At 35.1% G+C, this 144,179-nt stretch overlaps 2 protein-coding genes across 2 annotated transcripts; both read left to right on the top strand.

The window, feature by feature from the left end:
* Positions 1-50,646: 50,646 nt before the first annotated feature.
* On the top strand, positions 50,647-118,170 carry LOC127844326 (rho family-interacting cell polarization regulator 2-like). Its single transcript, XM_052374436.1, is given in 23 exon segments — positions 50,647-50,701; positions 69,598-69,669; positions 84,188-84,349; positions 84,704-84,902; positions 85,517-85,592; positions 86,069-86,092; positions 92,018-92,071; positions 94,513-94,720; positions 95,167-95,336; positions 96,421-96,566; positions 97,135-97,252; positions 98,004-98,534; positions 99,161-99,279; positions 99,703-99,768; positions 101,061-101,277; positions 102,233-102,362; positions 102,871-102,962; positions 102,964-103,030; positions 103,921-104,070; positions 104,408-104,557; positions 105,930-106,060; positions 106,946-107,039; positions 112,547-118,170. Coding segments are annotated over 23 exon segments (3,093 nt in total). The 5' UTR covers positions 50,647-50,661; the 3' UTR covers positions 112,624-118,170.
* Positions 118,171-122,859: 4,689 nt separating this feature from the next.
* Positions 122,860-124,768, top strand: LOC127844411 (zinc finger protein 2-like). Its single transcript, XM_052374621.1, has 3 exons — positions 122,860-122,923; positions 123,601-123,755; positions 124,525-124,768. Exons 1-3 carry the CDS (start codon positions 122,900-122,902, stop codon positions 124,766-124,768), a joined length of 423 nt encoding a protein of 140 aa, XP_052230581.1. The 5' UTR covers positions 122,860-122,899.
* Positions 124,769-144,179: the final 19,411 nt, after the last annotated feature.

Here is a 144,179-nt window from a genome sequence, read left to right as displayed (position 1 = left end):
CGCTATTGCATAATTTAACTAGCAATTCATTTTTCAAAATCAATTGCAAGTTTGAAATGAACACACGCCATTCAACTTTATAAAGTAGGTGTCATAGCGCACAGGTCGAGTTTTGTATGCACTTTTTATCATCCTTATTATTCATAGAAATAACTTAGACAAAATAAAAACAACATGCTTTTTGGATGTTCTGAAAGCATAGAAAGTATGATGAAAATGGTAATGAGAACTTAATATAAAGAAAATTTGCAGTCACCATCATATTAAAGGAATATTTTTTCTAATATCAAATAACTATCTCACCAAGAATATAAATTCATAATGAAAGTTCCGTGTACAAAACTTTTGATTTTGACACCATATACAAATTCAAAATATACAATAATCTTTGTATCTTGTATATGGAGGAATAAAAGTATATAAACATTGCTGTTTATGCTTTACTTGTTACCTGAGCAGTTCAAACGGTGTCAACAACGCTGACATAAACATAGGTATAGAGCACTAATGCGCTTTTAGGGGTAGCTGTTTTACTCAGTTTTCATCTTAGTGACTTTTACATAACGCCAACAGACACGCATGAATATTTTCAAATATTTAATAAGCTGATTCGAGATACATCCTCTGAATTTTTGCTACATCACTGTGTATGTGCTCAATTCAAAGGATGTAGCACTGTTCAGTGTAAGGAATTACGGACTACTCTCTGTATGCTCAAACGAAACAAATTGTGGCCCTGTTACAATTACGTGTTACAATCCACCTCACAGAATTTCACTTTCGCCTCCAAGATGAGAAAACAATCATTAGCGAAATAGTATAGTGTCACGATAAGAGAACATCGTTTAATTATCATACCATGTTTGCCGTACTTGGTCAGCACGTCTGGAAATCATTCCTTAATGTGTGGATAGGCTGCCATTATTAACAAGTTTGCTATTTTGAATTCAATTTTGTATCAAAACACATTGTTCTTAAATGTGGCATTTTCAATTCGCAATGAGATTTGTTATGACCCTCATCATGCGAAAATGGGTCTTATTCCATATGCGCCCATCATTTAAATAGCCCACTCAGCTATCTCTCCTTCTGGAAAGGAGAAACATAACATATTGAGTGATTTTATAGAGAACAGCATCGCCTATGGCCTGACTGCGCAAAAGCACATGTTGGGTTTAACAAACGCTTGCAGAAACGCATAAAACCCATTTTGGCATGACGGCTCTATTGACGTGTGATTTAAATGTGTCGAAAAAAAACTGCGTTTAAATCAAATATCAACATACAATATATTTCGATAGTGAAGAAAGATACTCATAACAAGGCATATGAGGACACATATGAAGTGCTCTCCCGTAGTATATTTTTTATCTACTCACACAAATGTGTGGTTTGACAATGCTAACACACATTTCATGCGGTGAATATGCAACTTACAAGTGAAAAACACAACACAATAGTTTAACTTTTGTTTAATTGTATTTATTTATTTAGAAAAGTAAATTGCAAACTTTATTTCAAAGTCAGCGTATACGCCGACTACATTTTTAAAAGATATTTATTGTTATAAATATATTTAATATAATATATTTAGTTGTTTTCAGTTTTAGCAATTATAAAGCATTTTCGAGGTTGCCTATAGTATGCCTGTAGTAATAGATGAACTCATATCCAATTGTCTATGTATTGAGAACTGTGAATATAAACAAGCTAAACCTTCTACTAACCTTCTACTATTGCGTTGCTAGCATCCGTAAATACAAAGATCGCCGTTATCTGTTGAGAACCAAAGAACGTTTTCCAGATATACCCGCTGTAGTAGCATGAACGAGGTTACGAAACAGCTCATTAGTATTATTATTATAAATTGTTTGTTATATTCGGGTTTAGCGATTATGAAACAATTTTTTGTTTTTGTTTATCGTATCGCTAAAGTTATTATTGAACGTATGTACAACGTTTTATAAATTGAGAATATAAATAAGCGTTAACTTTTTCCTGAATCTATTAATAGCCTCAATTTATGACCTGTACTACGTCATTGAGGTGTATGTGAGAGCGTAACCTATTGCGTTTTTATCGCCTGTGGACTTTCCTTTGTTTATCGACAGGCGCATCTATCAATAGCCTCATATTATGAATGGACTGAGCAAAAATACTACGTCATGAAGACGCTGCAGAAAGTGGACTATTTTATTCATTCATAAACAATCTCCTCCGCGACACGTACAATACGATCATTGTTTATTGATTCTTTTCTATAAAAGCACCGTTCGAAACTATTGTATTTAACACGATATTAATATCATGTTTTCATTTGTGAATGAATATAATTGGAGAACTCAAACCTCTTGCATAAATTATACAACTCTTTCTCGCGCGGATACGCGTAGTAAGCGGGTATTGGGCTCCTAGTAGCTAAGCTGTATTGACCTGAATTTTAGACTAACCACCTTAGACGGTCGCTAAGCGACCATCTAAAAACTAAACAAAACTGTTGTAAATAATGGGAAATAAACATTTTGCAATAATAAATGTCAAATACTTCTTTCATTCTGCCTAGATTGATATGTGGACAGTTTTTATAGGGTCACAAAATATATGACATTATAATTATAAACTTTTTTACTCAAACTACTGCTGGATCCTTCCAATTATAACATTTTGTTGATAAAAATCATCATTATTTTGGTCAATCATAGTGATTATAGTGATAATAATCATAAATAAATCCACACAACTCTTTCCATTAGTACACAAAGTTTCGTACCCTGATTTAATCCTAGTTTTCAAATAAGAGTAAACCACAATGTGGACTAAACTAAACTTGTGTTTATGTATTTTTTTTCACACTTCTGATTATGTGGATATTTTGATGCATGAACTTTAACTGTTGCTTATATGCAGGATTATAAATTTGAGTTGGAAAAGGTAAAAAATATGATGCTAAAATTAATGAATTTTTCTGTTAAAACAATGATGTAAAAAAACGTTGGAATTAATATTCTGAAGTTCAGCTAGAAATTTTCGAGATAAATGATTTGTGAAGATCATAAGGGATGACACTAAAATGAAACGTAATTTTGAATTGTTTAACAGCATTTTTTGACAGATTTTAGCCAAAATATTAAGATTTTTACATTCATAAATGTTTTTGTCAAGTATTTTTGCTGTGTTAATTTTGTAAAATGTCGGTGTCGAAATTGTGAAATGGCCTTCCAAGGCAATTCTCTAGAAAGGATACAAAGCCCCGCCTTATATTTCATCCAGTCTTGATGGTGTACTGTCATGGTAAGTCACTACTGTTCAAACAATAATTGAGTCTGGGTATATCACTTTCCTTAGGAATCTTAATAAAATTGAAGCATTTATTTGAAATGGCTTAACACCTTCATTCCATGGATGTGCCTGGACGCTGAATCCCAGCAACATGTACTGGTATAATGGAGTGGTCTTCATATATCATAATTATCTGGGTGATAGCCAATGAGAGGGGCCAATCTTGGGAGAGGCTTCTTTGGGTGAACATTATCTCCTATGCAAATAGCTGTTTTGAACTAATAAAGTAACAGTTATCTGACAAATATTTTGGCCAACTGTGATATCTCTGTTTTATCATAGTAGTATTCGATGTCAATGGTTAGGATCCAAGATCAGCTAGAAAAGCCATTGTTTCAGTATCAAAGGTTCCGGGTGAATTATGGACCAAGTATTTTTGTACTTTAAGCTTTTGTATGTCTACAAAAATAGACCAGCTATATTTATATAGTGAGTATCAAATATTAATTTTCTAAGTAAAACTAAATTTCCTATTTCTTAAAAAAAATCTTCAATGAACATTTTGATTTGGTGGAAATCCGTTGTTAATGTTGGTCATTTGAAGTACTGTTCCTGAAAATCTATATTAAATTTTTTTTTTTTGTGTAGAGATCAAGATCAAGACCTTGCAAATTGTTTTCTACAAAACATCACGTTTATGTCAATAATACAGCGCTTCCGTGAATGGACATCCGGGCGTAAATAACGCCCCAAAACGGCAGTCGTACACAAATGTTGGTCTGTTTTACAAACGGTGGAAGTTACTTGGACATCAGATAATCTGCATGTATACTGTTTTCTAATACATGGGACGTACAAATCACAACAGTTAATCTGGTCATTCACTCAATTAACTCTGTGCTTCACTGCCATTAAAGCAACATGGGGTAATAGATCATCCACTTAAAAGAGATATAAGAGTATTGAATAATAAAGTCACATTACAAAGCCATGTATTACCACACGGATGAAATTCTCAGGCAATTTGCCAGTCACCAAACTTCGCTGTTCAGCGTCCAATCGGAAACAACAATGTGTATAAGGGCAGGTTTAACTGGCGATCATTATGTTTTATTGACGTCAGCAAGCGTTTATCGCAGATTGATTTACAAGTTATCACAGTTGTAAAATTTACATAATATCCAATGGTAAATAAGCAGTTCATGAAAGACGGTGTCAGGCATCATCATCACACCTTTTAACTGTAGAAAACTACTGTAAACAATAATTGTTCCTTATGAGAAGTTAAATACAAATGGTGAGCAATTAATTACCAATGTTGAGTAAGTTATGAACAAAATACCCATTACAAATTATGACATCTAAAATTAAAAGCTTGGAAATTAGGACTTCCAACTTTTGAAAGCTAGTGGAAGCGCTGTTAATTATATGGAAATCCTAATTCCATCATAAAAGTCCCAAAATGACATACTGTCATTATTATGCCCCCCTTGGAAGAAGATGGGATATATTGTTTTGCTGGATGTTTGCAGGCGGTCTGTCTGTCTGTCAGTAGACCAGTTCATTTCCGATAAATAACTCGTCAACAAATTTACTTATTGGCTTGATACTTCACATGTGCATTTGCTTTGGACAGTATAATATGACCCCTAATAAAATTTGGGTCACTAGGTCAAAGGTCAACATCACTTTCACAATAAGTGTGAAAATCGTTTTCAATCAATAACTTGTCAACAAATGGACCGATGGGATTGATACTTCCTTTGTACATTGGAATTGGACAGTAGATGACCCCTATATAAATTGGGGTCACTAGGTCAAAGGTATTGGTTGCTATAAAAATAAGTGGGAAATTCTTCTCCGATCAATAACTTATCAACCAGTCGACCGATTGGCTTGATACTTCCCATGTGCATTGGCCTTGGACAGTAGATGACCCCTATTAAAATTGGGTTCCTAGGTCAAAATTAAAATTGGGTTCCTAGGTCATAGGTAAAGGTCACCATCACAATGAGTGTGAAAATCATAGCAGATCAATAACTCGTTTACAAATTGACTGATTGGCTTGATGTTTCACATGTGCATTTCGCTTTGACTGTAGATGACCCCTACTGGAATTGGGGTCACTGTTTCAAGGCTCTGTTTTGGGGACATATGTCTCAGACTAGGAAACTCTTGTTCAGTATTGATAAAAAGTATTTAAAGATTCTGTATTGTATCTCTATAAAAAAGAACTATTTAAAAATGATGAAAAAAACACTCAACAATTGAAATGTCTTATGAGTGTATATAGATACACAGTTGTTAAAGCCAATTACATGTTATAATGTATAATTGTTTAAAAAGTAACACATTCCAAAAATGGTTAATTACATGCCACATTTTACACCTGTGGTATGGTATATTTGCATCCAAATAGTGTCCTCCTAACAAATCAGTTTCAACAGGAGGTTAGGTTCAGATAACCTTTTATTAGCCAATCAAATCTATAGGATCCAAACACTTCAACCAGAGGTCAGGCTCAGGCTCAGATGACCTTTCATCAGCCAATCAAATAGGATCAATTCACTTTCTGCTGGACTTTGGGTTAAGATGACCTTTCATCAGCCAATTAAATAGGATCAGATCACTTTCCATCAGAGTTCAGGGTCAGATGGCCTTTCATCAGCCAATTCAATAGGATCAAACCACTGTCCACCATAGGTCAGGTTCAAATGAGTTCTCATTAGCCAATTGAAAACGATCAAATCAAAGTCCATCAGAGTTCAGGTTCAGTTGACTTCTCATTAGCCAATTAAATAAAATCAAATTACTTTTCACCAGAGGTAAGGTTCAGATGACCTTGCATCAGCCAATTAAATAAGATCAAATCACTGTCCATCAGAGGTCAGGTTCAGATGAGCTCTTATCAGCCAATTAAATAAGATCAAATCACTGTCCATCAGAGGTCAGGTTCAGATGACCTCTCATCAGCCAATTAAATAAGATCAAATCACTGTCCATCAGAGGTCAGGTTCAGATGAGCTCTTATCAGCCAATTCAATAAGATCAAATCACTGTCCATCAGAGGTCAGGTTCAGATAACCTCTTATCAGCCAATTAAATAAGATCAAATCACTGTCCATCAGAGGTCAGGTTCAGATGAGCTCTCATCAGCCAATCAAATAAGATCAAATCACTGTCCATCAGAGGTCAGGTTCAGATGACCTCTCATCAGCCAATCAAATATGATCAAATCACTGTCTAGTAGAGGTCAGGTTCAGATGACCTCTGATTTGAAAATTAACTAGGATCCAACCACTGTCCATCAGAGCTCAGGTGTATATGGCCTCTCAGTAACCAATAAAATGAGATAAAATCATTTTACCCTGCAGGTCAGGCTCATATGTACTATCAGTAGCCAGTCTATTACACAAGGGCCCAATAACCTCTTGTATTTATGAAAAAATGTTTTCTTTGTGATTGAATGACATTGCTAAACTTATTTGATTGTTATTAGTGTACTATAAGTTATATATTTACAGGTATATTTTTTATAACATCAATATATCATGTGTTACTTGCTGTATTGAAAGACAGTGAAGTTTTTATACCCCCATAACCATTGGTAATGGGGACTATATAGGAGTCACTTTGTCGGCCGGTCGGTCTGTCGGTCTGTCCCAAAATTTCATCCGATCTTCTCCAAACTTGGTCACAAGTTGTATCTTGATGATGTATAGGTCAAGTTTGGGTAAAAAACTAGGTCACGGGGTCACTTAGTGTGTTTTCAACCGAAAGTTTGTCCGGACCATAACTTTGTCATTTATAGTTAGATTTTAAAATAATTTGGTACATTTGTTCACCATCATGGGACGGTGTGTCGCTTGAAAAAAGTACGTCAATATCTCCAAGGTCAATGTCACACTTGGAGTTCAAGGGTCAAATGCTTGTCCGGGCCATAACTTTATCACTTATTGTGAGATAAAATCATTTGGCAAATTTGTTCACCATCATGAGACGGTGTGTTGCATGAAAGAATTATGTGAATATCTCTAAGGTCAAGGTCACACTTTGAGTTCAAAGATTAAAAATGGCCATAGATGAGCTTGTCTGGGCAATAACTATGTCGTTCATTGTGAGATTTAAAAATCATTTAGCACATTTGTTCACCATCATTGGACGGTGTATTGCGCGAAAGAAATACGTCAATATCTCCAAGATGAAGGTCACACTTTGAGTTCAAAGGTCAAAAATGGCCATAAATGAGCTTGTCTGGGCCATAACAATGTTGTTCATTGTGAGATTTTAAAATCATTTGGCACATTTGTTCACCATTATTGGACGGTATGTCGCACCAAAGAATTACGTCGATATCTGCAATGTCAAGGTCACACTGTGAGTTCAAAGGTAAAATATGGCCGTAAATGATCTTGTCTGGGCCATATATATGTCATTTATTGTGAGGTTTTAAAAATACCTGGTACATTAATTTTGTTCTCAATCATTGGGCGATGTGTCATGCGAAAGAATTATGTCGATAACTCCAAGGTCTAGGTCACACTTGGAGTTCAAAAGTAAAAAAATGGCCATAAATTTGGACGGCATGTCATGCGAAAGAATTCAAGAGTTCAAAGGTCGAAATGGCCATAAATGATAATGGCATTATAATTCTTAAAAATCGCCATAAATTTGATTCTCTTGTTTTGTGAACACAGCATGCAAAATAGTCTGTGTCAATGTGGCATGTGGGGGTATACGTCACGTCTGTGACAAAGCTCTAGTTATTAATAGGCGTTTTTTATAATTAATAAATTTTGTTTCATTGAATTCCTTCAAGGCTTATTATAATTTTTCATTTTTCACTAAAAACCAACTGTTGTTTACTTTTTTGTTTGTCTTCTTTCTTAATTCTCATGTTTAATAAAATGATGCTCATAGTTATATCACAAATACATTTTTGGTCAATAATGACCAACAAACCAAGGTGACTGCATCTTGCAAAGTTTGCATTTCAGATAATGACAATCCAAATCTTGACCAATTTCTTGTAGTCATATCATTATTTGTGGGAAAATTCTTCTTGCAGCAGGTACATATTGGTACAACAAAGCGTGTTTAAGGATCCGATCGGTACACATTGGTACAACAAAGCACATGTATAAGGACAGCAGGTACACATTGGTACAACAAAGCACATGTTTAAGGATCCGATCGGTACACATTGGTACAACAAAGCACATGTTTAAGGATCCGATCGGTACACATTGGTACAACAAAGCACATGTTTAAGGATCCGATCGGTACACATTGGTACAACAAAGCACATGTTTAAGGATCCGATCGGTACACATTGGTACAACAAAGCACATGTTTAAGGATCCGATCGTTATTTAAAGGCCATTATTAGAGTAAAAAAAAGAGATAAAACTATGTTTTATGTTTATTCTTTTACCTAACAATCTTTAAAATTGAACCCACAGGGGGGAGATTATATTATTTCACAGGACGTGTATGTCTGTCTGGCCATGTTTGGGTAAGACTTCATACCTGCTTAGAACATTTGCTCTTTGGGTCTCAGGTGAGCGCCTTGGAGCCTGTGGACATCTTGTTCTTGAAGAGTGAAGAGTACCTTATTCTTGGCAGGCCTGTATTTAAATCATTGCTGACATCTTGGAGAGATTCCTGTTACAGGTATTGTTGTATCTACACAATGAGAGACTTGAATCACTTCAAAGAAATTTTGTCTGTGAGTGCAAGGCTGTTTGTTTTCTTCAATGAACAGTCTTTTTTTGTTTCATTGCTTAGATAGACATAATTATGCAAAGGTTAATTGTTGGCATAACAAAGATTGGGTTATCAGAATAGTGGTACTCCATTGATTGTTTTTACCTGTGTCTATGATAACATGATGCTGTTTAGCTTGTTTGACTATGACTGATTTGCAGCTGCCTGTAAACAGATAATTATTTTCATAATTTGTGCATGAGTTAGAGAATACATTTATAGGAAGTTTGCACTGATTTGTTATTGCTGTTAGTGCTACATTCTACTTCTTAGATACTATTTGGATATCAACACTGATACTTATATTTAATTGCATAAAAAAACACTCAATATATGAAAAAAGCTTTCAAGAATATATCAAGAAAAAGGTTGTTCAATGTTTAGCTGTGACTTTTAATTTCCCTTATGGATACAAAATGGTGTATGAATATTAAAAATTATATTATAAAATGCACTTAAATTTATGGCTTGTTACAAAATGATATTTGTGAACACAACATATCTAAAAATTTGTTCTCACTTTTTTTTAGCTCAGGTGAGCTTTTGTGACCGGTCTTTGTCCGTCGTATGTCTGTCCGTCCATTAACATTTGCTCGTAAACATTCTAGAGGCCACATTTCTTGTCCCATCTTCATGAAACTTGGTCAGAAGCTTTGTCCCAATGAAATCTCGGCAGAGTTCGAAACTGGGTTGTGCCGGGTCAAAAACTAGGTCACTAGGTCAAAAAAAAGAAAAACCTTGTAAACACTGTAGAAGTCGCATTTCATGCCCAATCGTCATGTAACTTTGTCAAAATGTTTGTCTTAAAGATATCTTGGTTGAGTTCAAAAGTGGTTCCGATCGGTTGAAAAACATGGCCGCCAGTGGGCGGGGCAGTTTTCTTTATTTGGCTTTAGAGAAATCTTGTAAACACTCTAGAAGTCACAATTTTTGCCCAATCTTTATGAAAGTTGGTCAAAACATTGGTTCAATTGATGTCTCAGACGAGTTCGAAAATGGTCGAGATGGGTGAAAAAACATGGCCACCAGTGGGCAGGGCATTTTTCTCTATATGTATAAAGTGAAAACATGTGAACACAGTAGAAGTCACATTTTTGGCCCAATTTTCATGAAATTTGCTCAGAACATTTGTTTCCTTGATATAAGAGTTGAGTTGAAAAATGGTTCCGGTCAGTTGAATAACTTGGCTGCTGGGAGGGGGGCAGTATTCTCATTATGCCCCCCCCCCCCCCCTTTCGAAGAAGAGGGGGTATATTGTTTTGCTCATGTTGGTCCGTCCGTCCACCAGATGGTTTCCGGATGATCACTCAAGAGCGCTTATGCCAATGATCATGAAACTTCATAGGTACATTGACCATGACTCGAAGATGACCCCTATTGATTTTCAGGTCACTAGGTCAAAGGTCAAGGTCACGGTGATCTGAAATAGTAAATTGTTTCTGGATGATAACTCAAGAACGCTTATGCCTAGGATCATGAAACTTCATAGGTACAATGATCATGACTCGCAGATGACCCCTATTGATTTTCAGGTCACTAGGTCAAAGGTCAAGGTCACAGTGACCTGAAATAGTAAAATGGTTTCTGGATGATAACTCAAGAACGCTTATGCCTAGGTTCATGAAACTTCATAGGTATATTGATCATGACTCTCAGATGACCCCTATTGATAATCAGGTCACTAGGTCAAAGGTCAAGGTCACAGTGCCAAAAAACGTATTTACACAATGGCTGTCAAGGTCACAGTGACTCAACTTAGAAAAATGGTTTCCGGATGATAACTCAAGAATGCTTTTGCCTAGGATCATGAAACTTCATAGGTACATATATCATGACTCGCAGATGAAATAATGATGAAACTTGACCAGGATGTTTGTCTGGACAATATCTAGGTCAAGCTTGACATTTGGTAAAGATTGAATGAACCGACTCCTCTCAGGTGAGCGAACTAGGGCCATCTTGACCCTCTTGTTTCATGAACTCCCCAAAGATAAATAGCTAATTTTTCTGGTATGATTCCACCAAATTATTTGTTCAATTATAAGTTTGCCTTAGCTACGCTAGGAACCGTAACCCGTGACTGCCTGTGTGGATAACTCCAGTAAAATTTAGCAGACAACAGAATGCTAAAAGCGTCTACTCTAACCACGGCATCTGCCTGTTCTCACTGGTACAATACATAGTGTGTATTTAACAGCTTGTAAGACAACGTTGGCCAGTCTAGTGTTTATCATTGAAATCTGTACATATTGGCTGCTTTCAGGAAAAACGGGGCTTAATGCATGTCAAATAAGATTAGCCTGTGCACACTGATTAGCTGTATCAATTATTTGAAAAAAACAACACATCTCAACCTGTGTTTTAAGACACACTCTTTATAGATTTGAATGGGTTGTGGTCATTTCAAACTTGCGATATAAAAAGCTATAACATAATTTTGAAAACTGAGTTGCGTCTAAGATTATACAACAGCGAACAAATTCAGTGCCTTCAGCGCTTTGATTTAAAATATCACCAGTACTGTAACGCAGTCTATAAAAGGGAAGTAATGTTACATAAATTTAAGAAGCTTTATTCACAGTTGTCTTCCTTCATAGTAAAATACTGAACAATGTTGATCCAAGATGTAATAATTAACAAACAGTCATTACAAAACAACACATTGACAGTGGTCTTATTCTACAGCATCCTGCTCGGTATTGATTAAAACATTACAATTTGTGTAAAAAAGTTAATAATATGTTATGTTTCTTTTTACCTGTTTGTAGTTATATTCTTTGCCCTTTTTTCTCAATTTTTTGGAGAGAAAATAAATATATAAAAGAGAATTCAGTCATAATGAATACAATGCCATGAAATGAACTAGTAATTTTGATTTGTGTGTGTCATAATTATCATGTGCCGCCATAGGCGGAGGGATATTGTTTTGGCGTTGTCCGTCCTTCCGTCTTTCCGTCCGTCTGGAGCCATATCTTGGAAGTGCTTTGGCGAATTTCATTGAAACTTGGTATGAGTATATATTTGGATAAGAGGATGATGCACGCCAAATGGCATTGTACACCATCTGTTAATAACAAAGTTATGGCTCTTTGTATCTTGAAAAAATGCTTTTGTGTGTGTCCAGAGCCATTTCTTGGAAGTGCGTAAGGGGATTTCATTGAAACTTGGAATGAGTGTCCAGAAGCATATTGGCGGGGGATATCAATTCAACAAATTTGCTTGTTTTTAGCTCTACTGGCCGAAGGCGTGAAGAGCTAATGTCATGGCATGGTTTCCATCGTGCGTGCGTTAGACTTTTTCTTGTTTACACGATTAAGTCCACAGTTTTCATCCGATTCTTTTCAAACTTGTTCAGTGTCTTTATATTAATGAGGACTCGAACCCTGTTGAAAATGGGTTACATCAAAGTAAAAAGTCCAGAATTATCTCCCCTTGATTTTGAGAAAATTGTGAAATAAGGCTTGTTTACGCAATTAAGTTCACAGTTTTTATCCAATTATTTCCCAACTTGCACAGTGTCTTTATCTGAATGATGAGTCAAATCCTATTGAAAATGAGCAATATCGGAGTTATAAGTCCAGAATTATCTCCCCTTAAATTTGAGAAAAAAATGAAATTCAGTTTTTTTATGTGATAAAGTCCATACTTTTCATCCAATTCTTGGCAAACTTGCACAATGTCTTTGTATCAATGAGGACTCAAACCCTTTTGTAAAAAGAGCAATATCTAAGCAATAAGTCCAGAATTACTTCCCTTTGAATATGAGAAAATTTTGAAATCCCGCTTGTTTACGCAATTAATTCCACAGTTTTCCTCCAATTATTTCCAAATTTGCACAGTATCTTTATATCAATGAGGACTTGAACCCTATTGAATATGAGCAGTATCGGAGAAATAAGTACACATTAATCTCCCCTTGAATTTGAGAAAATTCTCCTTGTTTGCGCAATTAAGTACACAGTTTCCATCTTCTCGCATACAACCGCATACAACTCTGTTTTCTCATTGGCACACGCATACAACCGCACTGAACCCTGTTTTCTCATAGGCACACGCATACAACCGCATAGAACCCTGTTTTCTCATAGGCACACGCATACAACCGCATAGAACCCTGTTTTCTCAGAGCGAGATTCATTTGAATGAGTTCAGATACCATGTCAAAAGGTTTTGAATGATTTGCAAACACCAACTTGTTATATAAACCAAGGGCATTTCCATTAAATGCTAAGACAAATGTATTTTTCAATGTAAGTGTTTTTCAGTAAAATGGTTTCATACAGCCAAGACAGCTTTCATACAGCTAAGATAAATAATGTACAAAAAAGATTAATTTGTGCTTTCAAAGCTGTTGGAGATTTTTAATCACATTTATCCACATGCTGCTTCCAATATATACCTTTAAGAAGTTTACATTTTGAATTTACCTTACAAGTACAAAACAATTTCTCATATTGGATTTATCATTATTTTCTTTAGATTTTAGCTGAAATTTGTTTAACCTTGATTATTTATTAGGTGCAAAACATTTACAGGTTAGTTTAATATCTTTTTGCATTCATTATTTTGCACCCTAAAACCTTGACTTGTGTGTAGATGAATAATAACAAAAAGTATTGAAAAACAAGCACTAAAGCTTTTTTTAAATTGTGATACATGCCAAATGATCAGTTCAATTGCAATTGCGCAAGCTTATATAAATGTCAGAAATGACGAGAACTTGAGGGTTTTTTCACATTAATTCATTTGTATATAATAAAAATTATATTCTATGAATTTTCTAGTTAAATTTTACCTCAAGTACTTATCCTTCTTTGCACAAAGTAAACTTTAATTGTTAAACCATTTGTGAAATTACAAAAAAACAATTGGCACATTGTGAAGCAGTATTAAATTGTATGAAAGAAGGCTATTTTACAGTGGAGACAAAATTGTACTGGCAAATAAAATTGATGCTGATCATAAGCCAAATATGGATTTTCAGCCTTACATGAGTAAACTTCGGTGGCAGTTTAGAACATTTTTAACAAAAATTGTACTTGTTATGTGGTCCATATTGCGCTCAGGAAACCATGGGTTACCCTTCTTTATGTTATTTTTTTAAGGAGCACTGGGGAATGCAGTAACAGTATATTATACTTCATAAAATATATTAAAACCAAAGGATCTCAGGCTGTAGACTATAATGGATATTTAAATGAATTTCGTCATATTACTGTGGAGAGAAAGATGGGAATTTTACCAAAACACTTACAGGGGTATTTCACTACGACCTCATTCCCCACGATTTGTCCGGATTTCCAATATTTTGATGTCAGGGACATTCATAGCTCAATCGGTGAAGGTCCTATAACTCATTCTTAGCTATTCGTGGGCCGGTTGTAAGTGATTTCTGCAACTCGTGTTCTCCTGAAAAATCGTCGACACATTTAAAATGTGTTTAAAATTTGTCCAGGACCTCCAAGAATAAATTTAATCGCAGTTGATTCGTAATAGCGTCGTAGTGCTTTCTTGGGCGTCGTAATGGAATCTTACGTAATTCATGATTCAATCGGGAAATCAGTGATCACGTGATCTGTCTACGAATCAGCTACGACTATGTCAAGACTCTCACGAGTTCAACTCGAGTGAGTTGCAAGCCCGCTAAGATTCTCGCGATTTCGTTAAGAAACAGTTACGATTTTCGGAGAATGGGTGTGGTACATAAACAGAGCTTCTCATTTTTTTCAGTCATTCAGTTGTTAGGGCTTTGTATGAATAACAGGTAATTTGTTCATAATCAAAAATGGCAAGAAAAGGCAAGGGCAGGGGGAAGATAAATGAGAATACAATCGAAGAAGAAAGCACAGAAATACTACAGCTGCTCTCCCTCCAACTTCAATTTTTGATTTGGCACCAAAAAGAGAAGCGGAGGCCTTCTTACACATGCACGTGTACACAGAAGAATGTAGGTCACATTGTAAAGAATGATCAATATCAATACATATTGGCGCCGAATTCATGGGTGCGTTCGGTGAGGTCCTAGCTTAGTCGTGACCGATCTGCATCGTTCGTAGTACAGTCGCAGTAGATTCTTACACATCGTAGTGAAGTCGGGACCCTATTCGCAAGACTTAAACCGAATCCCACAATTTGTTGTAACTCAATCATACTAGTATCTTAACTGAATTGAAGACTGTCACGAGTCATCCCGATTCAATAAATGTGGTAAGCGAATTGTGGGCTTGTTTTCATAGTGGAATAGGGCCATTACATGGAATACTACCATAACAGTTGGTTTGAAATTCTACTTTTAGAACAAATCCATGGGCACTTTCATAAAGTAATATTTTAAAACTTGTAAAATCTGATGGAAAATAAAACTATATTGTGCATTATTTAAAAAAAATACTTATAAACTATTGAACTTATAATGCTCATGTTTATACAATTATATTTCCATTGCTTACAACATTGAATCTCTATTTCAAGTAAAAGATTCCATTTACAGATAATATTTTGCCATAGCTCACAGATAATATTTTTTTTGCCATAGCTCGCAGATAATATTTTGCCATAGCTCACAGATAATATTTTGCCATAGCTCACAGATATATTTGATAGTTTTAGTCATGATATTGCCATGAAAAAAAGACAGATTATGATCATATTGGATTATCTGCGAGCTATGCCAAAATATTAAATATGAAAGTGTCCCATGTCAGGACATTCACACTGTATTTCCAATAGCCAATTAATGTATATGCCATGCAGTCAATTTACATTAACCCTCCTCCTATACAAAGAATTATATTAAATAACAATGAATTAAGAAATTCAAGCAGATTAGTGTTATCCTCGTAATACTTAATAAGAATTTCCAAAATGTGTGTTATTTTGATGAAATAGTAAGACATAATGATATTGTTATAAATACATGTTTGTGTATAATGTTATGTATGTTTTAAATAGTTTTAACCCTTTCCCACTCAGAGGCTAAATGAAAATGGCACAATGTGCAAACAGCATAAAACCAGAACACAGCCTGCGAGGAACTCGCAGTCTGTTCAGGTTGTAATTTGCTGCTCATCAGTATCTAAGGGTTGGAAATGAAGCCTTTAAAACGTCAAACTAGTTAAAAAGGTTTTTAATAACATTTGTTACTTTCTAAGGGACAACTGAAACACCTCAATAAAGGTATCTAAGTGGAAAAGGGTTAGAATAAAAGCCTGAACATTGATCACCATGATCTGTAAAGTTTTTAAATGGTATGCCATGGTTAAGCATGGTTATTAGTGACTTCACATGTGCAATGAAAAGTCTGGCTATTCTCATTTCTACAATGGTAAACCATGTTCATGTTTATTCATGATATTTGATGGTTGACCATGATCAAACACGAAGGTCCATCAAAATCACTGAAATACCATGGTAAACATGTTGACATAGTGCCTGGGTATTCAGTTTTGATTGAAGTTGATATACATGTATATGTTGCTTATTCGAAAGAAGCTGCAATAAAAAACAAATTCATATAACAAGATTGAGCTTTTGATGTTTTCATGGATTGTGACTCATAATATTAAAATGTTATTATTTGGTGTGGTATCTGAATAGATTGCAGATGATATGAATGAGTTACAAACGCTACAAGAATGTTTTAAAGCAACAGTTCTTTTATCATTGTTAAAGTCTTTATAACGCTAGTATTTCGTAAAATAAAGTTAACACCTAAACAATCAGTGTTCCTTATAGCAATAGCCACAATTTCAACGCTAGATGTGGTATGATTACATTGATTTTTGTAGATACAAAATGCTCGTTTTTATTTTTTTATTTGTGACCGCAATAAATTCCATGTTAATTTCCTGTGAATATATCTATTGATATGACACACGAACACTAAAATGGTACCATGTTAAAACCATAATAAAAACAAGCATTTTGTATCCACAAACATCTGTTTTACCAGACCACATGTGGCATTGAAATTTCGACAATGGCCATAAGGAACAATGATTTTTAATTGTTTAGCTTTAGTTTACGAAATCTTGTACGAAATGTTTGTTGATTTTGAGTAGTAATGTTACTTTAAATGAAAGAACAAAATCAACATTAATCTAATACTCAAAGTATAATGAAATCATATGTGTCTTGTTCTGAGAAAACTGGTCATAATGCATGTGCGTAAAGTGTCGTCCCAGATTAGCCTGTGCAGTCCGCACAGGCTAATCAGGGACTACACTTTCCGCTTGAACTAGATTTTCGATAAAAAGGGACTACCTTTAAACGGAAAATACCATTTATGCGGAAAGTGTCGTCCCTGATTAGCATGTGCGGACTGCACAAGCTAATCTGGTACGACACTTTACGCACATGCATTATGACCAGCTTTCACAGAACAAGACACATATGAGTCTTGCTCTGCAAAAACTTGGTTTAATGCATGTGCCGTAAATGTTATAGGCACAGGCTAATCAGAGACGACATTCTTAGCCTAGAATGGACTTTCGTTTAGAAGAGACTTCCTTTAAATCAGAAACTCCATAAAATCAGAATGAATATTATTTGATTAATATTTTAGGATTTTGTACTGTGTTCTTGCTCATTATTATATATATATATATATATAGTCAGTTAAGTACTCTAACTGTTTCATACAATAAGTTGTTTTTTTAAACTCTTGAACTTTCTCAAAGTTTGTTGGATATTAAACAAATGTTGAATGAATGCACTTGAATTAATGCACTTTGTTCATCTTTATCATTTTACTCTGATTTAAACCCAAATTTGATTAATCACCATGATGTAATAAAACAGAAAAAAAGAGAAGAAACACATGATGCAAACAATATCATGTTGCCATTTCAAGTCATTTAGGCTTTGCAGCTTTAAATATATGCATTACCAATCTAACTGAAGCTGGTTGTACACAATGTGCTTTTAAGTGTTGTTCTTGATTTGAATTCTCTATTTTGATGACTTGTTAATAAACAAACATTTACGGCCTACTGAGTGTACAAGAGACTATTGTGATAGGAGATTACATAAGAATGTTATTGCCTTGACCTATTTATATACATATTTTATGCAATTGCATTTAAAAAATAATAGATTTGTGGTATTTTTTTAAGCATTCAAATCAAGTTCTGACTATGAAGTAAGAAGATGCTCAAGTCTACGTTTTAGTTTATATGAAGGATTTATTGATGGACAAAAGTTATAAAAGTCAGCAAAGTAGATCAAGAATATAATTTGTACAACCATAATTTGAAAGGAATCTGTTGTAAAGTTTTATGGTTATGTACAAAATCCATTAACAGTGCTATAAAAGGGTTACTAGTATCATTCTGAGCTTCAGATAAAAAGTGTGGAAGATAAATAATCTATTTTGTTGTCAATTTACTATGAACAATTTAAAATCTAAAATGTTCTTGAAAGCTGTAATGGAACATTGTTAAATCTGTGGAATTATTAGACTACAAAGCGTAAGCCTCAGTTATATATGACCAATGTGTGACCTTATACACCAGAATTGGACACTATCTTCTGAAATGTAATAAATAATATAAATATTTAACTCTTATGCATTCTGTTTAATGGAGCCATTAGTTGTGTCATTTAACATTAATCTCCATTAAGTTTGAAGCAGAAATGGTGCTCCGTAAACTAGAAATGGTGCTCAGTTAACTGAAAGAAATAACATTGGACTGCATTAAATGTGGGATTTTTTTATAATTTGATATATATGTATTCTAATATGTATATGTTTTTTAGCTTAAAGTTCCTTTATTAAGAACACAAAACGTGTAATTTTTAAATATTTGATGGTGTCATTATAAAATATACTACATTAAAGATGAATCGTAAACAGAAATTGCTGAAAGGGGTTAAACGATCTGTCACCTTTAACGATGGCCAAAAACCCTCACTGCTACTAGTACGGAAAGGTAAGCAAACAATTCACCTTTTTTTTTAAAGAATTTAAAATATAAAAGGCTGATTCTCATCAATACCTCTATGTTTGACAATTATGTCATCATTTATGAATTTCATAATTTACAAAAATACAAATAGCAAAAATACTGTGTTTGATAAAAAATATTAAATAACTAGAAATGGCGCGGCAGAGGCCGACGCGTATCCCCACGCCGCATGTTTGACCCAGGGGCGCCCAAGGATTGGCAATGGGGCCATGCATATATGAGATTGACCGTATTGTCATAAGAGAAGTTCAGTATCAATTAGAAGTGAATCGGTGTAGAAATGAAATTATAGTAAAAGGCAATTTTGGGTGGGTGTGGCCTATGTGGGCGGAGCGCCCCAGGGTTGGTAATGGGGCCATGCATAGTTGAGATTGACTGTAATGTAAAAAGAGAGGTTCAGTATCAATTTGAAGTGAATCAGTGTAGAAATAAGGAAATTATAGTAAAAGGCAATTTTGGGTTGGCGTGGCCTATGTGGGCGGGGCGCCCCAGGGTTGGTAATGGGGCCATGTATAGCTGAGATTAACCGTATTGTCATAAGAGAGGTTCAGTATCAATTTGAAGTGAATCGGTGTAGAAATGAAGAAGTTATATTAAAAGGCAATTTTGGGTGGGCGTGGCCTATGTGGGCATGGCCTATGTGGGCAGGGTGCCCTAGGGTTGGTAATGGGGCCATGAATAGCTGAGATTGACTGTATTGTCATAAGAGAGTTTCAGTATCAATTTGAAGTGAATCGGTGTACAAATGAAGAAATTATAGTAAAAGGCAATTTTGGGTGGGCGTGGCCTATGTGGCCGGGGCGCCCCAGGGTTGGTAATAGGGCCATGCATAGTTGAGATTGACCGTATTGTCATAAGAGAGGCTCAGTATCAATTTGAAGTAAATCCGTGCAGAAATGAAGAAGTTAGTGTAAAATAACATAAAAAAATGAGTGAAAATCTCTGACCCGGCCCGCCCCAACCCCCATAACTTTTGACCCAGGGGTCAGATCAAAATTCCGTCACTGTCACCGTCGCACATATGCTCATAGCTACCATGTATGTAAGTTTCAAGGTTCTAGTGCTAATAGTGTAGGAGGAGCAGGTGGCCAGGACGGACGGACAGACGCACATCACCACAATATCCCAACTTTTTCTCCGAAAAACGTGGGGTTAATAAGTCTGACTACTTTATGTAACGAAAGCTTAAATTTTTGTCAATTATTAGAGGCTGATTGAGACATTTTTGAGTCAGTTTCATTGCTAGAACCAGTATTATCAAAGGTTGAGAGTAAAGCTATAATTGTATTCAGTATTGAAATTATACAGTTTAACATTTGGTGATAGATAAGAGGCTTGATCTGGGAAAACTGAGTTACAGCCTGTGTGTAAAGTGTCTTCCCAGCCTGTGCAGTCTGCACAGGATAATCAGGAATGTCACTTTTCACCTAGATTGGATTTTGTTAAGACAAGACTTCCTTTCATCGAAAATTCTATAAAAGCTGAAAGTGTTTTGCCTGAATAGCCTGTGCAGACTGCACAGGCTAATCTGCTAATCTGGGATGACTCTTAGCACATCCATAAAGCCTGGAGAGAGACGCATGTACACAATTTATTACAAATACTTAAAGATTATTTGTTGAAAAATGGCCGTTGTTTTTTTTTTTTTTTTTTCCTTCTTTAACTAGTACTGGGGAACGGTACCTTTCCCAAAGCCTACCGGAGGCTTCCCAATTTTAGCACCGGACCTTTCCCAATCTCGATATCTACCGTTCCGAACAATTTTAGGTGCCGTTCCCAATAGCCAGTGCCTTTTATTTTCGCTGGAATTATCTTTTGATATTGTCGAGCCTTTCATTTTCGGCCATTTATTTTCGCCGGACATTGTTGCGCAGAAAGTAAACAAAACTTTTCAAATGGGGCGCAACTCTAACCGCTGTGTAAAATGTGAATGGATTACATAACCGCGACGAGTGATCGATATTTCCCGTGAAAGAATTCCATCGCTAAGACCAGTCTTCCTTACATCCATAAACTTTCTCAACACTAATTTTTCGTTGACATTAAAAAAAAACATAACCGTATTGAGTTAAATGCGCATATTACTTCTATGTATAGTTTTTTAAGTGTCAAATCCGGACAGTAACTATTCGGATACGGATATAAACAAATAAAAGTTTAACATAAAATTAAAAATAATGAGACATGGGTGTAAAATCCTATAGTTATTTACAACATATACATAAGCATTTAATGGCAGATGATCTTAATATCTTATTTGATGATTTGAAAAAAAATCAAAACAAAATATAAGACTTACCTTTGAAAATTATTGTTAAAGCATTCCACTCTAAAAACTCATATAATATATAACATTTAGTATATAATATATGATATATTATTTATCATATATCATATCTCATGTATAATATATAATATATGATATATCATGTATCTTGTATAATATATCATATATATATATTAAATATTTTATATATTATATTATATTATATAATGTTATATATTATATACTATATAGTATTTAGTATACATTATATAGAATATATTATATATTAATAACAGTACTTATCTAGCAGTTTATCGAACAGACACCATTTTTTACGTTGATAGAAGTATGGAAATTACTCGGGGTGTATGGAAATTACTCGGGGTGTATGGAAAATACACCATGGGCACGTGACTGCTCTAAGCCAATCGGATAAGGTCATTTTAGTAGGAGGTGAGATATAATATATTACAGCAAACAATTAACATAGGTATACAGTGTGTTACTCAGGGGTGTCAATTTTCCGGATTATTCCGGAAATCCGGATTTGAGCCGTCCAGGGCTGATTTTGAGGTGAATGTAAATCCGATGAGTTTGTTTAAGGCGGGTGGGGGTAGGGACAAAATTCTTTTAGTGCGGGATCATTTCAGAACGAATATTGTTATAGCATCGTCGGCATTCCGGACATTTGCGCTTGGTACCGATTTTATTTATTGATTTCTGATTGGTAAGCGGCTGGCACTGACATGAGCAGGCACTGGCAAAGTAAAGCACTGCAATATCATATTTTAAAACAATATGTTAATCAAATTATATATTGACTGCGTATTTGCTAGGTTACTGGTTACTGGTTTTCATTTTCTGCAGTCAAACGATATGCATATTTAATTACATTTGCAAATGATGTATCGCGACATGTTTTCGGACAGTCGTTTTCGGATACGCTGGTTTGTTAATTACATTTCGAAGTTCTTAATATCATTTGTTTAGAATGACAAATACACCTGCGGTGTTATGGATGGTTTGGTTTATAATATTTCGCATTGTACTCACCAGAAATTGCACCTACAGTACAGCAAAAGCGGCACAAACAAAATCTACGGCTACACCACGGCCAGATTATTAGTACGCGGCGGCCGAATCGTGTGTTGACGCGGCGTATCGCCGTGGCACTCGGCATCGATCAGGGCATCGACGCTGAGTCTGTATTTACCTCGCGTACTTTCGCGGAGTAAATCCGCCGCATACGTACACGGCGGATCGAGTGAAAAGATATCCACCAACATGTACATACATGTATGTGTAGCGTAGAATTAATTACGCGCAACTGTTAATGTTTCGTTCGCTTATCATTATTAAATTTGTAATCCGAAACACACTTCCGAATTTTAATGCTAACGCGACCTTTGGCAAATTCTAGTGTCAAATAAACAGTGCTAAAATATCCTTTGTTTCATAAAAAGCGCGCGATAATTATGCAGACATGTAGAACGTCGTTTGGAAAGTTTGGGTGTATTTTATGTTGTATAAATACATGAACATCAGGTCAGGCGTAAATTGCGTGTTCAGTGGAAAAACGCCCCGATTAGACTTTATTTCATCATCTCTATAAATAGTAACAAATGCCAAAATGTATTTGATACTAAAGGAAATATCGAGAATGTTTGTGTATCGTAAATATTTACCAGCATTTGCTTCAAAATTGGAATATACGAGATTATCGGTTAATTAGTAGCGATATTAACTGTATAATATGATCAAAATAGAACTTGTTTATATACGCACATTCAAACAGGAGTTATAATAAGCTGATAATTAACAAAACAACAAATACGTCGTCACCGTCTTGATTATCGATGTGGCTTCAAACTGCTAATTTTCTCAGCTTAAATATAATAGCAAAATCAACATGCAATTAATTTATAAATCCATCATATGCTGGAGCCTTGGCCACTTGTATGTGCGAAAACATATTTACGCGACCTTGTTTATGTGTGAAATACATACACTATGGGCGGGAAACAAACTTAATTGGCCAGACACATTAACTATGCTTACATGTATATGCTAATACAATCCGCGCACAATAAATTTATTATGATTTTAATTATTATTATAATTGTTCTTTCAAAATTTGTTAACTACATGTAACTAATATTTTTTAAAAGATTTTTTATTTCATGATGCGCATCGACTCGGCATCATGTCGCGGATCGCGGCATGCCTCGGCGGACAGATGCGAAGTTTCGCGGCGAAATGCGACTTACTGACGCGGCTTCAACGACTGACGCAGCATCGACTCGATTCACCTTGCCGCCGCGGATCGCAAAATATGTTTGTTCCGCTTTGGCTGTACTGTAGAAAGACTATAAAAAAAGAACAATAACCTAGGGCTCGGGGGGTTGGGCCCTCTCTTCCCTTTATCCCACGGCTTAATTTTCCGGATTTCAAATTTGGGCCAATTGACACCCCTGGTTACTTAATATAGTAAAAATTCTTGAAAAATAATCAGGAATGAATGTACACTGTAACTCCAATATAGTGCGGTCTGTTATAATGCTGTGTCCAATATAACGCGGGGGGTGCTTGGATCCCTTTTTTTTCACCAACCTTCCATTTCTAGTTCAAATCCGTGATATGCAACTTCATATATTTTCAGAAAATTAAAAAAAAGCGGCGATCACAGCTTGATTGCTTTATCCGTCCGTTTAACTGATGTTAATTTATTAGAGGTTAAACGCCACCCGACAGCTTATTGGTGTTAATCTTTTGTGTAATGTCAATAAAGATGTGAAAACTCGCGAGTCAGTGTTTATAACATGTATTCCCTATCAGAGCGGTTTGGTGCGCTAATTTCAATAAGGTAAGTGCAAGCGGGATAATTATAAAATTTAAGTTATTGAAAACAATAAAAACCTTCTTACTTTTATTTGATTGCAGTTTGTCTCTATATTAAAGGACCAGCTTTGAAATATACTGCGCAGGGTATAAAACAAGTTTTTTCTGTCATTTCATTATCATTCTAGTATTCAGTCATTTAATTCAGTTCGTGTATGAGACATGAATTAAATAATCCAGACGATTTATTTACATGCTAACGTAATTGTTAGCAGAGATTCACTTTCATTTTTGCCCGGTATCAGATAGTCCCCGAAAAGCACGTTTTTTGCATGACGGCTTATGACGCAATTTGTACATGTATCGTATTGCATTCAATCTAAATTTAAATGTGTTGGTCCAATGAAAGCTCTGTACCGTAATGCACTGTTCTCTTTACACTTTTGAAAAATGGCGTATGCATATAGTTGTGTTTACGAAATTCGTAAACACATTTATGGTCATAAATGTTCAAGATTATTATTTTTTAAGTGATGTGGTAAATTTATTGGATTATCAGATTAATGTGCACATTAGAAAAGCGGTATGTATAATGTTATCGATACGGTTCTGTTTATATGCATGTATTTTCGGATGACACCACAGCATGGTAATACACAGGACCTGTATTAAAGGCTATACTATACCTGTTTTTATAGCCCCCTGCAATTAATGAGCTCAAAACTTACAACGTGGAACCCATTTATAAAGCTGTTGCGTGGCTTGGACCCCGTCATCCGCGTTATATTGGAGTTACAGTGGAGTTTTAAAATAATGGTATAATGCATCAGCTTTGATTACATTTGGAAAGCTCTAAGAGCATGTCAATCTTGACAGTTTTTAACTGGTCTCCAAAGTTGGAGATATTTTAGTTAAACTTAAAACTAATTGGGAGTGAAATGTCCTGTTTAGATCAATATTTGCCAGCTGTTCCCATATGTTACCAGATCATGCAATAAGTTAGGACAGTTTAAATATATAATGTATAGTACTCATCGCCAACAGCTGCTAATCTTGTCATGGGAGGAATGTAGGAAATGCATTGTTTCACCACAAGGGAAATAGTCATTATTTAAATAAAACTGGATAAATGGGGCTCAATGCATGTGCCTTAATTGTTTTCTCAGATAAGCCTGTGCTGTCAGCATTGTCTTACCAGAGACGACACTTTCTGCCCAGATTAGATTTTTGCTAAGGAGACTCAGAGACTTCCTTTAAATGAAAATTTTAAAAAAGCTGAACCCTGAATAGCCTGCGCTGATTGCCAAAATCTTGGACAAAGGTTAATGTGTATTAAGCCCTGTTTTCTGAGAGTGTTGCTCATCTCTCCTGGATATAGACATGTGAGATACCATCCTGGGAAGAGATTGGCAGAGATAAGAAAGGCAAGATTTTTAAGGCCTCCCACATTCCTAATTTTAAAAAGAGCTTTTTTGGTTTGCCAAAATATACTTTGTGGCAAACAAATAGTGAAAAAAGATGCTGTATTTTTCATGTGATCAATGTGGTAAAATATATGATTAAAAGAAGACCTGATTGAAAGTGAACTTTAATTAAAGTTCATGAAATGATTTTTAGCTCACCTGATTGCTCAGGTGAGCTTTTGTGACCGGTCTTTGTCCGTCGTCCGTCCGTTAACATCTGTTCGTAAATACTCTTAGAGGCCACATTTATTGTCCGATCTTCATGAAACTTGGTCAGAAGCTTCGTCCCAATGAAATCTCGGTTGAGTTCGAAACTGGGTCGTGCCGGGTCAAAAACTAGGTCACTAGGTCAAAAAAAGGAAAAACTTGTAATCACTGTAGAAGTCACATTTCATGCCCAATCTTCATGTAACTTTGTCAAAATGTTTGTCTTAATGATATGTTGGTTGAGTTCAAAAGTGGTTCCGGTCCGTTGAAAAACATGGCCGCCAGTGGGCCGAGCAGTTTTCCTTATTTGGCTATAGAGAAACCTTTTAAACACTCTGGAAGTTACAATTTTTGCCCAATCATCATGAAAGTTGGTCAAAACATTGGTTTTATTGATTTCTCGGACAAGTTAGAAAATGGCCCAGATCGGTGAAAAAATATGGCCGCGAGTGGGCGGGGCATTTTTCTCTATATGCAGTGCTCCAGCTAGAATTTGAAAAGGGCAGGGTGGCTTTTTTGTCAAAAGGGCACTTTCGACGCGCAGTATTTTGTGAAAAGGGCACTTTCGACGCGCATTATTTTGTGAAAAGGGCACGTTCGAGCGCGCAGGTGTTTCTGGAATGCTTTTTATTGCATGTTAATTTATATGTTATAAATAATTGTATTATTCCCATTATTATTAAACCATTCAAATATAATGTCTACAATGAGGATTAAACTAATTACAATGAAACAAGAGATTTATGAATTATCATATGTAAAAAAAAAAAAAAAAAATATTTTTTTTTTTTTTTTTTGGGGGGGGGGGCAGGGCGGAGGTTCGGGGGGGGCAGGGCGGAGGTTCGGGAGGGCAGGGCGCGGCGCCCTTCCATTTAGGCCTAGCTGGAGCACTGATATGTATATAGTGAAAACATGTCAACACTCTAGAAGTCACATTTTTTGCCTAATTTTAATGAAATTTTGTCAGAACTTTTGTTTCCTAGATACGTGAGTTAAGTTTGAAAATGGTTCCGGTCTGTTGAAAAACATGGTTGCCAGGGGGACGGGGCAGTTTTCCTTATATTTATATAGTTAAAAGGCTTGCAAACAATCATGAATTAAGGTCATGTAACATGCGAGACAACTCTTCTAAATATTGCATTTAAGTTTGCAGTAGTTACTCCCCTTTGATTATTAATGTTTTCATAATAATACAGTGTAGTTATGTTTCATTTATGTGTTAATTGTTATTCAAGTTTGGATGCTTTTATTCCCCCTTTCGAAGAAAAGGGGGCATACAGTGATCGGGCTGTCCGTCAGTTCGTCTGTCTGTCTGTTTCGTCTTTCCGTCACACTTTGCATTTAGGTTTCCAAAAATGCTCATAACTTCTATGTCCCTTGAGATATAACCTTCATATTTTGTATGCATGTGTATATGGACAAGGCCTTTCCAAACGCACAACATTTTTTAGCCCTGTGACCTTGACCTTGAATTTAGGGTCCGCGTTTAGGTTTCGAAATCTGTGTTAAGGTTTCGAAAATGCTCATAACTTTTATGTCCCTTGAGATGTAACCTTCATATTTGGTATGCATGTGTATATGGACAAGGCCTTTCCATACAATCAAATTTGTTAACCCCCTTTGACCTTGATCTTGAACTTAGGGTCCGCTTTTAGGTTTCGAAATCTGCGTTTAGGTTTCGAAAAATGCTCATTACTTCTATGTCCCTTGAGATATAACCTTCATATTTGGTATGCATGTGTATATGGTCAAGGCCTTTCCATACGCACACAATTTTCAACCCCTGTGACCTTGATGTTGAACTTAGGGTCCGCGTTTAGGTTTTGAAATCTCTGTTTAGGTTTCAAAAATGCTCATAACTTCTATGTCCCTTGCGATATAACCTTCATATTTGGTATGCATGTGTATATGGACAAGGCCTTTCCATACACACACATTTTTTTACCCCTATGACCTTGACCTTGAAATAGGGTCCGCGTTTAGGTTTCAAAATCTGCGTCTAGGTTTCGAAAACTTCTATGTCCCTTGAGATATAACCTTCATATTTGGTATGCATGTGTATATGGACAAGGCCTTTCCATACGCACAAATTTTTTACCCCTGTGACCTTGACGTTTAACTTAGGGTCCGCGTTTAGGTTTCAAAATCTGCGTTTAAGTTTCTTAAAATGCTTATAACTTCTATGTCCCTTGAGATATAACCTTCATATTTGGTATGCATGTGTATATGGACAAGGCCTTTCCATACGCACACAATTTTTTACCCCTGTGACCTTGACGTTTAACTTAGGATCCGCGTTTAGGTTTCTAAATCTGTGTTTAGGTTTCGAAAAATGCTCATAACTTCTATGTCCCTTGAGATATAACCTTCATATTTGGTATGCATGTGTATATGGACAAGGCCTTTCCATACGCACACAATTTTTTATCCCTGTGACCTTAACCTTGAAGTTAGGGTCCGCGTTTAGGTTTCGAAATCTGCATTTAGGTTTCGAAAAATGCTCATAACTTCTATGTCCCTTGAGACATAACCTTCATATTTGGTATGCATGTTTATATGGACAAGACCTTTCCATATGCACACAAATTTTGACCCCTATGACTTTGACCTTGAACTTAGGGTCCGTGTTTAGGTTTCGAAATCTGCGTTTAGGATTCGAAAAATGCTATAACTTCTATCAAAGCGTTTATAGGGGGCATATGTCATCTTATGGTTACAGCTCTTGTTTTTAGCTCAACTGATTGCTCAGGTGAGCTTTTGTGACTGGTCTTTGTCCGTTGTCCGTCCGTCCACATTTGTTCTTAAACACTCTAGAGGCCACATTTATTGTCCGATCATCATGAATTTGGTCAGAAGATTTGTCCCAATGATATCTCGATCGAGTTTGAAACTGGGTCATGCTGGGTCAAAAACTAGGTCACTAGGTCCAAAAAAAAGCAAAAGCTTGTTAACACTGTAGAAGTCACATTTAATGCCCAATCTTCATGTAACTTAATCTGTATGTCTGTCTTAATGATATGTTGGTTGAGTTAAAAAGTGGTTTCGGTCTATTGAAAAACATGGCCGCCAGAGGGCGGGGCAGTTTTCCTTATTTGGCTATAGAGAAACCTTGTAAACACTGTAGAAGTCACAATTTTTGCCCAATCATCATGAAAGTTAATCAAAACATTGGTTTTATTGATATGTCGGACAAGTTTGAAAATGGTCCAGATCGGTGAAAAAACATGGCCGCCAGTGGGCGGGGAATTTTCTCTACATGTATATAGTGAAAACATGTGAACACTCTAAAAGTCACATTTTTTGCTCAATTTTCATGAAATTGGGTCAGAACATTTGTTTCCTTGATAAAAAAAAAGCTTGTGAACACTCTAGAAGTCACATTTTTTGCCCAATCATCATGAACTTGGTGAATAGATTTGTTTTATATATATCTGAGATGAGTTTGGAAATGGTCCCAATGGGTCAATAAACATGGCTGCCAGCGGGGTGGGGCAGTTTTCCTTATGTGACTATATAGAGAGAAACCTTGTGATCGAACACTATAGAAGTCACATGTTTTGCCTAATCATCGTGAAACTTAGTCAATACATTGGTTTTATTGATTTCTTGGAAAAGTTGGAAAATGGCTCAGATCAGTGAAACACACTTTTTAGCTCACCTGATTGCTCAGGTGAGGTTTTAGGATTGGTCTTTGTCCGCTGTCCGTCCGTCCACATTTGGTTTGTAAACACTCTAGCATTCACATTTCTCAAGCATTCTTTATCAAAGTTGCTGAAAGATCTCAGTCAAGTTTGATGATGAGCAAAATTACATAATTAATGCCATAATTATTGCCCTTAAGATTGTCCAAATTTTCATTATATTATACAAAATCCTTGTAAGCAAAGTTTGATGTTTGGTAAGGGGGTCAACTCAAAATATAGGTCACCATTTCAAATCTTACAAAAACAAAAACACTCCCTACGCCAGAGTTTTGGTTCAATAGTGATGAAACTTGACCAGGATATTTGTCTGGTCAATATCTATGTCATGTTTGACATTAGGTAAAGATTGAATGAACCGACTCCTCTCAGGTGAGCAAACTAGGGCCATCTTGGCTCTCTGGTTTAAACCATATTGGTTGGCCTTTGTTTAAATTGGCCAGAAAGCACAATTGAAAATGATCTGCCTTGTTAACAGGCTTTGATTAGCTAGCTAAAAAGAATGACCACCCAATAATACCCTTGTGTTTTGGTGAGGCATCAATATCAAAGGAGTTGTGTATTGAAACTAGCAAGGAAGCTGTCACCAGTGGTCAGTAAAAAGTTTAACATGATGTGTACCTATAAAGCCAAAATTACCTATTGCTGTTAATTTGCTAATTGAATACCTGTCAATTTAGGTAGGAAAAATCCATTTCACCTGTCAATATTGGTTTAATTACCATACTTGTGTGTATTAGTAAATTGATTTGACAATTTTAGGTTATTAATTATTTAATTTACTTGTTCACATACTTTTATGAAAAATTAGTTCAGTGATGGATTCCTCATAACAGGGCATTTATTGGAGTTAAAAGTATTATATGGTCATGGAATTAATGTAAGTTTTGTTGTTGTTAATGAAATCAATGATTTCAGATTTATTTTCTCTTTTTACCTCTACGGTAATTGATGACTTAAGGGGACATGCAGATAGATTGCAAGTCGCCATGTTAAAAGAAATGTAAAACATTCTCTGTAGGAATGTTGCTTTTCAAATATAGGTTTTCATTTTCTGATTTAATTGTTTATGTGTTTCTCATAAAACCTCATATCAGATGGTTCAATTCTGCTTATAAGAATTAAGATTACTTCTATTTAAAGGTTGTAGATTTCCACGCTAAATATTGATTTGTTGCTTGGTTTCATAGCTTTTACTCACTTAAATACATCACTTATGGTAACTGCAAGTGTTGTTTCACCTGAAAGAGTTGCCATGGAAACAATATATGATTATGACAGTTCTGAAGACTGTAATGACAGTGTTATGCTTCTTCCACTTGAGCGTGATTTCTCAATACGTGTGGACAACAAGAACGTCTTTTGCTTATACCGAGTGGCGTACGAGAATATCACGCTAATCTCGGGTTGGGAATCGGCTTTCGAGAATTTCATTGCCCATGTGGCTGGAATTGATGCAGAGCAAACAGAGTTGGATTTATTAGAATCAGGTTGCTATTTATTAATATTCATTTGGTTTTAAGCTTGGTCAGTTTAATTGTTATGTCTTTTGGTGTCATCATGTTAAGATATTAGGGATGTTTATTTATTAATTCCTCTTTGGGAAGGAGTTGCAGAGCTCATGAAACTGTTTTAACAAACAAACAAACTTAAATTTTACCAAAAAAAAATAAAATTAAATTTTTAAGTAAAATTGTATAGGTATTGGCTTTCAAGTTGTAACAAAAGCTTACTGAAGTGGTCTTCAGGTGCTTGTAATAAAAATGTATATTTACTATTCTAAATAGTTCTACAGAATGTTGGTATTTGAAATTAATGGACAGTAGTTGTGTGTTGTGAAGGTTCTTTTACTAATGTGAACATATTTCAGACAAATGAACAATTTACAAGTCCAGACTGCGATCATACTAATTTATCAGTGCTATTCATCAATGCATTTAACAATGTGTTAACTTATATTATTTGATTATGTTTCATTAATGCTGGTAAACATTGGCCTGGCAATCGTAAACTCCCATAAGAATAATTAGACACTTTTTTCGTTTATTTATTGGTTTCTTTTGTGAACACATTGCATGCATTTAATGAGACTAACACAGAGGGGGTAATCACTGATAGCGACATTCATGCCGAGACAGGTATTTTTCGCCGTTTTAAACCCTTTATAACTTTTGTATAATTTTTATACGCCCGTCTATGACGGGACGTATTATGGTATACCCCGCGTCTGTCCGTCCGTCCGTCTGTTAATGTCGTACGCTACGTCAAATATCCTTTGACAGATTTTCTTCAAATTTTAACACAATCTTAATATTGATAAACCCTGATCCCCTTTCGTTTTTGACGGAATTCTGAATTGTCGTTCCAGAGTTATGGGACTTTGTTCGTCAAAATTTCGTGATTTCATTGAATGTCCTACTGTAGCTCAAATATCCTTCGATGGATTTTTTTCAAATTTCAACACAATCTTAATATTGATAAACCCTGATCCCCTTTCGTTTTTGACGGAATTCTGAATTGTCGTTCCAGAGTTATGGGACTTTGTTCGTCAAAATTTCGTGATTTCATTGAATGTCCTACCGTAGCTCAAATAAATGCATACATATACTCAAAAAAAGATATGGTATGAATGTCAAGGAGACGGCGCTCCATGCTCATGTACTTATAAAATAAACCATGTATTCAAATACAAATAAACTGAAGTAAAAAAATGATTCAAAGGGTTATTTATTACCTTACTACTTCATTGGCGAACGACGGGCGTATCATGCGCTCATGGCGCAGCTCCTCAGTTAAATGACGCTTACTTTCCAGCCATATCAAACATAAAGTGATTAGCGTTTATTTTGTATTAAAATTTGCTTTATATCTCGACTTTACTCGCTTCAAATTTTCTTAGTGGACTCTTTGAAATTTTGCAGCGAGTGAAGTCGAGATTTAGAGCACATATTAATACCAAATAAACACCAGTTTCTTTCTTGCTGATATGGCTGGAAAATTAACGGCATTATTTTTTTAAACAAGTATAAAGGGTATAAAATGGTCAAAAATACCTGTGTAGGCATACATCGCCATCCTGAATATCACATGATTACTTACTCTTTATCAGTATACTAAGTTTGTGAGGCACTATCCACCAATTGCTTCTAGTACATAATCTTATATATATTCATTGTAATGGTATACTCATGAATGAAGGTTAGTGCCAGTCTCGGTTATGTTAACAGTGTTACTTTTTTTTCTTTTTTTTGGGGGGGGGGGGGGGCGGGGTTTGAAAATATGTTCAAAATTAAAAGAAAAAAAGAGAAGTAATGGACAAGTTCTTATTATACTTAAAGCTTTGTGATAATATAACAAAAATGCATTCAGAAAATGAAATAAACAGTTTTGTTGGAGAAAATTGCCAAAAAGATGGTCAATCCAAGTTTCATGTCTTTTTCCAACATAACAAAAAACAGTGTTTAAAGAATAGACAATCCCAGAATCGATAAATTGACCGCCGCCATATTGGCTATCACGACTGACCTGCTGATCCTGACGTTACTGAAGAATTTGGCAGATTACAGCGTAATGATAGTAAACACCCGCTTTATTCCAATAAACAGTACTTTATGCCTTCACACAGTAGGATTGAAAACAATTGAAACATGAAACCAAGTGGTATATGTATTAGATCGTTAATCAATATAAATTAAATAAGAAATATACACAATAGATTTATAAAATATGTGTCACTGCAACAATATTCAGTGACAACACGTAATGTTTAAGGCCGAGTTTGCTTTTTAAGCATACCTTTCAGTAATGCCTTTGTATAAAATTAAATTATTTCTTGATGGAATAAAATTATTCAATGAAAATTATAAAGGTTATAGAAATATTTAAAATCCGAAGTAAACGTTGTGATTTGAGCGTAAATAGTGCCGGAGATATTAATAAGCGTAACTTTGAAAAATTTCAGGACAAGATATAAAATTTTATTGAAAAGTAGATATCTGCCTTTGTTTAAGTCTGTATTATTTCTTATTAAATGCCGTACTTCTATAGTTCCGGAGGTACTAAATAAGAAACTTTGTAAGATTCAAGACCGAGGCCGACTTTTTTTATTGAATAGTACATATCCCTTCTCAAAAAAGTGTTGAAATGTACGTTTTAAGTACGTTTTGCGTGTGTTAAACGTGGCGGTATTGGCACTGCGTTTTATGTGCGCTTTTTCTTACGGAGTGAGTTTTTAACAAAAACAAACAAACAAGAAACTGTGCGCTTTATGTGCGTTAAACGTGCGCTTTTTATAAGTGCGTTTTTGACTGCCATTTATGTGTGTAAAATGTGCGCTTTTAAGTGGGTTCAATGTGCACTTTTCGCGAGTTAAATGTGCGCTTTTTTATTTAAAAAGCGCACATTTAACTCACTTTAAGCGAGGTTATAACCCACATTAAAGCGCACATGTGTGTTAAATGTGCGCTTTTATGTGTGTTAAATGTGCGTTAAATGTGCGCTTTTTATAAGTGCGTTTTTTACTGCCATTTATGTGTGTAAAATGTGCACTTTTAAGTGGGTTAAATGTGCGCTTTTCGCGAGTTAAATGTGCGCTTTTTTATTTAAAAAGCGCACATTTAACTCACTTTAAGCGCAGTTATAACCCACATAAAAGCGCACATGTGTGTTAAATGTGCGCTTTTATGTGCGTTAAATGTGCGCTTTTCGCGAGTTAAATGTGCGCTTTTTTATTTAAAAAGCGCACATTTAACTCACTTTAAGGGCAGTTATAACCCACATAAAAGCGCACATGTGTGTAAAATGTGCGCTTTTAAGTGGGTTAAAACTGCGCTTTTCAGCGAGTTAAATGTGCGCTTTTTAAATAAAATTTTTTATCCGCACATTTTTATTTAAAAAAGCGCACATTTAACTCACGTTAAGCGCAGTTATAACCTACATAAAACGCACAATTTACGCACATGAATGGCAGTAAAAAACGCACTCACAAAAAGCACACATGTGCGTTAAAGGTGCATCTTTTGCCTTAACAGTTGATTCAATTATATGCTGTTAAAAGTTTTTTTAAATTCAGATATGCAATAAAAACCAATAATTATATAAACATATATTTGTGTATTTAAATAATTACAAGATAATTCAATTTTATACTTTAATGTACACCAACATTTTTTAACATACATGAGTAATTAAATATCAATGACAAATAATGAATGATGAAATAAAAATTAACATAATTAGATTATAAATAAACAAAACATAATAGCATACTAATAAAAAAAATGTACAGTATATACACAGGAACATCTATATACATAAAAAAGATGAGAATCAATCAAGGCCTGTCATTTCTTTGAGGCGTCGGAGTGCGGCTCTCATCTTTCTCTCCACGTCTGCCACCAGCCGGTCAAACTTCTTTGCAACTATTATACTGTCATGGCCTTTGCGCGGTGCGTCTCGTGCATGATCTTATTTGATCAGGTCCTGAAAGATATTTTATAATGTAAGTGTTGAATATTGCTGTTATGGTAATCTCGTTGCTATAAAAATTATAAATTTAAATCAATACTAGTTTGTTTGCTTGTTGTTTTTGGTTGTTTATTTTTGCAATTTTAATCCCCTGATCACATGTGACTTAACGCTTTTCATAAATAAATATGTTTGGTAGAAAATACTGTTTGAAAATGTACCAAGATACGTGGTCTCATTTGGCTGTGTGGACTGATCGGAAGTGTGACACCTTTAAAATGCAATAACCAGTACCCTGTATAGTTTTACCTCTAAACAAATCCAGCTTTTCTTGGTCAAGGAGAGGGCGCGGTTTTCCCACTCCTGTTCTCCTCATGTTGGCCAGCTTGTGCAGGGTAAAACCTGGTATTCAAGTCAATACATCAGGTAGTCTCCCTTTTGCTCCCTTTTTTGGCAAGCGATGCGATGATGCACATTCTTTCCAAAGGATCTTCTGATCAATGTAAATTTCACAGTCACCATGGGGTTTAACCTTTAAATTTAAAAGTTCTCATTTAATATGGGGAAAAAATCTGTTCATTAATGACCAAAAGTAGGTATAAATAACTTTAAGATGACAATAACCATAAAATTCAGCCATAATAATTCAAATGGTGTTGTTTTTCCTTACAATTGCATTACATTTACTCATCCATTTACATTTCCCAGTGACAATACATAAATATGATAATGATCATAATTAATTCAATAAACTAAATAAAAAAGGGATGCAGAATTGAAAATACAAACCTGGGCGAGGTATAAAACTGTAAATATCCGGAAAACCCGGAAATCTTTTAGGTAAAACCCGGAACCGATATAAATGGTTATAAATGCATTATTATTCGTCCGATATTAATTATAATGGTACCGTTGTAAAGAAGATCCTCTACAGTTTCTTTACATGTCAAAATATTTTATGGCAGGGTCGTAGGTGGCCTGTAAATCGCGGACAAATTTGGCCTGTTTTAACGTTATTTTGTACACACGCAAATGCGGTAAAGAAAACCTGGAACCGATATAAATGGTTATAAATGCATTATTATTCAATTTCTCGCTATATAAATGAAAAATTGCGTTTTTATTGTGTGTAAAAGGATTAAATTAGTAATAAATGGTTATATTTCATGCATATTTATACTACCTTTTGTTTATTATGAGGTATTAATGCCCAAAATTGGATAAATATCGGCAATATACCGACTGAAAAGCACTTCATGTGAAGACCGAAAAGCACTCAATTTCTCGCTATATATATATATATATATGAAAAATTGCGTTCCTATAAACGGATTTAAATTAGAAAAAAGGTAAGAAAAACATGTGTGGAAAAATACCAAATAAGCCAGATACTTCATTCTGAAATCGTAAATGCTGTACAGATTAAAACTTAAATTTACGGATCATTGTATTTTCCTGCAACGATATCTATTCATACGACACACGAACACTAACGCCCATCTTAATTAAGCAGACAAATGCTTCTGTTATTCAAAAATTCACACGAGCCGCACTTTTATAAAGGATAATAACTGCATATACACTTATATTTGCAAATGCAGCAGCATCATACTAAAACAAATCCCAGAAGAAAAAAAAATGAATATCAACCGACAGAAATGATTCGATGTACGATGTGAATCAAAATTTAGTTTAAGTAATACGACACAAAGAAACTTTTTTAGTTTACGGATCATTTCGGCTTAGAGGACTGAGACAGTCATGTAAAATATCGAATATAATACAGTGCTCCAGATAACATGCGTAAAGGCGTAAAAACAAATTAAATTTCTTAAATAATGATTTAGATTTAAAATCTTTGCGTAAAGTTACGCATTGAAAAATTAAAACACGAATTCGACATTTTAGAACATGCGTAAAACTTCCAGTAGCAAATTATATACGGTAAACATTTCATCCCAGTTCTGACTCGTCTAGGCGCTCAATTAAAGCTACAACTTTAAGTCAACGTCACTCAAGCGTTTGCTGTGAGAAAGGGCCACACCTAAGAACGGTCTAAGGCCAAACGGTCTCGATTCTGTTCTCCTGGTATTGCAGGCGAGTCATTACTGTTTATTGTACCTTTTTAATTACACTTATCGTAATTTTTATACACAAGTAATATACAATATACCTATTCAAAATGTCATTAAAATCAAATGTTTAATATATATTTTTTATATGACTTTAACGGCGACCAAAATGCCATTATGACCTAAGCCGAAGTGTCAGTTACCGTTTTAAATTTAAAAAATCAAAATGGCCGACCGAAGCGGTGTATCGAAGCGTGGAAGGCAAAAAAAGCAAGATGAGCAAGATAGATGTGGGGTCATTTGAGCCAGAAAAAGCTGTCCGATTATGGGAAAGCAAGGAAATAAGAATTAATTTTTAAAATAGGGAGTAAATAAGAATTTGACCAAATTTTTATCTGGAGCTCTGTATAATATATATATATGTTTTATAAACAACTGGTAGCAAGTTATAAATATATCGGCAATATACCAACCGAAAAGCACTTCATGCTGTTTATCATCTTATACGTAAATTGGTGTATATGTTTTAAGTATTTCTAATTGACATGAAACTCTTAAATAGAAATTGCAGCATGACTTTTACCGGTAGTTAATGTGCTTTGTATTAATAATAGCGATTTTAATTGTTCCATTAAAACCATTTATTGCACGAGCATAGAGACACTTTTGAGTTAATGATGTTAGCACAATTCAAGCTGACACAATAGTATCAGTTTTTAATTATGTGTAATTTCATTCGCACCTCTCGCTTAACTCAACGTTCAAAGGCACGCGCACTTTCACACTTTATTAGCGCCGTCTATCTGTTCTATCTCTATTTAAAGAACAGATTAATGTGAACTTAATTAACACAATTATTTTAACTAATGCAAGCTAGAATTAATATGACTACTTGCTATACAATCAGTTGTATTGTAGATATATTTGCAATTTCTACAGTATCGTCTTCCGCATCATCAATGGTCATTTGATTAAAACACGTCTGTTCACTGGTAAATAAATCATCGCTGCTTATATTTAAATGATTTTCTTCTTCGAGAACGTCTTCTGCAATTGAACTTAAATTGTTGTCAAACTTTATATGTTCACAAGAAGTGAATGAATTGTTGGTGTTCAAGCTTCTTTTTTTAGACGTTGGTGTTTTTGGGGCTGATGCTATTAAATTGGCGAGCTTTTGTTTCAGCGATGTGTCGCATGATTTTCCAGTTGGTGTCATGAGTATTGCATCAGGTACTGGGTTAATTTCGAAGTCGGCTTTTTTCGCTTTCTTTTGTCCCGTTTTTGTGGCAACACGCGGTTTGCTATTTCTTCGAAGAAGCGTGAGATTTTTAACCATCCGTTTATCACAGATTCTGCAATATTCAGAGTCATTTTAACCGCTAGTAGGTGATAACAAAGTCCAGTTGACGGACAACTACATGTTTCTTTTGGCATGATTGTCACCAAACGTTTGGAGCCATGTATTCCCTCAACAATATAGGATTTCATGGATGGGATTAATTTAATTTTATCATTATTTATATTAATATCCGCCAAAGCTTTTTGGGACATATTCTTTTCAATACCCTTCCTTTCCCCTAATTCCATATCGTCAATAGAAGTAATGTTTTTATCTTTAATTATTTCCAAATTATTTTTTTCTCCGTCAATGACATTTTCTCTTGTTATTAAATTGGTTTCAATCGGTTTATCAGTAATTTCACCAGATTTTTGGAAATGCTCTAGTGCTTCTTTCGCTTGTCTTAAAATATCATCCGGTGTACCGGATATGTGTGGTACATTAATTTCACTTCTGTCTAATCTGGCGTATTCACAGTCTTTTCTTAACTTAAAATTACCAAATCCTGCTCGACCACATTGTATGTCTGCATAAACTGATTTTTGACACATTAGTAAGTTTAAACATATTAAATCTACCGGTAGCTCTTTCCTGTGTTGTATTGCCTTTATCATATTATTACTTGATGTTGTCCGTCGACTTTAAGAATAATGTGTCAGTAATAAAAGTATTGTACAGATTCACATGCTTTTTAATAAATGAAAGATGCAAATGTGTCCAATTCATCTTTTTCAGTGCACTTAATGTATCTTCTTTACCTGTGACTACGTGCTTAGTTTTTCGAAGAAATGAAAGATTCATATGTGTCTTATTGATAAAATACTACATGCTATACTGCCAGGGTCATGCGAAAATGGATCTTATTTCTTAATATCCAACTTCACACTTTATTAGCGCCGTCTTTATTAAGGCTATGTCTATTTAAAGAACAGATTACGGGGCGCCCAAATTACAGTGAAGTTTATACTATTGTGCAACAATGATGTGGGTCCACTCTCGTTGTTTACTTTAAATGTACATAACAATTTGGCAATGAATGACATCAGTTATTTTCAGTAAATCCAATTTGTTCATAACAGTAGCCAGGTGCCTGAGATAGAGCTGATAAATAGGGATAACCACATCGGGTGATAACTATGTATAGACATCGTGAACAATACATAGTGAGCAATCTACCCATATATACAATATATAATCATATAATAATATATATACATATATATAAGTACTGTGCACGGTACTTACCGAAAAGAAAGGCGCAACTTCAAAAACGTCCCTCTCGTACATAAACTGGAGCGTTTTATATCCAGAATACGAGAACACTGAGTACGATCCCTTACACAAATAATCAGACAAGTACTTTGTCTGGCTATGTCCCACTACTAAAGCCATTGTTAGTAAATAAAATCAAACACAACAATTCGAGCACAAGGTCAATGAACACACTTTATATCAACATCGATTCATAAAATGTTTATATGATTTATATCGTGATCAAAGCTAGACTTGTATTGCAGTTATGATTTTTTCTTAACAAAAAACTTCTTATTTAAGTATTCGGATCGGAACGGTTTGACAACAAGCTGTATATCTACCCAAGACAGAAATCTTCGATTGACAGTAAGTAAGAACAACATGCCAAGAGCAGATATACATAAGTGGCACTAACCTGTGATCGCGACCATTGTATCCTTAATTGGCAGTTGTTGTTACTGTGTCCCCGGAAAATTTCAGGGTATTGCATGAGCCAAGTCACCAAATTGACATTTTACTGGTAATATCAATGTCAAAAGTAGCAGTAACAGACGGAGTTACCGTGACTTAGTGGTCTAAGGTGCCCATCTACCTACCCAGGGGTTGTGGATTGATATGGCATCTTTTCATATTGGTATAAACACGGCCGTAGAAATAGGTCCATTGTTTACATTACAATGGTATCAAATAATGTATGGTCGGTTGGGAAAGTGATGATTTTATAACCACTTTCACCTTTTCCGGGTAGTCCTAAAGGCATTTGCGCGTGTAAAAAACGTTAAAATAGGCCGACTTTGACCGCGATTTACAGGCTGAATCTGAACCTGGCTTAAAATATTTTTACATGGTTAGAAACTGTGGAGGTTCTCCTGTACAACAATACCATTATAATTAATATCGAGTTAATAATACTGTTTTTATAACCCCGTTTACCTTTTCCGGGTTTTCCTTAAGGCATTTGCGTGTGTAAAAAACCCCGTTAAAACAGGCTAACTTTGACCGCGATTTACAGGCGGACTCTGACCCTGCCATAAAATATTTTGACATGGTTAATAACTGTGGAGTATCTTCTTTACAACGGTACCATTATAATTAATATCGGACGAATAATAATGCATTTAAAACCATTTTCGCTTTGATGCTTCGCCTTATTTCATATTATGCTTTCTCACATTTTTTTTTACATATTTAGAAACAGTGGAAGAAAACCATAACAACGGTACCAAAAATGTATGGTCGGTTGGAAAAAAGATGCTTTTATAACCCCTTTTAGCTTTTCCGTGTTTTCCTCAAGACATTGTTCTGTGTAAAAAACACGGTATTTTTCGGTCAACTTTTACCGCGATTTACAGGTTGACACTGTCCCTGCCATAAAATATTTTAACATCATTAGAAACTGTGGAGGTCCTTCTTTGCAACGGTACCATTATAATAAATATCGGACGAATAATAATGTTTTTATAACCCCTTTTACCTTTTGCGGGTTTTCTTTACGGCATTTGCGTGTGTAAAAAAACCCGTTAAAACAGGCCGACTTTGTCTGCGATTTACAGGCCGACTCTGACCCTGCCATGAACTATTTAATATATTATTAGAAACTGTGGAGGTTCTTCTTTGCAACCGTACCATTATAATTAATATAGAATGAATAATAATGTTTTTATAACCCCTTTTTCCTTTTCAGGGTTTTCTTTACGGCATTTGCGTGTGTAAAAAAAACGTTAAAACAGGCCGACTTTGTCCGCGATTTACAGGCCGACTCTGACCCTGCCATAAACTATTTTATATATTATTAGAAACTGTGGAGGATCTTCTTTACAACGGTACCATTATAAATAATATCGGACGAATAATAATGCATTTATAACCATTTATATCGGTTCCGGGTTTTCTTTACGGCATTTGCGTGTTTAAAAAAAACCCGTTAAAACAGGCTGACTTTGTCCGCGATTTACAGGCCGACTACGACCCTGCCATAAAATATTTTGACATGGTTAGAAACTGTAGAGGAGCTTCTTTACAACGGTACCATTATAATTAATATCGGACGAATAATAATGCATTTATAACCATTTATATCGGTTCCGGGTTTTCTTTACGGCATTTGCATGTGTACAAAAAAACGTTAAAACAGGCTGACTTTTTCCGCGATTTACAGGCCGACTACGACCCTGCCATAAAATATTTTGACATGGTTAGAAACTGTAGAGGATCTCCTTTACAACGGTACCATTATAATTAATATCGGACGAATAATAATGCATTTATAACCATTTATATCGGTTCCGGGTTTTACCTAAAAGATTTCCGGGTTTTCCGGGTTTTATACCTGCCCCAAACCTGTTACAACAGACTGTTTTTCAGTATTCTAAAAATATAGGCAGTTGTTGAACTAGACCATATCACTTTATATGCCTTTAACCAACCACTTTGAATCTCCTTTGCAACAAATTTATTGTTGATTTACACACTGTAGTAAATATACATTTTATTTCATCACACAATACTTCATCAGTTCATGCTGAAAGTATTTCAAGACATTTTACACTAAAATAATAAGTCTGAATGTTGTTCACTTTATACATGTACCTAAAATCTAGCTTAAAAACAGTTGCTGATTCTGCTTGTTTTCAAAAAAGAACTTCCTATCTGTGGTTCTCAAATAGATGGTGCCTGAACCAATCAAAAGTATATCAACACACCTTTGTTAGGCTTAGATGGAGGACTGATAGGGACTGGCTATTCTCTTATCTGATTCCATGCTGTGTCTAAGCCAAAAATTACATAATTTGAGAAATACTGATAAGGCAGTCATTTCAACACAAAAATATTTATTGAATAATACACAGCACCCTTAACGCATTATATTTAATTGTGAATATTTAAATATAACATGGTGAATGGTGTTAGCAAATAATAATAATAGTATAAATATTATTTTAATTGCCTTTTAAATGTATGTTTATGGTCAATGTGGTAGACATTAATTGTATTGGGGTATAAATATCAGTTAAAGAAAGTTCAAATACTTATGTTTATGTTGAGGAAATATTATTGATACTTTCAAGCCCACATAATATTTTTGACACTTTCAATATTTTTAATTAGTTACCCACAGTCTGATTTAGGTGGAAATCTATAGAAATGTTTGAGATTAAAACGAAAGCAATGTTATATGCATTGAAATTGTATTATAAAGTATATTAACATTAAACAGGTTCATATGCACAACCAGTAACCGCTTTTAATTCAAACTGCACCTTATATTATAACAGGTTACTGAGGTACATGTCTATGTTTATTCATTTGATGCAAATAAATTGTTAGAGCCTGCAACAATTTTGTTTCTTGTTCAATTTCTGTACAACATTTGCTAAACGGTTGTTAAAGACGCACTTTTTAAGAAGTGTGTTAAACATGTGTCTTTTTAGATACATCCGTTTAAAACAGATCATATGATAAAAAGGCACTTATGAAATAAAAGACTAACTTATGCTTAAAAGAGACGCACATCAAAAAAGAAAAACGCACTTTGGTGAGAAAAAACCCACATCTGTAATTCTTAAAACACACTTCTTAGATAAAAGACGCACTTCCTAAATAAAAGACGCACTTCTTAGATAAAGAACACACATTTTGCTCACATGTACACTCAAAAGCGCACTTACAGATGAAGAAAACACACAAAAAACGCACTTCCTAAATAAAAGACGTACTTCTTAGATAAAAAACACACATTTTGCTCACATCTACACTCAAAAGCGCACTTACAGATGAAAAAAACACACAAAAAACAAACTTTTCACTTGAATAACGCACTTGCAAAGGAAAAACGCACAAAATGTGCACTTAAATGCACTTTTGAACACTGAAAACGCACATATTAACAAAAATCACAGAATTAACGCACTTTTAAGTGCGCTAAATGTGTGTTTTGGTAAAAAGTGCGTTTTAAATTGACAAGGGATCTTTGTTTGTCTAAACATTTTTCATTTCGTTATTAATATTTCCATTGTAAGTGTCATTTTAAAGGTAATATCAAAATATATAGCCGAAATGAAGTTTGTGAATATAAAATTGGTCCAGAAATATGTATTAGCGAACCTCTTTGAGATTTCAGGTAGAGGCAAACTTTTTTAATTAAAAGTATGTATCTGGTTGCGTCTAAAACTGAAGTGCTTTTTAGCAATTTCTTTGATTTAAAAATCGCTCTCAAGCTAATACAAAAATCACTACCCGGTAGGCGGATATGAATTGTGTGATTCTAAATGAACAAGTACCGGAGCTTTTCATTTGCAAAACTGTGTAAGATGTCAGGACATGGCATACTTTTTTATTGAAAAGGACATATCAGCTTTTGCCTATAATTTTCTTATATTATTATTGAAACAAAGTTTAACATGTAATATCAAAGTTTATAGTCTGAAATAAACTGATTTAGGCTGTTTTCAATATTTTCTAAACTGATTTCATTATTTATTAAATTTTCTGAATTACTTCAAAAGAAAAGTATGGAGCCTTAAATGAACTTGAATAGTTCCAATTGTGTTCTCTTAAGATTTCCTAAACCGTATGTCTTTATTCAATTTTCGTTATAAAGTCTAAATTTACGATTAAAACATAAAAACACGAAAACCTAAGTGATTTTTTTCTACGTTTATTACGGATGATAAATTTCAGCAGGATAAATGTATTGAAGAAAAACAACATCAGCGACAAAGGAGCGAACAAATCCGCTCAATAAGAGGCGATGTCCCAAGTGTGGATTTAAAGCGATTATGTGTATGCCCGTGACATCACATGTCTGCACATGTGTAGATACCGTAATTAAGATAACATATCACGTGTCATCTTTAAATAACATGTTTAATGACAATCAAGACCTTATTCTCTATACAAATAGGTCCCTGTTTATGCTGAGTTTTATTACTCTTAATTGAATGCAGATGAACCTTATTTCTTCTAATTACGTAATAACTGATATTAAAAAAACACACAAACTATTATGTTATAATCAGATCGATAAAGAAACTTTTTAAATCTTCAAATATATTCGATAAAATCGTTTCGCCTTCTTGTTTTGTTCAGGGACCTATACAAACATATATGTCCCTGTTGTTTTCTTCAGTACCGTTTTGGAGGCGCGCGCGAGTATTCAGGGGCGGTAATCCGGGAGTTATCAATTTCTGGGATTGTCTATATGATCGTCCAAATAACTGCTTAGAAAAAGTTGAAGGAATTTGAGGAACTAGAAAAAATACATAAATAAATTTTAACATCTAGTTCATAGGCCTATCTAGCTTGTTTAGCCTTATAGTTAATATGATATTGAAAACACTTGTATTCGTTATTATTAAACACTATTTGTTATTAAAAAACAAATCAAAACCAATATCCCAATTTTAATCAAAATGACGGGATTTGTCCCAATACTAAGGGCTCAAGCCTCAATCCTTAACTTATGAAGAAAAACCCCACTGATGTTGGCAAGCTATACAACACCTTAAATGACAAGGAGTTTGCAAAAAATTATTAAGTCAAGAATTGGCGCCCCTGTCCAGAATGAACCGAGTGTTGTCATATTTACAAGTAAAAATACTTTTTAGGAAATAATTACTTCCATCATGCGTCACAAAATAGCCATGATGTCGCCATGGTGTTGCCCATACCGTTGATGGACCAATGATGCTGTTTACCTTCTGGCCTCTCAATGTCAAGGTTAATGGGCACTAAACCTGTCTTCTGCATCTACCAAATTATGAGTCTAAAATGATGTGTATTATAGTCTGGCGTGTGGGGACAGATTTGAAATGGTCATGTTTCTATATATGCTGTTACCATGACTTAGTATTTTGTTCTCGCGATGTTATAAGTGTATGTCACAACGTACTTAGTAGCGTTCCCACCAGTTGGTTATCTAGTGGGATAGATACTGAAGTTGTGGTCACCAAATAAGTAATAAAAACAGGTTGTCCAAAAATAGTTCTATATTCTGGTGGTTGTCTACTATAAGTAGACATTCATATTGTAAACAACAGTTTTTACTGAAGCTCATCTGTTTAATGGTTAAGTATAGTCATAAATGTGTTTATTTAGTGCCAAATAATTAAAGTTAAACCTTATCTTATGTAAGTCTTTTTTTAAACCTGAAAAAGGACTACTTTTGATGAACCCCCCTTGTAGAGGTTACAAATACAAATACATTTACTGTTATGATAACTTTTGTGAATGAAGGTATTTATTTGTTTAAAAAAATGGTTCCTTCATATTTGATGATTTTCTACTGACCTATTTGAGGCACACATAATTAATAATTGTGCCACTTAACATTTATAATTAATGTCATAATGACAAAATAAATGGAACTGACAGAAACATTTCAGTAAAAAAGTATGTTTTGTTTTGTAACCAAATTGTTAAATAATCATAAGAAAAATGCCCATCTGACCTTGCAATGATAATTTACATAAATCACCAGCACATAAGCTACTGCCTATTGTTTTATGACGCTTGGCCATAGATATAATTGTCACAGTCAAACTTGTCATAAGGGTCAACCAGCATCCTTCACTGACAGTACCAGCTATCTGATTAATTATTCAGTTTTGTTATACTATACATAGATGACAGTTCAACGAATCAACTCTTGTAGGTGAATTAATTCTTTAGACAGGAGTTTGTTTGCCATTTACAAAATTGCTATGCCTCTGTTTATTATTTATCAACACTCTACTAATTTTTTGACAACTGACATTGTCTTAATGATATTTTAGAACATGTTGTTATATATATAAGTGTGTTTTTTTATAAAGTGCTTTTAGTGTGAGTCCTGACCATGTGTGCATGGTTTACAGTTATTTTGTAAAGATGATTTGATGTGACAGTTAAAGATGTTTGGGTTTTTTTATTTAAAAAGTTTGTGCATAAATTTGTAACCAAAATAATTTCAGTGATGTTGTGATGTTGAATTTATATTTCACTGAAAACAAGAAAGGATTTTGAAAATGAGTTTTCAAGGAAGAGAAAATTCTAGAAAAGGAAAAAATGTGCCAATTAAATCTTTAGGAAAGAAGGAACAACTGCCAAATACAGGTAAAAAGGAAGTATTGCCAAGTACATCTACTGGAAAGAAGGAAGAATTACCAAATGCAGTTACAGACAAGCAACAAGAATTGCCAAATACATCTACGAGAGAGAAAGAATCACCTGTTACATCTACAGGAAAAAAGAAAGCATTGCCAAAATTAAAGCAGAAGAAGAGTCTTTCAAAAAGTTTACAACTACTGTTCCATAAAAAAAGTTCATATTCCTTAAAACCACCAAAAGAAAAGAAATCTTGGAAATTGTTTGAATCAATAAACACTGGAAGGGATGTAAAATTAGTGTCAGAAAGCGCTGACAGACCTATGGTATGGAATGTACGTAATTTAACATCCAAATCTCCTGTAGAAGATTTTAACTTTGAAATGCTTCATGTTGATAATTTCAATAAGAAGGAAGGTGATAATGCACTTAAAACTAATGCAATTTATCAAAGCATGATTTCTGAAAATACTAAGCCTACAACGGAAAGTGGTAGAAGGTCTTCTAGCCATGCTTTTGATGTCATGGCAATGTGCCGTGGAAGCAATGACCTTGACAAACATGCTGATATAAGGGGAAACATTATTGAAGACAATATAACAGCCCCAGGAAATTTGCAAGGTGTTGCTCCATTTGATGAAGTTGAAAGCATGATTGACCTTTCTGATTTATCCAGAAGATCAAGCTCGAGCCGTTACTCGGATTCATCCAAAGGCCAGTGTTGTCCGTTTGGAAAGCAGTGTCTGGACAGTATGACTTCATTGGAAGATGGGGACCCAAATCTGAACACATCATATTGGGATCTTAAAATTCCTGGCTCTGAAATGGAGAGAAGGCAAAGTTCTGAAAGCTGTCATTCACATCAAGGATTTTTAAGGCCCACCAGTCCTCTTTATCAAAAAGAAAGGTATGGGATTGAAAGACATTCGTTTTCTAATGTCTCATCAGTTTTACTTCAGCCACAGTGCCAAGATGTCATTGACCAAAAGTCAAGAAATCTGTTGCACCATAAGCAACAAATTTTAACACCACATAGAAGCAGGTCAAACTCATTGCTTCAGACAAATACATCACAACAAAGACAAAGAACCTTTTCAACAGGATCTTCTTTGCAAAGATGCTTAGCAAATGATGAACGAAACAACATAATTCTTAATACAACTTACCTTCATGAGCAATTAGCATGCAAATCATCTAAAACTAAGCTGGGTGTTAAAATGATTACTGATGAAAAATGTGTAAGGCAACAAAATAAGTTATTAAAGTCTAGAAAGAAAAGAAGCCATATCCATCGTTCTAGCAGTGTGTGCTCTGATGTTCAAAGATGCAAATCTCAACCTGTCACAAGAAGTCAATCCTTAACAACTAAAGATTCTGGAATCATAATGAAAGAGAGCAGGCCACGAAGAAGTAGATATTTTATTAGAGCAAACCCTTTGAAGTTTACGGTGTACAATTTTTCTGACATTGAAGGTTCTGATGGTGATTCTGTTTCTACACAAGAGCCCAGGGACAGCTCTGACAGTCAATCAAATTCAGGTGAAGAAAGTAGTTCATTTCTCAGTACAAGCTCTTTTTCAGGGAAAAGCAATACTGAGACTATATGCTCATATGCAGGTAAAGGTACGAACTCAGAAAAAGCTGACAGTTTTAAAATTTCAGCTGTGGATGCTGAGAAAAGTAAAGTTTATAATGCCTTTGAAGGTAATAATGAAACTTCCTTAGATATACCTGTTGATTTATTGTTTACAAATCAAGATGATGGAGCAATCAAAACACCTCGACAAATTCATAAAGATTTTTCTATAGATAATGATATAGAAAAATATATCGGAAATTTAATTGCTATTGAAGGAAGTAAAGAATTGCTTAAGAAAAATAATGAAGATTGCATTTCTAAAGTGGATAGTATGCAACTGCTTGAGAATCAAAATGATGAATGTATTCCTGAAGAAGTTACTACAAATCAGCTTCAGACAAATAATAAAGAATGCAAAGCTGAAGAAGATGGTACAATAGAGCTTACTTGGAATGGAGGTAGTACAGAGGAGCTTACTGGGAAAGAATATAGTACAAAAGAGCTTGCTGGGAAAGAAGATAGTTCAGTAGAGTTTAGTGGGATAGAAGATAATACAATGGAGCATACTGGGAAAAAAGATAGTACAACAGAGTTTACTGGGAAAGAAGAGAGTACAAAAGAGCTTGCTGGGAAAGAAGTAGAGTTTAGTAGGAAAGAAGATAATACAATGAAGCATACTGGGAAAAAGGATAGTACAAAAGAGCTGACTGGGAAAGAAGGTAGTACGATAGATCTTATTGGGTCAGAACATAGTACTTTAGAGCTTAATGGGAATGACGATGGTACTGTAGAACATATTGGAAAAGAAGATAGTACTATAGAGCTTACTGGGAAAGAAGATAGTACAAAAAAACTTTCTGGGAAAGAAGATAATACAATAGGTCTTATTGGGAAAGAAGATAGTATAATAGAGCTTACTAGGAAAGGAGATTCTATAGAGCTTACTCGAAAAGAGTCTGATTGTTTAAATTTGGAAGATAGAGAATCTTTCTTGGAAAAGAAAGATATAATTGGTATTCTGCTTTCTGTAGAAGAGAAACTTGAGAATGAAAGCCAAAAAGGTGATGACATTGTTTTATCTGCAGATCATTCAGATAAAATAGTAAACCATGTGGCAAACAGCTATGGTCTGGGCATTGATAATACTATCTATTCTTTACAGAATGATATGGATAATGACGATGGACGTGTCCATTCTGATTTTGAGGTGTCTGAGCTGCCTAAAATAGTTCATGAGAATATTATTATAAATGGAAAATCTATTGATGATGATTTTCAACACAGACAAAATTGCTTTGGTCTGTTCGAAATGGGTTTGGTTTCACAACACTGTGACCTTGAAGTTGATGAGCATTTAAAACTACAAAATTGCATGAACATACAAATAGGAACAGACATTGATAAACACAATTTTGTTTATGATAACAATGGAAAGTGTTTGGGTGATCTACTTGATCCTGATATAATGAAACAAGATAATTTTGAAATTGGAACAGATGTTGATATGTTTATGAATCTTTACTTTGATGCAGATGGCAAATTTGAGAGAGATACTCAAAGCAAAGTGAATGATTTTAAGCCTCAAGTAAATATGTCAGATATTGATGACAATCAACTATGTATTGATGCACAACCAAATTTAGACACCGAAGAAGACAGTGGAAACATGGGTATGGATTTTGTTGCTGGTGTAAACAATTTGCTGGAATATGAGAAACCATTAACAGATGATTCAGATGATGAAACTGAAGGTAGCATTATCATAGATTATTCCAGTTTTATTTCCTATCTTGAGGAAAAAATAAGTGAACTTAGTGAAGATGAACAAAATGAAAATATGAATGTAACTAATGCTAGTGTTTCAACAGCGACTGAGCACTACTCTGAACAACTCGAGCATAATAATTTAAATAACATTAAAACAGATATCAAGACTAGAAGAGATAATTTTGAAAATGGAGAAGTGCATTATGCAGCAAATAATGATGAAGTTGAACATCTTGAATATCAGGCTAGTGACAAGGAAGAACTTATTGATCCAAATATCCACTTAATAAACATTGATGAACCCGGATTTGTAAATGATATGTTAGAAAATGCTGAAAAACAGCTTTTCGAAAGGTCAAATTTTATATGTAAAAAGTCTGGTATTTCGTTTGAGCAAATATCAGATGAACTAAATGGTGGCACCATCACTGAAAATGTGCATACAAACAAGACTGAGGCACAGGTATTAGAAATGCATTCAAGAGACATTTCTTGCCAAGAAGAACTTCATGGCAAACATTTAATGAGTATTTCTCTAAATGATCTTTTGCCACTTGAAACAGGTGATATTATAAAAGAGCAGTTTGAGAAATTCAAGGAAACTTTTAACTTGGAGATGGAGCAGAACAAAGAAATTATGATCTTGGTGCTTGTGGGTAAGTCATGAATGTACACTCTACGAAAGTTGTTATTGTCAGTACATTGCAACTTCATTATATTTCGGTCCGTTATATCCTGATGTCCAATATATCTCTATGTGGCCGTGGACCCCTTTTTTTCACCCACTCAAATTTTCTGTCTAATCTGATATTCATAAATCTAGTTTGGTACAAATTGTTTGGCTTCATTTTGCATCACATTCACGCGCGTGTGTACTGCGATAAAAAACCCACTTGCTAAACATCAAATGTAATTTTGCTGTCACCTTTCACAACATTCTCTATTGAATTTGCTTTGAACTGACATTAATGCCTGAGCTGTCAATCACTTTTTTCTTGGTAATCATATCAGCTAATCAGTGCTCAGGCCGCTAAATACACACAGTCGCCACATGAAGGTGCATACAATCGCTAAATACACACAGTCGCCACATGAAGGTGCATACAACCGCTAAATACACACAGTCCCCACATGAAGGTGCATACAACCGCTAAATACACAGTCGCCACATGAAGGTGCATACAATAACTGTAAATGTCACAGATCAATACTGACCGATCTTAACACCATTTGCGAGTAAGATACAGCGTAAACGACATGTATTTAATTTAGAGGAAAATTTTGCATTGTTTTTGCACTACCAATTTTTTATCCAAAATAAAGATCTTAGAGTGAGTTGTCTCTCATACCCTGAGTATTTTTTATTCAGAATTCAAAATACATATATTAAACCATGATGTTTCCACAAGGGGGAATTATGTGATATTGTACATGAGGTCTAATTTTTGAATGCTTTCAATTCAGTATTTTGTCATCTTTCTTAAACAATAAGAATTGGCAATGTTTTTCGTATAACAAATTCTATTATAGGCATTTTAAAATACTTATATGGAATAAGGTTTTTATGTCATGCGTATGTGTAACACATGGATAGAACACATAATGCAATAAGGTAGGTAAATAGCGTGTTTTGAAATTGCCAAACTATGCTAACCTGAATACATGTACATGCATGAATGACCTGTCAAGTGAAATGGTGCACAGTATATATCGCAATCCTTGGATCCCAGAAACGGCAATAACAGAGTTTCAGTGTATTTATTTTTTGGACCACTTTTTACTCGCAAGACATACATTGTGCATGAAGATATTTATTTAAGATTCGTAAATAACACCAAAAAAATATGTTGTATCCAAATAAAAAAGTGCCATTTATATAGATTCTTAAAAGATTAAGTTTACCCAACATTAAACTAGAGCTTTGTCACAGACGTGACGTATACCCCCACATGCCGCATTGACACCGACTATTTTGCATGCTGTCTTCACAAAACAAGAGAATCAAATTTATGGCAATTTTTAAGAATTATAATGCCATTATTATTTATGGCTATTTCGACCTTTGAACTCTTGAATTCTTTCGCATGACATACCATCCAAATTTATGGCCATTTTTTTACTTTTGAACTCCAAGTGTGACCTAGACCTTGGAGTTATCGACATAATTCTTTTGCATGACACATCCTTCCAATGATTGTAAACAAATGTCCCGGTATTTTTAAAATCTCACAATAAATGACATAGTAATGGCCCGGAAAAGATCATTTATGGCCATTTTTGACCTTTTAACTCACAGTGTGACCTTGAGGTTGCAGATATCGACGTAATTCTTTCGCTCGACACACCGTCCAATGATGATGAACAAATGTGCCAAATGATTTTAAAATCTCACAATGAACAACATAGTTATGGCCCTGACAAGCTCATTAATGGCCATTTTTTACCTTTGAACTCAAAGTGTGACCTTGACCTTGGAGTTATCGACGTAATTTTTTCGCGCGACACACCGTCCAATGATGGTGAACAAATATGACAAATGCTCACAATGAATAACATAGTAATGGCCCGGACAAGCTCATTTATGGCCATTTTTGACCTTTGAACTCAAAGTGTGACCTTGACCTTTGAGGTTTTGATGTAATTCTTTCGCGCGACACACTGTTCAATCATGGTGAACAAATGTGCCAAATGATTTTAAAATCTCACAATGAAGGACATAGTTATTGCCCAGACAAGCTCATTTATGGCCATTTTTAATCTTTGAACTCAAAGTGTGACCTTGACCTTCAAGATATTGACGTAATTCTTTCGCGCGACACACCGTCCCATGATGGTGAACAAATTTGCCAAATGATTTTAAAATCTCACAATAAATGATAAAGTTATGGCCCGGACAAGCATTTGACCCTTGAACTCCAAGTGTGACCTTGACCTTGGAGTTATTGACATACTTCTTTCACGTGACACACCGTCCCATGATGGTGAACAAATGTACCAAGTTATTTTAAAATCTAATGATAAATGCCATAGTTATGGTCCGGACAAACTTTCGGTTTAAAACACACTAAGTGACTCCATGACCTAGTTTTTGACCCGGCATGACCCATATTCAAACTTGACCTAAACATCATCAAGATACAACTTGTGACCAAATTTGTTGAAGATCGGATGAAATTTCGGGACAGACCGACAGATCGACCGACAGACCGGCAAATGGTAATGGGGGTATAAAAAAAGTTGTGTTGGTCTAATTTAAAGGAAAATGCCTCAAGATCATATGAAAAAAATATGAATTAGGGAAGTAGTGGTGAACTATCAGGATGCATGTCTTATGTTATATGAATTACAGATGATGATCAGTGCTACAGCAGCTCTAAACAGCATGTCAGAATTCAGCGATCAGTGTTACAGCAACTCTAAACAGCATGTCAGAATTTGGCAGATGATGTAGTAATTTACGTATTTGAAATGGCTGGGAGTCAAACTGAAGCCATTAACATTCAAGGCACTTCACTGACTGATATAGCCCAGTATTTCATTTCTAAATAGCTTCAGCCTCTTGTGGAAAGGATGACATTGTGCAGGCTTCCCACATTGGTTGTGGATTGTCTGTTGAAAATGATCTTATTGGTATACTCATGGATTCATGAATTGATGCTGATTGTATGGGAAAGTTATGTGAGTAATCAGGGAGGGGGTAAGGGGCTTAAAGCCAATTTTTGTAGAGAAATAATCAAGCAACATGTTTGATAAAAAATAGAGAATTATAATGATATAAATAATATTCTTTTGTGACTTAACGTATTTAGAAAAAGCAAAGTAATGAAACATCATGTTTTAATGATCACAGATACTGACAGTCTGTAAAACTATTATTATGACCTCTGAATGCCAGCTTGTCTGATGAAAATGATCACAGCATAATTATGCACAATTGATTTGCTCAGTCCCAAAACATGTGTTTTCAAGTTTCCTAAGCCGCTTTCAATAAACCAGAGTTCAAGGTAAGCTATTCAGTGTGCAGTGCCTTCCTCTGTAAATCTGAGTCAAGTAGGAACAAGAAATATCTTTAAAAAAGATATACGGGGTTGATTGTGGTTGGAGTTGGTGCAAGGTAAAGTCAGTTCAATGAATGAGATCAAAGATAGCGATTGTCTTTTTCTGTGCAGTTCTTAGCTGCATCACACGCAGTACAGGATGTTAAGCGGAGTTTTTGCGGCTTATTTTATATTATTACATATTGCTGGTCATAAACCTATAGATACAAAACAGAAAACCAAAAGAAGAATGGAAGTGAAATTAAAACATATGGCCACACGCGAAGTATCTGAACAAATTTTAAATATATATACACGCGTTCTTCGAACAAACCTGTTTTAGTGGTTTGTCGGGCATTGCTATTTGATTCGATAATTAACAGTATCGAGAATCATCGCGCTCATGCTTAATACATAAGTCAATATGGTGGAATAATTCTTGTTAAATTAATCAAAAAAATATTTATCATGGTATTGTTGAAAACACATTAAGAATCTATTATTGACATACCAAATTTATATCGCTGAATATCTTCATTTAACATATTTTTGGTCTAAAGAAAAATCCACTTCACTTAGTTCACGAGATAGTGTCTATATTATATAATGATTATTTTACTGGCCGCGAACTGCCCCTGATACCTTGCGGTTTGGAATGCAATGCATTAAAGTGAGGCCATGCTTCCACTGCTGGAACGACGGCTTGTTTAAAACTTTATACTTTTACATGTTAAATGTTCAATGTCAATTGACCAAAACGAATATCAGGATGGAGAAAAACGATACTTTTATGAACTTAAATATACTAGTACAAAGACATGAATATGGAAGTAATTACTAAATATGAGAACATTATAGCCTTTAAGTACAAACGCTCTGGCGCTGGCAATCCTCTGAAAACAAAGTTGCACACACAAACTGTATTGATGTCAAGAGTTGAATGTAAAACTGTTCTATCTATCAAGCATTTTCATTAGAGATAAAATTGTTTCATGCTGAACACACAGTAAAACAGTGTTACAAAGACGCGGTCATGTTTCCAATGTTCTGGTGGTATGCTCAAATCAGCCAATGGAATAAATGAAGTGTATTCATTTGGCCCAGCTGCGGAAATTTTATTTGAATTTTATTGGACACTTACAAAGGTCAGGTAAGGTCAAAAGTGACGCTAAACAGCTACGCCAAAAAATAGGCCAAATGAGATAGAAAGTTACTGAACTCTCTTAATGTGTCAATTAGACAAAGTCTGCACAGGCTAATCAGGGAAGACACTTTCCACCTAAACTGGATTGTTGCTAAGACAAGACATTCTTGAAACGAAAAATATCATTAAAGCGGAAAGTATTGTCCCTGATTAGCCTGTGCGGACTGCATGAAACCTGAACAGACTGTGAATTAAACACAGGCTGTTCTGGTTTAATGCTGGTTGCTAAAGCCATTTTCACTTTGCTTCTAATGGGGGGGGGGGGGGGGGGGGAAGGTTAATGCATGTGTGTAAAGTGTTGTGTTAGATAACCCTGTGCAGTCTGCACAGGCTAATCAGGGAGAACAATTTCAGCTTTTATGGTATCTTTTGTTCAAAGTATTTCTCTTCGAAGCGCACACTTTACGCACATGCATGAACACCCCCTTTTCGTATAGTGCGGCTGAGATATTGCGGTTTAGAACTTTCATCTACCATTCAACATTGAGTCAATTACTGAAGACACTAGAAACTGTGAGTCATGAAAGTCATTTCAAGTGTCACAAAGTGTCCACCATCCGGGTTGGTAAAGAAATTAGCCTTTCATATCATAAATAAACAACATACAACATGGGAAAGTAAACTGCAATTAATGTTATTTGAAACAATTTTTTATCCGAACCTCAAAATTCAACTTGAGTATGTTTACTTTTACTTGATAGTTATGAGAAGGTGTGGCAGATTGTAGATGGAATCATTGAAGTCAAAACCACTCCATTTAATAGTTAAGAGCATGCGTTCTGGGAAAAAAGGACATTCAGACACATACAATACACTATTCTTGTAATGTTTAAGCTATATAAACATTGGTACAGGGCAATAAACTCATAGGAATATCCTTGCTATTGATTATTGTAAATCTGACTCACTTCCATGTTCATACTGTACCATAGCTGTACCTTAGCCGTCAGTAATAATGTTAGGTATTGAAAGTAGCCGTCAATGATGATGTTAGACATTGAAATACAAGACTGTGCGATGCCTGTGACAAGTTTGTTTTACTAGGGAACTATGTTTGTAGGCAACATGCAGCGGTGACTCCTGGCATTGATTTTTGGGGTTAGATACCTGGAGTATTATTAATTGTGAGTCACTTGAGCCTGAAGATTATTTCTCTTGATTGCTGGTTATAATTTTGTGCCAGATATATGTCTCAAGTGTGTTGTTGTTTCTTCATCGGGATTGTTGCAGAGTTTTTCCTAGCAATGTAAAACAGTTTGACATTAAGTATAATTGTCCCACATACATTTCTTGGAAAGCATTTAATGTCAAAAGTGAGAAGTGTCTTTTATATTGTTAGTTATATTAGCTAATTACAAGACTGTGTATTTGTTCTATTGTGACTTAGAAGATAGGAAATACATCTTGTAGATATGGATATGTAACTGGATAAAAATCTGGAATGTGTTTGAAAGTGTTATAGTTTTCATTGACTATCACTTATATTGTGGGTTACATGTTATGGTAAGTTTTTTATTTTAGTAAGCTCATGGTTAGAAGATTTGTATGCCCCGGATCGAATGATGGTGGGTATATTGTTTTTGGCCTGTCTGTGTGTCTGTCTGTCTGTCTGTCTTATTCATTTATTCATTCATTCATTCATTCATTTATTGTATGTGTGTCCCAAAACTTTTACCTTGGTCATAACTTTTGCAATATTGAAGATAGCAACTTGATATTTGGCATGCACGTGTATCTCATGGAGCTGCACATTCTGAGTGGTGAAAGGTCAAGGTCATCCTTCAAGGTCAAAGGTCAAATAAATGGCTTCAAAGTGGCGCAATAGGGGGCATTGTGTTTCTGACAAACACTGTCACATCTCTTGTTTCTATTCTCTTTGTGTAAACATTGTTTTATAGTTGTATACTTGCATCTTAGTATGATGGCTAATTTCAACAATTACCTTATTTATTTTTTTCTTGGGAAAAATTGATAAAAGTTTGAGATACGATGCTGTTTACATGTATCGTTTTGAAGAATGTATACATTTTATTTTTAATAAAAAAGTAGGCTGCTGCATAGTGTGAGCATGACAAAGTAAACAATAATTACACCCCCACAAACGAAGTTTTGGGGGGTATATAGGAGTCACAGAGCTTGTCTGTCTGTCTGTCGGTCGGTCTGTCCCTTTTAAGTGTCCGCTCTCTAATTCAAGTTGTTTTCATCAGATCTTCACCAAACTTGGTCAGATGTTGTATCTAGATGATGTATAGGTCAAGTTCGAATGTGGGTCATGCCTGGTCAAAAACAAGGTAACGGGATCACTTAGTGCGTTTTAAACATTCAGCATGAAGTCCACTCTCTTATTCAAGTAGTTTTCATCCGATCTTCACCAAACTTTGTCAGAAGTTGGTTCTAGATGATGTCTAGGCCAAGTTCGAACATGGGTCATGGCAGGTCAAAAACTAGGTCACGGGGTCACTTAGTGCGTTTTAAACATTGAGCATGGTGTCCGCTCTCTAATTCAAGTAGTCATCCCATCTTCACCAAACTTGGTCAGAAGATCTAGATGATGTTAGGTTAAGTTTGAATATGGGTCATGTCGGATAAAAAAGTAGGTCACGGTGTCACTTAGTGCGTTTTAAACATTCAGCATGTTATCGGTTTCTAATTCAAGTAGTTTTCATCCAATATATCTTCATCAAACTTGGTCAGAAGTTTTATCTAGATGATCTCTACGCCAAGTTTGAACATTGGCCATGCCGGACCAGAAACTAGGTCCAGGGGTCACTTAGTGCGTTTTTTTACATTCAGCATGTTGTCCGCTCTCTAATTCAAGTAGTTATCATCCGATCTTCACCAAACTTGGTCAGAAGTTTTATCTAGATGATTTTAAGGCCAAGTTAGAACATGGACCATGCCAGATCAAAAACTAGGTCACGGGGTCACTTAGTATGTTTTACACATTCAGCATGTTGTCTGCTCTCTAATTCAAGTAGTTTTCATCCGATCTTCACCACACTTGATCAGAAGTTGTACTTAGATGATGTGTAGGTCAAGTTTGAACATGGGCCATGCTGGGTCAAAAGCTAGGTCACGGGGTCACTTAGTGTGTTTTAAACATTGAGCATGGTGTTCGCTGTTTTTTGTGAAGACAACATGCAAAATATTCTGTGTCAATGCGGCATGTAGGGGTATTTGTCACGTCTGTAACAAAGCTCTAGTTGTTTCAGAAATGTTTTCTGTACTCACATAAGCTGAAATTCCAAGCCTTTCTTAGCAAAAGAGATTGGGAATTGGGCTGAATTTCAATCTCAAATATACAAAAATAAACTGGTTAAGAACTACTGACAAAGATTTTGATGAAATCGTATTAAGGAAAGACAACTATGTATTACTATTTGTTATAAAAGCCCTGCTCACTGCTGTTCAAGTTATTTCTGTACGTTGCCATCCATATGTATTGTTGCGAAAGATTGACCTCAGCAAATATATGCAGACACATGGGTCTCCTTGAGTTGACCCCAAATATACAGAGTATATATTATAGAATATTCTCCAGCCTCCATAACTTATGTGGTAAGTGTGTGATTGGTTCAATGGAGTTATTTCCTGTTTAAGTATGCACTAATTGGTGGCTGATTCATATGGCCTGTCACATGTGTGTCTGGATTTCTCTCTTGCAATCAATTGTGCACAGTAAGGCTGAAGTACCAGGTGGCTTGAAATGACCGAGGTACACCATTTACACTATTCTTTCTTGACATTTAAGGGCATTAATACTGAATTGAATGTAGCACTAATGGAGTTTTACACTTTTTTGATTATCCTTTACACTTCAGCTGCTTCAAAGTTCATATATAACATTAGCCCCTTGTTGACTTTTTACCTTGTTCAGTGTCTGTCATCTTTTTGTCCACTCTGTTACCTATATTGGTCCTGTCTTATGACTTGTCTTATGAGACATTAAACTTGTAAAAATACCATTTTTGAAGAAAGAAAATCACAAAGCACCAACATCGCCTGAACCACTGTCTGTTTCACTGACCATTGACACAAACTTGTCGAGCAAAATTCTCACAAATTTTTCTACAAACAATATTCAAGCTTGCTTAAATTGTTGGTGATGCAGGGCTGCAAATAGCTGTTCATAGATATTGACGCGACTGTTAGTAATATTTCTTTATAGTATAGGTCATGGGCAAACGGTTAATCATTTCAATAATACATATTGTATGCATCAACTTAAGATCGTGCTTCAAAATCAATTTGAAATAGGCTTTATGTACAGTTACAAAGGACTGATACATGCTTACTGTATTTACTGTTTGTATTCTGTGTATGTCGCTTCTAGTTTAAACTCGATTGCATCGAAAGCCTAAGGCTTATATAAACGCTCTTGAGTCCGTTTCCTGGGCCTAGAACCAGTACTTGGTGTCTTTGGGGGAGAATTAAAGAACGCTCTCACGGTGGAGATCGAACCCGTGACCTCCCGGTCGCTAGGCGGACACCATATCCTTTACACCACGGCAACCTTCTGGCTTCTGTGAAATATAGATGGAGTAGTCCAACTTGTTGATGCTCTCAAATATTAAGCTACTTTTTAAATTGGGAATATTTGGAGCGTCCAACGGCTGAACCATTCAATTAATTGTGGGAATTTTTCCTTCTTTGTCTATATTGTTGCGCAAGGATTTTTTGCGCAACATTCAAGCCCCAATATAAGACACTTAATATCAACGTATTGCAATAATATTTACATACCTGTGTAGATAATTCATTTCTCGATAATATTCCGTAAAAATTATGTAATGACACTTTGAATTTTGCACGCCTGATCAATTTAAATCCACCCACTATTCAATTTTTAAATATCTCTCGATTCGCTCGCTGTGTAGATATAAATCGATAACACGACCTTGATGTAAAGCATCTGGTTTAAATGCGGAAGAATAAACAGCGTAAAATACAGTTTGCGCTCATCTGTTCTGGTGCAGAGCGTTACATTGTAAACCGATGTTATTATACTTTTCTGGATTAATTTAGCATTGTTTTTTTTCTAAAGTGACAATTAAAAAGTTCGGAAATGAATTACATCTATTATTTTTATACTGTACATAAATAATATTGATACAGATCGTACAGTATACCATCCTATGTAACGTAGAATGTAAGTACTTAAAACAACACAGACAGAGGTGCCAAAAAGACATGCATAAAAACTTGCTGAAACGAAGAACAGTGAATAGAAACTGCACCATATCTGTTTTGAACATTGCTTATTTAATGGAAAAGATTAGCATACTAGATCTAGTTAGGTAAAAGTCGGTGTTAAATGCTCTTGTTAAATAAAATTACGCGTACACGTTACATCGTAATGCCTTCTTCTGATTGGTTCATATTTAAATCAGTTTCATGACATGGCTACAGGTCAGTGATTGTTTTGCGATTTAAGCAGAAGTTTAACTGATGAATTTATGCCTTTCTAACTTCAATTCGACGATATTTGAGGTAAAAATGGACTTCTTAACCAAAACTGAATGAGTTGGTAATGTTATTTTGCAATTTCACGCAAATTGATGAAAATTTAAACTTTCTGGTTTCCAACACATTTTTGACTTTTCCCCGATGAGACGTTCCAAAGAATTTAGCCCATATAAAAAGTATCTCTAAATTCTTTCCTCGTCTTATAAATGAGACTATACTTGGAGCATCCACTTTTCAAGTTTCAACTAATTATTGTATGATTATTACTACACCTTGCCACACAAAAGGTCATGCAGCATTCAACTGTGTGGGTGGGTGGGGTGGGGGGATATTCATATGTGACAACCTCTTGTTTTTAGCTAAGAAATCAGTGGTAACTTAAAGTTGTACGAAGATTTTAATGCTGCCGCAGAGTAAACATATGTAACTTGTCAGTGTGGAAGAACATAGGTATGTACTACCAGAATCTTTTGTTTTCAAATTTTGTTAATCCACTTGACGTATCTCGCTGAAACTTTGACAGTTAAATAACATTAAGTGGATATAAAAGTAAATGAAAATAGCTTTTGCTGTTTTTCCTGTGACAAGTTTTTGCAGAATCATGCCACTTTGTTGGTTTTAACATTTTATAGTGTAATTATAGTCTCAAAACTGTTATGTTTTTTACTCCTCTTTACCTATTTGGCGGTTCTCTATCAAACTCCCAAATTTGCCAAATTTTTCTTTTTTTATGATACTAAGTGGTTTTCTGTTGATAATTTTAGTTTGCATAGACTCTAATCTTGATGAAAATTTGGATATAGAAGCTTGCGTGGAAACCTAGTTGGGAATTATATTTTGGTTAAGTAAAGTCAAGGTCAAGGTCACTGTAAAAAATAGAATAATAAAAGAACTGTTTCCACTCAAAAACTTGGTTTCAGATATTGCACTAAAATTGTATGTGTGTGAGTGTATATTCCATGCAGATGTATCTTGGGAATTAATTTAGGTTAATTCAGGTCAAGGTCAATGTTGCTGTTACCAAAAATGGAAAAACAACAAACATGTGGTTGAAAGTCAATAACTTAAGTTTGCACATTTGCACTAAACAATCTTAGCTAGTCTATTTTTCTTTAAAAAAATAACTCCACTGAAGATCTTAAGTTTTGAATTGTCTAATTGAAGTAAATTTATAGTAGAACTGTTGAAAGTTTGTTTTTGTGGCATGATATGTTTCTTGACAGGTGTATTTCTTTGTGAGATAATCCAACAAATTACTTCTTAAACTTCAAGCCATTTCCATGGATGCATTCTACACATTTCTAGACAAACGAACTTTGATATTGTTCCAATTTTTAGCACGACAAAATTCTGAAATCAATTAATTTGGACTTGATTGGGTTTTTATGCCAGTTGAGGTGATATCAAGAGGGGTTGAGATGATATCCTGCTGAAACAAGTAAATGCTTTGAGGTTTATTAATTTTATAATAAAGCTGTGAAATAAAACACAACATTTTTATGCCAATTAATTCATGCAGCTTGTGAGAAAGTGTAAAACATGTGATAAGGATGTAACAGAGACCTGTGGAATCTGCAAGCACATGTAGAACAGAGTGGAGCAGAAAGCTTTGCTTTGATGGTTATGTCTGATGTTAATGGCAAGAGGCATTTGTTAGATGTGCATGATGTTTGGAATGGTTTGCTGGCAAAGTGTTGTTTTGTGATGTAAAGAATATAACTATGAAAAACCATCATTTTGTTTAACAACTGGATTTATTAACAATGTTGTAAGTTGTGATCAAATGTTTGGGCTTGAGTTTATCCTTAAATATATTTCTTATGAAGTGCTTCATGGATGTGATAGAAATTTTATGGAAATATTTCAGAGTATTATAAGGTTTGTGTTTTCAGAACTTTAAAATTATGTATAACAATTATGTAGAATATTATTATGTTTCTGTAGACCTTCAATTTTCTGATATTTTTCAAGGATCCCATTTTGCATTAGTATTCACGATATATCTATTCCCTGTCATGTTACTTACTTTGATGTTAAATAAATTTAATACCTGGTTATTAAGTAAACTGTAGAGGAGGTGTTCCCGGTGCAGGGCTCCAAGGCAAGACTACTAGAACACTGGCACAGTGCGCTTACATGCCAGCCAACCTTACCCATATTCAACAAACAATTCTGGGACTTAAGACTAAGACTAAAGAATATTCTTCAAACTGGAATATTCAAAAATTGCTTTCATGTTGAGTAAAATTGGCATTAACTGCCTTTATCCTCATCATTCTCCACTTACACGCCCGTTAATCACGGGCGCCACCTCTTTTTTGAGATGCATTAATAAATGAGCCAATGCAACTTACGAGGTGGCGCTAATAGGCCGGGATTTTTTGAAATTTCATGGATAATTTTACTGGATGATAAGGTTTTGTATGTTTTTTTTCAGCATAATATATATGGCATTATTTTTAAAATCAGGCAATAAAGTGCGATTCAGCAAAGATGAATCATCCAAAAATGTACAGAAACATAAATTCTCAACTCATTTAAAAAGGTGCAAACCTTTATAAGTTGTGGCATGGTGAATAAGCATTTCAGTGAGTTTTTCCCGTGTGACAATCAAATTTCCACCCAATTAAATTGCTTACAACATCAAACGATTGTGTACACCATATATTAGATGCTTCATGCACAAAAATATTGGCTTCTTGCTGATGTAATAGATAATTAAGCATTTTTCCAAAAGAGATGGAGCCAATGCTTAGGAGGTGGCGCTAATGATAGGAGGTGGCACCAATGCAGGATGTATCAATTAACAGTCGTGTTGCAATGACATAATCACATGACATTTGATAGATTATGTTATTTGTTGTATTTACTCTATTTTTCGACGTACATACAAAGGCCCAAATCTTTACAGAACATTAACACATTCTATAATAAATAAGATTTAGTTGTTTTAAATAAATAAGTTATCAACTCAATAAGAAGTCACCAACATGAATAAAACATAAAAATTATTACGCTATTTGGTACATTTGGTACGATTTATACCAAAACTTTGTAATACTAAATAGCACCAATAACTAAATTCTCAATGTTATCAAAATAGTTAATCGACAGCAATTTTTGTATACAGTATCATAATTCACGAAATAAATATAAGATAATACTAATTCTTGAAACGATGATTCGTGTCCCTTAATCCTAATTCTTAATTTACTAAAAGGCCATGGTCAACGAATCTTAATTAGGCTCATGTATGTTTTTTTCTCACTATCAACTCCAAAAATTGAAGATAATAGGCTTGGTCTTTTTCCTTTAACTTTTTTTTGTATAATACATGTTTAATGTTCTTATCTTACAAAGATGAATGTTTAATTCCATCAAGACATAACTAGAAAACTACTTTTTCGAATTAAAAACGGATGCGACTTAAATGTGCTGAAGTAGGCAACTTACAAAAATGAATGTTAGTCCTGTAAACATAACATAAAATATGTCACTTTAAAATAGCTATAAATGTTGGCGCCACGTCCTTATCTGAGTGCCACCTCTTAGGCATTGGCTCCATCTCTTTTTGAATAATGCAAATTTATCTATTAGATCGGCAAAGACAATGTTTTTGTGAATGCATTAACTTGTACATTTTCAAAGCAATTGTTTAATCGTAATGATCAATTTAATTGGGCGGGAATTTGCTCATCACACAGTCAAAAAAAAACGATTTGCTTTTACGAACTCTACCATGCCACAACTTATAAAGGTCCTCACATTTCCAAATGGGTTGTGATTTATGTTTCTGTAAATTTTTGGATGAATTTATCTTTGCCGAATCGCACTACATTGGCAGATTTTTAAAATGCGAAATATGTTGATAAAACCTATAACACCTAATCGCCCTATAAAATTATCTGTTAGGATGGCATATAGCAGTTGAACTGTCCGTCCGTCAGTCAGTCTGTCTGTCTGTCTAAAAACTTTAACATTGGTCATAACTTTTGCAATATTGAAGATAGCAACTTGATATTTGGCATGCATGTGTATCTCGTGGAGCTACACATTATGAGTAGTGAAGGTCAAGGTCATCCTTCAAGATCAAAGGTCAATTTCCGTCATTCTGTCCGTCCGTCCGAAAACTTTAACATTGGTTATAACTTTTGCAATATTGAAAATAGCAACTTGATATTTGGCATGCATGTGTATCTCAAGGAGCTGCACATTTTGAGTGGTGAAAGGTCAAGGTCATCCTTCAAAGTCAAAATGCAAATATATGGCTTCAAAGCAGCGCAGAAGGGTATTGTGTTTCTAACAAACACATCTCTTCTTTATTCTTGATTCTAAAAATGGGTTTGTGAATCATACAGCCCAAGTGACTGGTACTTTTCCAAAAACGCAGCCATCAACTGAATTTTTTGAATTGACACTTGTTTCTTTCCTAATTCAAGTACTTAAAGTTGAATACAATTTTTAAGCAATAAGTATTTCCTTGTTTCTGGTGACAACTCTTCTGCAGGAAGTTCGATGTTGAATTTGATGCCTTTCCATGCCTCTTGCACAAACATGAAATTTTAGTGAAACGATGGCTATTCTGTCCAGAACAGCCTGCAAATCACAAATGCAACAAAAAAAAAAGAATTATATCAATTATTGTTTATCTTCAAAGTAATGTTTTCAACCAGAGTGTTAAAACTTTTTCACATGTTTTGTTTGCAGATAAAAAGGGCGTATCTTTGACATTATTTTGTGTTACAGCTGTTTCTTGTGCATATAACATTGGGAGACAGAACTGTATAGTTAATGGACCATATGTCACAGGTGTGTCATTTTTGTGGTTATGAAAAATGTATTATTTTGTCATTTTATATTACAGTTATTTCTGGTTAATAAGAATAGATAGATAACAGGGCCAAATTATTTGTTGTTATAAATAATACCCAGATTTTTAAGACAGAATTTACAATAAAACTGCCTAAGCGTGCATAAATTGCAATAGATTGAAATACATGTAGTAAGATTCCAAATTGCACTCTTTATAACGGTAAGTTAATATGTAATGTTGTGTGGCCATGAAGTTCACTTATTCATCCCAGATTTATTGGTGCTAAAATGTGCATCAATTATCTGCAAAAAAACGTATTCATAATGCCAAGTATGATGTGGTGTTGTCAATATTTTCAAACCAAAAACAACCTTTCAGCTAACAATTACAATAACAAAGATATTGAATGTAATGATAAACTCAATATATAAATATATATTATGTACAATGAAATACACACCATGTTTCTACGAATATATTAGTTTTTGTACTGTAATCCAATAAAATAATGCCATACATAACAGTCTGTACATGTACAACAAAACTTGTTTAATGGACTGGTGCCGTTTTACTTGTAAAACATCTTTATAGCTGTAAACAAAACCAAATATGAGTATAGGAAACAATCTCAAACTTAACACTCAAAATCAAAAATATGTAATACAATAATTCGAAAAATAAAGTTAACACAAACAAAATCAATATGTTCCTTATAACAATAGTCAATTTTCAACTCTAGATGTGGTCTTGTAACCTAGATTTAACGCGATACAAAATGCTTGTTTTTAATTTTTTGTCACAGTATATTCCATGTGACTTTTCGGCTTCGATATCCGAACATTTACGAGCTAACGCGAGATTGGCTTCTTGCAGCTTCCGAAGCACAATGTCACAAAGTTCTTATGAATACCATGTTCTTTGGATACTGCCGAAAGCCAGTCAAGCATTAATTATCTCGTTAAAATCAGACCACATCTAGCATTGAAATTTTGACTTTTGTCATATGGAACACTGATTATTTATGGATTTAACTGTATTTTACGAAATATTTTGCAAAATCTTAGCTGATTTTGAGAATTTATGTGAATGCTTAAAGACTCTTTGCATGTGTTTGAATTATTCTGCCATCACCTTATCATGTATTAAATGTAATTGCATGTTAGTTTTAAATTGATTTTACATGATATTCACCATCTTTGCTTGAGATTTGAATTACAAATTTATGTTTTGTAGCATTAACATCGTTTTCATCCAGGCAGTTCTTTTTAAATGTTTTCATGTTTTCATGTGCGCTGTTCACAGATAAATATGTTGTTTCTTTGGCAGTTGTGTAACAGCTGGTTTCTTGCATTTACAACCATTGATCTGAGAGAAATGAATGATTGGACCACTTTTCTTAGGTGTTTAATTTGTGTGGTCATGAAAAATGTTGGATGAACGATTGTGTCATTAAACAGAACATTTATTTCAAGCTAATTAAAATAGCTTTATAATGCAACAAAATTATTTGTTGTTATATGCTGTTTTCTTTTTTGACAGATTTTATAATAAAGTAAAACTGGCATGATCAATTGCAAGATTTTCTTAGCAAAGTTTAAACTGATTGCAATAAATGAAGTAAGTTTCATGATATTGCAATATTTGTTAAAGTTAATGTGTTATGTTTGGTTATGGATCATCATGAAACTTGTTTACAATTTTAAAGGCATATTTTTTTCCAAATGATATAGTTTGATAAACAGCAAGAGAGCATCATAATCCCAAATATGCCAAAAAAATGTTGTCTGCTATCAAACTCAATGCATGTGACCCTGAGGATTGAAAGCAATGACAATTTAATGCTCTAGTTTCCCACATAATTTATTAGTGCAGAAATGTGAACCAAGTTGTGAAATGCAGAACAAACAGTTTCCTTAAAGGGATCTTTTCACGGTTTGGTAAATTGACAAAATTAAAACAAGTTGTTTCAGATTCGCAAATTTTCGGTTTAGTTATGATATTTGTGAGGAAACAGTATTACTGAACATTTGCCATGGACTAATATAGCCATAATATGCATCCTTTGACGATTTAAAAACCTAAAAATTATAAAGCGTTGCAACGCGAAACGATTGAATAATTTGGAGAGTTCTGTTGTTGTTGTTTTAATTTGTGAAACTACGAAGATTGCTTATATTACGTATAAAATACGCATGATATGCATGCTTGGCAGGATAGCTCAGTTGGCTAAAGTGTTTTTACTTCAGGATTCCGGGGGTCACTGGTTCTAGCCCAGCTGCGCGCTACTTTTTTTACCGTTTTTAAATTTTATTTTTGATTTTTTACTGGAGCTTTTAAAATTTAATGTTTATATTTATCAATATAAAGCATTTCATGACAAACTTCAAAAAATTGTTTCAGATTCGCAAATTTTCCTTGAAATTATGATATTTGTTAGGCAACAGTAATACTGAACATTTACCATGCTCTAAAATATGTATTATGTGCATCTTTTGACGATTTTAAAACCTGAACATTATAAAGCTTTGCAACACGAAACAATTGAATAATTTGGGGAATTCTGTTGTTGTTATTGTATTTTTTGATACTACGAGGATTGCAGTGCAGTTGAGGGTTACTTTTTATGCCCCCTTTCGAAGAAAAGGGGGTATATAGTTTTCGCACTGTCCGTCCGTCCATAAGTCTGTCTGTGTGTCTGTCAGTCTGTCTGTCTGTCAGTCTGTCACACTTTCGTGTCCGCTTTCTAATTCAAATAGTTTTCATCAGATCTTTACCAAACTTGGTCAGAAGTTGTATCTAGACAATATCTAGGTCAAGTTCGAATATGGGTCATGCCGGGTCAAAAACTAGGTCACGGAATCACTAAGTGCATTTCAATAACCACTTTTCGTGTCTGCTCTTGAATTCAAATAGTTTTCATCCGATCTTTACCAAACTTGCTCAGAAGTTGTATCTAGACAATATCTAGGTCAAGTAAGAAAATGGGTCATGCCGGGTCAAAAACTAGGTCACGGGGGTCACTTAGTGCATTTCAATAACCACTTTTCGTGTCCGCTCTTTAATTCAAATAGTTTTCATCCGATCTTTACCAAACTTGCTCAGAAGTTGTATCTAGACAATATCTAGGTTAAGGTAGAATATGGGTCATGCCGGGTCAAAAACTAGGTCACGGGGTCACTTAGTGCATTTCAATAACCACTTTTCGTTTCAGCTCTCTAATTCAAATAGTTTTCATCCGATCTTTACCAAACTTGCTCAGAAGTTGTATCTAGACAATATCTAGGTCAAGTTCGAATGTGGGTCATGCCTCGTCTAAAACTAGGTCACGGGGTCACTTAGTGCATTTCAATAACTTCTATCAAAGCGTTTATTGGGGGCATATGTCATCCTATGGAGACAGCTCTTGTTTCTTTCTTTAATTGTATTCTTGTTTATTTTACTGGAGATTTTTAGATCCCATGTTTACATTTATCAATATAAAGCATTTAATGACAAACTTTAAAACATGCCAAAATCTGTGAAAAGGTCCCTTTAAAGCTAGTGGGCACTGAGTAAATCTACATGCCAAAAACACACTTTCAGGTAATAAAATCAAAGGGAGATTAAAACTGAAATTAGACTTAAAATATAAAAGCATTTAAAATGCATCTGCATTGGCAGTAAAAAATATTGTTATAGAAGAAGGTGGTTTATGTTTAAGATTGAAGCTGAAAACTAAAATTTATTTAAAATTCCACACTGTCTAAGGGGTTGCAGGAAACTGTTCAATAGTGTACATACTGGACATTTTAAGACTTAATTCCTAATTACAACATTGCCAACATTTTTCCTATTACCTGCTTAACACCTGCTGTCCATTATTAGCACTATATTCAGATATAATGAATACACATGAAAACTACTGGTCAAAATTGGGATGACCAAGACTTAAAGTTTGCTGTTATAGCTCATCAAGTACCTGTCGGAGCTTAACTTGTCATATTTTAGCAGAGAAATAAGCTTCCTTTTAATTCTGCATTTTGAATTGTTCAGGTGGAGAACTGAAGCTTCTTAGAACATCAGCAGTCAGCAATGATGTCATCAACAGTGATGTCATCAAGAATGGTAAGTCTCAGACAGTGTCATTAGCAGTGATGTCATCAAGAAATGTAAGTCTCAGACAGTGTCATCAGCAGTGATGTCATCAAGAATGGTAAGTCTCAGACGGTGTAATCAACAGTGATGTCATCAAGAACGGTAAGTCTCAGACAGACTGGGTGTGCTTTATTTTGTGTTTGTTTGGATTTGTTGGCCATTTGAAACAGTATTTAGCTATTATATCAGTGATTGTTTTACATACTCACTCTTTTCCCATTGTCATGCTTAGCTTGTAATACCAGTTATCAATTACTTAAGGTTAAAATTATAAGTACTGGGATAATTGTCTGTACAAATTATTCCTGAAGCTTATTGGGGAACTTCTCTATTTAGTCTGATTTAGGTCAGAACCAATGGAGAATGATCATTGGCACATTGTCAGAGCAGATGAGCCTATCTTCTGGGTGGGACCAGTTGAGCAAGGTCATTTGCACAAAACCAGAACAGGGATCACACTCGCTATCTCCCCAATCTCTGGTGGAGAATTGCCTCCCAGGAAGAAGTGTGACAAAAATCAACATTCCAGTACATGTTGGATGTGATTGTTCTGTCCAGATTTGGTTTGGTCTTGCAAAGATAAAATTGCTCCTTACAAAAATGCCCATTAAATTGCAGAACATTCTTAATTCATAGTAATGGCATATAAGAAATATGGTCAATATGACTGAAGACTGTATATCAGTAAATGCTCTACATTTTTTATTCCTACACAAAAAATATCAAATTATGCTATGTCTTGTTGAAATAAATAAATTAATTAAATTGTCTGCAGCTTGCATGTCATAATCATGTTTTGCAATTGAAAATAATCCAGAAATGGATTTTGAAAATGTAGTAGCCATTAAAACCACCATTGACCTTTTTCAGTAATTGAGGTATTCCAACCACATGACCTTAGGATAGAAAGTGGTGAAAATGGTGATGGCTGATCTTAACAATAGGATCAATTTAATGATGGGAGATGTTTATCATATTTGAAATACTGGTTGGAATGTTTTGACATCAATTTGTTGCCCCTTGGGATATTTTTACTGACAGTGTAATTGAAGCCATAATTGTGCTTAATTGGCAGGTACCCTTGTTGTATCAGAAATGACCATTTGACCTAATTAAATGGCACTTAACAGTGTATTCACTTAGCTCTACAGTTTGACAAATAATGTATTGAAAACAAATGTTGATAACATTAACACTTTTAGGCTTGAACTGAATTTTAAAGGCCTTTGCAAACAGTTTGGATCAAGATCAGATGCCACAAAACGTGGCGTCTGATCATGATCCAAACTGTTTGCTATTCTGATAGTGGTCTTTGAAAAAAAGTGAAGAAAGTGATGATTTTAGAAATTCAGCAGACAACAAATTTCCCAGCATGCAAAGGGTTAAAACATACTGGTTGATTATGAAAACCTATTTTCCATCCAGGAAATTTGTGGTGATCAGCAGGGAAATCAATCTGAAATTCTGTCCATTTCATCAGTCTTTTATTCTTCATTTTGAAGTAATTCCATCACATACATGGTGCATAGAAGTGACTTGGAATGCCGGTTCCCTTGAGATTACAGTGTCAGCTTCTGATGGTTCTCAGCCATATAATGATGGTACCAGCGTGATGTATATATTATTATATACATTTATACATTTACTACCCTTTGCAGCCTCTTGATTGTGCCAGATTAATACATATTGCTCATGTTTTGTGTCTGATGGATAAAGTAGAGAGCAGGATCAGTGTAATAATTGTAATGGTTTCCATGTGAGCATCAGTAACACATTTCTTATTTGAAATGCCACCATTGATCTAACATGATCTAACAGTTTTTATGCCCCCCCCCCCCCCCCCCCCCCAGAATCAGGGGGGGGGGGAGTATTGTTTTTGGCCTGTCTGTCTGTCATTGTGTGTGTCTGTCCCAAAACTTTAACCTTGGTCATAACTTTTGCAATATTGAAGATAGAAACTTGATATTTGGCACGCATGTGTATCTCATGGACCTGTACATTTTGAGTAGTAAAAGGTAAAGGTCATCCTTCAAGGTCAAATATATGGCTTCAAATCGCAGTAGGTGGCTTGTTTTTCACAAACACAGCTCTTGTTTAAATGATAAACACTAGTTTCTGTGTTAAGACATCATCCTGTAATTCAGTGCCATGTATACTCATTATAGCCTGTTATCTGGAGGTATCTGGACAATCGTTTCCAGGGACAATCGTTCCTACTCTAATTAAAAAAAGGCGGACTGTTGTTCCTATTTTATTTTGACAAACTGGATAGTCGTTCCTAAGCTGTTTTGACAACCCAGACAATCATTATTCCTTTTCCGGACATCTTTTTAAAAGTTTTCCATTCAGCTGTTTCCAAATGTGTTTATTATGCCTCCCTTCGAAGAAGAGGGGTATATTGTTTTGCACATGTCGGTCGGTTGGTTCGTCGGTCGGTCCGTCCGTCCGTCGGTCGGTCCTTCCACCAGATGGTTTCCGGTCGATTACTCAAGAACGCTTAGTCCTAGGAACATGAAACTTCATAGGTACATTGATCATGACTGGCAGATGACCCCTATTGATTTTCAGGTCTCTAGGTCAAAGGTCAAGGTCACAGTGACTTGAAACAGTAAAATGGTTTCCGGTTGATAACTCAAGAATGCTTACGCCTTGGATCATGAAACTTCATAGGAACATTGATCATGACTGGCAGATGACCCCTATTGATTTTCAGGTCACTAGGTCAAAGGTCAAGGTCACAGTGACTCGAGACAGTAAAATGGTTTGCGGATGATAACTCAAGAATAATTAGGCCAAGGACCACGAAACTTCATAGGTAGATTGATCATGACTGACAGATGATCCCAATTGATTTTCAGGTCACTAGGTCAAAGGTCAAGGTCTTCACACAATGGCTGCCACTACAACGGACAGCCTATATTTCATTCATTGTATGTGTGTGTCCAAAAACTTTAACCTTGGTTAAAGTATCAAAAACTTTAACCTTGGTTAAAGTTTGATACCTTTTGCAATATTGAAGATAGCAACTATATATTTGGCATGCATGTGTATCTCACTGAGCTGCACATTTTGAGTGGTGAAAAGACAAGGTCAAGGTCATCCTTCAAAGTCAAAGGTCAAATATCTTTGTATTTTTCTTTCCTAAAAATTTAACCCATTTATGCCTAGTGGACTCTCCCATCCAGCTAAATTGGATCAATTTATCATGACTGGCAGATGACCCCTATTGATTTTCATGTCACTAGGTCAAAGGTCAAGGTCACAGTGACAAAAAACGTATTCACACAATGGCTTCCACTACAACTGACAGCCCATATTTCTTAATTGGTATCCAAAGCATTTAATTGTGTGGATTGCATACCTGTTAATTCTCTACATTATTGCTGTGATAAATGAAAATGCTTGAATAACTGGCATGTCATGTTCTAGTATGTATATTTGTCATAACCAGCAATTCAATTATATTATTTTTCAACTCCACCTGATGCCCTCCTCCCCCTTTTTCCTCTACCATAGAAAAACAAAAACATTAAAAAATCACTACCACTAAATACTATTGTTAACATGCTTGACCTGACGAATGTCCAGGTAGAAGTTGTCATTCTACAACCAGGACTAGGAAATAACGGGACAGCAAGCAGAAAAATAGCGTGCAATATTAGGGCGTGCAATATTAGAAAAATCTTTGAACAATTTCACCATATTTATTTTCGGCAGCAAGTTGGGGGCATACATGTGTAGTTTACTAGCATATCTTGTTCATGTTGTTGTTGTTATCATGCTGTCATAAATTTACGTATAATTTAGTGAACTTTTATTCAAATTCCACATCTCTGTTTTGTAAACATTCATTTGGTACGGTACATAAATAATTATAATGTGTTGAAGTTGTATACAAATTTGTGCAGTGACAAGATCAGGAAGGGTTCTTTCTTTGTCATAAATAATAAAATGTCATAATAAGAAAAGCAGTACAGTGAGTGCAATACCGCTGAAATGACTTGTTTGTTGATGAAACATATACTTTATTTCAAAACGCAAAATATGCAATTACTATATTAAGAATGCAATAAATTAATCCATAATGATTCATTCAGAACGGTGGAGATAAAGAACACAAAAACTGTTATATAGTTCCATTAGTCATTTTGCTATTTTTCATATATAATTAAGTTTTATTTTTTATTTTTAAAAACTGTAATATTATATGTTTAAAGTTGCAGTGAAATATCACTATTAGATATCTTTGTTTAAGGGCCCTTTACCAGAGAGCTTTGTCCAATTAAACAAAACCCGAAGGCATTTTTGTCAAGTTGACCAGTGAGAATTTTTAGGTGTTCCCATTTTACATGATACTTCATCAAGACAGTGATTCATTCTGCGAAATGGGAGGAGACGCTTTAGAAAAGTTGAACAGTTGAGTGTTTCATTCATAGGAATGTTTAAGGAAAGTAGTATAATGTTAAATATTTGATTGAAAAGGAATTGTCTTTCTTGTGTGTGTTCTTTACACTTTTGGAAATAACAAAATATGGGATAAAAATAGTGATGCAATTTTGGAAAATCTGCATTTTAATTAACTTGCCTTGAAGAACTTAAAATTAATATTTGGAAGTGTAGATTTTAATTAAAAGAACAAAAATAATTTTATTAGGTTAAAATAATGACGATTATTATGTTTTATCACATGCCATACCCTGTTTCCCATTTAATATAACCATCACATATTTTTTTATATTACACACGTGTAATACAACATTTTAAAGCGTTTTCATTGGCTTAGTTTTCGTTTATTGACCAATCGCATTTTGTTATTTCGCTGAAATGACGTTGCAACGTCAAATGACGTCACTAAATGTAAACAACATTCGGGATTTATCATTATGTTTGCGTAAATATTTATTTAATTTGCTCATTTATAAGCATGTGATAAAAAAGATCTGACACTCGTCATATCATACCATATTTTATTAAACTCGTCCATGAAATTCGTTAGTAAGCTCGCCAGAGGCTCGCTTACAAACAAAATTCCTGAACTTGTTTAATAATATATGGTATGATATGACAACTCGTGCCAGATTCTATATTTATGCAAGCATTTGAAATCATTGTTACTGTCCTGTTTGCAAAACTGATATTGTCAGATTTTTTGTGTGTAAATGGATCTGATGAATTACACTTTCAAAATAGATACTGGTTTGGATATATAGTTGTGCAAGATATAATATTGTTAATTAATTATTGGAAATTATTTGGTGCTTGTTAAATAGTTTTTTCTATTTTTATACGCCCGTATAAAATACGGGACGTATTATGTGAAACCCCGCGGCGGGCGGCGGGCGGCGGGCGGCGGGCGGAAGGCATCACTTTTTCCGGACTCTAATTCAAATTGTATTCATCCGATCTTCACCAAACTTGGTCAGCAGTTGCATCTAGTTGATATCTAGGCCAAGTTCGAATATGGGTCATGCCGGGTCAAAAACTAGGTCATAGGGTCAATAAGTGCATTTTCAAAGGGGCCACTTTGTCCGGACTCTATTTCAAATTGTATTCATCCGATCTTCACCAAACTTGGTCAGCAGTTGCATCTAGTTGATATCTAGGCCAAGTTCGAATATGGGTCATGCCGGGTCAAAAACTAGGTCATAGGGTCAATTAGTGCATTTTCAACGGCGCCACTTTGTCCGGACTCTAATTCAAATTGTATTCATCCGATCTTCACCAAACTTGGTCAGCAGTTGCATCTAGTTGATATCTAGGCCAAGTTCGAATATGGGTCATGCCGGGTCAAAAACTAGGTCATAGGGTCAATAAGTGCATTTTCAAAGGGGCCACTTTGTCCGGACTCTATTTCAAATTGTATTCATCCGATCTTCACCAAACTTGGTCAGCAGTTGCATCTAGTTGATATCTAGGCCAAGTTCGAATATGGGTCATGCCGGGTCAAAAACTAGGTCATAGGGTCAATTAGTGCATTTTCAACGGCGCCACTTTGTCCGGACTCTAATTCAAATTGTATTCATCCGATCTTCACCAAACTTGGTCAGTAGTTGCATCTAGTTGATATCTAGGTCAAGTCCGAATATGGGTCATGCTGGGTCAAAAACTAGGTCAAAGGGTCAATTAGTGCATTTTACTTTGTCCGGACTCTAATTCAAATTGTATTCATCCGATCTTCACCAAACTTGGTCAGCAGTTGCATCTAGTTGATATCTAGGCCAAGTTCGAATATGGGTTATGCCGGGTCAAAAACTAGGTCACAGGGTCACTTAGTGCATTTCAAGCATTAAGCATGGTGTCCGCTCTCTAATTGAATTAGTTTTTTTCCAATCTTCACCAAACTTGGTCAGAAGTTGTATCTGGACAATGTCTAGGTCAAGTTCGAATATGGGTCATGCCGGGTCAAAAACTAGGTAACGGGGTCACTAAGTGCATTTCAAGCATTTAGCATGGTGTCGGCTCTCTAATTGAAGTAGTTTTCATCCGATCTTCACCACATTTGGTCAGAAGTTGTGTCTAGACAATATCTAGGTCAAGTTCAAATATGGGTCATGTCAGGTCAAAAACTAGATCACGAGGTCACTTAGTGCATTTCAAGCATTAAGCATGGTGTCCGCTCTCTAATTGAAGTAGTTTTCATCTGATCTTCACCAAATTTGGTCAGAAGTTGTGTCTAGATGATATGTAGGTCAAGTTCAAATATGGGTCATGGTAAAGTTATCAAGTTGTCCAAAACCTTCAAACGGGCGTATCTTGTGACAGTTTGGCACTCTTGTTTATACCTGCATTCATGTTTTGTGAAATATGATATGAGATATAATGAGCATAGAATTATTTGATACAATTTATTTGCTATAATTAGTTAATTATCTTCTCTCATAACACAACAATATATTTTGCTTACTCTCAACATGAAACCTTGTCTACATGTGATAATAGCACATAATAAGCAACTGTTAATGTGTTCATGACTGTGAGAAACCGGCAATTCACTTGTAAAGACACCTTTTATTTTGGCGCAGAAGTGAATGCATACCCTCAGAAGGGGCTTTATTGGGTTGACCATCAACAGAGCCCATGCATATAATTAGTTTTCCATTAACTTGTCGTTAACTTCATATATGTTGTCTTCTTTATGGAGGTGGACAAATCATTGGATGACAATTATATGGTGGCTCATTATTGTTGTAACCTATTATGGGTGACTGGTTTCGTTAAAGTTCACGGCTCGAGAATGTCAATCAACAAAGTAAAGTCATGGGCATGCACATATTTGTGTGGGGTAGGGTTTCGAACAGTTCAAAAATGATCAGACCGTGGTTTGAATTATGTGTAAGATTAGTAATGACTTGAGTTTTAAGCACATGCGTGCTGTTTTGAATGTGGAGATAAATGATGGATATTCTTGTTAGTTGTGCATGCTAATTTATTAATACTTTAAAGTGTATACAAACGATATGTGTTTTTTAGTTAAGATTGGTAACAGTTTGTGATAATGGATTAAATTAATTATTATCAGTTTAAATATTGTAAATATTATGTATTGTAAGTTTAAATTTTAATAGTTTTGTGATGGTCTTGTTTAAAGGTTACTTTATTTTAATGTTGGTAAATATTTGACTAATTTAAAAGGAAAGTTATTTATATAAAATATATTTTTTATTTATATATCTAATACTGTTAGTTCTTCTTAATTATTTTTAAATCAGGGATATAATATTTCATTTGCATTTAAGATAAAATATATATTCAACCTTAATTGAAAATGATATTTATGTACCAGTGATAGTAATTTGTTCTCAAGTGATGGAATATCTGAAAATAATTTGTGTTGACCATATAATAACTTGTAGATACGGTTGTTCAGATTTCAGTGGATAATTATATTAATATATCACATTTTGTGTTTTTTGCGTTTGTATGTAAAAAAATGAAACTCAAAATCTGAAGAAATTTTTTGTTGACCATTCAATCTTTTGTATATACAAATGGTCAGATTGCTTCCACTTGGTGTCAATTATGCAAATATTGATTTATTTATTGTTGTTGTTTACATTAAAATTGAAGTAAGAGTTTCTGACTGTGCTTCACTTGTCTTCAGACATGTTGTTGTGTGCAATAAAGACTTAAATTTCTCCTGTCAAGACCACCTGATAGGGCACTTTTGCATTAAGTATATCAAACTGAGATGCAAATTACTTGCATATTGCACAGGCATATTGTACTTATCATGGGTCTGATTTTATGGGTGACCATGCAGGGGTGGGAGCTATGGGTGGTGTAATGTCAGACTGTTTGAAGATGACAGCTTTATAAGGTCAATAATTGGTGATTGTTTTCAAGTGGTGTAATGTTATCTCTGAATCACCTCAGGTTATTTGCATATGAAATAACGAGTTGTTTTGACATTTTCTTGCTTTTTATATTTAGGGATTTCAAATAAAATAAAATTTAGTTGGTGCGTAAGCTCTAGTTTAGAAGGTGATGTTGCAGTGATGTGATAAAAATGTTGACTGTTTTTGGAACATATAGAAAAATCGGTAAATTGTTTTGATTTCTTAAAAAAACATCAACAAAAACTGAATTATAAATTAGCAATGAAAAGGGAAAACTTACAATGTTTTTAATTAATAAATAATTGATATCAGCATTTTGTTCAAGAAATGATAATTCAGCTATAAATCTTTATCATGTGAGGTTGCTTTAAACAAGAATATTCAATTAATTATTTTTTTGCAATATCTAATACAAGCACTGTTTTGCAAGTGTAATTGGCAATAAATTTAAATTTATTTTAAGTAGATCAAAGCTTTTTACAAAATCTGACATTCTTGACATTTGATATAATTGACATACACATTTTCCTAAGTTATTAGAAAACAAAGCCGATCTCTTTGATGGAGATGACAGCAAATACAAGATTTATTTGAGATTAATCCTCTTATTTGGCTGATTCTGTCTCACAATATTTGAGCATATAAACAGTTATTTGTCCAGAAAAAATACTTTCCAATGACCAAGTAATTTAAACTTGTATTGTGTCAGGTTCTTTTGTTTGTTAGTGAACCAATATTGATGACAATTGAACGATTTGGTTCATATCCATCTTACAGTTACTTTTTTATTAGGTTGAACAGTTTTCAGTGTATGTGACAAGTATGAATGTTCATGGAATGTATCAGAGGAATGTACTTGTCAAGATTGTCTTTGAAACTTTCATACCATTGATTAATTGAAGTGGGCAAGTAGATAAAAGTTGTGATTTTGACATGGATTAATTGGCTATTTGTCATGATTGTCAGGGATATCTGGTTAGGATTGAGTACTTCTGCTAATCCTTCCTAAGGAAGATGTTGGTATCTCTGGTGATTGGTAGGGTTTCCCCAGCAACGGTTACAGAGTTTAAGTATTTGGACTTGCTGTAAATTAGTCTGATATCTTAAGAATTTGATTACTGTGATAGTCTTGGACACTTTTGGTGATTAATTGCAGTATTTTAAATAAGAAGGCAAGATGATAAAACAGATAAGTGTTTTTGTTGACAAGACCCAAATTGTAACATTCTCTAAACATCTTTATGATGTGGAATTGCTAATAGCCAGTATGTTGTTTTGTTGTTGACTTTCAAAAAAACTTACTTGGGAACAAAGTTTTGCAAAATAATAGTAGCTACAAAGGTTTTCTACAATTTTGGAAATTAAAATATATTATGTGTATATGATAAGAATACAATTCATGTTATAATAGGCGTGCATTTTCTTTTTGTTGTGGGTTATCATTGAAAAATGCAGCCAGTTGTGGTAAAAATATTGGGTTTCATTTTTCATAGTTTAACCATCTGTTTCAGAATAATCTGAATTAATCAGGTTTTAATAAATATTTGATATTTTTAATTATTGAAAGAGAAAATTATTTTGTAAGGTGTTAATGAATAATTGATATTGATAGAGAGGTTTTCAATCCATCAATCATGAAGTCTTTTTGCAATGTTCTGTGATTAATTAGCCGCATAATGATTTTTTGTATTATGTAAATACAGCTTGGGGCACAGTGACATACATACTTTCATAATATTATTCAGTATAACAGGAATTCTTCATATTGGTTCTTAAAGTTATATATGTTTGCCTGAGATAATTTTGTATAAATTAAAAATCGATTAAAAATCAATTGGTGATTTTTGTGTGATTAGATGAAAGTGATTAATTTATCATCATGATGCTTGGATAAAATAAAAAAAGGTGTTCATAAAAGTTATACAATAGTTTTTGCTTAATTTGTAGTAAATAAATGAGGTGTGCAAAACATTTGCCTTTGAAAGTTATGTAAGTGCCATCTTCAGCAGAAATATCTACACATAAGTGGTGAGGCATTGTTTTAGATACCCTATCATCAAAGCAGGTGTTGATACAATATTCTTGCACAGACTTTAAGGATTTTTTGGATTTTTGTGATTCTGTGATCTGAAAATGCGGACATATTTGAGTGGTCCACGGTACCTGTATCTGCCTGGTATGGGTAGCAAGGTACTTCATGTGTATCACAGTGACAAGATGCCTCTCTCTGGAGGAAAGTTGATGCGTAAGTATTTTCTGTGGGGTGATTGATAAATAATGCTTTAGAACTAATATGTTTAATGATGCTAATTTGTGCATTTTTAAATTGACTATACAGTTAAGCCCATATCTGGACAAATCGGGGCTACTTGCATGTGCACCATGTTGACTTAACCCTTCAGTGCGGGAACCGAATTTTAAAGGCCTTTGCAAAAAGTTTGGATCCAGATGAGACGCCACAGAACATGGCGTCTCATCAGGATCCAAAAGGTTTGCTATTTATTTTGATGGTATTCTTTGAAAAAAAATGAAGAAAATGCTAATTTTTGAAATTCAGCAGACAACATTTTAGCAGACGACAAATTTCCCAGCATGCAAAGGGCTAGACAAGCACGTGCAGACGGCACTGGCAAATCAGGGACGACTTTTTTGCTTTTATGGTATTGCTCATGTGAGGAAGACTCTTTAGCAAAAGTGAAATTGTGTGGCAATTGTCTCATCTGTTAAGCCTGCGTGGATTTCACAGGCTAATTTGGTACACAATTTTACACACATACATTTTACAGTCTCATTTTTTATGAGTGAGGATCAGTTTTAAGAACATAGTTTTGACAGCACATTATTAGCTCAAGTTGTTTGTTCCCTTCTACAAATGACTTAATGTAAAACTGGATTATTTAAATACAACACAGTCATTCAGTTAAAATTGCTTTTTCAATTTCACAATTAAAAGGATGGTCAATTGTTGTTCTGGATTAATCTGTACTTTTCTGTATAGCAAACATCAATCACCAAACCTCTCAAAGCTATCATGAACTAGGCGAATAATTACTCCTTGAAATTATTTCCTGTTTAGTCATATTTTCATTGTTATCAAAATTGTTTATATGGTTTTGCAACAGAATATCTGCTTAATATGTGATAACACAAATTTGTAAAAATTGTAGTATCATTCAACCAGTGATAAATTTTATTTTTCAGTGTATAAATTGGAGTAATATGTGGTGAATTTTTTATTAAATTAGAAATTACAAACATACACTTGTGAACAAGGTTAAGTACTACCAGTTTGCTTTGTTTTTGAAATCTTCATTGCATAAATATTTGGCCAAACTGGCAATATATTGACATAGTTGAACACTGATTTCACTGGATTTTACCTTAGATATGGCTTAAATTGATCCAACCTATGTCAACATGATTTTATCTTAGTAGAATTAACCTTGTTTTTATTGGTCACCAAAATGTTATGATGTAGGTTTACACATTACCCTTAAAGCCAAACAGGTTAATTTACTAAACAATGAAATATTGTCTTAACTTCCAATGCAATTCCCCCTTGGGAACTTGAACTGTTGCATTAATTTGATAGTGGTTTAGGGACAATAATTATATTCATTTTGAACATGTTGCTGAGTATCTATTTTTGTATTCAAGATATGAATTACATAGATATGAATTACGCTTGTGAAAGTGAGTAATTGGTGACAGTTGTGTGTGTGAAATACCTTGGATTGGTAATTAAATATTAAAAAGGTAAGAGTGTGAAATATACTTACGAGTTTCTTTTTTATTATTGTGTTTTGAATTGATTATATAACTTTCATGTTAGTGTTATTCTATGTCATCCAAGATTTGAATTATTGAAGATATCTACAGAATGATATAATCACTTTGAAATCATGGTGTGTTTGTTTCTTCGATTCTTTCTACATAATAGCATGGGTAAACTTACCATCTGAGAAAATAACTGAAACGTATCTTCTTGATTTAAACCTAATGATTGTGAATCCAGGTGGTTAGCGTGTGGCTTTGATATTAATTAGTGAAATTATCATTTTGAATGATAAATAATCATATTATAAAGAAAAATCAACTTTTCTGAAAAAAAATATTTCACTATCAAATATATATAAAACAAGGTATCAAACCCAAAAACACCCGAAAACAGGGTGCATCGCTTTGAATAGCCATAACTTCATCAATTGTGCAGCGATTTTCAAGATCACGGTCTTATTCAATGCAGAAATGAATTTCCTTTCTGGAAATGTATGTACTATATATCTTGTTATATTTCTTCAAATGCTGGGTCAAATTTAAAGAAATAACACGATACACAACTCGCGTGACCTACTTAATCAGACAGGATTTAACAAAGTAAGAGTAACTTTTTGTTTGATGCTATATTAATTGAGTTGTTAACAAGCTGTTAAGTTCTATTTACAAATTTCTTAGTAAGGTTAAAAAAATCATAAAAAAGAACAGGTTTAAGTGTTTCAGTCTAAAAATATGCAATACAATTACATGTATCACATTTAAACCGTTAAATTAATACACAAGTGTACATTTAACATAAAACTATCTCATTCTTAGTAAACTTTGTCATGTCAAAATTGTGTAATGTGAATCATTATAGATATTGTAAGATAAAATGTTGTAATTGTTATTCAGTTACAAGGTATTTCAGTTTCTAGTAAATCTTGTCAATATGTTTAAATGAAAAAGTTAATCATTATTTCATCGAATGATGAAAATAAACACAATCTGAATCAGTGCATCATTATAACCAGTGATTTTTAATAATATTTGCTAATTACTATTTGATCTCAAGACTTATAATAGTCTCAATTGTAAATGAATGATATTTTTATGTCCCCCACCACTATAGTGGGGGACATATTTTTTTTGCCCTGTCTGTTTGTTTGTTTGTTTGTTTGCGCCAACTTTAACATTTGCAAAAACTACTGTGATTTTGAAGATAGCAACTTGATATTTGGCATGCATGTGTATCTCATGGAACTGCACATTTTGAGTGGTGAAAGGTCAAGGTCATCCTTCAAGGTCAAAGGTCAAATATATACATGTAGCTTCAAAGCAGCGCAAAAGGGGACATAGTGTTTCTGACAAACACATATCTTGTTATTTTTTATTAATGCCACCATTTTTGTACCTTTTACACCCATCTATCTAAGGACCCAATTGAAAATAAGTTGTAAAACTTTCATGGGTCATCCTTTGTTATATATACCATGTCTTGCTTTTAACATCTTGTAACTTTTTGATATTTTCATGTCTCTGCCAAATATACTGACTAGTTACTTTTATATGAATGTAACTGATTAACTTTGACTACATGAATAAATCTATCAATCAAAACTGTTACACAAACTGTAAAATAATGCCATGAGCAAACACAAGAAATTCGTGTTGGGGCTATAATATATATACTGTTAGTTGACATCAACACTTGTCAATATTTTATTCAGTATATTTACTACATATTAATGTATTTATTCATGTCATTCAAGCTTAAATAAGTATAGCCATATAACAGACAGGAGTCACATACTATAAAACAACAAAGAACATAGAGATCCAGATTTCTCAGTTTATAATCTGCACAGGCTGATAAGGGACAACTTTTAACCCTTTGCATGCTGGGAAATTTGTCGTCTGCTAAAATGTCGTCTGCTGAATTTCTAAAATTAGCATTTTCTTCGATTTTTTTCAAAGAATACTATAAAAATAGCAAACAGTTTTGATCCTAATGAGACGCCACGTTCTGTGGCGTCTCATCTGGATCCAAACTGTTTGCAAAGGCCTTTAAAATTCCGTTCCCGCACTGAAAGGGTTAACACTAAGACTAGATTTTAATTTATAAGAAACAAAAAATTTCATAATAGCGGAAAGTTTGGTCCTTGATGTAATCTGGGACAACACTTTACACATAATGCATTAAGTCGTGTTATTCCAGAACACAGTTCATAGAGACGTCCTTTTTAACGAGAGTCATGATGAAGTCATTATGAACCAACGTAATTATTAATAATGTCTGAGAAATTCAGATGTAACAAAAATAAACACCACTTAAAACAGTTTGTGTATTATATTCATTAGACCAATTGAGTCAAAACGGTTTAATCTCATTTCAGATGCATCCTCAATGACCCGGAAAGAAATCGGGCCACAGAATGGGAACCAGAATATTCCGTTACGGAGACAAACTGTTCATGTTGAGGAAGTGCGGAAGGCAAGACCCAAGTCAGCAATAATCGTGACTAGAAGTCAGTCATTCAAGGACATGGCAGGCCAGGGTGAGTTTAAGTCATGTTTTTTCTACCCCACACCCATCAGTAATGTCAATAAATTTGAGGTGTATTATTTTGTTCCATCATCAAGCTGGCATTAAAGAAATGCAACCATTTTGAGTTGTTGTTGGTGTTTAGAATTAAAAAAAATAAAATTGTTTGCTATTTTAGTTTTGAAAAAAAAATCTTGGCACCTAAATGTACAAATTACTGATTATAACATGACACAGATGTGCTCCTTTTTGCTGTCAAAAATGACTTTTGATGTAGGTTTACACATCTTAGAATCTTTTTATAAATATTTTTTGTTGTTGACTCATACTGTTTAACTGAACAAATCATAATTATTTTTTATAACAGGGCGAAATTTGAGTACGCCGTCCCCTGTGTTGGGTGAAGCATTCCGCCACCATCGCCCATCACCAATCCCGCCCCCACGGAGACACTCTGGTGGTGGGGGATCAGCAGGGTTTGTGTTCGGTAAATCACCCAAAGTACCGAAGGTGCCCCGGCCTGGTAGAGCCATCCTGATGTTTCACAGTGTGAAGAAAGGCATCCGGTAAGCTGCGGTCATGATAAGATTATTCCTTGGAAAAGATCGTGCCAATAATGAGCTGTATTCTGGCAAAAACTAAGCTTATTTCATCTGCAGTCTGCACAGGCCAATCAGGGAAAACACGGCCAATCAGGGAAAACACTTTTTCCTTTTATGTAATTTTTGTTTATTGGAAGTCTCTTCTTTACACAAAATCAGTATAGGTGGATTGAAGGTTTTGTCCCAGATAAGCCTGTGCAAACACCACATGCATATCTGGGTCAAAGCTGTATATACAAAGCCAAGTTTTCTCAGAAAACGGCTCATATTTGAAACAAAGCATGATAATATCTTCTGGCTCTCAAAGGAATCTAAGGAAAGAACCAATATTTTTTGTTTTTTTTTTAAACTTACATAAGTGTAAGAAGATATGTAAAGAATCATGAGGATAAATCTGTGGATTGAAAAAATCATCACTTGTCATATACTTAACGAACAATCAGAACATATTAAATCTATTTAGGCAGATTGATGTTTGTCAACCTCTTTATAATTTTGGTTGCTATGGATACAAAGAATTGTGTACACAATGCAACACAAAATATTAATGTGTTTTTGTATGTAATTTATATTTTCAGAGAATTTATTGAAGCCACAAAGGAAGACATACAACAAATGAATCAAAGGGAGCCAGAAGGCACCTCAACGTCACAGGTAAGATTGAGTTTGACCTTATAGTGACCTTGACCCCTGAATGACATTGAATTTTTCATGCATAAACTCCTTGACATCTTAGAGTAAATGTAGATGTAAGCTATATTCATAAATATGTATATTGGTAATAAAAAGAGCATACTTTTGATATGCTATCGTTTCGCCAAAATGAAGACTAAAGTATTTAGTTGGGAAGCTGTCTTAATATTTAGGTAAATGTACATAACAAATATTTTGTGTTTGTTGTTTTGTTAAACTAATGTTATTTTAAGCATTATTTGCGCTTTTAATTCAGTGAATTAACACTATTTTGACACTGTATATATGACAAAAATGTTAGCTTGTTAAAACAAAATAAAGGCATCAAAAATATAGTTGAAATGCTTCGGATAAAATATTCATGAAATTTTTGTACACTTTGGGTCCAATTATTTGATGCCTGGTTGTTGTTTTTTTTCATTTTGTTCATATTGTAGGGACGACATCTTGAGGTTGACAAGGTAACTTCATACATAAATGTAGTTTGGTGCATTTGTGGTGTTTCTGTGGGTCCAGTTAATTGTAATTGAAATGTTTGTTTAGTTGTGTTATGCATGTAATATTGATGACTTACTTAAACTAACTTTACATTTTTATGTAGGATTATTTATCCATTGATTTCCAGTATTATCTGCCTCTGATTTTTAACAAAGTAAGAGTAGCTTTTTGTTTGATGCTGTATTAAATTAAATCTTCTGTATCTACTTGCGCATAGGCTTAATGAAAGTCTATAGCACCGGTTTTATTTAAGATCAGGTTATGACTGTTATGTGGGGGGATAAACTGTTTATTTCCGGTCAAATATTTAATTTTGCATTAACCAAATCTCGATGACTGTTCCAATCAATGAGCTTGCATGGGGACTTGAGATAGGATTGGTTGAGATAGTATTGGTTGAGATAGTATTTGAGGCTTGTCAGGTCAAGGTCACTGTTACTAAGAAAAGAATAATTGTTTCCACAAATTTGTTGTTCAGGTAGCTGCTGTTTGTTGTGAGACCTTTGTTGTGTTGGGTCAAGGTTAAGGTTCAGTGGGGTCAAGGTTACAAAATATTGAGAACCGGCAAACATGTGCTTTGGGACTTGGGGGTAGTTGTGGCAGGTCAAGCTAATTGTGACTAACAAAAGCAAATCTGTTCTTAAGTTTTGATAGAGAGATTGGACCAAAAATGTTTTGTGTAAATAGCTTAGTTTCAGACATAGCTTGGGCTTGCATTTTGGGCCTTTGGTTCTAGGTCACAGTTTTACTATCAATTCCTCTCATTAGGAGTTTTGATGGCTTTATTGTGTTGAATTTATGCAAGTTAGTAACCTAGGGGAATTCGGATCAAGTTAGTGTTTGGTAAACTAAAAATACTTTTTTATGTCAATGACTTTTGAGGACATTGTTATGAAATTATGTGTTTGTATTTTACAAGCATGCCTAGTTTGGGAATTTATTTGAGACCTGAGAGGTCAATGAATTTGTGCTCAGCTTAGATTGAGTAATTGTTCACATATGTTTAAACCTTTCCCAAAGTGAAAATGGCTATTTGCAAACAGCATAAAACCAGAACAGCCTGCAAGTAACTCACCGTCTGTTCAGGTTTTATGCTGTTTGTTGCTAATCAGTATCTTAGGGTTGGAAATGAAGCCTTTAAACTTTAATCTAGTATGAAAGGTCTTTAAAAAAAATAAAATTCTGAGGGACCAAAAATGCATCAAAATACTACTCTAAGTGGTAAAAGGTAAATGTACATGTAGGTAACTAACATACTGCACAGATCTTTTGGATTGTATATTAGTGTTAAATGTTATTAAAGTATTAACATTTGAATAATCAAGAAGATGTTACTCACAAGCATGGTAATTGGCAAAAATGTTTGGCTCAGAGTGCAAAATATTGTTACACAACTCTTTTGCCAGCTTGTCTCTCATCATCTTGAAGCGAAATTGAAGGAAACCTTATTATGAACATATAAAGAGTCTGGATGGTTTGTTGATAACATGAAAACTCTATCAGGCTTAATTTGAAAAGTGTCACTCTTGAGTGAGATCAGACTTGGATAGAGCTTGATTGATGGCGGGATCACCGGGAACTCTATCTGTCACTTAAATACACCGTCCTGTGGCCAGTCAATGACTCGCAATCACAATCTTCTTAAAAAAAATATGGGTATATTTGAGGGCCTGATGTTATTATTTTTGCCAATTGAAGGAGTTATACTGTTGGTAATAACATCCTTTTATGTGGGGAGGAAGACTGTTCTTGACGAAAATCCAGTCTAGGTCTCAGTGTCGTCCCTCAGATATTCGCAGGCTAATCTGTTACGATACTACGCAAATGCATGTAACTCCCTTTTCTCTGAGTGCGAACCATATAGAAAAAGGTTACCTTGAATGCTTCTTTTTATGCCCTCTTTTCGAAGAAAAGGCGGCATATAGTGATCTGACTGTCTGTCTGTCTGTCTTTCCGTCACACTTTGCGTTTAGGTTTTGAAAAATGCTCATAACTTCTATGTCCCTTGAGATATAACCTTCATATTTGGTATGCATGTGTATATGGACAAGGCCTTTCTATATGCACAAAAATTGTTACCCCTGTGACCTTGACCTTGAACTTAGGGTCCGCGATTAGGTTTCGAAATCGTGTTTAGGTTTCGAAAAATGCTCATAACTTCTATGTCCCTTGAGATATAACCTTCATATTTGGTATGCTTGTGTATATGGACAAGGCTTTTCTATACTCACACATCTTTTTACCGCTGTGACCTTTACCTTGAACTTCGGGTCCGCGTTTAGGTTTTGAAATCTGCGTTTAGGTTTCGAAAAATGCTCATTACTTCTATTTCCCTTGAGATATAACCTTCATATTTGGTATGCACGTGTATATGGACAAGGCCTTTCCATACGCACAAAAAATTTACCGCTGTGACCTTGACCTTGAACTTAGGGTTCGAGTTTAGGTTTCGAAATCTGCGTTTAGGTTTCGAAAGATGCTCATAACTTCTATGCCCTTGAGATATAACCTTCATATTTGGTATGCATGTGTATATGGACAAGGCCTTTCCATACCCACAAAAAAAATTACCCCTGTGACCTTGACCTTGAACTTAGGGTCCGCGTTTTGGTTTCGAAATCTGCGTTTAGGTTTTGAAAAATGCTCATAACTTCTATGTCCATTGAGATATAACCTTCAAATTTGGTATGCATGTGTATATGGACAAGGCCTTTCCATACAAACATAAATTTTTACCCCTGTGACCTTGACCTTGAAGTTGGGGTCTGCGTTTAGGTTTCGAAATCTGTGTTTAGGTTTTGAAAAATGCTCATTACTTCTATGTCCCTTTAGATATAACCTTCATATTTGGTATGCATGTGTATACGGACAAGGCCTTTCCATACGCACACAAATTTTGACACCTGGGACCTTGACCTTGAACTTAGGGTCCACGTTTAGGTTTCGAAATCTGCGTTTAGGTTTCGAAAAATGCTCATAACTTACATGTTCCTTGAGATATAACCTTCATAATTGGTATGCATGTGTATATGGACAAGGCCTTTCCATACGCACAAAAATTGTTAACACTGTGACTTTGACCTTGAAGTTGGGGTCCGCGTTTAGGTTTCGAAATCTGCGGTTAGGTTTCGAAAAATGCTCATAACTTCTATGTCCCTTGAGATATAACCTTCATATTTGGTATGCATGTGTATATGGACAAGGCCTTTCCATAGGCACTCACATTATGACCCCTGTGACCTTGACCTTGAACTTAGGGTCCGCGTTTAGGTTTCGAAATCTGTGTTTAGATTTCGAAAAAACTCATAACTTCTATCAAGGGTTTATAGGGGGCATAAGTCATCCTATGGTGACAGCTCTTGTTTCTAAATTACATTCTTGGATGGTAATTTCATTTCCATGCCAGGGAAACATTTGAAACAGTCCATACATAGAATCTGGTTTGGTTTTAAAGATTTTTTCTGATATTTTGTCATATGGGTAATGGTGATTAAGGGGTGTATAGCACAAATTGCCATAATAATACTAAGATACTTTTTTGTCCCCTTCCGGTGAAATCGAAGGGGACTTTGGTTTGCGCTCTGTCTGTCATTCTGTCTGTCATTCTGTCTGTCTGTCTGTCTGTCTGTCTGTCTGTCTGTCTGTCTGTCTGTCAGTCAGTCAGTAACACTTTTCTGGATCCTAGATTCTAGATGGCAATATGGAGATCATGCACGTCATTTCATTTTTATACGCCCGTATAAAATACGGGACGTATTATGTGAAACCCCTTGGCGGGCGGGCGGGCGGCGGGCAGCGGGCGGAAGGCATCACTTTGTCCGGACTCTAATTCAAATTGTATTCATCCGATCTTCACCAAACTGGGTCAGCAGTTGCATCTAGTTGATATCTAGGCCAAGTTCGAATATGGGTCATGCTGGGTCAAAAACTAGGTCATAGGGTCAATAAGTGCATTTTCAAAGGGGCCACTTTGTCCGGACTCTATTTCAAATTGTATTCATCCGATCTTCACCAAACTTGGTCAGCAGTTGCATCTAGTTGATATATAGGCCAAGTTCGAATATGGGTCATGCCGGGTCAAAAACTAGGTCATAGGGTCAATTAGTGCATTTTCAACGGCGCCACTTTGTCCGGACTCTAATTCAAATTGTATTCATCCGATCTTCACCAAACTTGGTCAGTAGTTGCATCTAGTTGATATCTAGGTCAAGTCCGAATATGGGTCATGCTGGGTCAAAAACTAGGTCAAAGGGTCAATTAGTGCATTTTACTTTGTCCGGACTCTAATTCAAATTGTATAAATCTTATCTTCACCAAACTTGGTCAGTAGTTGCATCTAGTTGATATCTAGGCCAAGTTCGAATATGGGTCATGCCAGGTAAAAAACTAGGTCATAGGGTCAATTAGTCCATTTTCAACAGCGCCACTTTGTCCGGACTCTTATTCAAATTGTATTCATCCGATCTTTACCAAACTTGGTCAGTAGTTGCATCTAGTTGATATCTAGGTCAAGTTCGAATATGGGTCATGTCGGGTCAAGAACTAGGTCATAGGGTCAATTAGTGCATTTTCAACGGCGCCACTTTGTCCGGACTCTAATTCAAATTGTATTCATCCGAAACTTTTAAACAACTTTTTATCCTGCGTCAAAGTGGTATGGGGGTATAAGTCACATTCAGTGACAAAGCTCTAGTTCAAGTTGAATTCACCAAACTTGGTCAGAGGTAGTATATAGATTATATATCAGTCAGGTCTGATTGGAGACATGCAACCGATTAACACATGCAATATTTTTTTTGCTTATTTCCAAAACAAATACATCAATCATCAGTGTATCATCTCCAATGGCACACGAATCGGGCGTATATTGCTCCGTCATGCGGCGCTCTTGTGTTCCTATGTCAAGAATTCTGGTTGCAATGGCAACAAATAAAAAATAAAAAAAAATTATAATAATACTGACAATGGTGGAGTTTCACCAGTAGGGGACAATATTGCTTGGCAATCTCTTGTTAATTCTAACTTTTATCCAAGTTTTTATAAGTCTTCAGAATATTTCAGTGAATTGTAAATGCATGTATTAATTTTGCATGGTTTATATTTAGGCTGATGATACTTAATTATCTACGTTCCAGTGTTCGTCTGGTTCATCTTGATGTTAAAAATGATTTCTTTACCCATAGGGCAATAGTGCAAACTTCTATAAAATTGAACATTTACAGAATAAATTATGGTTTTAACAAGAATATTTTTATGATGTTTAATATCATTTGCTATAAATCACTCAGGAAATAACAGGTTTATTGGTTGATATAATTATTATTACCGTATCTGCTAGTAATAATTATGTCAACTTTTAATGTCTTGATCTAACATAACATCTTGTGGTTAATATTGTTGTTGTTAATGTAAGAGAAGTTGATTGCAGTTGCTTATGATTGCCTATGCCACTTTGTTAAATTCCTCATCCATTTTAAACTCATCTGCCTGGCCCATAAATTACACTCCAGGTTAATGATGTTATTTTAATCTTCACAAACAAGTCATGTGGTTGACAGTAATTTACCTAAAAAGGTTCAACAAAAGTTCATGGTACATGGATGACTTTTTAGTTTATAAAAATATACAGTTAACTTGTGAGAAAAATAGTTCATAACAACTGGTGTAAAATATACTGTGAAACCATTATTATTTGTTGGGAACTCCTTTTTATGGGTCTGCTTATAACAAATTCCAGGCATTCTTCCAACACATATGCACTGTTTTTCCTATAAATTAAAACCTAGAACAGTACTAGAAAACTCCTGTGGCATGTGTGCAGGTAAAATGAAGGAAATAATGAAATAAATCTTTCAGCAAATGGAAAATGTCTTTTCTTTTTTTTCTAGCAAATCAAAGCAGCTGAGAGATATCTCAAGCGATTGGAGTTCCATTTGGCAAAGGTAAGAAACATAGAAATGGCATATATTGCATCCTTTTCCATATATTAGTTTTTCATGGACATTTTGTAACTCCTTTATACTTTCTGCTACACATCGTGCTACAGTCATATATAGATATTCAAAAGTCTGTAGAATTCATTGGACAAGAAAGAATAATTCACTAGATTAATCATACTGATATTTCTTCTTCAACATATCTGATAGGCCTTTTGCCCTTGTAAATTAATATGGTTGCAAGAGTTACAAACATCATAGAGATATCAGTGCTTCCTTTTACAATCATCCTGGAGATATCAGTGCTTTTTACAATCATCATAGATATATCAGTGCTTTCTTTACAATCATCATAGAGATATCAGTACTTCCTTTACAATCATCATAGAGATATCAGTGCTTCCTTTACAATCATCATAGAGATATCAGTGCTTCCTTTATGATCATCATAGAGATATCAGTGCTTCCTTTTACAATCATCATAGAGATATCAGTGCTTCCTTTTACAATCATCATAGAGATATCAGTACTTCCTTTACAATCATCATAGAGATATCAGTACTTCCTTTACAATCATCATAGATATATCAGTGCTTCCTTTTACAATCATCATAGAGATATCAGTACTTCCTTTACAATCATCATAGAGATATCAGTACTTCCTTTACAATCATCATAGATATATCAGTGCTTCCTTTTACAATCATCATAGAGATATCAGTGCTTCCTTTACAATCATCATAGAGATATAAGAACTTCCTTTACAATCATTATAGATATATCAGTGCTTCCTTTTACAATCATCATAGAGATATCAGTGCTTCCTTTACAATCATCATAGAGATATCAGTACTTCCTTTACAATCATCATAGAGATATCAGTGCTTCCTTTACAATCATCATAGAGATATCAGTGCTTCCTTTATGATCATCATAGAGATATCAGTGCTTCCGTTAGTGGAAGTCTGGGCGTAAATAACGTCAAAAATACGGCAGTCATACATCCGTTTTACAATTGGTTGAAGTCCCATGAAGTCACAAAATCTGCATGCATGCTGTTTTCTAATACACAGCAGGTATAAATGTCAACACTATATCTTGTCATTCAATCCGTTAACTCCCCCTACTGTATGGCATGAACTTTTGGTTCTCAGCCAATCAGCGTTCAGGCAGCTCAATATGGGTGGACCCCATGATAATTAAGTATCTAAACGACTGCATTGTAAGAGTTCACATTTTTTAACCAAAGGAAAAGATCTTATCATGCTCTGCACTATTTTTGTTTTTATTCAGCAATCAAATATGAAAGCCCATGCTTGCCTCGAGATAGAATGGTGGATTTTGTACATGAAGTTTCTTTTTGCAGGCTTTAATCGGTAAAAAGGGTTCTCATGCAAAATGTTTATTTTAGGCTTAACATTTTTATTTAACTTTTCATGAATAACCTGGCAATTCTTTTTGGATAACACGTTTAATTATGCTTAGGGAAAATACTGTTTTTGTTATACAATTATACACATCACTTGATTCACACATGTTCAATGGCAATTCCTCTCTCCCACAATTGACTTTGTATATTCTAGCGGACGTCTGTGTTTATGCTATTTGTAAACAAATTAATCAACACTATTTGCCATATTATAGTTTTGAAAAGAGAAATAGTAATTAAACAAGATTATCGGGAAATTGATTTGGATCATGTATGAATCCAGCAATCAACACATACAGTAGGACTTAAATGCTGAAATAAGAAATTATGACTGGTACGTTCAAAATTTAAGGCTATTAAATCAGGACTTCCAACTTTTGAAAGCTAGCAGAAGCTGGGGATAGAGAGATAATACACATTTTGGAGGTCATAAATGTTTGCAAACGCCCATAAATTAGTTTATAGCTTTAAGGATATAATAATGGGAAAGCCGTGCACAATTGATGCATGATATTACTAAATAAGACACCTTTTTTCTGCTCATAACTGTCCACCTTGTGTTCGTTACGACTACCTATTATGATCTAGGAGCAGATTTGTTCAAACATTAGTTTGTAACACCACCCCATATCCTCTGCAGTCTGAAAAGGCTAATCAGGGACAACATTTTCCACTTTTATGGAATTTTTCTATTAAAGGAATTCTCTTCTTAACTCTTTCAGTGCTGGAACCGAATTTTGAAGGCCTTTGCAAACAGTTTGGATCCAGATGAGACGCCACAAAACGTGGCGTCTCATCAATATCCTAACTGTTTGCTATTCTGATAGTATTCTTTGAAAAAAATCGAAGAAAATGCAAATTTTAAAAATTCAGCAGATGACATTTTAGCAGACGACAAATTTCCCAGCATGCAAAGGGTTAACAAAAATCAAGTCTAAAAGGAAAGTGTCATATCTGATTGGGAATTGCAGTCCAGAGCGACACTCAATTTTTTTTATTTTATCATCAAATGTTTCAGCTGGATGAGCTTCACGAGTTCTATCTGCTGCAACAGCAGCTGCGGGAGGGCGTGCGCACGATGCACCGAGCCTACGTCACGTCGCCAGGCAACCAGCGGAACACGCTCTCCAGTGTCAAGTATGGCTACAAGGAGTGCACACAGAACATGTGCAACATTGAGGCTCAACTCGAGGCCATGATGGGCACCTTCAACTGTAAACTGAAAGGTTTGTTGTCAGTATGATGGAGTTTTTGTCATTTGTATGGTGTTCCTCAGTCTTAAAATTGACTTGAAGTCTTGAGTTTTCAGTATTATTGAAGTTTCATCCTGAGTATGGCATTCCTCTCAGTGAGAAATTCTGTTGAAGTCCTTTAAATTGAGCTTCCATCAATTGCCAGACTTTTCCGCAGATTTGAACACTCACAGAAAAAGCCTCTATTGCCGTAATATTTTGATATGGAATGACTCATCAACCACTCACGCAGAATTGAATATCTTACTTTTAAGCATTTTTTGAAAAATTAAAACTGATATTCTTTCACTCAACAAGCTTTAACTCTAGTTCAACATAAAGCTTATTGTAAAAAAAAGTGACTGTTACATTTTCCATTATCTATGTTTTCTGTAGTAATATTCTGAATATTGAATGTTCAACATTGCGGTCATTGTCAGGAATGGCAGGGTTTGCACGCTTGTGCCCAGGAGATGTTTTTGAGGTGACTGTACGACATGGAGCCCAGAAATGGAAGACCAAAGGTCGCATCGAGAAGTCAGGAAACCAGAAATGGGACATCCCAGAGTTCAATTTTAAGGCAATCATTGGAGATGTAATCAGTATTAAGGTGAGTGAGAGACTTAAATGTAGATGCATGTTTACATGTGTATAGAATGGAAGTAACAGAAAAAGAGTGATCTCAAAAAAATAATCAGTATTTTTTGAAAATAATGAATTGTTTTTGAGATCACGCTTTTGTAAACTGGTTTGAAAAAATAAATCTTAAATATGTTTTCTTAAAATGCTTTGAAAGCATAGAAGTTTCCCTTTGTACTCTTTGTAAACTTTGAAATTTGGAATCTCACATATGTTATCTTTAATACTTCAACCCTTTCCTTCTTAGAGGAAAGTGAAAATGGCTTTGTGCAAACAACCTAAAACCAGAACAGCGTGTGAGTAACTCGCAGTCTGTTATGGTTTTATGCTGTTTGCTGCTCATCCCTATCCTAGAGTTGGAAATGAAGGCTTAAAAACTTAGTAAGAATGGTATTTAATTAAATTTAACTTTCCAAGGGACTACAAATGCATGAAAATAAGTATCTAAGTGGTAAAGGTTTTTAGATAAATAAATATAAATTCCAATCTATGCATCCCGTAGTTTGCACATTTCTGCAGGTCTAGTCTCTGATCAGTTTACATTATTTGTTTATAATAAGGCACACTGACATATCTGATTTTACAAATGAGCGGTGCTTTCTTGAAAGGGGGTTAACCCTTTGCATGCTGGGAAATTTGTCGTCTGCTAACATGCCGTCTGCTGAATTTCAAAAATTAGCATTTTCTTCAATTTTTTCTAAGAATACTCTTAGAATAGCAAACAGTTTGGATCCTGATGAGACGCCACGTTCTGTGGCGTCTCATCAGGATCCAAACTGTTTGCAAAGGCCTTCAAAATTCGGTTCCAGCACTGAAAGGGTGAATTCATGTTAGTAAAGTGTTGTCCCTTTCCACATAAACTAGAATTCTGCTTAGAAGGACTTTCTGTTAACGAAAAATATCATAAAAGCAGAAAATGTAATCCCTGATTAGCATGTGGGGACTGCGCAGGCTTATCTTGGGCGACAATTTATGTTTATGCATTTAAACCCCTTTTCACAGAGCAAGGCTCAACTTTATGATACACTCATACACATGCAACATGAACTTTGCAGGGGTTAGAGGTTCGAGCCTTCAAGTCTGTGTTGCTGGGCCAGAAGAGTTGTGAGACGAAGGACCTGTTCTCTGCCAACCCTCAGCTGATGACGGTCTCTATCAACGTGAACGGCTCATTAAAACTCAGCATCGTCATCACCTGGAAGTAAGGACATTTAGTTTTACTCTGGGAAAATGGGGCTTAACCCTTTACACATAGAAAATGATTTTGACGCATTTGTAGACCATTAGACAGTTATTTTATTAAAAACTTTCTGACGAGATTCAAGTTTTAAAGGCTTACTTTTCAACACTTAGTTACTGATGAGCAGCGAACAGCATACAACCTGAACAGACTACTAGTTGCTCACAGGCTGTTCTGGTTTTATACTGGTTGCAAAAGTCATTTTCACTATGCCTTTTACGAGGAAATCCACACAGGCTTATCAGGGATGACTCTTCCTGCTATTATAATTGTTCGTTTATTGGAGTCTCTTCTTAGTTAAAATCCAGTTTCTGCTCAATTTGTTATTTCAGATTTGCCTAAGTGGACTCCATAGTTCATAATTTTTATTACAATAGACTGTACAGTATTGCTGACTTGTGTCATACCTCTTTTACCAAGCTAAATTTCACACAAAAAATAACCTAACAATTGCATGCAATCACATCTTAGGATCTCCCTGATGAGGTTTGTGAAAACATGTTCTTACCAGATTTTCTCCGTTTTTCAGTCCATTGGATGGAGTGGATGAGTCACAGACCTTTGTGGATCCCATGATATCACGTGGGCCCCAGGGCACGCCAAGACGGACCCGGCCTGTGTCAGTGATTGCACTCAACGGACAATATGTGAGTTATCGGGTTTGTCTTTGTACCAAGTATTAAATAATCAAATAACTGTTTCTTTAAATAGATTTTTATGTCCCCCACCACTATAGTGGGGGACATATTGTTTTTGCCCTGTCTGTTGGTTTATGTGTTTGTTTGTTTGCCCCAACTTTAACATTTGCAATAATTTTTGCAATATTGAAGATAGCAACTTGATATTTGGCATGCATGTGTATCTCATGGAACTGCACATTTTGAGTGGTGAAAGGTCAAGGTCATCCTTCAAGGTCAAAGGTCAAATATATAGCTTCAAAGCGGCGCAAAAGGGGACATAGTGTGTCTGACAAACACATATCTTGTCAATAATACACTCCTGGCCAGTATTTATGTTTGACTTAGATGACCAATACATGCATTCTGGGTTTAATTTTTGTATTGAAGTATTTAATGTCTTTAACAAATTGTAGTAGAAAAAAATGGAATCAATAAAATTTAATAAAAATCTTAAGTTCTCTATAAACTGATACATGTACTATTTTTGTTGGTCCATATGTTGGTAAGTTTGCCTGTTCAAGTTTAATACAAAATAAACCTAAGGTATTTATTTTTCATTAAACCTTATGAGAGTCTTTCTTCAAATAATTATTGGAACAAATAAATAAAACAAACAAGGTGTGTATTGAACATGGATACACAGTAGTATTCTTAACAGTATACATGTCTGAATTTTAAAAGAATATTTGACCTTGGAGCATTTTTCTTACATCCACAGGGTGATATTGGCAATGGGGAACCCCAGATGGTGAGCATGACTCAAACAAAGGATGATAACTTCATTCTGCGAACCAACGCACCCTCGTCATTAAACAACATGTCTTCCTTCCACGGGCCAGATAGCCCATATGTTCAGTCGCGCCTGAGTGACCACTTGCCAGACGCTTACAAACAATCAGGACCTTTGCTTTCACAGACAAGTGGTCACGTGCAGGCTGGATTCTATTCTAGTCCCGCCCTTATGACAACAGGTGCAAGCGGACAAGACACACCAGTGCAAACAGTTTCAAATTCCAGTGTGACCAATCGCAATCAAAATAGTGCTTTAGTGACATCTTTGCCATCTGTGTTACACTACCCGAGCATGACTGCTCATGGTGCGCCTGGTGCAATTGTGGAGGAGAGTAGTGCGTTGAACATTGAAGACGTTTTACACAATCTTAGTTCTACCCTTGAGGACTATCATGGCCAGTACCCAGTTCTGCAGAGATTAGAAGACCTAGTTAAACTTGCACAAAAACTGATACGGGTAAGTGATCTAAGAATGTATTTTTTTAGTTCTTGAAAAAAGTTTCAGATTCAGTACAATGGCTGACGCACTCATACAAACCTTTTTTGGAATCTATATTTAGAATCTATATTTAGATTCTATATTTTAGATTCTACAATACTTAAATAAGTATAGTTTTGAACTCAAATTGAAAAAAAAAAGACCCATAAACAACTGTTTCTATGACCCACATACTAAGATAATTTTCAAATTGTTTGTGAGATGAAGATTTGGGAAAAACGGCGATTGTACTGCTCTACCATAAAAAGGCAAAACATGTTTGTAATTAACAGAGTTAGTAAATTCAACAGAGTATGAGTTAAGGGAAGTTAATCAGAATGCTGCTTAAAAGTATCAAACAATTTGTAACTACCCACAATATTGTTTCATTACCTGTATTTAAAAAGTAATTTTCATAGTTAAATTTATTACTATGAGGAAAATTACTGTTGCTGAAAATGAGATCAGATCAGACATGAGATTAAACCTGCTTGTTAAGGGTTTTTTAAGTGATATTTAATTATAACCGTAAAAATCATTTGAAATTAAAAAATATTTTAAATTTCACAAAATTTCTTACCTTTGATAAATTTTGCATTATTTAGAAACAGTTCCGACACAGTTCACGCTCGTCAAGTATCAGTGTTTCGATTGAGAGTGCCCTAGAAGCATTTGATTTCTTGAACACAGAAGACGGCCCGGAAGAACTCCATTCCCCCACTGAGTAAGCTCCCTTTGCTATTGATCTCAAGTAATTAGAAAACCTTATATTGCTTCTGTAGGTTTTGATTATTTTAGGTTTTTGTCCATGCTCTATGTTTCGCTTTCTTATTATTTGGGTTCAAATTTTTTGTTGTTCTTGAATTTGTACATGCAAAAGTCTGTTGATGGCTTCTATGTGAATCTTTCTGCAAACAACAAGTGCCTGAAATAGTTGCTAAGCACAAAGTTATTTTCAAGCTTACATTTTAAGCTTTAAATGCATTCCTTTTTCTTAAAGATCTTTGCTCTTTACCCATTCTTTTATGCTGTATCACTTTTGACTCATTTGTTCAACTTCTTTCACATTTAACTGTTATAATCATTAAATTATTTTACCATTTACTTACTTTGTTTATTTGATTTCTGCACTTTCCCTTCTATGTAGTCCTGCTGTTAAGAAGGTGCTGGCTTCTTTTGAGTTTCTGAGTCAGGAAGACTCACCTCCATCAGTGTAAGCACACACTTCATCACTTTTGAATTGCATGCTGCTTCACACTTCATCACTTTGTATTGCATGCTGCTTCACACTTCATCACTTTGTATTGCATGCTGCTTCACACTTCATCACTTTGTATTTCATGCTGCTTCACACTTCATCAGTTTTGTATTGCATGCTGTTTCACATGTCCTCACTTTGGTATTGCATGCTGCTTCACACTTCATCACTTTGTATTGCATGCTGCTTCACACTTCATCTCTTTGTATTGCATGCTGCTTCACATGTCATCACTTTGTATTGCATGCTGCTTCACATGTCATCACTTTGTATTGCATGCTGCTTCACATGTCATCACTTTGTATTGCATGCTGCGTAACATGTCATCACTTTGTATTGCATGCTGCGTAACACTTCATCACTTTGTATTGCATGCTGCTTCACAATTCATCATTCTTCATCATGTTTATATTTCATTAAGCTTCACACTTCATCACTTTTGTATTGCATGCTGCTTCACTTTTCAGTTTTGTAACGCATGCTGCTGCACACTTCATCATGATGTATTGGACGCTGCTTCACACTAAATTACTTTTGTATTCCTTGTTGCTTCACATCATTTTTCTATTGCATGCAGCTTCACACTTTCTTACTTTTGTATTTCTTGCTGTTTCACACTTCATCACTTTTATGTTTCATACCAAACAAATGTCTTATTTGGCATATTCTATTTAATATTGCATTATGTTATAGCTTTAAAACAACAAATATCTGTCTTTATAGTTCATTATTCGTTATTCACTATAATTTATAAAACACATTTCCCAATACTTTATCTTAAGAAGTGTATTTTATAAGAACGTGGTTCTTGAATCAAATTAATGTAAATTTCCTTGTTATAAATTATAATTATAATAAATAATCATAATATGATTGCTAATGTGCATATATATGGGCCATGGTCTGTGAAAACAGGGTTTCATGAATGTGCCGAAAGTATTGTCACAGATGCGCATGTCTCTTATTATATTGTAATTTTTCTTTTTAAGGAAGTCTTATTTTAGCAAAACTCTAGTTAAAGCAGAAAGAGTCGTCCCAGGACTAGCCTGTGCGGACTGCACAGGCTAATCTGAGATGACACTTAATGCACATTGGTTATTCTCAGTATTCCCAGAGCGAGTCTATTTCAACCAGATATGACATAATCAACCACCACCTTGTCACCCATTATAGAACCGCATACCAGTACTACCATAATAATAATAACCAACCTCTCAGTACTCTCTCTCTCTCCCAATCCCCAACAGCACTACAGCCAAGACTAGTTTTGACGATATGTTATGCAGCCCGGAGTCCACTGCGAAGACGGGTGACTCTGGAATTGAGAGTCTCGCCCAGCGGCTCAGTGAGGACACACAGCTGGGCTCCAGTCTGGGCTCCAGTCCCCTCCCACCCTCCACTGGCAATGATGAGGTGGATCAGTGTCTTCTCTATCACCTGACTTACTGCGAGAGACTGCTAGAGGTACTTGTTGGCCCTTGGTAAATTAAATTAAAATTAAGACTTTTTTTTCAAGTTTTAAGCGGCTTAATTTCAAACCCAAAGATACTGATGAGCTGCAAACGGCATTAAACCTAAACAACCTGCAAGTTAATTGCAGGCTGTTTTGGATTTATGCTGTTTACATACAGCTATTATCGCTTTGCTACTGAGTGGGAAAGAGTTAGAATCTTTTTTAGCTGGACGTCATTGAATACCTTAAACTTATAGAAATAAATTCCTTCCCTGGGATGAAGAACTAGTTAGACATAATTGTGATCTGAGAATCAAACCTACGATTTACTGGTTGCCCTGTTAACTATATTTTTTTACTATTTCTATAGTTACTTTTTTCCAAGTTTCTATTAAAACTTTGGCATGGAAATAAGTTGTTAATACTTGCCAGCCCTGATTCAATTATTTTTGCTAGAGAGCAAGAGACTTTTCCAATCCAATCAACATAAATCTGAACGTATAAGATAATTTGATTATCATTTTTTTGCAGATAAAAAAATTTACCAGTTAAAGACATGCGGGGCTTGTTCTTATTGTCATGATTGGTTGTATGTTGCTATAGTAACTTCAAAGGCGGATTGGATTTTATTTAAAATTTAGTTTGTGCTTTTGAAACACAATTGTTGAGAAACTAAATGTGGATAAAGTCTTGGGTATTGATACTGATCATAGGTGAAAAACTCTTATTTGAACTTCCCTAGAATAAAAGAGGGCTTAATTGCATGTGCGTAAAGTGAAGTCCCAAATTAGCCTGTGCAGTCTGCGTATTTTTCCCTTAAAGGAAAAAATACCATAAAAGCAGGAATTGTCATCCCTGATGAGCCTTTGTGGGCCACACAGAATAATCATGAACGACTTTTTACGCACATGCATTAAGCCCCATTTTCTTATTGCCATGCTTATTTGTATTTGTGAATTCCCCTAGAACCTGGGTGCCTTTGGACCGTTGAAGTGTCGTGAGATATATGCCCTGGACAAGCTCCAGAAGCAGTGTGCCGTGGTAGAGGGCCTCCTGCAACTTGCCAAGGCTGGGCCAAGTGTCAACTTACATCAAGGTTAGTTAACCAATACCAAACCATCTTTGCAAAAATATATGATTAGTGTTAATCTACATATAGGTTTATTACCCGCTACCAAAACATCATTAAAACTTTGAAAAAATTTGTGCCAAGTGTTAATTTACATCACGGAAAGTTACCAGCTGTCAAATTATTATTGCATTTATGTATCAAGTGTAACAATACTTGCTGGGGAGATATTGCTATCAAAAGTTATTGCAATTATGTGCTAATTGATTATTTCCATCATATTGGACAATTTTTTGCATAGAGTATTTCAGAAAAATATGCTTTTTGTGCATGTACCTCAAAGGGCGTGTTTATACAATTGATATAGAAAATAAGAGTTAGTGAGTTTATAGCCAAAAGTCATAACATTCTAGGTCTTATTACAGCTAGCATGGCTAAAAGTATTCAAGCCCCACTCTTAAGTACCAGATTAGCCTTTGAAGTCGGCCATTTATAAATTCCTGCCTAAAACATGTGCACACTATTGTTATTTCAGTGTTATCAAGCCTGTGCGAGGACAAAGCCTTGAAGGAATTCTGGGTAAAGAGTACGGAGGAGAACAGTCTTTATGTGCATCCTGACCGTCTGGCTGTCTGTCCTGGAGCAGAAGTACGCAGCTGTGATCTCAGAGACATATTTAATGGACCATGTTAGAGGTATGTGGATCTCAGAGAAATATTTGATGGACCATGTTAGAGGTATGTTATTGAGCCGTACAGAAGTACGCAGCTGTGATCTCAGAGACATATTTAATGGACCATGTTCGAGGTATGTTACTGTGATCTCAGAGACATATTTAATGGACCATGTTCGAGGTATGTTACTGTGATCTCAGAGACATATTTAATGGACCATGTTCGAGGTATGTTACTGTGATCTCAGAGACATATTTAATGGACCATGTTCGAGGTATGTTACTGTGATCTCAGAGACATATTTAATGACCATGTTCGAGGTATGTCACTGTGATCTCAGAGACATATTTAATGGACCATGTTAGAGGTATGTTACTGTGATCTCAGAGACATATTTAATGGACCATGTTCGAGGTATGTTACTGTGATCTCAGAGACATATTTAATGGACCATGTTCGAGGTATGTTACTGTGATCTCAGAGACATATTTAATGGACCATGTTAGAGGTGTGTTACTGTGATCTCAGAGACATATTTAATGGACCATGTTAGAGGTATGTTATTGAGCAGTGCTCTGGTAGATAGGGCTTAATGCATGTACGTGAAGTGTCGTCCCAGATAAGCCTGTACAGTCCGCAAAGGTTAATCAGATACAACTCTTCTCATGGAATTCTACACTATTGAAAGTCTCTGCTTGGCAAAAATCAAGTTTAGACGGAAATTGTTGTTCCTTGTGAGCTTAATCTTGCTTAACAAACATAAGCTTGTTTTAATAGGAAACTGTATTATTATTACGTATTTATAAATAATTGTTAATGACTACTTACTAAACATTGTTCATGATGAGCCCCATAAACTTCCAAACATGAATATTATCTTTTGATTCATATTTATACTCTATTTATTGCAGTTTGTGAGCATGTGCTGACAAGGGTGTTGGATATCCCTGAGTATGGGGCAGAAAAGGGGCGTCCCTGGTTTGTGGTTACACTCCACCAATTCATGCTACATTTCATTGAAGAGGGCGGTCTCAAGCATGTGGAAAATGTAGCTAAAGAATGTAGGTGAAATCTCTTTGTGAAAAAAGTCATTTATAGTAAAATAGGCGCACATATTTAAAACATGCAACATTTAACACTTTATCATCTTTATTCTATATTATATGCACTTACATATTTCATACAAAACACATTGGTTTAGCCACTTGGCAACTAACAAAATCACAACAAAACTTAAACAAAGAATATCTTAAAATAAGTGTGATGGCCCATCTTTTCATTGGAATGTTTGCCCATATTATGATTCTGCTGCCAGTTTCAAATTCTTATGACTAGAGGGATTTTCAAAGAACATTTAGATGCTCATTATTATCGCGAACACGCTCATGAATCTTGCAGTGAAACTTGTGGAGAAGCTGACCACCAACAACCCTGACATTGTGATCAAGGCCATTCTGACCTTGAGGGACGCCATGCCCTCTCCGCCTTGCCTCAAGGTCATTGCCATGCTGCTGGTGACCATAGATACCGAAGTGGAGCAATGCATAAGTATGGAATTCATATTCAACCAATTACCAGTCTGATACACACTGTTACGAATTTGTAGAAAATCAAATTGAATTTAAAATGTTTCTTACTTGATGCAAGTTTTAAAGGCTTCATTTCCAACCATAAGGTACAATGTACTGATGAGCAGCAAACATCAGCTTCTTATGGTTTTATGCTGGTTTTATAAGCCATTTCAATTTTGCTTTGAGTGTGAAAGGGTTAAGGACTGTATGGGTTTGTATTGGCCTATACGATTTACCATTGAAATAAACATTGATTTTTATGTCCCCCACGATAGTAGTGGGGGACATATTTTTTTTGCCCTGTCTGTTGGTCAGTTGGTTGGTCTGTTGGTTTGCGCCAACTTAAACATTTCCAATAACTTTTGCAATATTGAAGATAGCAACTTGATATTTGGCATGCATATGTATCTCATGGAGCTGCCCATTTTGAGTGGTGAAAGGTCAAGGTCATCCTTCAAGGTCATAGGTCAAATATATGGGTCAAAATCGCTCATTTAATGTACACTTTTGCAATAGTTCAATATTCAAGATAGCAACTTGATATTTGGCATGCATGTGTATCTCATGGAGCTGCACATTTTGAGTGGTTAAAGGTCAAGGTCATCCTTCAAGGTCAGAGGTCAAATATATGTGGCCAAAATCGCTCATTTGATGAGTACTTTTGCAATATTGAAGATAGCAACTTGATATTTGGCATGCATGTGTATCTCATGGAGCTGCACATTTTGAGTGGTGAGAGGTCAAGGTCATCCTTCAAGGTCAAATATATGGGTCAAAATTGCTCATGTAATGTCACTTCTGAAATACTGAAGCTAGCAATTTTATATTTGACATGCATGTGTATCTCATGGAGCTGCACATTTTGAGTGGTGAAGGGTCAAGTTCAAGGTCATCCTTCAAGGTCAAACGTCATATACGGGGACATAGTGTTTCACAAACACATCTTGTTTATTATGAAGACAGTGAAAACTGAAATTTCTTGTCCTTGATGAGTGCTTTAAATTCTATTCACAGCATGTAAACTTACCTTCATTTAATACATCCTTTTGTATCTATTTATTCTATGATTTGCTGTTCTTTGAAGAAATAAATGTAAGAAAACCACTTTTAGTTCCTGACATGTCATTAGTGTAGATTGGTATTACATAGAACAAGACTTTGAATGTAAATTTTACATGTTTCATCTTGCAAACATTTTCTTCCTGCTGTTCATGCAGTGTTGAAAACCAATCAATTATTACAAAAAATACGGATTCATAAATGAACAAACAAACACTGACCAAACATACAAACATTTTCTACAGAATGTTCATTAAGATCCCTATCATCCTTTACAATTTCCCTCACAGTTTCCTACTTGAACCTGATACAGAAGAGGAAAGAGAACCGTGACAAAGCCCTGGTCACCTTTGTAGAAGGGCTGGAGGATCGTACAGCCGAGATACGTGCGGGTGCTTGTGCTGCTCTAGCAGTCCTCGAGGTAGAACATAAATGCAGAACTTGTTTTTCTGTCCCCCAGTCTTTACTGACATAGTGTTTTACAAACACATCTTGTTTTATTTGAAATTGTAAAAGTCAAATAGTGTACAATCAGAGTTTTATGTCCCCCACTATAGTAGTGGGGGACATATTGTTTTTGCCCTGTCTGTTGGTCTGTCTGTTGGTCTGTCTGTTTGCGCCAACTTTAACATTTTGCAATAACTTTTGCTATATTGAAGATAGCAACTTCATATTTGGCATGCATGTGTATCTCATGAAGCTGCACATTTTGAGTGGTGAAAGGTCAAGGTCATCCTTCAAGTTCAGAGGTCAAATATATGTGGCCAAAATCGCTCATTTTATGAATACTTTTGCAATATTGAAGATAGCAACTTGATATTTGGCATGCATGTGTATCTCATGGAGCTGCACATTTTGAGTGGTGAAAGGTCAAGTTCATCCTTCAAGGTCAGAGGTCAATTATATGTGGCCAAAATCACTCATTTTATGAATACTTTTGCAATATTGAAGATAGCAACTTGATATTTGGCATGCATGTGCATCTCATGGAGCTGCTCATTTTGAGTGGTGAAAGGTCAAGGTCATCCTTCAAGGTCAGAGGTCAAATATATGTGGCCCAAATCAATTATTTTATGAATACTTTTGCAATATTGAAGATAGCAACTTGATATTTGGCATGCATGTGTATCTCATGGAGCTGCACATTTTGAGTGGTGAAAGGTCAAGGTCATCCTTCACAAGGTCAAGGTCATCCTACAATGTCAAACATCATATAGGGGGACATTGTTTTTCACAAACACATCTTGTTTTGTTTTATTTAAGATAATTGAGAACATTGTGAATAGTTTTCCTCTGTCTATTTTAGGCAAGTGAAAGCATAGATCAGCTGGTGTACCTGTGGCAGTCAGATTTATCTCCCTTTGTGCAAAATGCTGCAAAGAAGGCACTGCTAGCAATGGGTTGGTTTCGTTAGTTTGTATTTAACCAGGTTTTACGAAGAAAAAAACTGGTTATTAGATTTGGGTATGTCGGCGCGCGGGCAGGCGGAACAAGCTTGTCCGGTCCATAACTCAGGGTTCGCACAGGGCTTGAAAAGTGCTTGAAAACGAGTCCAAGGCTTGAAAAGCCCTTGAACAAAGGTTGGCCTTGAAAAAGTGCTTGAAAAGTGCTTATTTCATGTAAAAAAGCCTTGAAAATGTTTATTTATGCTCAAAATTACTTTTATCATCGCTTTTATTATTTTACTTAAATCGTTCTTAAGGGAAATATTATGAAAATTTATCATAAATTCCTTCGCGCAAAAAAAGTTGAATACGAAATATAAGTTTCGTACACTATTTAGTACGAAACGTTATGTGTACACGTCACAGATTATGTGTACTACGTCAGAGGTTCTTCATTGTGATCAATTTTTGCGAGTGAAAACGCAGGGATGGGGAAGTGTCGTTTCAAACCAGGGTGGTTAACTGAATAAGAGGAGAGAGCTGGAAGAACTGGAAAAGGAAATCAATTCTGTTAAAGACAAAATGTTATAGCAACTGACTGCTGTTCAAATGTAATGAACTAGTCTGTTTGATGTGAGCATAGAAAGAGACAATGTGTTTGTTTGTAATAACTTTTAAATGTAAATACAGTACAGCCAATGCGGAACAAACGTATTTCGCGATCCGCGGCGGCAAGGCGAAACGAGTCGATGCCGCTTCAGTCGTTGAAGCCGCGTCAGTATGCGGCGGCAAGTCGCATTTCGCCGCGAAACTTCGCATCTGTCCGCCGAGGCATGCCGCGATCCGCGACATGATGCCGAATCGATGCGCATCATGAAATAAAAAATCTTCAATTTTTTTAGTTACATGTAGTTTACAAATTTTGAAAGAACAATTATAATAATAATTAAAATCATAATAAATGTATTGTGCGCGGATTGTCTTAGCATATACATGTAAGCATAGTTAATGTGTCTGGCCAATTAAGTTTGTTTCCCGCCCGTAGTGTATGTATTTCACACATAAACACTGTCACGTAATTATGTTTTCGCACATACAAGTGGTCAAGGCTCCAGCATATGGTTGATTTATGAATTAATTGCATGTTGATTTTGCTATTATATTTAAGCTAAGAAAATTAGCAGCTTGAAGCAACATCAATAATCAAGACGGTGACGACGTATTTGTTGTTTTGTTAATTATCAGCTTATTATAACTATTGTTTGAATATGTGTATGTAAACACGTTTTATTTTGTTCATATTATACAGTTAATATCGCTACTAATTACCCGGTAATTCTGTATATTCCAGTTTTAAAGCAAATGCTGGTAAATATTTATGATACACAAACATTCTCGATATTTCCTTAAGTATCAAATACATTTTGGCATGTGTTACTATTTATAGAGATGATGAAATAACGTCTAATCGGTGCTTTTTTTCAACTGAACACGCGATTTACGCTTGACGTGATGTTCATGTTTTTATACAACATAAAATACACCCAAACTTTCCAAACGACGTTCTACATGTCTGCATAATTTTCGCGCGCTTTTTATGAAACAAAGGATATTTTAGCACTGTTTATTTGACGCTAGAATTTGCCAAAGGTCGCGTTAGCATTAAAATTCGAAAGTGTGTTTCGGATTACAAATTTAATAATGATAATCGAACGAAACATTAACAGTTGCGCGTAATTAATTCTACGCTTCACATACATGTATGTACATGTGGGTGGAAATCTTTTCACTCGATCTGCCGCGTACGTATGCGGCGGATTTACTCCGCGAAATTACGCGAGGTTAATACAGACTCTGCGTCGTTGCGCGGATCGATGCCGATTGCCACGGCGATACGCCGCGTGAACACACGATTCGGCGGCCGCGTACTAATAATCTGGCCGTGGCGTAGCCGCGGATTATGTTTGAGCCGCGTTGGCTGTACGGTACATATGTGACACTCATTGTGTTAAGGATGGATGACCTGTATTTCTATGTAATAACTAGAAATAACACGTATGAGTTATTGTGGAATAAGTGTAATGTGTTTGAGCAAATAAAAAATGATATTTACTATGTAAATCTGGTTTGAAAATGCAGTTTTTAAAGGAAACTAACGTACGGTGCTCGGCCTTGAAAATGAAAATTTGGCCTTGAAAAGTCCTTGAAAAGTGCTTGAATTTAGGTTTGAGATTTCTGTTTGAACCATGATAACTCTGTCGTTCATCGTCAGATTTTAAAATCATTTTGCACATTTGTTAACAATCATTAGACGGTGTGTCGCGCGAAAGAATTACGTCGATATCTCCAAGGTCACAATTTGAGTTTGAAGGTAAAAAAATGGCCATAAACTAGCTTGTGTGGGCCATAACTTTGTCGTTCATTGTCAGATTTTAAAACCATTTGGCACATATGTTTACCATCATTAGACGGTGTGTCGCGCGAAAGAATTACGTCGATATCTCCAAGGTCAAGGTCACAATTTGAGTTTGAAGGTCAAAAATGGCCATAAATGAGCTTGTCTGGGCCATAACTATGTCATTCATTGTGAGATTTTAAAATCATTTGGCACATTTGCTCACCATCATTAGATGGTATGTTGCGCGAAAGAATCAAGTCGATATCTCCAAGGTCTAGGTCACAATTTGAGTTTGAAGGTCAAAAATGGCCATAAATGAGCTTGATTGGGCCATTACTATGTCATTCATTGTGACATTTTATAATCATTTTTCATATTTATTCACCATTATTGGACGGTGTGTCGCACAAAAGAATTACGTAAATATCTCCAAGGTCAAGGTCGCCACAACTAAAAATAGATTGATTCTGAAACAACTATGTAACTATGAAAGGATGATAACTCAAGAACGCTTAGGCCTAGGATTATGAAACTACATAGGTACATTGATCATGACTTGCAGATGAACCTTATTGATTTTCAGGTCACTAAGTCAAAGGTCAAGGTCACAGTGACTTTAAATAGTAAAAAGGGTTGTCAGGATGCTAACTCAAGAACGCTTAGGCCTAGGATGATGCAACTTAATAGGTACATTGATAATGACTGGCAGATGACCCCTATTGATTTTCAGGTCACTAGGTCAAAGGTCAAGGTCACAGTGACTTGAAATACTGTGAAACCATTTATTTTCGACAGCACAAAATTTCGCCATTTTTATAAAAATGACGATTTCGTCAGCACTTAAGTTCGCCGATTTCTGATTTTGAATTTTAAAAAATGCGTCAGTCAATATCCGATTTGTGTGTAATACATATTCGCGATCAATCGCAGTTGCGAAAAATCGTGGTACGAATGCGGGAACACACTTGAGAAACACTGCAGGATATGGGGCCTGTTTGTCACATGCCAATTAACTAGTCTTTTGTTATCAAGGGACAGTAATGGACCCTCTTAATGTATGCCATTAACACGTTCATTGTTATGATTAGCGGACAAGTGGGATCGAATAACCGTTAACGAGTGTTTGTAACAACGAAGCCAATTGCCAATTGGGTATGTGTTCTAGTTGGTATGATTTTGATTAAAATGCTGTCAATACCGTTTTAAAACTGTTTGTGTTATACGAAAGAGGTTCCAGTTTGTTAAGTGTTTTTTTTTCAAATAAAATGCTTTTTTTCTGATATCAACATTAAAATTAGAAACTCTATGTGTGTGTTTGTTCTTAAAAAGTAAACTACCGGTATATTAATCAATAATGTCAATAATTTAAAAATAAATAAATTGATACATATAAAATAGTAATAAGTGTGGTTAAACGCAAACAATCAAACAACAAACAGCAATTAAAATATTCATTATTAATTTGTGATAAATACGCATGTTGATCACACATCGTCATCTTTTTATTTGGTTTATTGTCTTTCATCGGCATTCGCTGCGTGATGGCTAATATGCAACACCCCTGAAAAACACAATGCACCTAATGGGTAATAAAGTTATAAACAATTAGCGCTAATTCATTACCATTCTACATAAACGAAGTCAACGCATTCGATACAGCTGTAATGCACACGCGTTTTAAAGAAGTGTCACGTGTCAGTTAAGTACCTTGTGTAATCTACATCCCTTTGTGTCAAAACCGGATTAATCTTGATTACGAAACAGCAGTGAATGTGTGCATGGATTATGTTGGAATTTAATGCCTCATGTCTACGGTATAGTTTAAAATATTGTTCAATTTGGTATTTGTTTTTGTTCAAACATAGAGCATGATTGTTCGTTAGGATCTTAAATTCGCAGATCGGTCGACTGACGAAATTTATGAAAATTAATGCCTGACGATTAATAATGGTTTCACAGTAGTAAAATGGTTTCTGGATGATAACTCAAGAATGCTTACATCTAGGATCATGAAACTTCTTAGGAACTTTGATCATGACTGGCAGATGACCCTTTTCGATTTTCAGGTCACTATGTCAAAGGTCAAGGTCACAGTTACTCAAAACAGTAAAATGGTTTCAGGATGATAACTCAAGAATGCTTACGCCTAGGATCATGAAACTTCATAGGTACATTGATCATGACTGGCAGATGACCCGTATCAATTTTCAGGTCACTAGGTCAAAGTTCAAGGTCACAGTGACTCGAAACAGTACAATGGTTTCCGGATGATAACTTAAGAATTATTAGGCCTAGGATCATAAAACTTCATAGGTAAATTGATCATGACTGGCAGATGACCCCTATTTATTTTCAGGTCAATAGGTCAAAGGTCAAGGTCACAGTGACAAAAAACATATTCACACAATGGATTCCACTACAACTGACAGCCCTTATGGGGGGCATGCATGTTTTACAAACAGCCCTTGTTTTTTAATTGAAATCAAGGTCAATTTTACACAAGGGCGTTAACAATACACATTTTGAATTGTCTCCCTTTATCAGACTTTTTTTCAACTGAAAACCTGGATTTGTGACAATTTTGTCCCTTGTTTATTTTTATTACAAAGAATGTTTAGTTTGGCTAGTTACAGCAGTAACATCTTAGTTATTTAAATTTTTGCAATCTATAACATTTATGTTTGGGTATAACACACACTGCTTTTGACAACACACTTTTTTGTGCAATTATATATTATTTCCAGATTTGAACATAAATGTTCTTTCACCAATAAGAGTATTATCTTCAATGATATTTTAATTCTTCTTTTGATTGGTACAGCTTGTCTTTCTTTATATGACTTACTGATGGATAACAATAATTTCGTCTTGATAGTTTTTCCGAAGTTTCATTATTCCTTTGATTATGCTTGCTCTTGGAAAACAGGACTTAATGCATGTGGGAACCGTGCTGTCTCATATTAGCCTGTCTGCTAAGGCTAATCAGGGATGAAACGATCTGCTGAATCTGATTTTTTAAAATAAGAAACTTTTTCTTTTAAACACCCGTGACAGTGGAAGGTGTTGTTTCTACTTTACCTCTGCAGACACTTTATTCACATGTATTCATATTACATTTCAACAGGTGACGTGGGTAGGAAGGCTTTCGAAGAGGCCCAGCTCTCCAAGCATGGTTTTCAAGGGATACACGTTCATAAGTGAGGATGTCACCATGGCGACCAGAGGTTTAATCATGGTAACTGAATGTTTCACAGTGGCAACCAAACATTTAACCAAGGCAACTGAAGGGTTCACAATTGCAATCATTTAACCATGGCAATCAAATGTTTAACCATGGTAACTGCACCTTCTACAATTGCAGTCAAATATTCAACCATGGCAACCAAAGTTTGATCATGGCACAGTTCACAATGGCAACCAAACATTTATCATGGCTATGAAAGGGTCTAACCTTGGCAACTTAGGTTCAAAGCATTCCTGTACTATATTAGTGCTCATCCATCGTTATGAACGGGAAACAAATGACAGAAAATGCTATAAAATGGTAAATGAGCATATATCGTATGACACAAAGGATGTGATAAACGTGTTCTTACAATACACCACTGTGTTTGTGTGTATTGAATGTACCTCCACAGGGAATAAGTGATTGTACATGTATTAGAGTTGGGATTGTGTGATTTTATTACACAATTGGTTAGTTTTCTTTCACTCTTGCTCTTCACTTATAATGTAACTTATAATGTAACCTTTTTCTTTTTTAATAAAGGAATATGGCGTCTGCTGTTCACAAACAAACCTTGCCTACTTTGCAAAAAAAATAAAACAATAGGATGTAGGTTTCCTCATTTAATGTTTGATAAAATGTCACTTAAATCAAGAAATACTTTCAGAATATAAATATTTGCAAAATATGACACAAATTGCTGCCCTGTTCGAAATAAGATAAATGTGGTCTACAGAATAGTTTGATAAGTCAAAGCCCGAAGAAAGTGAATACATAATTTAATTGTTTACAACTTATGGCTTCAGCCAATGACATTTTTTATTGACCAAAATGTGTGTTTCTACAAAAAAAATGTATAGCTGTGATGGTTAAATGAACTAGATTTATTTAGATATTTTCTTTCAGTTCATTACCAGAAATTCTTCACTTATTAAAACGGTTGTCATTCTTTAATGATTCTTCTGTAAATTGAACCGAACGTTTGTTATGTATGACAATCATTGTGTGAACAAGAAGATATTGGCCAGTAAAATATATGAGATAATTATTGTTCAAGGTATTGAAAATCCCAATTTTGTTTTTTTAATGTTGAAGGAACAGATTAATAAACTGCTTTTTTTTTTCATTGCATTTAGTTGTAAATAAAAAAAGAGACAAAAAAGAAATGGATAGAATTATTTTTAAAACAAGTTTCCGTTGATGAACTTATTGCAAATGTGTTTATGGTATTAAAGCTCTTGCAATAGCATTTAATAACTATTTAGATGTATATCAGCAATGCTCAGTGCAATAACAAGATAATTATTTGTGTTATTCTAGTTTACAGATGCAACTGACATTTTGTGAATTCATAGCTTAATTTGATTTAGTGAATCAAATTGTTTGCATGATTAAGATGTATCACATACCTTACTTGTCTTTACAATACATTGTGTTATATTTCAAAAGAGTAGATTTGTATTGAATAAACATGATATTAATAATCGTATTCATGAAAGTGTGTAATATAAATCTTATATATGTGCTCTGTAAATAACAAAGTTTCTGTTTGTGTTTCTTTTTGTATGTTACAATGTTTAATAGTTTACATGTTGATTACATTCAAGAATTATTTTAGTTATCAGCGAATTCGTGATAAATTAAACATGCTTCTTAGTCATCCTGAATTTGCAGTATAATATTGTTTCGCAGCCGGGCTATCATTACTTCCATTCACATGTATTATTTAATACTGTTGCTATTGAATTTGCAGTATAATATTGTTTCGCAGCCGGGCTATCATTACTTCCATTCACATGTATTATTTAATACTGTTGCTTCTTGAATGTATCGGCATTTCAATGTGTTTTGGCACCAAACTATTTTTGCAAAAATTTAATAGATAACACTTTCCTCATTAAAACCGAATTTGAGTTTCGACATTTGTTTCAATGGATATGAGGAAAGTCAGATTCTTTTTCCACTACATTGTATTTCCTAAAATAAAACTGATATAAATCCTGATTTATCATTGACATGGTCTGCCTGTATGCTTCTTTGTTCCAAAGAGTCAGTTTAGAGATTATTATTATAATACATTAAAATATATGTAAACTGTATAACTGTTGTTGTTTTTAGTTCTTCGCTTGCGAAGGACTAAGGTTGTGAGTGTGTTTTGCAAGTCAGTATGCTTTAGCTACGCTAGGAACGGTAACTGCAAGTCTACTACGCTAGGAACAAAAACCACTGCCTGTCTGCACTACCTGCAGTATAATTATGCAGACGACGAATGCTAGAATGCTAGGAGCGTCTGCTCTTCTACTGCTTTGTGCAGTGAGTGTATTTAATCAATAGTGTTTACCAGCTTGTAAGACAACATTGGCCAGCCTAGTGTTTATACTCCCATTACCATTGGTAATGGGGGCTATATAGGAGTCACTTTGTCGGTCGGTCTGTCTGTCTGTCTGTCCCGAAATTTCATCCGATCTTGGTCGATAGCTGTATCTAGATGATGTCTAGGTCAAGTTTGAATATGGGTCATGCCAGGTCAAAAACTAGGTCACGGGTCACTTAGTGTGTTTTAAACTGAAAGTTTGTCCGGACCATAACTATGTCATTTATCGTTACATTTTAAAATGACTTGGTACATTTGTTCATCATCATGAGACGGTGTGTCATGTGAACAAAGTACGTCGATATCTCAAAGGGCTAGGTCACACTTGCAGTTCAAAGGTCAAATGCTTGTCTGGGCCATAACTTTGGCATTTATTGAGAGATTTTAAAATCATTTTGCAAATTAGTTCAACATCATTGGACAGTGTGTTGCGCGAAAGAATTATGTCGATATCTCCAAGGTCAAGGTCACACTTTGAGTTCAACGATCATAAATTAGCTTGTCCGGACCATAACTATGTCATTCATTGTAAGATTTTAAAATCATTTGGCACATTTGTTCACCATCATTGGATGGTGTGTTGCGAGATAGAATTACGTCAATATCTCCAAGGTCAAGATCACACTTAAAGATTAAAGGTAAAAAATGGCCATAAATGACCTTGTCCGGGCCATAACTATGTTGTTCAGTGTGAGATTTTAAAATCATTTGGCACATTTGTTCACCATCATTGGACGGTGAGTCGCGTGAAAGAATTACATTGATATCTCCAAAGTCAAGGTCACACTTTGAGTTTAAAGGTGAAAAAATGGCCATAAATGAGCTTGTCCGGGCCATAAATATGTTGTTCATTGTGAGATTTTGAAAATCATTTGGCACATATGTTCACCATCATTTGACGGTGTGTCACGCGAAAGAATTACGTCGATATCTCCAAGGTCAAGGTAACATTTTGATTTCAAAGGTCAAAAATGGCCATAAATGAGCTTGTCCGGGCCATAACTATGTCGTTCATTGTGAGATTTTTAAATCATTTGGCACATTTGTTCACCATCATTGGACGGTGTGTCACTCAAAAGAATTACGTCGATATCTTCAAGGTCAAGGTCAAACTTTGAGTTCAAAGGTAAAAAATGGCCATAAATGAGCTTGTCCGGGCCATAACTATGTAGTTTATTGTGAGATTTTAAAACCATTTGGCTTTTTGTTTACCATCATTGGAGGGTGTGTTGCGCAAAAGAATTATGTCGATATCTCCAAGGTCAAGGTCACACTTTGATTTCAAAGGTCAAAAATGGCAATAAATGATCTTGTCTGGGCCATAACTATGCCATTCATTGTAAGATTTAAAAATGACTCTGTGCATTAATTTTGTTCACAGTCATTGGACGGCGTGTCATGTGAAAGAACTCTAAGAGTTCAAAGGTCAAAATGGCTATAAATGATAATGGCATAATAATTCTTAAAAATTGCCAAAAATTAGATTCTCTTGTTTTGTGAAGACAGGATGAAAAATAGTCTGTGTCAATGCGGCATGTGGGGGTATACGTCACGTCTGTGACAAGGCTCTAGTTGTCATTGAAATCTGTACATATTGGCTGCTTTCAGGGAAAACGGGGCTTAATGCATGTCAAATAAGATTAGCCTGTGCACACTGATTAGCCTGTGCAATGAGCACAAGCTAATGAAGGACGACACTTCTGATTTTATGGTGTTTTCGTTTAGAGTGAGTCTCTGGTACTGGGATGACAATTAAGGCGTATGCATTAAGCCCTGTTTTCCAAAATTGAAGCTTAAATTATCTTGTTTTTCCTTATGACGATGTGCTTGTGATTTTGCTTAACTGTGAAGTCTATGCAGCCGTTTTATGGCACTATACACATGCGTTTGTGAGCAATTTAAAACAAAAGTATAAGAAAGTACCAAAAATTCAGACAGTAAAGCCTGTATCTAATACACAACTGTTTACTAATGGTCCTCACAGAACGTGAATTGTTTACTTGTTGAAATTATTCTTATATTAAATTACATTATGACACAATACCGTGTTAAAGCGGTGCTACCGTAGATTTGGTTAATCCCAGGCCTGTATTAGTCCCCTATCGGTTTCACCGGAGGGGACTTGTGGTTTTCGCTCTGTGTGTCTGTCACACTCTTCTGGATCCTGTGATAACTTAAAAAGTTCTTAATATTTTTTCATGTAACTTGAAACATGGATAGATGGCAATATGGACATTATGCACGTCATTTCATTTTGTTCCTACCTCAAGAATTCTGGTTGCTATGGCAACAAATAGACTAGAAATACTGCTGAAAATGGTATTTTTTCTGGATCCTGCGATAACTTTAAAAGTTCTTAAATTTGTTCATGAAACTTGAAACATGGATAGATGGCAATATGGACATTATGCACGTCACTTCATTTTGTTCCTACGTCAAGAATTCTGGTTCCTATGGCAACAAATAGACTAGAAATACTGCTGAAAATGGTGTGTTTTTTCTGGATCCTGCGATAACTTTAAAAGTTCTTAATATTTTTTCATGAAACTTGAAACATGGATAGATGGCAATATGGACATTATGCACGTCACTTCATTTTGTTCCTACATCAAAAATTATGGTTGCTATGGCAACAAATAGCCTAGAAATACTGCTAAAAATTGTGTTTTTTTCTGGGTCCTGCGGTGACTTTAAAAGTTCTTTTTTTTTCATGAAACTTGAAACATGGATAGATGGCAATATGGACATTATGCACGTCATTTCATTTTGTTCCTCCGCCAAAAATTCTGGTTGCTATGGCATCAAATAGACTAGAAATACTGCTGAAAATGGTGGTTTTCTGGATCCTGCGATAACTTTAAAAGTTCTTCATATTTTTGTACAAATGAAACTTCCAACATGGATAGATGGCAATATAGACATTATGCACGTCATTTCATTTTGTTCCTACGTCAAATATTCTGGTTGCTATGGCAACAAAAAATATTATGACAATGCTGATTGGCGAACTCGATTGTTTTTCGGTCCCGGGCACACTAAAGCAAGAGGGCAACGCTTTTTTCGAATATTTATTAAGCAGTTTGCAACAGCTTGCATAATAAATGTAAACAATACACATGCATACAGATCAATAAAATGTAAACCAAGACATAGTGTCGAACATTTGTTTCTATAAAATTGGATATTCATGTATAAGTATTTATAAGAAGACAGTTTTAAAACCACATCGGATATTATAAATGTACATACAATAACTGATGTTAATATCAAAGTTTACCACGTGCAAATAAACACCATTGAAATTCGCTTGGTCAAAATATACATGGAATTCGATAATAAGCTTATTTTTTGGAGGTATTATCAATTCATGTAACGGCGAACTATCGTTAAATGCATACAAAGGAAACCAACTGTGATATATTATGAATAAATTAACAGAAAGCGGGAAGCGTCAATTAACACAATATTGAAAACTAAACCAGTATATCACTATAATTACAACACGTTACCAAAACACTTTAACAATTCCCCGTAATCTTAATATTACTGAGAATTCATCAAAAACGAATTTAAGTCGCAAGTAACGAAAACATCTTTAATTTTGGGAGTATTTAAAGCATACAGAGAATTTCAATTAAATGTAAAAATAACACAGTGTTTTACATATAAAACAACAGTTTTAATAGAACTCAACTCAAATTAAGGAAAGCATAAAATCAAAATCAGTATGGACTGAGATATAACACCGTATTCTGTTTCATTTATACAATTGTTAACACATTAAACCCTGAATTGGAAAATACTGCTGCATATAACATAAATCAAGCACCAAACTTGTGTATGTATTAAATGATCCCAGATTAAATATGATAGCGTCTCAATTATGGCATGCCCGGACATTCATATTGCTTAAATTGTCAATGCATATTTACGAACAAGATCTAGTTCTACAATGCAATCTTGAAAACCAGTTTTTAATAAGAGTCTTTTTTTATAATAACCGTGGTTTAGGTACATTGTATGTTTCTTTGGTGTCTGATGTCTGCTTCAGTGTTTATGAATACAAAATCTTAAATAGTGTCACGTTCAGTAACAAAAGCGGCAGGTTTTCTCAAGAATTGTCAATGAATAATATATATTGAAATGAAGAAAGCGCCACTTTAAATAATAAAACACAGTGGCGGTGAATAACCGAAAATGTAAAACGGCGAAAAATGTATTTCGCAATTTCGTAGTAGGAAGGAAGTTTTTTCTACAACATTTATTTACTGGTGCAAAGAAAATTAGCAGTACGCAGTATCTTTATTTATTTTCATGACGTTATGTCTGATATTAACTTTGATTCATTTGTACATTATTAAAAGGCTGTTAACATCTATACGTGATATACATAATTATTAAACTATTTTGCAATGTGTTAAGTTGATGCAGATCAGATTCCTGGGTTTCACATTAAGCAGGAAAACAGCAGACTTCAAAAGGCAAACGTTACCCAAAACGCATTAAAAAAAATATTGGAACTTTGTTTATAAAGAAATATACATTAAGTTAATAATAGAATAAAAAATAAAATATTTGAAACAAGAAATATCTTTAAAAAAGATATACGGCGTAAATAGTTTAATGAATGAGATCAAGGATAGCGAATGTCTTTTTCTGTGCAGTTCTTAGCTGCATCACACGCAGTACGGGATGTTACGGGGAGTTTTCCCGGCTTAATTTACATTATAACATATTGCTGGTCATAAACCTATAGATACAAAACAGAAAACCAAAAGAAGAATGGAAGTGAAATTTAAACATATGAGTCAACCGGCCACACGAGAAGTATCCGTATTTATAGGCGCGTTCTTCGAACAAACCTGTTTTAGTGGTTTGTCGGGCATTGCTATTTGATTCGATTATTAACAGTATCAATTATCATCGTGCAAATGCTTAAAGTGATATTATGGGCATTTTGCACTGTTGAATTGAGCTGCAAAGAATTAAAAGGTCAAAATAGTTAGTTAAAATGTGGTTACTGATTAATTATCTGCAACTCACCTTGCTACCAGTTGTTTATAAAAATATATTTTATATTCGATATTCTTACGTGACCCACCCAGTCCTGTAAGCTGAAATGATCCATAAAACAATTTCGTGTCTTTGTGTCGTATGAACAAATCTGCACTAAAACTAAATTTAGGTTCAACTCGTAAACGCATGACCAGTTGTCAAACGAAAGTACGGTTGATATTCAAATGCATTATTTTTCTCTTTCTGGTATATTGTTTTAGTATGATGATGCTGCATTAATTAATATAAGTGTATATGAAGTAGAAACATCAAAAATAATCAACGGTTGCGATAGACACCTATAAACTGTTACATGCTCATAATATCACTTTAGTATATTAGGCAATATGGACGAATAATTATTGTTAAATTTATCAACAATAATATTAATCATTGTATTGTTGAAAACACATTAAAGCGGGTATATACGATTTGTATATGTGCTGAATTGTAAAATATTGATACAAATATGTTATAATAACAAACAATATGCAAGAAAAATAATACATTTAAGACGAATTTCATAAAATGCAGCAACTACAAATTAGCGCCCCGAGCCGATTGTGACGAAGATAATTCGTAATTATTTTCCTACAATTACCGATGCATTCGTCTATTTAGTAAGTGTTCGTGTGTCGTATGAATCGATATCGCTGCAGGAATTTCAAATGAACCGTTAAACTAAATTTAGATTTACATCGTACATGCATGATATACATGCTGGCGAATTCGGCTGTACAGCCTTTTTCGATTTCAGAATTAAATATCTGGCTTATTTAGCATTTTTCGACACATGTTCTTCTTAACGTTTATTTAAGTTTATATTGAAATATATGAATAATAAGTTTTTATATTAATTAATAAATATTTGACAAGATCGTATATACCCGCTTTAAGAATCTATTATTTACATACCATAATTATATTGCTGAATATCTTCATTTAACATATTTCTGGTCTAAAGAAAATTCCAGGTCACCTAGTTCACGGATAGCGTCTTTATTATATAACGATTATTTTACTGGCCGCCAACTCCGGTGATGACCTGTATATAAACTCCGCGAATTGACCCGATATACCTCGCGGGTTGAAATGCAATGCTTTAAAGTGAGGCCTCGCTTCCATTGCTCTTTATACTTTTACATGTTAACATGTTGACAGGAATAAGGAAGTAAGTACTAAATATGAGAACATAGCCTTTTAAGTATAAACGCTCTTGCGCTGGTAATACTCTGAAAATAAAAGGTGTACGCACAAACTGTATTGATGTCGAGAATTGAGTGTGAAACTGTTCTATCTATTAAGCCTTTTCATTCGAGATAAAATTGTTTCATACAGTAAAACAGTGTTACAAAGACGCGGATATGTTTTCAATGTTCTGGTGGTATACTCAAATCAGCCAATGGAATAAATGAAGTGTATTCATTCGTACCTAGCCGCGGGAAATTTTATTGGAATTTTATTGGACACTTACAAAGGTCAGGCTAAGGTGAAAAGCTGGCTTAAGACAGCTTACGCCGAAAAACAACAGCAACAACACAACAACAACAAAACTTAAAAGCAAAAACAACTTCAACAAACTAAAGCACAGAGCAAGAAACGGATATTTCACTTGGGAGCTAAATCAACTGCGCTATACACGCTTGCATCACAGTACAGAAAACCAACAGGTACGGTATCCGGATAGTGCCATCTATAATCTCGCCCTTCTTTCATCAAGGGCGACACACGAAACACGAAGCGATACACGATATTTTTGCGCGAAAGTCGCGGCGACGCACGATATTTTGCACGATATTCACGGCGACGCACGATATTTTGCGCGACAGTCGCTGAGACGCACAATAAAAGTAACACGATATATCGCCCTTGTGTAGGTAGCCCAATAGGCGACATATCGTGTTAAATATATCGTTCGTCGCCGCGACTTTCGCGCAAAAATCGTGCATCGCCGCGACTGTCGCGCAAAATATAGTGCGCGGCGATATCGCCTATAAAAGGGCGACGGTCGCGTTCATAATGGGCGACGGTCGCGTTCGTAAAATGCGACGGTCGTGTTCAAAGGACGATTTCAACGCTAGATGTGATATAATTACATAGATTTTTGTAGATACAAAATGCTCGTTTTTATTTATTTGTAACACAATTAATTTCATTGTAATTTCCCGCGAATATATCTATTCATACGACACACGAACACCGTGTTAGTGTTCATGTGTCGTATGAATAGATATCGTTGCGGGAAAAACAGCGAGCATTTTGTATCTACAAACATCTATTTTACCAGACCACATCTGGCGTTGAAAATGCGGCAATTGCCATAAGGAACACTGATTTTTAATTGGTTATGTTTATTTTACGAAATACTGTACGAAATTTTCGTTGAGTTTGAGTATTAATTTCACTTTAAGGATGTAAAAGGAAACTAACGACTCCGTAGGCTGTTGCTGTGATAATAGATATTTGTAACTCGAGTGTTATGCCGATGAAAACCAATATCTCTGGTAAAGGCACCGATCCGTGTATATTATGATACCGCACTGCCTTAGTTACAACTTATAAATCAAATTCATATTTCACAACCGTCATACCTTCCTGACTCCGGGTGTTTGATATGCTGTCATAATTTTCTTTTAAATGCACCACTTGGTGGTGGATCCCAGTTATAATCTGAATAGCCTCATACCATTTTGTACATTGGCGCTTGACTGGGGTATATATTCAAATTCTGCATTACCAAACGAACTCACGGAATAATCAGTAAATTAGAGGTATTTAGTGTTCAGAGGAGGTAATCACGTGATGATCTAAAGGCAATCAAGATGGCGACGTCAATGCCGAAACAGGTATTTTTCGCCGTTTTATACCCTTTATTACTTGTATTTAATTATAAAATGCCGCTCTGTTTCCAGCCATATCAGCAAGACAGTGATTAGCGTTTATTTCGTAGTAAAATTCGCTCTAAATCTCGAGTTTACCAGGTAACAAATTTCTTAGCGGGAGCTGTTCGCCATGTAATTTGTGATCTTTGCTGGGTTTCACTTATTGAATAACTCTCCCGCAAACAAAAAGAGACATATTTATATTTAAAATCTGTAACCGAGTATTCGTTTGATGTTTATACAGCGGTCTTGTATAAAGAAGACATCTAAAACTTGTCTTAAACAGTTTTATGAACCAAAATTGTGTATGATCTAAATGGGTCCCGCTTTTGAGATGATCACAAAGGGTTCACGTTAATAGGAAAACAGGAATCCTCATTTGATACTTATCTTTGATGAGCTCATGTACGTCACGGTAATCACACAGGTTGCAGCTTTATATGCGAGTGTGTATTTGTGTAAATGTGTGGGTATTTAGGCATACGTATAAGACGTAAAGTATGGCAACATTGAAATGTCACCCATAGTTGTTGATTCCTCTTGCTATGTGTTGCTACAATTTTTCATGTAATATTAGCATGCAAACGCGTAAATGAATAATGAACAAAATGTGTTTTCAAATATCAAACCGAAATTTTCAGGTGAATATGGAATCGACGCGTCTTTGTACTGAGTGTGGCCGACAGTTTCAGTCCAGGAGTGGCCACAGCCGCCATATGAGACAGCACAAAGGACAAGCCCCTTACCGATGTTGCGGGAAGATGTTTTTTGACAAGGATAAACTAAAAATGCACAGGTATTTAAAACCATCTTGTGAAATAGCTCTCGATGTGTTGGTGTGTTTTTATACATAAGACAAGTTGCTACCAACTCTATAAATAGTGTTACGTGTACCTCTTGGGAATAAATTGTACGATGAATATCGATATTTTTTTCGTTGTTAAATGTCTATAAACTTGTGGGTTTTACATTCATATTTCATAATCGATTATTATTTGTTGCGTATTCTGAGAAAACTGTGCAAAATGCTTGTGCGTAAATTGTCATCCCAGATTAGCCTGTGCAGTCCGCACAGGCTAATCAGGGACGACAATTTCCGCTTTTATGGAATTTTCGGTTTAAATGATGTCTCTTCTTTGCGAAAATTCAGTTTAGGCGGAAAGTGTCGTCCCGGATTAGCCTGTGCGGACTGCACAGGCTTATCTGGGATGACACTTTACGCACAAGCATTTTGCCCAGTTTTCTCAGAACACGCCACATTTGAGTACAGTGAGTGGTATTGACCACTCGCCAGCTGTCAATCAAATTCATATAATAATCAATCAGATTTCGTTTATTGCGAGCACATGGTCCGACAAACAAAGATTGTCGGAGTAATGGAATAAGCGTTTTATGAAAACACAACTTAGTGGGCGGAGCAATCGCGCATTTGGCGACTAGTCAATTCCAAGCAAACAGTTGTAACAAATGTAAATAGCTGGCGCACAAGCTAAATACGCGACTTGTTGAAAATCTGACTATATCTAACACATCACATCTAACGCTCTATATTATTGTTTTTACAGAAATCATATTCACGGAGAGGCGGCTCGCGAGGCATGTTTCCAGTGTGGGAAACTCTTTGCGACCCGACAACAGGTAACAAAACACATGGCTGTTGTGCACAACGCAAATTCCGAAAACTTTACTTGCGACACGTGTGGTGCAAATTACACGTCAAAGCAGGGTCTCCAGGATCACACTGCTAGTCAGCACGAGGGTCGTGCAGCGTGTGCATTTACAGGCATAAAAAATCAACAAAACACTTAACATATAATGTGTCTAGACAGTACAAGCTATGTTTCTTCATTTTATGTTAATTAATGTAAACTGCCTCTACATTAATCGATATCATATATATTGTTTAATGTTATTGAAAACCGTGATTTATAGTTGATCTCGTATATATTGATTTATGTGATTTAAAGCTGTGATTTAAAGTTAATCTCATTTATATATTGATTTATGTGATTTGAAGCTGTGATTTACTGTTATATTGTGCAATTGACAACCAATAATACTCAAATATTGTTTGGGGTCGTATTACAAAATCATTTACAATAATATGTCGGATGTTTAAAAAACTTCTTGTCAGTTTGTTATTGAGAATTATATTATGTTACATGTTTCTGAAATACTACCCGTTTTATATCATGTTATTTGAAATATATGATAATATGTTGTGATTAAAGAAACGAATTGAAATAATAAACATACTGACTTTTTTCCTGATATATAACTAACACAGGCTGATGACAATATGCATTATTGAATATACTTATACATATTTATAATTTAGCAAAGGACACAATTAATAAAATTAATAAAGATAAGGTGAATGCTAATTTACACTGCTTTAACACTTAACACGTACACAAATTTGAAGTAAATGGTTCGATGTTATTCCTGTCCTCTTTGAAATAAAAATATCACATATGAATAAGTTTTGTTAATATCAGGTGAAGTATACCCACGGAGTTATAAGTTAAAACAAGCACATCATTGCTTAATTTTTTTACCGTCAAAGGTAATGCAAGCTGATTTATTCTCTAGAAACTTGCTCATCTGATTGATAGTGTCCCGAAAAATTCCAGGGGTCGACTCTTGACTGTGATCGTAAGGTTTAAAATCTTTCAAGACATGAACATCCGGCACTGCAAAATTTATTTCTAAAGACGTTGGTTCAAACTTTCCCTTTGAAGCCATTTTTAATACAGTTTCACCATGGTGTTTGAAACCTCCCATGTAGTTCAGGAATCGTTTTCCAAAGATTCTCCATCCTATCTTCCAAAACATTTTGATGTTTTACCGTATCTCATTTGAGTGGTCGACGAGTTTGAGTACCATTTAACAACGTCAATCCATAGTAGATACGCAATATTGTCAAGAGGAAATTGCTTATTAGCAACAAGTTCAAAAAAAGTTAAATAGATTTTTCTCATGACCTTCCATTATAGTCTTTTGCCACTGTTGGAATAAGGCTGCGTAGTTTGGATTCAGTGTCATTATTCTCTTCATTTGACATGCAGTCTTCTGTAACACATGTAAGCTGTGCTTCTGTAAGTTTCAGTATCGCCTTCGTTTCATTATAATCTGTCGTTTCATCATAATCTGTCGGTATATTAAGCGTTTGTTGGCAGTGTGGTATTGCTTTCTTGGTGGGCGAAAACAAGGTTCTTGCAGATTTAAATTTCTTTGTGGAAGGCGATTTCTTGGTGGGCGAAAACAAAGTTCTTGCAGATTGAAATTTCTTTGTGGAAGGCGATTTGATAGCTAAGTGTTCATGTTGGTATACGAATGTCTTAGACGGCGTGTTTGTTGCCTTCAGCGGGGAAATTTGCCGTAATCGTTTTCCAATCACCCTCGCAGTGGATGATGTTCCCCGCCTGGCTTTGTATTGGCGTCGCTCCCTATACTTTGTCAGATGAGTCTTCTTCTTTGCCATCGTCTGTAATAATAAAAATGTGTATCTTCAACAAGTTTTACAACTACTCCTTCATCTTGTAAATGGACAGGGTGATTGCATTCATTGTTACACAGATACGTTTTGTCGCTATACACTCGTACATTTAATTGTATTTCCGTTTCACTTCAATAAGTAATTTTACAATTCCAGCATCAACGTGATAATTATCATTTAAATTTGATTAAAAACAATTTGTGAATAATTTTTGTTCCATTTGTTTTTATATTATAAATTTGCCGTCGATAAACAATTTCAACTTGTACTCTTATACGCCGCTGATTTTGAAAATTAGTTTGAAAACAAAGATGTGCCAAACTTCATGGGAAAACGTAACATAAGGCCAAAGATATTAAAAATTATGTCGATGTATTGCTAAACTTTGAATAAACTAGCCACAAATCGCTTCTTGTTAATGTATTACTTCAGAATCCGGATAGCGCCATCTATAATCTCGCCCTTCTTTCACCAAGGACGACACACGACACACGAAGCGATACACGACATTTTGCGCGACAGTCGCGGCGACGCACGATATTTTGCGCGATACACGAAGTGACGCGCGAGAACGTATCACGAAATATCGCACTTGTGTGTAGCCTAAAAGGCGATATATCGTGTTTAATATTGCGTGTCGCTTCGTGTATCGCGCAAAATATCGTGCGTCGCCGCGACTGTCGCGCAAAATATCGTGCGTCGTCGCGACTGTCGCGCAAAATATCGTGCGTCGCCGAGACTGTCGCGCAAAATATCGTGCGTCGCCGCGGCTGTCGCAAAAAATGTCGTGTATCGCTTCGTGTGTCGTCTCTCGCCCTTGATGAAAGAAGGGCGAGATTATAGATTTCATTATCCTGATTCCGTATATTACCGATCAAAAAGCATGTATTAGTAAATTAATTATCGCTCATGGTGACATTCATATATGCATATTTTATGTATGCTCTTCCTAATGAAGCCACTGCAGTATAAACGCCTGTCAAATTGCTGCTCCGTGTAAAATCCATTCGAACCGGGAGCTTTCAATTATAATTATCGTAAAGTATACCAGTAATAGTTTTTAGTCGAATAAGCGGCATTTTGGTCGGTAAGATAATAATTAAAAATATTCCGGGAAAAAGGTCATTTCTCATGTACGTATAAATATTACATTTGTTATGTTAAGTCCTGAAATGACTTTCTGAAGAACTCAATTTATAGTATCAGTAATTTAGGCATAATAAATTCGAACTTTGTGTCGGTTTTGATGATAAATTTAGTAAAATGTTTGTAGGGTAACGTCTTTGCATCTAAAAATGAAAATTATATGAAAATATACTACATGTTAAGTCTAAATTATGTTTGTGTAAAATAACACGTACATTTTTAATGGTGCTTAATAAAATACAGACAAGAATGATATGTAACTTATTCATACTTACATCCCACACATTTTTTATTCTTGTGGAGGCTGTTTGATCGGCCCCACGTTTTCCTGTAAAAAGTATTAAACACTGAAAGGCATGCGTATTTTTTATATGAAAGGGAGCGGCATCCAAAAGTTCTGTTTGGTTTAGGTTGATTATAGCTGATAAGTTTCGTCCTAGTTAATATGTATCCTGTCCACATACTTCTATCACGTAAAAATTTAAACCTAAAAAAGCATTCAAAGACATTACGTTTTTCGGCTGAAATCGGGAACCCTTTGTGATCATCTCAAAAGCGGGACCCCTTTAGATCGTAAAACCTTTTAAGTTCGTACTACTTGAAAAATGATTCGTACACATCTGCACTTTACCAAACACAGTAAGAAACATTCAAAGAATAGTCGTTTATGGATTTTGAATACAAATACTTCTCTGTTCGTATGCAGAAGAGTTATTTCACAAGTGAAACCCAGCAAAGATCATAAATAACATGACGAGCACCTCCCGCTAAGAAATTTGTTACCTGGTAATGTCGAGATTTAGAGCGAATTTTACTACGAAATAAACGCTAATCACTTTCTTGCTGATATGGCTGGAAACAGAGCGGCATTTAATAATTAAATACAAGTAATAAAGGGTATAAAACGGCGAAAAATACCTGTTTCGGCATTGACGTCGCCATCTTGATTGCCTTTAGATCATCACGTGATTACCCCCTCTGGTGTTTGAATACACTTAAGTAAGTATGTATTATGCACTTGCATTGACGGTTACTGTTTGTATGTTTATTGCATGCACATCAGCGTGCTCAACACCATGCGTATGCATCGAAGATAAGGCGACGTGTAGGACACCAGACCCAAATGGACTAGTTCTCGGTGACAATGTTAGCGAGGTGGTTTTGTACAATATAACTTCATCGTTTTTAACTAAGAACACATTTTCTGGAAACCAACAATTGTCAAATATAGAAACTCTGGAGATATGGGCGGTTGACGGCGAATCTCTCGGAAGTCGTGTCTTCACAGGACTGTCCGGTCTTACCTACCTTGGCTATCACAATGAGTACACGGTCAATATGGTAAATGATACCTTTTTTGGCTTGGGAAATCTTAAAGAATTGGACTTTTCCATGAACATTCGTCTTCGGATAAGCACCTTCACGAGCAGCATGAAATTTGCTGACCTTCCGATATTGAATAAATTAACACTTACTGGCATGGCTTCGTTTTACTTCAGCAATTCCGAAGATGCGAATGACGATTTTTTTCTAAGCATAATTGTCGCGACAAAAAGAGGAATATAACGCATCTGGACATGTCTAAAGTAAGCTTTGGAGTGTTGTATTTTCCATCTGTCATACATAGCGGACTGTGTGATTCCGTCCACGAGGTTTATTTGAGAAATGCTACACTACAAACCACTCTCGGATTTGAGAACGTCAACAAGCCCTGTAGCAGTTTGAAGGTAATTGACTTCAGTGATTCGAAACTTCCGAATGATGTGCGCGATATAAAGATTGGTAAATTTTTGTCACTATATCCCTGCGTATTCTCAGCGTTTTTCTTTAACTTGGAAGAGCTGTATATTAACGGCTTAGGCAAGTACCTGATGACGCCGCCATTGCAAGATGACCACGATGGTAACTTGACGTCATGCCCGTATAGAATAAAAAAAAATCAGCCTAGAAAATAATTTGATCAAACAGTTGAACTACACAGTAAAACTTCATAATGACACACAAAAAACGGTGGAATGGATAAGTCTAGCTGGAAACATTCTCGAATTCATATCCCCTTAGTTTCTATCGCCATCGATAAATCTTCAATATTGAGATTTATCTAGTAACCACCTTCACAAGATGCAAAAACACTACGAAGATCAGTTTGAACTCCTTATAAAGGAAAATACTAAGCTCAAAGTTTTAAAATTGGGAAAAAACGGTATTACTCGAATCCCATTCAACATGTTTGTAAACTAGTCAACATTAGAAGTATTGGGTCTTTCTCACAATAATATTTCTTCGATAGATTTCGACATAGGAAAGTTGGCAAATCTTAAAGAGTTGAATTTATCTTACAACGCGATATCATCAATAGACACACACTCAAGGGATACGATAGAAAAAAATAGCAGCAGCGAAAAAGCCGCAAACGCTTAAAACAGACCTGTCCAATATGCCGTACATTTGCTCGTGTGATGATGACCACATGGAAACGATCCAGTGGATAAGCAACAATTTTGACACGTTTATTGCGAGTCCACGAGAAGACTATATGTGTACATTTCAAGGTGAACGGTTGTACATTTTCCAAAATGCATTGAAAAAAACCAATGACTACTGTCGATTGCAAAACTTAAAGCGCAATCTCGCCATTTCTCTTCCAATAGTGTGCGTTTTTCTGCTCATTGGACTCTGCTTATTTGTCAAAATCCAAGGTTATAGACAAAGGCAACGGGAGAGAAAAAATATTCGGTATCAGATTGAACTGGGAGAGTTTCTAAAGAAATTTGTCGCGTTTCTGTCATTTAGCTCCGAAGATGCCGAGTTGGTCGCGGACACCATCTTACCGAGTCTGAATTCAGAGCTACAGCGGAAGACGAAGAAAGGAACTAATCGTGTTTTAGTGTGCTCCGGCGATCGTCATTTTAGGCCAGGATATGTGCATTGGTGAGGAGATAATACGGTGTATTGAAGACTCGGCAGTTATTATTTTAGCGGTGTCCAAACACTTCTACCAAAAGGAATGGTGCAGGAAAGAAGTGCAGGAAACTTACGATCAAAATAAACCAATAGTACTGCTGTTTTTGGAAAAAGTTGAGCCCGACGAGATGGGCAAAGTTCTCTTGAAGTTGTTTAGCAGGTACGCGCATGCGTCGTGGATTCCAGATTCAAATGGCGGTCATATTGAGCCTGACTGGTCTATATTATGTGATGCTCTTTTGGATTTGACTGTTAATAAATCGGATAACAAGACATTAAAATGGCTCGAACTTAATTGGTGTAGTAGCTAAAATAATAATTGTTAGAGCTCTAAATAAAGAAAGGAAGGAAACAATAAAAAAATACAAAGCTTCATTTAAAAACAGGATTCGATCATGACTTATTTCAAAATTTCATTTGATTTGTTGATTATTCTGGATAAATAAATTGTTCTATGTTTAACAATACTGTAGATTCGTTTAATCATTGTATGTGCGTGTACGAATAAGCAAACAATATCAAAACATTTGTATTAACCTGTCCTCTATAACATATGACAAGGAAAGTCCAAAGCGGTTATTAACGATCCTTAATATAACATGCACAATCCGTACCGAAAATATACTTTTAGGTAAAATATTTACGTGCTTCTACTAACATCTCCAAAAGTACAAAGGCATATATGTCGGCTAAACCATTTTTTCTGTTCAGTGTGTTTTACTTAACATTAGTTATTTCTAACCTTAATAAATATGTTAAATTTTATCAGGTTCGTTTGCGAACATGTTCTCCCACTAATATACTCTGCGTATAGTGATACTAAACGTTAAACGATCATAATAATATGAGACTTGTTCTGAGAAAACTGGGCTTAATGCATGTGCGTAAAGTGTCGTCCCAGATTAGCATGTGCAGTCCGTACAGGCTAATAAGGGACGACACTTTCCGCCTAAAATTTATTTTCGGAACTTCCTTGAAACTAAAATAACATTTAAGCGGACTACACAGGCTTATCTGGGACGACACTTCACACACATGCATTAAGCCCAGTTTTCTCAGAACGCGACTCATATGTTCAATTCATTTGTATATTCACAATTGTAGACAAGAAGCTTTGTTGTAATCTTTATTGCTGAAATAAATGTTGTTGTTTTTTTGTATATAAGTTTGATGTTTAAAATAAGGGTGTTTATATTGTGCAAAGTGATTTGTTTAAATCTTATATGAATGAATTTAATGAATTAATTTGTTCCTAAATTGTTCCGTAAACAATTCACATAATATGTATAGAAACAAATTATTTAATAAGTTAATAGTTTTTCGACTCCCCCCCCCCCCCCCCCCCCTCAATGATTTGATGAGAAATAATTAGTATCCATGTTAAAGTGACACTACTTATGTAGCACAGTGGATTTTTTGTTTCATTATTTTATTAACAGAAGTCATTATCAATATTAAAATGATGTTATTTATATAGTACAGTGTATTATTTGTCTCTGTATTTTATTGACATAAGTTGTTATGAATGTTAAAGGGACATATCTCACGTGATTAATAAGTTAAATTTTTGTTACCACCTTCACTTACATCATGCCATAATTATTATCATCCATGTTATTACACATGTGTATTTTGTTTTTGCATTTGACTAAAAAGCAATTTAATAATACATTTGTTGTTGTCGTTGTTCTAATATACTCTTTTAGACTGATGTTGATTGTTTTGTGTTCACACTTACCAAATTTAATACATTTTTAATGACTATTGTCACGTAGAGCAAGTAGAAGTGATTACTAACATTTCATAACATGCACGCTTACAGGTTACAGAGCGTTTTTAGATGGAGTTTTGCAAGTCAGTCTGCTGTTAGCTACGCTATGAACGATAACAACCGCATCTGCCAGTTTATACTCCACTGGTACATTGCAGACAGCAGAGTGTGTATGCAATCAAAAGTGTAAAACAGCTTGTGCGATTACATTGGCCAGTATAGTGTTAAACAGCTTTGGGACGACATTGGCCAGTTTATCATTGAAATCTGTACATATTGGCTGCTTTCAGGGAAAACGGGGTTTAATGCATGTCAAATAAGATTATTCTGTGCACACTGATAAGCCTGTGCAATGAGCACAAGCTAATCAAGGACGACACTTTCTGATTGTATGGTGTTTTCGTTTAGAGAGAGTCTCTGGTACTGGGATGACAATAAATGCATATGCTGTAAGCCCTGTTTTCCCAAAATGAAGCTTAAATTAGCTTTTTTATTTATGATTTGGAAAAAAAGATCAAAGTGATAAATAACTAAAAAGTAACCTCGCTGACAAGGCAAATCAATAAAATCACTTTTAAATCAAATAAACGACCAATGAGTTATACATTTTTACCTTGTGGCATTTTTTTAGTAAACATCTAAAATGGATCTTTTCACAGTTTGTCAATAAATGCTAAATATTGATAAATGTAAACATTGGATCTTAAAAGCTCCATTAAAAAAATAATACAATTAATAAAAAAAAAGTTACCCTCAACTGGACTCGAACCACTGACCTCTGGAATAAAAGTCTATCGTTTAGACTATTCGGCCATCCTTGCTCATACAATGGGAGATGTATTTTATACTTTATATGTATAAGCAATCATTGTTGTATGAAAAAATATAACGACAACAACAGATCTCTCCAAATTATTAAATCGTTTAATTTTGTCAATTTACCAAAACGTGAAAAGGTCCCTTTAATGTCTTCAGACTTGCAAATTGAATGAGTTCAATACACTGTCAGATCTTACATCATGAATTACTTACAGGTTTAGTGGTTGCCTGTTAGTCTGGGGCCAGTAGATTTAAGCCAGGGAAACTCAATTTCAAAAGTTGGTTACAGTTGGGCTAAAAAGCAGGGCAACTAGCTTTTTCAAAGCTTGAACAACTCAATCCAATTAAACATAGAATACAAATTGGCGACTGTGGATCAAATTAGACCTAGGAAATAATTCAATTCCGGCTCACAACAAGACATGATGCATTAAAAGTCTGTCGTGTCGGCAAACTTGTTGCTCAATAATTTAAAGAAAATAGATAAAGTATAAGATACACATTACGCAACATGTACATGATTCTAGGCTTGTTATTCTTTAGCATGGCAACCAAAATTCTAAAGATGGTTGCCAGTTCAGCAACCAATTGCGAAAAAAGAGACGTATTGTTGTTATTTTGTCTAAGTTATCTATATGACATAAATATGAGGATAAACAGTGCACACACATCTCGACCTGTGCTTTAAGACACATTCTTTATAAATTTGAATGGGTTGTGTTCATTTCAAACTGGCTATATAAAAAGCTTTTACATAATTTTGAAAACTGAGTTGCGTCTAAGATTATGCAATAGAGAACAACTTCAGTGCATTCAGCGCTTTGGTTATCATATCAATCTTTGGTCGTGAACGCACACAATCCTGAAACAGTTGTTTGTTTGGACAAAACTGTTTTGAACAAGAGTTCGTACTAGCATACAGCGCACAAGTATTAGTCGTACAATAGTTGTTGCCCTTTTTGCTAAATAATACGCGAAGGGTTTTGAAAGACGGAGATGTGTAACAACTAAATGATCTGTTTAAAGGCGTATGACTCTCAAATATAAGTTGAGTCAAGTTAATAATAGTAGGACAAAGCATTGTAGTTAAGTCAATTAAAAACAAGTTATGAAAGCAGTGAAGCTGAGTCAAGTTAAAACAAGTATGACAATGCAGTGAAGTTGATTCGAATTAAAACAAGTCAGAAAAGCAGTGTGGTTGAATCAAGATAAAACAAGTCAGACAATGAGTGCAGTTAAGTCAATTTAAACCAAGTTAGACAACGCAGTGAAGTTCAGTCAAGTTAAACCACGTCAGACAAAGCAGTATAGTTGAGTCAAGTTAAACCACGTCAGACAAAGCAGTATAGTTGAGTTAAAACAAAACAACATTAAAACAACCCAGCTAACAATCAATATGGGACCCATATGGGTCCCATGTGGGCACCTATATGGGCCTCATGTGTGCTGCCAACATGGGACCCAGATGGGGAGTGCAACCAGGCTCCATATGGGTCCCATCTGGGCTGCCCCATGTATGTATATGGGACAGCCCAGATGGAACCCATATGGAGCCCGGTTGCACTCACCATCTGGGTCCCATGTTGGCAGCCCATATGGGACCCATATAGGTGCCTATATGGGCCCCAAACGGGTAGCCCTTTTACTCAATATGGGCTACATACGGGCAGCCCTTTTACTCAATATGGGTTACATTCGGGCAGCCCTTGTACTCAATATGGGCTACATACGGGCAGCATTGTACTGAATATGGGCTACAAACGGGTAACATTGTATTCAACATGGGTCCCACACGTACACAGAGCCTGTACAATTTTGGACAATGCATGGCTAGATGCATTAGATGCTAGATGCATGGAAATTCAGTTTATGTTAAAAATAATATGTAGGCTGCAAGCATGAAATACAGTGTGTTCAAATTGAACATCATACAAAAGATTCTTGTAAATGTACTTCCATTTTCATTTTTTTATGTTTTATCTATTTCTTCTTGCTGGAAAAGAGTGATATTATAGGGTTTAAGAGCTAAATAGCATTATCCTGCAAGAAATACAACAAGGTTTATGTTAAAAGACTTACAAATCTGAATAAGTAATCTCAACTTTTATTCACATATAGTATTACACACATATACATGGATGCATACACACATAGAAGGAGGATCCTACGTTTACCATTCTACCAGAAAATTCTAAAAAAATATATTTTCTTACTTTTTGAATGTAACACCAGCAAAATATTTTACATGAAATTGCCAACGACAACAAGTTTCTTTCTAATGTTCTATCAGCATGCAGTATTGTAACTCATAATCAAGAAACCCAAACCAACAATTAAACTATTTTATGGAACAATCAAGACATAACTTCAAACAATAAGACGTTTTTCTATAAACATTGGTTTGAACGAAACATTAAAAATATCGACCAGTTATACGACTATAGAATTAAGGACTTCTATTCTCTTGATAATATATGTTACATATTCGGAATACCTTCAAGTAATTTCCTTATGTACTACACATTACTACACATTAATCAAAAGCATACCCATGCATACTAAATATATTACCAATACAAATAAAACACCATGTTCTCAAACAACATTTGTAGAAAACATGCTTGCAACACAAAACAAAACGAACCAAAATTTTTATACACTACAAATAAAAAAACCTGCAGAAAACTCCAAAACTCAAATAAATGGCAAATACTTTTCGAGAACAAGAATTTAATTGGAAACACATATTTATCATGCCATATAAAGCAACTATTGATAGCACACTGAGCAATTTTCAATATAAATATACGTCCATAGAATCATAGCTACAAATAAATATCTTTTTGATGCAACCTATCCAACACAAATTATGTGAAATATTGCAGCGAACATATTGAAACAATAGAACACCTCTTCTGGGAGTGTAAACATATTCAAACTCTATGGAACCAATTGACAATATTTCTAGAGAAACAACAATTAAAAGTTAAACTATCTCTTTTAAATATCAGTTTCGGTATAAATACCTTCAAAATGCCAGACTGAAAAAACACTGTGAACTTTACATTATTATATTAATGAAATAATTCATATTCAGCATGAAATACACACAAAAAAACACCTATCTTGAACTGCATGTTTCATAAATTATTTAAAACTAAAGGTCCAAATTGAAAAAGAAATAGCCCTCAACAAGGATACACTTCATGTTGTTGAACAAAAAATGGAAACACATTAAACTTTCATAATCCAGTCCAGTTGGTTTCTACCCCACTTTACGTCATAATCCAGTCCAGTTGGTTTCTACCCCACTTTACGTAATAATCCAGTCCAGTTGGTTTCTACCCCACTTTACGTCATAATCCAGTCCAGTTGGTTTCTACCCCACTTTACGCAACTTGTTTTGATTAAGATACATGTATATAAAAACAACACCATATATCACAAACAACACCATATATCACAAACAACACCATATTTCACAAACAACCAAAGCAAAAACCTATAAATAATAGCATATCTTGTTAAATTTGTTTGACATTATTACTGCTGTACGATATACCTTTGTTCTTGCTCATGCACATATTTACATTGTATGTTATATATTTAATATAAAAAAGAGGATCCCGCGTCAAAATAAAAATAAAAAACATATTAAGGCATGTATATGCTACAACTTCATGCTTCATCAAGAAGAGCATCAATATAAGTTAAAGGTAGACTAAATGTAAAAAATAGAGAAAATAATCCAGTTCCACAGATGCAATTTCATAACTATATGAAAGACTTGAGTTCATATAGTTACAAGTTTCATAAGGTTAAAAAAAAATATACATGTATATATTCACACATATCGCCAGTTACGGGGTCTCTGATTTAGAAATAGGTCCTGGGGTTCCCACTTTAAATACATGTATCTCCATACCTTTTTTATCCGATATTAACACGAATTAAGGTATATAGGGGTACCTACGGAATCCGGATAGGGCCAAGTTGAGTGTCGCGTGTCGACCTTCGAGGTCGCCACACGACATTCAAGTGACATTCTCTCGACGCTCTCTCGACGCGCGACAATCATGCGACAATCAATATTTGAGTGTCGCATATCGCGCTGGGTTTTAGAAAAAAATATCGCAGAAATTCATGTCGACTGATTTGTCGCGCGTCGTATTGAGCGTCGAGAGAATGTCGCTTAAATGTCGTGTGTCCACCTTCGAGCGCGACACTCGACATTCTCTCGACGCGCGACAAAGCAGTCGACAGTCAATATGATATATCGCGAAAATGTCGCCTGTCGACCTAAAAATCACTAGGTCGACACACGACATTCTCTCGACGCACGACATTCTCTCGACGCTCAATACGACACTCGCGCGATATATCGAGAGAAAGTCGCTTGAATGTCGTGTGTCGACCGGTGTGGAAGTAATTTTTTCATCTGCAAGCAAGGTGTTATAGTAACTTTTTCAGCTTAAGTAAAAACAGCGGCATCTAGTAGCAGCAATAACAGCAGCAGCAGCAGCGGCAGCAGCAACAGTAGCAGCAGAAGTCTCTCGACGCTCCATTACGACACTCGCGCGATATATCGAGAGAATGTCGCTTGAATGTCGTGTGTCGACCGGTGGGAGTAATTTTTTCATCTGCAAGCAAGGTGTTATAGTAACTTTTTCAGCTTAAGTAAAAACAGCGGCATCTAGAAGCAGCAATAACAGCAGCAGCAGCAGCAGCAACAGTAGCAGCAGCAGCAGTAGCAGCAGCAGCAGTAGCAGCAGAAGCAGCAGTAGCAGCGTAGTAGCAGCAGTGGCAGCAGCTGCAGCAGTAGTAGCAGCAGTAGCAGTAGTAACATTATTAGTAGTTGTTGAAGTAGTAGCTGCAGTAGAAGCAGTAGCAGCAGCATCAGTAGCAGCAGCAGCAGTAGCAGCAGCAGCAACAGCAGTAGCAGCAGTAGTAGCAGTAGCAGCAGTAGCAGCAGTAGCAGAAGTAACAGCAGTAGAGCTGTAGAAGGAGTAGCAGCAGTAGTAGTAGTAGTAGTAGTAGTAGTAGTAGTAGTAGTAGTAGTAGTAGTAGAAGTAGTAGTAGTAGTAGTAGTAGTAGTAGTAGTAGTAGTAGTAGTAGTAGAAGTAGTAGTGGTAGTAGTAGTAGTAGTAGTAGTAGTAGTAGTAGTAGTAGTAGTAGTAGTAGTAGTAGTAGTAGTAGAAGTAGTAGTAGTAATAGTAGTAGTAGAAGTAGCAGTAGTAGTAGTAGTACCGGTAGTAGTAGTAGTAGTAGTAGTAGTAGTAGTAGTAGTAGTAGTAATAGTAGTAGTAGTAGTTGTAGTTGTAGTAGTAGTAGTAGAAGTAGTAGTAGTAGTAGTAGTAGTAGTAGTAGTAGTAGTAGTAGAAGAAGTAGTAGTAGTAGTAGTAGTAGTAGTAGTAGTAGTAGTTGTAGTAGTAGTAGTGGTAGTAGTAGTTGAAGTTGTAGTAGTAGTAGTAGTAGAAGTAGTAGTAGTAGTAGTAGTAGTAGATGTAGTAGTAGTAGTAGTAGTAGTAGTAGTAGTAGTAGTAGTAGTAGTAGTAGTAACAAACTATGGTGACAAACAAACGTTACGACTTACGTCGCGAAAATACATGACAAAGGCAAAGCGAATATAGAAATCTATTAATTTGCAATTCAAATTATTAAACATATAATTAAAATACTTTATTTTTCTGCGCGATAATTTAAATTAAAATTATCTCTTGAAAATAACTTCATATTAATCATATTATACACATTATTTAAAGGGGCCTTTTCACAGATTTTGGCATTTTTTAACTTATTCATTAAATGCTTTATATTGATAAATGTAAACATTGGATCGTAAAAGCTCCAGTAAAAAATCAAGAATAAAATTTAAAAAAGGAAAAGAACATTGCCCGGAGCAGGTTTCGAACCAGTGACCCCTGGAGTCCTGCCAGAGTCCTGAAGTAAAAACGCTTTAACCTACTGAGCTATTCCGCCGAGTACACATACTTGATGTATTTTATACCTTATATAAGCAATATTCGTAGTTTCACAAAATTTAACGACAAAAACAGAACTCTCCAAATTATTCAATCGTTTCGCGTTGCAACGCTTTATAATTTTTAGGTTTTAAAATCGTCAAAAGATGCATATAATGGCTATATTAGACCATGGTAAATGTTCAGTATTACTGTTTCCTCACAAATATCATAACTAAAACGAAAATGTGCGAATCTGAAACAACTTTTTTCAATTTTGTCAATTTACCAAAGCGTGAAAAGATCCCTTTAAAACAAAGCCATATCAAAAACAGAATTTTCAAAAAATTTGCGCGCGGTAGCTGATTTTGTCCTTTGTTGGGCGGCCCAAATGGAACCCGTATGGGACCCATATGGGCTGCATATTATTTGCTTTTGCGGTGATTTTCAATTTTTGGATAAAATATTAGCAGTTTAAAAGATCAAGTTAGTCATACATACATTTAAAATATGCGTTTTTAATCAAATAAATAAAAGTTTACATCTTTTTCCTGATAGCGCAATTATATGGGACCTATATGGGACCCTTAAGGGCATTCCCACATGGGCTAACCCATATAGGTCCCAAATGACTCCCATATGGGCTTACCCAGAAACAGCCCGGTAGCTGATTCTGTCCTTTGATGGGCGGCCAAAATGGGACCCGTATGGGACCCATATGGGCTGCATTTTATTTGCTTATGCATTGATTTTCTATTTTGGGGTAAAAAATTTGCAGTTTAGATCAAGTTTGTCATACATACGTTTTAAGAAATGAGTTTTTAATCAAATAAATAAAAGTTTACATCTCTTTCCTGATAGCGCAATAATATGGGACCTATATGGGACTCTTATGGGCATTCCTATATGGGCTAGCCCATATATGTCCTAAATGACTCCCATATGGATTTGCCCAGAAACAGCATGTTTGCTGGAAAGTAAGACAACGAAGTATATTTTAGTTACATTAAACCTAATCATACAAAGCAGTGTAGTTGAATCAAGTTTAATGTAGTTGAGTCAAGTTAAACCAAGTCAGACAAAGCAGTGTAGTTAAGTCAAGTAAAACCAAGTTATTAAAAGCAGTGTACCTGAGTCAAGTTTTAACAAGTCAGACAACGCAGTGAACTTCAGTCAAGTTTAATCAAGTCAGACAAAGCAGTGTATCTGATTCAAGTTAAATTTAGTTGCGTCAGGTAGAACAAGTCAGACAACACAGTGTCGTTGAGACACTTTAAAACAAGTCAGACAAAGCAATATAACTCATTAAAGTTAAACGTAATTGAGTCAAGTTAAACCAAGTCAGAAAAAGCAGTTTAGTTGAGTAAAGTTTAAACAAGTAAGACAACGCAGTGAAGTTGAGTCAAGTTAAACCCAATCAGACAAAGCAGTGTAGTTGAGTTAAGTTAAAACAAGTCAGACAAAGCAGTGTAATTGAGTCAAGTTAAAACCAGGCAGACAAAGCAGTGTAGTTGAGTCAAGTTAAAACCAGGAAGAATAAGCAGTGTGGTTGAGTCAAGTTAAAACAAGTCATACAAATCAGTAGCTTAGTCAAGTTTAAACAAGTAATAGAAAGCAGTGTAGTTGAGTCAAGCTTATACAGGTCAGACAAAGCAGTGTGGTTGAGTCAAGTTTAAACAAGTCAGACAAAGCAGTGTGGTTGAGTCAAGTTTAAACAAGTCAGACAAAGCCGAGTAGTTGAGTCAAGATAAACAAAGTCAGACAAAGCAGTGTAGTTGAGTAAAGTAAAACCAAGCCAGACAAAGCAGTGTAGTTGAGTGAAGTTAAACCAAGTCATACAAAGCAGTGTGGTTGAGTCATGTTTAAACAAGTCAGACAAACCAGTGAAGTTGAGTCGAGTTAAAATAAGTCAGACAAACCAGTGTAGTTGAGTCAAGTTAAAATAAGTAAGACAAACCAGTGTAGTTGAGTCAAGTTAAACCAACGAAACAACAAGAAATACAAAGCCGTATGTATCTTTTGTCTCCTAACTCGAGGTCCCAGTTTTTTGTAATTCCGGATTGCAGCTGGTAACTATTGTCTCCAAACTCGAGGTCCAACGGTATTTGTGATTCCGGGTGCCTAAAGTATCGTTTGTTTTCAAACTCGAGGTCCCGGGGCTTTTTTTGTGATTCAGGATTAACGTATGTATCTATTATCTTCAAACTCGATGCCCCTGTTTTTTTGTCATTCCCGATGGCCGCATGTATCTATTGTCTCCAAACTCGAGGTACCAGGGGCCTTAATACGCACACCAGAGTCTCGGTTTGGATACCTTTAAATGGCAGATTTTTATTTTCGCAAGTGTTAAAACCAATTCCAAGCCCATAGCGGCCATGCGAAATAAAAGTACCGAAGCCAGAATTTGGCCGAACTTATCGTTAAGACAAAGTTTGACCAATCTAAAATATTAACTTGGCTTACATATAGTGTATATTCATAAAAGTAGTCGTTATGATCCAACTGAATTCCTAAAGCTTCTCTATAGAAAATGTAGAATTTAAGTAGCATTACGTACCCTAACGTACTACAGTCCTATAAAATATATTCTGTAGCATTACACTCGCTCAAACGGTCATAAATGATCTCATCGATGGCTGAAAGAAATAAGCTAGTCTGGATAGGCTACTATATTTAATATCTACAAATCTGTCAGACTGCTTCTAAGTCGTAATGAACTCAACCAATGACATGAAAACGTTTGACAAAGATGTTTTTAATTGTGGGCAATCTAGCCAAACTCGTGACAGTATGACTTGGGCTCAGTCTGAAATATGTTAGAATGGTTAGTCGTTTAGTTTCTGGAGGATATCAGGCCGTACAACGTTCAACAACGCTGATTTCTAATTGTAAAGCTCCTAAACGTCGTGTCATGTCTGTGATATGATTGACATGTGTTTCATCATTTGTGGTTTCCAAATTTCGCGTTGTCAAAGGTGGACGCTAACCGCATAATTAAAAGTGTGCAAACACATGATTTGTTACGCCTATTTCTGTAAAATAAGCTTTCGTATAAGGTTTTATTAGTGGCGTTTGGGGCGTGTGGGGCGCTCTTATAATGTGAACTAATGTGAACTACCTTCGTTATTCAAATGTCCAAATATGATGGTACTGTGTAAAAAGTGAACATTTAAATATATCAGTGACTTCTAAACCGTATTATCCTAAAAACTAGAGAGTATAAAATTATTCATCTATTGATACAAAAGTACAATCCGTGTTCCAAATGATGCAATCCAGCCCTTTCTTTGAGTCAATAGTGTAAAAAAAGTATTTTTAATTCGTGGAACGAAAATTATTGCACGTAATGCAATCGCTTTATTCACTAAAAATAAAATTATTAAAAAAACACAGGAACTATACTTCAATTCATTAACAATTAAAATCTTTTGTATTTGCTACGTCGCTTTATTCATTTGTGTGATTGAATACATCTAACAAATAATTTACTCAATTTTAGACTCTCTTAAAAGTAGTTGTTTCTGTAATTCTGCTATTCAGTTTATAAATAAACAGAATGATTATCTAATGAATAGGTTTCGTAAGAAATTTACCTCTTTAAAGCGAACTGTTCGAAGATTGAAAATTTGACAATGTGTAAGCCACATCTTCGTCAAGCAAGAGAATATATTAGCCTTGTTCTGAGAAAACTGGGCTTAATGCATGTGCGTAAAGTGTCGTCCCAGATTAGCCTGTGCAGTCCGTACAGGCTAATCAGGGACGACACTTTCCGCCTAAACTCCAATATGTTATTATAATTGATAAATAGCTAGTGAATCGATACCATTAAAGCGTTCAGTTTAACATGTACAAATCTAACGCTTATATCTGACAATTATATACATTTGATGACGAAAGTCAAATAGAACAACAATATGTGAACGAGTCCCGGTAAAAATTGTTTTATTTTCTGCCAACGCTTCCACCAAGCATGGTGTTCACTGGCCAGTGGCGTCGCAAATATTCGTAGGCATCCGAGACTGGCCGACGACTCAATGTTTCAACGACCGGTCTTTCGCGCGCACTTCCAAGGCAATAGCCTATTGGCAGGCCCAGTCTTCTCATGAATGCGCATGTGTGGATCCTTTTCACTACTGGAATGTGCACACTTCGTTTTGACATATTGTTGGCCGTTCGTAACTCGCTACCTCCACCATTTACGTCAAAGACTGGTTTCAATGCCTGTAATTCATGTACTTCGTCCAGTAGATCGTTTTCGAAAACATCTTTGTCTTTTTCTACATCTAGGAGTATGGGACCGCAACGGTCTTCATTAATGTTGTCGTCTAAACAATAAGAACGTGAGTCAACCATTGTTGCGTAGACGATTATTATGACGACGAAAACGATGTCCTCATGCATATCTTATGTTTACCTGAAATGTTAACACAATGTGTCAATCGTGTTAAGTAATTTTATTATATTTTATTTTAAAAGCGCATACTGCAGTATAATGTGTTTGATTCTTAGTGTACTACAATTGAATTAGATCGCACCAACAGCAGTATTGTCTAATAGTAAAAAACCATCCTAAAAAGTCAGGAAAACAACCAAGATTTAAAACTTTAGACCTTGATGGATACGCACATGATGTTCAATAGACTTAAACAATATCATAATTTTAAATCTAACGAAGCAGCTTAACTCATCAAATCGAATGCAAATTTTTTGTTATTAAACATTTGAATAGCTATTAATTTGTTAAATGCTTCACAGACGAGTGTTATATTAAAGTAATGTGCTGTTCTAAATATTCATGTAGATGTATTTATGTGGATTTATGATTCTACGTACATTGTTCAGGTGAAATATTCATGACATTTTGATAAAAAAAAATCGAAAAATATCCAAATTGTTAACCAATCGGATGATTGCAAAACAATCCATTCCCAATATTTATCATTTCCCAAATTATAGAACAAACGGCATTACAATCATTTGATATTTGAAATCATATAATGTAAAATAAATAAAATATACAACAATAAATAGCAAAGAAAACTATACATAATACCAATACGT

The sequence above is a fragment of the Dreissena polymorpha genome, chromosome 1 (genome assembly GCF_020536995.1).
Source record: "Dreissena polymorpha isolate Duluth1 chromosome 1, UMN_Dpol_1.0, whole genome shotgun sequence".
NCBI lineage: Eukaryota > Metazoa > Mollusca > Bivalvia > Myida > Dreissenidae > Dreissena > Dreissena polymorpha.
Note: the sequence above shows the minus strand (reverse complement) of the source record. Positions and strands in the feature narration are given on the sequence as shown.

Excerpts from the sequence above, each read along its gene's own strand:
- LOC127844411 (XM_052374621.1), top strand. The coding sequence starts at position 122,900 with ATGGCGACGTCAATGCCGAAACAG. Across the intron at positions 122,924-123,600 it reads CGACGTCAATGCCGAAACAG|GTGAATATGGAATCGACGCG; the intron begins GTATTTTTCGCC and ends CGAAATTTTCAG. Across the intron at positions 123,756-124,524 it reads GATAAACTAAAAATGCACAG|AAATCATATTCACGGAGAGG; the intron begins GTATTTAAAACC and ends TTGTTTTTACAG.